The sequence below is a fragment of the Urocitellus parryii genome, chromosome 6 (genome assembly GCF_045843805.1).
Source record: "Urocitellus parryii isolate mUroPar1 chromosome 6, mUroPar1.hap1, whole genome shotgun sequence".
NCBI lineage: Eukaryota > Metazoa > Chordata > Mammalia > Rodentia > Sciuridae > Urocitellus > Urocitellus parryii.
Window position 1 is genome coordinate 100,784,229 of NC_135536.1, and position 144,179 is coordinate 100,928,407.

At 36.8% G+C, this 144,179-nt stretch overlaps 4 protein-coding genes, 1 non-coding gene and 2 pseudogenes across 9 annotated transcripts in view; 2 read left to right on the forward strand and 5 right to left on the reverse strand.

Moving 5' to 3' along the window:
• Positions 1–4,304: 4,304 nt before the first annotated feature.
• LOC144255263 (vasculin-like protein 1 pseudogene) lies at positions 4,305–5,690 on the forward strand (annotated as a pseudogene).
• A 3,347-nt stretch (positions 5,691–9,037) lies between these two features.
• Positions 9,038–24,265, reverse strand: Rsl24d1 (ribosomal L24 domain containing 1). The gene is made up of 6 exons (XM_077799474.1): positions 24,131–24,265; positions 19,897–20,010; positions 16,686–16,758; positions 14,746–14,809; positions 12,025–12,110; positions 9,038–10,959 (listed from the first exon to the last, which is right to left on the reverse strand). Exons 1-6 carry the CDS (start codon positions 24,209–24,211, stop codon positions 10,886–10,888), a joined length of 492 nt encoding a protein of 163 aa, XP_077655600.1. The 5' UTR covers positions 24,212–24,265; the 3' UTR covers positions 9,038–10,885.
• A 3,124-nt stretch (positions 24,266–27,389) lies between these two features.
• On the reverse strand, positions 27,390–104,191 carry Rab27a (RAB27A, member RAS oncogene family). 3 transcript variants are annotated; one of them, XM_026413410.2, is made up of 6 exons: positions 104,083–104,191; positions 59,378–59,552; positions 50,624–50,709; positions 49,164–49,267; positions 43,995–44,118; positions 27,390–29,177 (listed from the first exon to the last, which is right to left on the reverse strand). In XM_026413410.2, the coding sequence occupies exons 2-6, from the start codon at positions 59,528–59,530 to the stop codon at positions 28,982–28,984; spliced, it is 663 nt and encodes a 220-aa protein (XP_026269195.1). In that variant the 5' UTR covers positions 59,531–59,552; positions 104,083–104,191; the 3' UTR covers positions 27,390–28,981. The 3 variants fall into 3 exon arrangements, with proteins under 3 accessions (XP_026269195.1, XP_026269198.1, XP_026269197.1); XM_026413413.2 differs by lacking the exon at positions 104,083–104,191 and adding an exon at positions 77,462–77,525; XM_026413412.2 differs by lacking the exon at positions 104,083–104,191 and adding an exon at positions 64,258–64,334.
• Positions 31,487–32,347, forward strand: LOC113200116 (mortality factor 4-like protein 2; annotated as a pseudogene).
• Positions 68,226–68,331, reverse strand: LOC113200127 (U6 spliceosomal RNA). Its single transcript, XR_003302999.1, has one exon. It is a non-coding gene; the product is annotated as a U6 spliceosomal RNA (small nuclear RNA).
• Positions 104,192–116,710: 12,519 nt separating the features above from the next.
• Pigbos1 (PIGB opposite strand 1) lies at positions 116,711–117,014 on the reverse strand. The gene has a single exon (XM_077799986.1). It carries the CDS (start codon positions 117,004–117,006, stop codon positions 116,842–116,844), a length of 165 nt encoding a protein of 54 aa, XP_077656112.1. The 5' UTR covers positions 117,007–117,014; the 3' UTR covers positions 116,711–116,841.
• Ccpg1 (cell cycle progression 1) overlaps positions 116,925–144,179 on the reverse strand; it is a 67,467-nt gene continuing 40,212 nt past the window's right edge. For all 3 annotated transcript variants that reach the window (XM_077799984.1, XM_077799981.1, XM_077799982.1), the window contains 2 exons: positions 118,311–118,787; positions 116,925–117,083 (listed from right to left, as the gene is read on the reverse strand). In XM_077799984.1, coding sequence (XP_077656110.1) covers positions 118,621–118,787 — 167 coding nt within the window. In that variant the 3' untranslated portion in view covers positions 116,925–117,083; positions 118,311–118,620. The remainder of the gene's footprint in view (positions 117,084–118,310; positions 118,788–144,179) is intronic.

The following is a 144,179-nucleotide window of genomic DNA, read 5'->3' on the forward strand; positions in this document are numbered from 1 at the left end:
CAGAATAATGCTGGCCTGTGGCTTATCATAGATTGCTTTTACAATGTTAAGGTATGATCCAGTTACCCCTAATTTTTCTAGAGTTTTGAACATAAAGGGATGCTGTACTTTGTCGAATGCTTTTTCTGCATCTATCGAGATGATCATATGGTTCTTATTTTTAAGTCTATTGATGTGGTGAATAACATTAATTGATTTCCGTATATTGAGCCAGCCTTGCATCCCATGGAAGAATCCTACTTGATCATGGTGTATAATTTTTTTGATATGTATTTGAATCCGATTCGCCAGAATTTTATTGAGGATTTTTGCATCAAGGTTCATTAGAGATATTGGTCTGTAGTTTTCTTTCTTTGAAGTGTCTTTGTCTGGTTTCGGAATCAGGGTGATGTTGGCTTCGTAGAATGAATTTGGAAGTTCTCCCTCTTTTTCTATTTCCTGAAATAGCTTGAAAAGTATTGGTGTTAGTTCCTCTTTAAAGGTTTTGTAAAACTCTGCTGTATACCCATCCGGTCCTGGGCTTTTCTTAGTTGGTAATCTTTTGATGGTTTCTTCTATTTCCTCTATTGTTATTGGTCTGTTTAGGTTGTCTATATCCTCCTGCCTCAATCTGGGCAGATCATAAGACTTAAGGAATTTATCTATGCCTTCACTATCTTCTATTTTATTGGAGTATAAGGGTTCAAAATAATTTCTAATTATCTTCTGTATTTCTGAAGTGTCTGTTGTGATATTGCCTTTTTCATCCCGTATGCTAGTAATTTGGGTTCTCTCTCTTCTTCTCTTCGTTACCATGGCTAAGGGTCTGTCAATTTTATTTATTTTTTCAAAGAACCAACTTTTAGTTTTGTCAATTTTTTCAATTGTTTCTTTTGTTTTGATTTCATTAATTTCAGCTCTAATTTTAATTATTTCTTGCCTTCTACTTCTTTTGCTATTGTTTTGCTCTTCTTTTTCTAGGATTTTGAGATGAAGTATGAGATCATTTATTTGTTGGTTTTTTCTTTTTTTGAGGAATGAACTCCAAGCAATGAATTTTCCTCTTAGAACTGCTTTCAATGTGTCCCATAGATTCCGATATGTTGTGTCTGTGTTTTCATTTGACTCTAGGAAGTTTTTAATTTCCTCCTTGATGTCTTCTAAAACCCATTGATCATTCAGCAACCTATTGTTCATTCTCCAAGTGATGCTTGATTTTTCCTTCCTTCTTTTATCATTGATTTTCAGTTTCATTCCATTATGATCAGATAAGATGCATGGTATTATCTCTACCCCTTTATATTGTCTAAGAGTTGCCCTGTGACATAATATATGGTCTATTTTTGAGAAGGTTCCATGTGCTGCTGAGAAAAAAGTGTAACTACTTGATGTTGGGTGGTATAGTCTATATATGTCAATTAAGTCTAGGTTGTTGATTGTGTTGTTGAGTTCTATAGTTTCCTTATTTAACTTTTGTTTGGTAGATCTGTCGAGTGGTGAGAGAGGTGAGTTGAAGTCTCCCATGATTATTGTATGTTGGTCTATTAGACTCTTGAACTTGAGAAGAGTTTGCTTGATGAACACAGCTGCACCATTATTTGGGGCATATATATTTATGATTGTTATGTCTTGTTGGTGTATGGTTCCCTTGAGCAGTATGAAGTGTCCTTCTTTATCCCTTTTGATTAACTTTGGCTTGAAATCTATTTTATTAGATATGAGTATGGACACTCCTGCTTGTTTCCGCAGTCCATATGAGTGGTATGATTTTTCCCAACCTTTCACCTTCAGTCTATGAATATCTTTTCCTATCAGATGCGTCTCCTGTAGGCAGCATATTGTTGGGTCTTGTTTTGTGATCCATTCTACTAGCCTGTGTCTCTTAATTGGTGAGTTTAAGCCATTAACATTTAGGGTTATTATTGAGATATGGTTTGTTCTTCTATCCATATTTGTTTATTGATGTTACTAAACCTGATTTGTTATCCTCTTTGACTACTTTCCCCCCTTTACTGTCCTACCTCCCATTGTTGGTTTTCAATGTTATTTTCCATTTCCTCTTCCTGTAATGTTTTGCCAAGGATTTTTTGAAGAGATGGTTTTCTAGCTGTGAATTCTTTTAACTTTTGTTTATCGTGGAAGGTTTTAATTTCATCTTCTATCCTGAAGCTTAATTTTGCCGGATACACGATTCTTGGTTGGAACCCATTTTCTTTCAGTGTTTGAAATATGTTATTCCAGGGTCTTCTAGCTTTCAGAGTCTGTGTTGAGAGATCAGCTGTTATCCTGATTGGTTTACCCCTAAATGTAATCTGCTTTCTTTCTCTTGCAGCTTTTAAAATTCTCTCCTTATTCTGTATGTTGGACATCTTCATTATAATGTGTCTAGGTGTGGATCTCTTATGATTTTGCACATTCGGCGTCCTGTAGGCTTCTAGGATTTGGGATTCTGTCTCATTCTTCAAGTCTGGGAAGTTTTCTCATATTATTTCACTGAATAGACTGTTTATTCCTTTGGTATGGAGCTCTGTGCCTTCCTGTATCCCAATGACTCTTAAATTTGGTCTTTTGATATTGTCCCATAATTCTTGGATGTTCTGCTCATGGTTTCTTAGCAGACTTGCTGAACTGTCTATGTTCTTTTCCAGTTGAAATACTTTGTCTTCATTGTCTGATGTTCTCTCTTCTAGGTGATCTACTCTGCTGGTAGTATTCTCAATTGAGTTTTTAAGTTGGTTTATTGTTTCCTGCATTTCTAGGATTTCTATTTGTTTGTTTTTTATTACCTCTATCTCCCTGTGAAATTGATCTTTTACTTCCTGGATTTGTTTGTCAATGTGGTCTTTCATTATCTGATTTTGCTGTCTCATGTCTTCCTTGAGACTCCAGATCATCTGAAGCATGTATATCCTGACCTCTCTATCTGACATTCCATCTGTTGCACCTATTACCTCTTCTAAAGTTGAGTTGACCTGCATTGCCTGTGGTCCTTTCTTTCCTTGTCTTTTCATACTGCTGGGGTTTCTTTCTGCTTGGTGAAACTGTTGTGTTTTTGAAATTTTCCCTCTATTTATTTATATTGCTCTTGTATGGTTGAAAGATCACCTTGCAGGGCAGGTAGTGGCTGTGATCCTCCTCCAATTTGTGTGATCCGTCTGTTACGCTGGCAGGCCCTAGGTCTGCTCTGCTGGTCGGTCAAAGGTCCGCCTACCCAGCAGGCACGAGGGGCACCTCTGTCACTCCGCAGGTTGCTGGGCCTGACCTCCCGATGGGTCGAAGTTTCGCTTAGCTTGCAGGCACTGGGGGAGGGGCTGGTTCCACCCCTCAGTAGGCCGCTTGGCCCGTGGTCACAGCCCTGCCTACCTTGCAGACCCTGGGGGAGGGGACGGGCCTGCCCTTCAGCAAGCCGCCGGCCCTGTCCTACTTGTGGGTCCTGACCGCGTTCCCTGCAGGCTCGTGTAGCTGTTCTCTCACTCGGCAGGTTGCTGGACCTGAACCGCCCGTGGGTTGCAGGTTCGCCTAGCTTGCAGGCACTGGGGGAGGGGCCGGTTCCACCCCTCAGCAGGCCGCTGGGGCCATCCGCCGCTGGTCAGGGTCCCGCCTACCTTGCAGACACTGGGGGAGGGGACGGGCCTGCCCTTCAGCAAGCTGCCGGCCCTGTCCTACTTGTGGGTCCTGTCCGCGTTCCCTGCAGGCGCTCATAGCTGTTCTCTCACTCGGCAGGTTGCTGGACCTGAACCGCCCGTGGGTTGCAGGTTCGCCTAGCTTGCAGGCACTCGCTCTAATGTTATTATTATTATTTTTTGTCTATCACCTTGATGACATTACTTGCGCAGACCTGAGGCCACCTGTCTGTATAGCTATGACCTTGTTATGAACAGTTCCCACTCACTGTGCAAATGTCCATGTATTACCTATTTAAGCAACATCATAGTGCCATTACTCAAGAAGTTGAATGAGGTGAACATAGACATAGCTCTTTCCCCTTACCCCCTTTTTTAAATGTAACAAATACTTTTTATGTTCCCCTGCCACCCTTCCTCTTTCCCCTTCCCCCTTTGGAATCGAGTCAGGAACTAGGTAGTTTAGGATGAGCAATTAAAGAGACTCAGAAAGTGAGCCACCCAGAGCCAGGCTTCTTTGTGCTTCATCACAAGGCATGCTGCTGGCAGACTGCTTAAGCACCTTTTTAACAGGAAGACCTCATGAGAGAACCAGCTGATAGCTTCAAGGAGTTCGGAAAACAGGACCACAGAGGTTACACTCTGGGATCCTGGCCATGAGGTTGGATGCCTCACCTTGCTGAAAAGAGACACTGGACCTAAATGGTGCAGTATGACTTTGTTCCTGCTTGGCTAAATTTCTCAACACCACAGTCAGCTAAGTCACCTACATCCGCCTTTGAAAAACATGGAGAGCACCTGCCCCGAGGTGAGCCATTGTTGACACAATTCCTCTGATGGCTTTTTTTAACAATGGGCCCCCACGAACTACAGGAGATTCCTGGCATCAGCCCTCCCTCTTCCCCCATGATTCTGTGGACTTTGGTGTCTCTAAGGGAACATATGCTGGAATCACAGGGAACCTATCTGGTTGGCATAGTTCTTCCTGAGGTCATGATGGCATGAACCAGTGTAGAGGAGGTGGCACAGGGAACCATCAACACTGGAATGGCAGTTTTCATTCCAGAAAGGCTGTGCCTTTCAAGAAAAGCCACCTACAGAGATTAGGGAAGAAAAGAAAGAAGACAAGGTAGAAAAGTTGCAGTTTGAAGAGGAAGACTTTCCTTCTTTGAATCCAGAAGCTGGCAAACAGAATCAGCCATGCAGACCTATTGGGACCCCTTCTGGAGTGTGGGAAAACCCACCTATTGCCAAGCAACCCTCCAAGATTCTAGTTATCAAAAAAGTTTCCAAAGAGGATCCTGCTGCTGTCTTCTCTGCTGCATTCACCTCACCAGGATCTCACCATGAAAATGGGAACAAATCATCAACTATGGTTCCAAGTGTCTATAAGAACTTGGTTCCTAAGCCTGCACCACCTCTCCAAGCCCAATGCATGGAAATCTAGCAGAATGGAACACAAATCAGGATCTCTTTCCTCTGGCCGGGAGTCATTTACCAATCCAATTTCTGTTACCAAACCAGTGGTACTGGCTGGTGGCGCAGTTCTCAGCTCTCCCAAAGAGAGTCCCTCCAGCATTACCCCTCCAATTGAGATCAGCTCCTCTCCTCTAAGTTGACCAGCCAAACCACTGACAGGAAGAGTGAATTCCTAAAGACTCTGAAGGATGAAATGGAGACTTTGCAGAGAACAGAGACTGTGACAAGCTGGAGGATTTGGAGGACAACAGCACACCTGAACCAAAGGAAAATGGGGAGGAAGGCTGTCTTCAGAATGATCTCTCTCTCCCTGTAGTAGAAAGGGGTGGTCCTTTCACACTCTCTGGAAGCAGAGCACACATTATTGAAATCAATGGGATAGCAAGAATATCCTGAAAATGAGAATTGCTTCCTCTCACAGAGGATGAGCCAAGAGTTCCACATGAAGACAGAGCAGCTGAGAAGAAATGGCTTCAGAAAGAATGGCTTCTTGCAGAGTCCTGTTCCAACCTATTCTCCCCTTGGAGAAGCACTTATAAAGCAGAGTTTGAGGACTCAGACACAGAAACGAGTAGTAGTGAAACACCAGATGATGATGCCTGGAAGTAGGCATATAAATGCTCACAGTTAATCTGACTTTGTAAACTCAGCTTGTGTGTTTAGGAAATATACAAAAGAAATTGTTCTTTTCCTTTTCTTATGTTGTTGAATATTTCATGCACAAGGGAAATAATCATATCCCAAAGAAAGAGCAGTTGGCTTGTTTAGCTTGTGTTGTGTTCTTCCCTGTTGCCTGCTTAATAGAAGTTTGTGTGGTGGGAAAGATTTTTTAAATACAGACACACAGTACATATGGGGCAATGCACAGATGGGAGCTGGCAGTGCAGAAATGCAGAGAGGAGGAGACACTGGTCTGCAGCAACAGCTTCTACTACCAGCCCTTGGGGCACTCACCCCTATCAAATGACAAAGTGACTATTGATGTTATAATTGTATTAAATTAATGCTAATAATTTGGATATTTTATTTTATTTTTGGCTGCTCAGGTAACTTTAGCCCTTAACAAAACATATGTAGTTTTTCTGTTTTTGTTTTCTTTTTCCTTTTTGGGTATAGCTGAAAATATTTGGATATAGGAAATGTTGTATTATTCTTGCAGCCTTGATATTCAGGGTGGATTGTAAAATATAAATTTTTGTGAGATTTCAAAGATTATTTTGATAACATTATTTACAGATTTAAAAGATGTGGTTATCACAAGTCTGTTGAGGGGAAAAAACACTTCATAAAATAACTAACTTGAATAAATATTTTGCATCAATTGGAAAAAACAATACAAAAGGACCAGTCTATACGTTTTGGTAATATCTGAGATTTCCCCCAAACTAGTTTTCTTTATTTCTATTTTTAGACTCTTACTCCTGAAATAAGGGACTATTCTGATAACAAATCAAGATTCAGACAAATGTTAAGAAATGTGCCAAGGGGCTGGGGATGTGGCTCAAGCGGTAGCGCGCTCGCCTGGCATGTGTGCGGCCCGGGTTCGATACTCAGCACCACATACAAACAAAGATGTTGTGTCCATCGAAAACTAAAAAATAAATATTAAAAAATTCTCTCTCTCTTTAAAAACAAGAAAAAAAAAGTAATGTACCAAAAACACTTCATGCTGTCTTTCCTAGGATTCCTTGAATGCTCCAGACAGTAACAGAAATATAGCTTCAGACTATCCCCATTAGACATAGATTTAATAAACAAAGCAGATATGCAACCCAAGGCTCAAACTGTTCTCCCTCAGCAAGCCTTTCCAACAATGCAGGCAAGTCAGTCACACAGGTTGCTTCCCTTTTAGTGTCTACTATAACTTATTCCTTATGTCTTTCAAGTTATTATTTATAAAATAGATTGAAGTAAACTGAGTACACCCTCATTTTTCATTTAGTCAACATTTATTGAGCACTTTCCATCTTGGTACCTTAATGTGTCTGGGATAAGACAGTCCCCATGTGCTGGATGATTACCATAGAAATGGGTTGCCTAGCTTTCCTAAAGAGGGGATGTCTATCAGTCAAGATTTTGGGTTGTAAACTTTGGCAAAAAGAAATTTATTAGCAGGATTATAGGGTGCCACAGAATCACTGGAAGGCTAGAAAAAGAGAATAGGCAACCAGTACTCCAGGGAAGATCATGTGGCAGAAGCTTTAACTCCAACCCCTGATAACTTCAAAGGATAAACTAAACATTAAAACCCTACGGAGAGTGTTCACTTGTAACAGCTTAATTCAGAGGTTTACCCCATGGCACCAGAAGGCATAAGAGTCATTTCTCTCTTTAAACATTTCACCAACGGATGTAAAAAATGATTCAAATCAACAAGAAGCTGACTGATACACTCAGCATAAAGACAAGCAAGGTAAAATTTGTAGGTCACTTGCTATATGTTAATAAAGGAACACAGACTTCAGAAAACTCCTTCAGAGCATTGGAAACCAAGTTGTTTTTTTTTTAACCCAACAAGGCCCACGTTTGCAATTCTTTGAATATCTCAATGATACTGACACAGGTACATTAAAATAGATAGGAAGTTATAATCTAGAGCTTACATATATTAACACTAATAATCATTATGTAATTACATATTGTACATCATATACTGTATTGAAGTTTTTATAGGTATTCCACATCTGGGATGATACAAAATGAGTTAATATTGATTTTCCCCCTTATCTTTGAATACACTTAATTCAGCAAGCTACTATGTTAACTTTTACAAAGTAGTCCTCATTCATATTAGAATTGACACAATCTATGAAAGAGTAAACTGATGCCTTTTCCCAGATCTCCTTTTAAAACATGCTTAAGGACAGGGAGGGAGGAAGAATATCCCTTATATTACTTAAATCACCCCCTAAAATTATGGATATTCATCTTTTTAAATTACTAAGAGGAACCAGAAATGTACTCCCTCTCCCACTCTTCAAAGAATGGGAAACAAGATGCTCTTCATAGAAATTTAATTTTCTGGCTAATTTAAAGACTAAAATTGACATTGGGATTAAGTACACCATACTCAATTTAACCACAGCTATCCCAAACCCTAATACCTCCACCTCTGTCCTGAGTCAAAGTCAACTGCTACTGTGATTTCACACAATAGGTGTAGAAGCTAATATTTTAACTAATTTACTATGGTGGTGGCTTGAAGTACATTTCCTAATTTAATTCTTACAGTCCTAAGGTTGGGCCCATTATTATATTTTTCAGATAAAGAAACTAAGTCAAAATCAAGTTAAATGTTACTCAAATAACTTGCAGAGTCTTCTGTTAGCAATCATGTGAGACTGAATAAGTCCTTTCCACGTATAGCAGAGCAACTCTGTAAACAGACTTATATGAACACAAGTCCCTATCTTCTCCATCTTTTTAGCTGTGTGGTGAAGACCTCAAATTTTTTCATCAACAAAATGAAAATCACGATATCTGCTTTATGGGATATTGTGAAGTGGACCAGCCCTTCTTGAATTCCTATCTACTAGATAAACACCTTCTTAAGATTTCTATTTTTTTTAAATATTTTTTTAATTGTTGATAGACCTTTATTTATTTATATGCGGTGCTAAGAATTGAACCCAGTGCCTCATACATGCTAGGCACGTGTGCTACCAGCCAAGATTTCTATTTTCAAGAAATTGTTTTAACATGGAAGTTTTCTTTCTACATTCTTAAAAGCATCAGAAGGAATGTAGGAAGGATATCCCTTCCCATGATTCCAATCCTATATTTTCTTAAACAAATAAAGAATATAAAAGTTCTGTGTAGGGCAATTTGTATACGGGGTAAAAGCGGGAGTTCATAATCCACTTGAATCAAACCGTGTAATATGATGTATTAAGAACTATGTAATGTTATGAACGACCAATAAAAAAAAAAAAAGAAAAAAAAAAAAAAAAAAAAAATCCATGTTCAGTAAAATAAATATTTTTGGATCTGTGGATGATATATATTTCATCATGAATTTCGAATGGCATATATATTTCGAATTTTTAATGTCAAAAAAAAAAAAAAATAAAAAAAATAAAAGTTCTGTGTAGGAAGTGTCGAGAAAATTTGATACTTTTGTGTTATGCTAACTGCTCAGCAGAGGTCTCAGCCAGATAAGCTGAAATAGCAGCAGTCTAAAAGTATCATACCATGCAATCATAAGCCATGTTTTTAAAGGGTTAGCCAACTCTTCTCAGTGATCCAACCAAACTCAGAGAAAAGGAGAGACAGAACTGTGGCATGTAAATCCATATAGTTTAGAATGAGATCTGGGTTCTCAAAATACTGTGAAATCCTGATGATGCAGAGAACTGTCAGGATGCTAAACCAAAGTACATCAGTTCTTCAATTCAACCAATTTCCAAAACTGATTGTCTCAAAGCAACAGCAGCTTCCTCCCTACATAGGAAGGTAGAAAAGTTGCTTCCTAACAGTATGTAATTTTAAACATGCTCATATTAAAACAAATACAGTATATAGGAAAACATCAAGAAATACCTTTCCTCACCTATAATTTTCACATCAATAATGTTGTTTACAAATATGCCATATTTTTATTATAAATAAAAACACAAAGGCAAAACCACATTGGAATTCGGGTCTTCTAACAGTTAGTCCAGAGACTGATTAATTTTTTACTACCTGACACTAAAATTAAAAATTAGCCATCACTTTGTTACCCTAAGTATCTGTAATGTATTCTAATTTCTTCCCTGAAAAAAGATAACCTATTATTCAATATCCTTAACACACTTAATAATAATATAATAATATAAAAGTACAGAAACACAAAATACTAAGCATATATTTCTCTTTAATTAACTATATTTCCTAACACAGTAGTATGTGTAAAGAAAGTTATTTTCTTCCAAGTAAAAATACCTCATACTTTTTTTAGTATCTTTAAATAATATATAGGCACACACTAAAAATGTTTTTATTTTATGTACAAATAATGGGCAGATGTTATACCCATAAATTCTATATTCCATAACAATTAAGAACCTGTTTTTAAAAAGAAAGAAAACTCCGCAAAAAATTTTAAGACAGTAGGATTTCTTTGCTTCTACATCAGGGGGAGGAGGGAGGGAGCTTGCTCTAACAGGAATCACAAATTAGAACTGAGTATTCTCTAAAGCAGAAATAATATAGTGCCATTTCAAGTAAAGATTAGTCAGCTCTCCTCACAAACACTCACAACTACCTGCCAAGAACAGGTAAACCAGGTCAAAACAGCTTAGCATAACTAGGCTTCATGGTATTTGGCCATTATGTTCCTTTAGGCTAATAAATCAAAACAGAAAATACTAAAATAAAATTAAATGATTTTGAGATTGCCATACAAATTGTTAGTTCCTTGTTGTATCCTCCCTTCTATAACATAATAAAGGGAACATTTTACTGCAAAGAAAATTTGATTTTACCTATCACTGGCCATGAATTTTTGTGATTACTTATTACATAAATGCTGCCTAGTGCTATTATCCAAAAGGCATGACCATTCTGTCCACAATCCACTTGTGCATTTATGAACAGAATTTTCATGATTTACATAAGCATGTCTATCAATGAAGACATTACAATGAGGTGCAATCTAACATCCATAATCTGATGCTTTGCAGATAGCAATGTAGAAGAATAGTATTTGTAATCACCTTTCACTTCAGTGACCTTATATAAAAATTAATTATTTAGAATGAAATTCTAAGTCTCCAAAGGAGATTTTCAAATGTACACATAGAAATGATTATAGAGCAAGATTTTTAAGAAACATCCTCCATGTCCACATCCTGTTGTAACTGCTGTACCATTTTTTCTTCCAGCTGTTTTCCTTTGCCTTTAAATAAATAATAAAAAACATAATTAATTCAATGTGATCCTTTATACTTTATAAAGGATCCTATGTGCTTTACAATATTAACCAATTCTAAGAAATTTAAGAGTAATAGCTGAACTTTTACAGATTTTAGATCTTATAAATGCATAAAGTAATAAGCATCTACAGACATTTTGCATTTCACCCTCAGTAAAACCCCTTTTTAAAAATAAAGTTACTGTGGCTCATTTCTGTTGTTCTGGGAGTACATTGAAAACAAATTTTATCTACTTTGTTTAAATAGAATTTAGTACAAATATAATCTAAGTAGGACTTTTACACAAATCTACATGCAGTTTCAGAATTTGCCCTTTATTAATAAGACTTAGGCAAAATTTCTCTCTTTACATAACCTACATAAGTAAATTTTTAGAAAAAAAATATATACTTGGTGCCAGCTGAGTATGCACCTCAATACTATGCACACAAATAACCACCCAAAACAGTGACTACCAGTAAAATACAATAAATAACAAAGACAAGGTTTTAAAACAAAAAAGCAGCCCTCAGCTTTTAGTATCAACATCACATGGAGATCTACTAACAGCCTGGGACTTTACATTTATAAGTTCCTCCAAGTCATTCCAATATGCACCAAAGTTTGAGAACCACTAATAATCAAAACAGGTGTGAGGCAAAAATATTCTATGAAATTACTACTCAGATCACTTTAACATGGGAAAAATATTGTATGCAAGACAGGATATTATGAAGAGGAAAAAGAAACACCATATGCAACAGACTGGCCAAAACAGAAAAACTGAATTTTTTTTTTTTTTTTTTTTTTTAATATGGACTCATTATGTTGTCCAGGCTGGTCTCAAAATTAACAAGTGGACCCTCCTATCTCAGCCTCTGGCTTAATAAATTATATTTTTATAAATAAAATCATATCATAAATGTACAATAAATAATATTTAAGTGTTTAAAAATACCCTAAGAAAGTACTCAATTACATAGACCACAAAAATATACACTTCATCTCTATACAAAAAACAGAGAACTCCCATGCAATATAGTACTGACCTGCAAGAGGGGCTCGGATAAGATGGATGTTTTGCTTGACTTCTTTAATGTCCTGAACTTTCTGTAGCTCTTTATTTTTCTTCAATCTAGGATAAAACATATCAAAGCCAAACTTCAGTTACTAAAAACTTCTTTAAGAAACAATAATTAATAGTATTGCTACTAAATTTCATTAAATAAGCCATACTGATAAGAAATGCAAATTAGATGATTACTTTTCTGTTCTCTCCCTTTGCTTCTTCCCCTAGTCCCATCACCCAGAAGGAGCATATGAATAGTCTATCAGGGTCTTTCAAATTATTCTGAGGTGGTAAGCAATGAACTTTGCCATCTACCTTGCATCTATTCCCAAATTTAAAGGTAAAGTCACTTATTAAACACTTAGAGATGTACATCTTTTTTTGGTACCGGGAAGTGAACTCAGGGGAACTTGGCCACTAAGCCACATCCCCAGCTCTATTTTGTATTTTATTTAAAGACAGGGTCTCATTGATTGCTTAGCGCCACCCCCAACTGTTGCAGAGGCTAGCTTTGAACTTGCAATCCTCCTGTCTCAGCCTCCCAAGCTGCTAGGATTTCAGGCATATGCTACTGCAACTGGCTCAAGATGTACATTTTCTACCCCCAACAAATCAAACTCAAAAATATTATTGTCTAGTTTCTGCCGGCTTAAACAGGAATCCAACACTACCCACTTATTCATTCATTATATTCCTCCTGGTGCCTGGTCTGACACAAAATGGGTGCTCAATATACATTTACTGAGTGAATGAAAGATATGATTAAAAAATTATCAAGTTTTGGACACCAATTTCTATTAAGTACATATGGCAACTCTACTATATAAAACAATCTGTTAAAATCTCTAGATCTTTCTCCTCAAATAAATAACAAGCTCTGTGTGTTGTAATTTTCTTTAATCATTCAGTAATTTAAAAAGCACAAACACCAGTGATGTTCAACAGAAATGCTAACTAGTTCTCAAATATTCAGGCCCCTTTCTTATAGGTTTTAGCATTTTTTAAGCCACAAAACTTAAAAACTTCAATGCTTTGACAGACTTCCACAGTGATTAGATTAAAAGCAAATGTTCTTGCTCCAGAGAAAGAGCTAATATTGGGTTAATGCAGAGAATTAGCTCTTAGAAGCTAATTAGAAGCTTAGAACTTCTTGTTAGCCATAAAACAGCAAACCAAAAAAACCCAAATAACCCAATCAATAAATGGGCAAAAGGGCTAAACAGACATTTCTCAAAAGAAAAAACACAAATGGTCAAAAAATACATGAAAAAATGTTCACTATTACTGGCAATCAGAGGAATGGCAAAAGAAAACTACACTGAGATTTCTTCTCACTCCAATCAGTACAGCAACTACCAAGAATACAAAAAAATAAATGCTGATGAGGTATGGTCATACAGTGTTGGTAAAACTGCAAATTAGTATAATCACTTTGGAAAGCAGTTCAGAGATTCCTCAAAGACTAGGAAGAATCACCATGTGACCCAGCTATAGCATTTCTTGGTATTTCCCCAAAGAACTAAAGTAAGCATACTATACTAATATAGTCACATCAATGACAATTCACAACAGTCAAGATAGGGGACCACCCCAGATGCCCACAAAAAGATAATGGATAAAAAAAATACAGTATATACACACAATGGAGTTTTATTCAGCCATAATGAAGAATTAAAATTATGGCATTTACTGGTAAATAAATGAAACTGAATAACATCATGCTGAGTAAAATAAGCCAGACTCAGAAAGTTAAAGATCGAATGTTTCTCTTACACAAGCTAGAGCAAAGTAAGTGGGAAAAGGAGGAGGGGTTTACCCAAGAAAATAGAAGGGAGATCAGTGGAGTAGAGGAAGGGGATTGAGGCGGAAAGAAGAGGGATGAGAAAAAGGAAAAAATGTGGAATGCAACTGACAAAATTATGTTGTGTGTATGAATATACCACAATGAATTCCACCTCTATTTGTATCTATAGAGCATAAAATAAAGAAAAAACAGTGAATAAATAGAAGACCAGTAGAGTAGAAAAAAGGGGAAATAGGGACAGGGAGGGAGAAAGAAAGGAAAAGATGAAGCACTGGGGACTAAAATGGAACAAATTATATTCCATGCATATATGATTATGTCAAAATGAACCCTACTACTATGTGTAACTAAAATACACTAAAAAAACATTTTTTAAGGTGGAGGGAATGTTCCATAATATAACAATTTATACTCTTCAAAAGTATCAATGTAATATTAAAACAAACAAAAGATAAAAAACTATCCAGATTAAAGGAGATGAAAGAGATATGACAACTAAATGCAATGCATGATCCAGGATTTTTCTGTTACTATGAAGGACACTATGAGAACAACTAGTGAAATTAAAACAGGGTCTACAGATGATATAATAATAGTTTTGCATTAATGTTTACTCCCTGATTTTAATAATTACACTGTTTATGGAAGAGAATATTCTTATTAAAGAATACTCAGGAAAAAAAGGGCATTACATCTTCAACTTACCATATAGTATCAAAGATTAAGTAAATATGAGAAAATGCTATCAGAATATATGACAGTTCTTTAATACTATCCGTCAAAGTTTTTTGCAGATCTAAAGTCATGTCAAAATAAAAAGTCTCAAAAGATAATAATGCTTCTAGATATCTACTAGTGATCATTTTTTCTGGAGTTACTCTACACAAATATTCATACCTGTTCATTATAAATTTAGCTTGGCGTTTCTGTTTGATCTCTTCAACTCTCTTCATTGCATCAACTACAAAAAAATTCATAAAATCAGAAAACACGTGTACATTTAAGCAATATATTATAATCAACAAGTGCTTTAATGAACATTTATTATTGATTTACAGATTAATTTAAGTGAAAAAAAATCCACTGCAAAAACAATCCTTACTGAAAAAGCTAAAAAAGGAATATACTTTTAGTTGACATCACTGTCAACCTTCTCTAATTTTTTTGCAAAGCCTTTGCTTTTAAACTTTTCTTATATTTAAACCAGTCCAGTGCTTTTCAAATTTTATCACACAGAGAGCTTGGATTATTGATAACTTTTCCCATTCTTGGTTTGTAATCTCCATAGACAAAAGACAGCACATTTCTAGTCATGAAAATTTTTTCTTCAAGTGCCTGGGATATGGTGTGGTCATGACAAATACTGGTAAAATGAACCAATCAATATTGCTACATTCTCAACCACCATAATCCAACTGTTTTGAAAAATGTCTACGGGAGTCATGGCTATCAAGAAAATGAGTTCAATTATAATCCAAAATGTATATCAGTACTATCCAATAAAACAAAATACATATGTAATTTTAAATTGTCCAGTAGCTGTATTTAAAAAAAAAGGAAAAAGACACAGGTGGAAATAAAAGGATAAATCTTGTTTAGCTCAACATATCCAAAAAAACTGTCATTTTCAACATGTACAGCAACATAAAAAATTATTAATCAAATATTTGATCTCTGTTTTCATACTAAGTCTTCACAATCCAATATGAATTTTACATGTATAATACATCTCAATTCTGATTAGTCATATATATATGAAAAATGGGGAGTAACTAGGAATGAACAAATTCCTTAGAAGAGTATACTATATTTTTCTGGAACACTACTGATAATTTTTACTGTATAAGAAACAATTTTTAGACTTTCATACTGTCTACCCAGCAGCTCTTTTTCAAAAGTCTATCTTTAGAATCCCAGTGCAAAAGAATAACAGAATCTGTACAGAAAAAAAAAAAAAAATCAATGAAACACTGCTTCTTACAGAATTTACAGAGGTATTAATAGTGGGGCTAGGAATGAGACTCTGTTATAATACCTGAACCAATTACTATCTAATGAGTACTCAATAAAGAGGGCAAAGACTATGTGTGACCTTGATATGCATGAACAGTGGAATCTACAAGCTCTCTCAAGAGACTAAGTTTATCACACATAGGACTTTTTTCATTAAAAGTCTGCCTACTTCTTGAGGGTGGAGAGTGGGGAAGACTAGGTATTATTTTAAATTTCAGTAAAATCTATAGTTTCATTTTTACCTAAGTCAAATACTTACAAGTTATCTTAGAAAAATTTGTAATGATCACTTTAAGTGCTGTACTTTTTTTCTTTTTCCATTTTGAAAATGAAAGCCAGGCCTTAAGTATGCTAGGAAAGCAATCTACCACTAAGCTACATCCCCAGTCTGGTGGGTTTTTTTTTAAGTATTAAACTTTATAATGTCTTCAAAATACAGTTTATAGTCCTAAACTAAATGATCTAAAGTGGTAAGGTACATTGAAGTTTTATGTATATTTTATCTGTGCCACACTCAACTGAAGATTATTTTTCCTTCTCTATTTTTTTCAGAGTTTTATATGTTTTTGACACCTCTGTGTGGGCCCTTCAAATTTAATTTTATATTATTTTTATAATGGAACCTCAGCCAACTCTGTAAAGGAATTCAAATAGCTCATAATTAAATATATAAATACAACCATGAAAAAAAGAATGAAAACATTTAAAAGCAAAGCAATAAAAATTATAGACCTAATATTTAAAGAACAAACTGACATTTAAAGTTATAGTAACACCCTAAACCAGTCTCTCCTGAATATTCTTTGTATTCCCCTGTGACTTACTAGTTTTATTCCATAGTTCTCGCTGGTATTTGACAGGTTCATTTCTACGTTTTTCAAATTCAAATGAGTTATCCTGAAAAAAGAAACACAGTGCTGGTAAAAGAAGTAAAAAGGAAGCATTTCTTAAAACATTCTTCTTTTTCGAAAGTTCTGAGGGGACACATATTAAGATTTACCTTCCCCCACCAGTGTGATCCCAGAGAATATGGGTTTTCAATCTTTTTCTCCTTTTTATACCTCCATTTATAAGATGTTCACCTCTCTATATATATACAGATGAGCCTCAAAGAGAGAGGAGTGGAGAATACTACCCCCATCTAAAGAGGGGCACTGAACAATGATGGTATAAAGGTATACATAAACTTTGGTAATATATTGAATCATATGAAGCTGCCATTATTCATAGATCAAAAGAGTCAAATAGCCAGGCACAGTGGTGCATGTCTGTAATCCCAGTGGCTCAGGAGGCTGAAGCAGGATGATCATAAGTTCAAAGCCAGCCTTAGCAAAAGCAAGGCACTAAGTAACGCAGCGAGTATCACTTGCATTTGAGGTGCTTTGCTGCTTCTTATTCATACTGAACATTATTTTTGTGACAATAATTATGACTGCACTTGCATCCTATCTAATACTATTTCATGTTCACTGAAAAACACTGTTTCTGGGAAGCCAGAAAAGGGATTCATGCCAAATGTTTGTAGATACCACCCTTAAATAGCGCAGAGGGGAAAAGGTTTGGGGTTCTGAAGGAAGAAGAGGCCATGGAAGAAGGGACAGTTTAAAATTCTTTTTCCCTCAAAGCAGCCCATACTATAGCCTTCACTGTCTCCCTTTACAGGGAACAAGCATTAAGAGATCCTTTTATCAACTCAATAACATCAATATGATCAGTGTGATACATCCAATGAAATCTCATTCTAGACTTCCCACTATTCCTCTTAATACCAAAACTACTAACAATCAGAAACTGACAAATGAGTGTTATTACAAACCTCATCTTGAACTGCCATTCAAGAATCCTTTAATCTCCTAGTTTCCTCTCAAATCCTTTAATAGCATAAACCAATTGTGTTCCTATACCTCAATGATGAATCAACTGAAGAGAAATTAGGAAAACCATACCATTCACAATAGCTTCAATAAAAAATAAAATACTTGGGAATCAATCTAATAAGACGCAAAAGACCTTGACAATGAAAACTGCAGAACACTGAAGAAAGAAATTGAAGAAGACCTTTGTAAGATAAAATGATCTCCCATGTTCTTGGATAGGCAGAATTAATATTGTCAAAACGTCCATACTACCAAAAGCGCTATACAATTTAATGCAATTCCTACTAAAATTCCAATGACATTCTTCACAGAAAAAGTAATCATGAAATTCATTTGGAAAAAAAATAAGCCCAGAATAGCCAAAGCAATCCTCATCAAGAAAAGTGAACCAGGAGGCATCACAATACCAGACCTTAAATTATAATGCAGAGATATCGTAACAAAAAACAGCATAGTATTGGCACCAAAATGGACATGAAAACTAAACCCACATAAATACAGTTATCTCATACTAGACAAAGGCGCCATAAAAGAACCTTAGGGAAAAGATAGCTTCTTTAACATATGGTGCTGGGAAAATTGGAAATTCAAATATAGCAAAATGAAATTAAGGCCCTATCTCTCACCATGCACAAAATTCAACTCAAAGTGGATCAAGGACCTAGGCATTAGAGGCCATATGCCTACTAGAAGAAAAGGTACCCCCAACTCTCCATTGTGTCGGTTTAGGAACAAGCTTCCTCAACAAGACTCCTAAAGTGCAACAAGTAAAATCAAGAAACAATAAATGAGATGGTATCAAACTAAAAAGCTTCTTTACAGCAAAGGAAACAATTGACATGGAGAGCCTACAGAACAGGAGAAAATCTTTGCCACCTATACAGCCTCAATTTCCAGGATATATAAAGAACTCAAAAAATTTAACACCATAAAACAAATAACCCAATCAATAAATGGGCAAGGAACTGAACAGACACTTTACAGAAAGAGAAATATGAATGGTTAACAAATATATGAAAAAAATGTTCAACATCTCTAGCAATTAGAGAAATGCAAAACTACACTAAGACTCCACCTCACTGTAGTCAGAATGGCAATTATGAAGAATACAAGTCACAATAAATGTTGGTGAGGATGTTGGAAAAAAGGTACACTCATGCACTGCTTGTGGGACTACAAACTAGTACAACACTGTGAAAAACAGTATAGAGATTCCTCAGAAAACTTGGAATGGAACCATCATTTGACCCAGTTATCCCACTCATCAGTATATACCCAAAGGACTTAACATCAGCATACTACAGTGACACAGCCACATCAATGTTTACAGCAATTCAGTTCACAATAGCTAAGCTATGGAACCAACATAGGTGCCCTTCAACAGATGGATAGATTAAGAAAATGTGGAACATACACATAATGGAATATTACTCAATCATAAAGAAGAATGAAATTAAGGCATTTGCTGGTAAATGAATGGAAATGGAGACAATCACACTAAGTGAAATAAGTCAATCCCCCCACAAAAAAACGAAGGCCAATGTTCTGATATGCAGATGCTAAAACACAATAAGAGGGAGGGGGAGGGAAGAACATAAGTTTATTATATTGGACAAAAGGGAATGAAGGGAAGGGAGAAAGATGGGAATAGGAAAGACAGTAGAATCAATCAAGACATAAATTTCCTATGCTGATGTATGAACACATGACCAGTGTAACTCCACATCATGTTCAACCACAAGAATGGGATTGTAATCAGAATAAGTTATACTCCATGTATGTATAATATGTCAAAATACACTCTACTGTCATGTATATCTAAAAAGAACAAATAAAATAACCCCCCCAAAAAATCATTGAACAACAATTTCCAATTTTACCTCAATCCACTTACATAGTTTTCCTTTGTTTTTTGAGAGCTAAAAAATAGTCTTGTGAGGATAAGAAACAACTTCTATAAAACTGGTGATTTTTTCTTTTTCAAAAGTCTACAGAATGATGATTTTTAGGATCATGGGAGAATAAGATTATAACCAAATATAATGAAATACAATCATGTTATAAGAACCCCTGTTATGGTTAATTAGATACATAAACCCTCCCCCCAAACTAAATTTTGGAAAATGTAAAAATCATATTAACAGCTAACTATACTCACCACTGTAAGCTCTTTGCCAGCTGCTTTCCGGAATGCTTTAGTCCACCTGACCTTTCGAGGATTACGCTTCTTTTTAAAGTTCTTATGACATTTGGATTTACAGAATCTGAATACCTATAAGAAAAGTAAATTAAAAAATATTAAAAAAGGTCAACGTTAAAAATTGTCCTATCGGGCTGGGGATGTGGCTCAAGTGGTAGCGCGCTCGCCTGGCATGCGTGCGGCCCGGGTTCGATCCTCAGCACCACATACCAACAAAGATGTCGTGTGCGCCAAAAACTAAAAAAATAAATAAAAAATCCTCTCTCTCTCTCTCCTCTCTCACTCTCTCTTTAAAAAAAAAAAAAAATTGTCCTATCATAAGATGTTACCCCTGTAAAACAAAAAAAATTATAAAGTCTGAGAAATGACAACGGTTTCCACTCATAATTCTTTCTACTTAAACCATTTAGAAATGTGAGAGACATATGAGAATAAATGAAAACAGAACTCGTTTGTAACTGTTAAACATTACCCCAACTAAAGGATAGGGGCCTGAAAATATAAATAAAAGCTACTAATCACTGTTATCAAATAATAAAAAATAATACCTTACAATGATCTTGAATAAAGGAAACAGTTTTAAGAAAAACTATTTTAAGTCCCTTCTCAATTCAGGATAATTCTCAAAATTAAGGTTCTATTTATTCCAATGGGGGCAAAAGTTTCAAACAATCATTCTGAAATCTCCTTTGATTGAAATCTTTTCATCTGGATAAAACCACCAAATTTCAAACCAACAATAGATTGTCTAATTCTAAAGAATGTATTGACAGATCTAATAATAAGAGTTTTTACTTTGATTTTCCACCTTCATTCCCAAAGATCTGATCCTTTAATTAATAGTTAAGTTATAACTTAATGATGCTTCAATGTGTCCCTGTTTTTATAAGTCTAAATTGCATTATTTTGTTACTTTGCAGTATTATAGAATACAATTCAATTTGTGTATGTTAGAAGAGGAAATATTAAAAGTAATTCTTTGAGCTTATGGATCCTGATTAACTTGAAGTCTCTTACATAGAAGATGTGACACAATTAAATATGTTAAAAGAACAGTATAAGTAATTTAAGTAAGCCTGTGTGTATATCACAAATCTTAATATTGCTCACTTTATATACATTGTTCTATAGGGAACTTCAAGCAGGTCACTACACACAGTAAGAAACTTTCCCTTCAATACCAATTTAAACCAATCTATACACAAACCTAGAGAGCCCTCTTAAAAAAACCGAACGACAACATTTGGTTAATTTCAAATCAACTAAAAAACATGAGAACTACTACAAGCTCCTAGAGTAACCCACCAGGAAACTGTTATCAGTAAACTGTATTTTAGTACTTTCAGCTCAAATAATATCACCTTTTAAATAAAAGTTTCCAACATTTAATACCCAATAGATAAGCCCTAAGCGAATCCTCATTTCTCAAATCTAGATAATGATGGGTTTGAACTTGTTCTGGGTCTTCTCAACTCCAAACAGAGCCTATAAGAAGTCTACTTGACTCCACATCTAATAGGTATTATCTGAATAACAGAATGAAGTATTTGAAGAGATTGGAGTCACTGGAGATAGGATAGGATTCAATTAGCAAATAAGGACCACCTGCAAGCCTGAGGTTCTACTAGCTGGTAGAGATATCAGAATAATTAAAACATAGTGCCCTATCTTAAGAAGTTTAATCTAACAATGTGAGTCTTACTTTGCAAACAAAAAGATTTGAGATCAGACCAAGAAATAAACAATGAGATTTTAAAACTATATAAATAACGTATAAAGTAATAAAAAAATACATTAGGAAGTGGTTAAATCTATGCTGGGTAGGCCATGGATGGACTATGTATAAGCCAAAGCTTCACAGGCTCACATTTCCTTTTCATCTAGCCCCTTACCATTTTCAGTCTTCAACATACCAATAAATGATTCATAAACTACCCTGGCCTAACACTGTTCCAACCTTTCTTTGTCCACTAATCCAACCAACATTTATTAAGCCCTCATTAACAGTGTATGTAAGTATGGGAAAATACAGAGCAATAGCACTAACTTTGCCCTGTGAAGCCTCCTAAGAAGAGTGAGAGGAGAAGTGACTATCAAAGACTTCATGAAGTCTGGCGTTATAGCTCACTGGTAGATCGCTTGCCTAGCACACATGAGGCACTGGGTTCGATCCTCAGCACCACATATAAATAAAATAACCGTATTGTGTCCACCTACAAATTAAAAAATTCTTTTTTAAAAAAGAGTCTCATGAACAAAGACCATAAAAGCTGAAAGACTAGTTAGAAGGCTATACAGGTAACACATACCAAGTTCAAATTGGAAGGACAGAAAGAAGGTTAAGACATCATTATTCTTGCAGAGGCAAAATGGATAGGACTTGGAAAAAGTAAAGACAAAAGATGAAAAATTCAATGACTCTCTAACAAAACTACCTTAAGAAGAGAGGGTGGTATTAATTCAAAAAGCAAAAAGAGTTGAGGCAGTAAGAATTTCTTTTTCAGTAGATCCACTGAGATACATGCAGAACTTCCCCACCCAATGGAAAATTCAGATATAGAGCTGAGAAGATACAGATTCAGGAATCATCAACATAAAAACGATGAGAAATTTCTTCTTTGTCAGTGCTTCAGGGCCTCTACCTCCAATCATTCCCATAATCAACTCTGTTCTGGGTCTACTGGTCTTCCTCCGGACCAAACTAACTCCTGGCCATTCAACACTGTCTTTGATAGCAACATAGACTTCCTCATCACCCTGAACTTCCACTGTGTCTATCAAATCAAAACCCAGCTCAACAGTTCTCATGAAGTTGTTACAATTCCAATATCCAGCTGAGAAGCACTACTGGATAAAAATCATGAGATCCTGATGACCAGATCATCTACAAACCACATTGCCCACTGGGAATGAGACCCCAATCTTGCAATCTTTTTGTTTTTATAAATTTCTGTGTTCCTACCAGGAAGTATTCAAAATCTTCTACATGCTTTAAGTTCCCACGGAGGTTTGGTCCCTATCCTCCAGCAGGATCCCTTGCTCTTAATTTAATAAGGTTAACACCTCTGGTCTATAACAGAGGTATAAAGTCATATAGTAGGATCTACAATTTTATGTCAAAAATCGCCTTTCACATCCTCTTCCCTTCTTCGACAAAGTTTCCAACTCCATAGAGGTTATGAAAACCAGGAATCTGTATATTTAACAGGTGTCTAGTAATTCAGACACAAATGTAAGACAAGTTCAATTCTAGGAACTGGAGAAATAAGGTTCATTCTGATACAAGAGGGAAAATTAATTTATCATTCACAAAGTCATTCACAACTAGGCATGTCTATGTTTATGTTCACAGGCTTATTTCCGTATCTGTAGTCCCAAGCCTCTATCATTTACAATCCAACCACTTCCTCAGAAATATAATAGCTCTGTTCCTTATCTTTGCTCAAACTTTTAACTTTCCTTCAATCTAGAATGCCCTCTCCTTTCTCCACATGGGTAACTTGCCCAGTCCTTTTTTAAAAATTTTGAGGCAGGGCCTTGCGAAGTTGCTGAGGCTGCCCTCTACACTACCTGTGCCTCCCAGGTCGCTGGGATTACAGTCATATGCTACCATGCCCGACTCCTCTCGTTTCTTATGCAGTATTCAAAATCCGGTATACATGTCACTTCCAATTCCAACCTTCTCTATACATGACCCTCCACAACTCACCTCCAGTAACTCTACCTAACTTTCCTATTTAGCATATACAACATTTCCATCAGTCTCTACGCACTATGGAGAGTCCCATCTCTTGTTCGTCCCTAGGGACACGGTCCTTCGCATATGTTTGATGAGACATGAGTTCAACAGTTTACTGGCTTCAGGAATTGGCCCTGACCCAATAACGATCAAACAGCCCCAACAGACGCCCCGGGATCCCCGTTGATGCTGGTTAGGATCGGTCCTCAATCCCAGCGCAGCTAACCCGCCCAAGATGGCCTTGGTGGAAAGCTCCGCTCGCGACAACAGCAAGGAGCAATTCTCCAAGCTGGACTGAGGACAGAGAAGCCGAATAGGCGGCCGGCTCTCTCGCCAGAGCAGCGCGGAGAACCCAGACCACACCCCGCAGGTTCCTCAAAACCCGGAGCCGAGGGGACGCGTTCTGGGGCCGCGGGAGCGCGGCTGGGCAGACGCTTGCCTCGGCCGCCTCACCTTGCAATCATTGCGGACGAACATCATGCCGTGGCCGGGGTAGATGGGCCCTGAACAGAAATAACACTTCTCGATACGCATGTTGAGGCCGCGTGGGTCCCCACTGACCCAACGGCGAGCTGAGGAGGAAGTGACGCGCAGCGTCACAGGAAGTGATTCTCGTCCACGCCTCCGACCCGGAAAAGGCTAGTGTCTGAGCGCCCCTGGGATGCTATCCGAACACGACTGCGCCTCCTCGCGGCCACGCAAGCAAAAGCGCGTCGTTTGGCGCAGGCGCAGAACTGCACCCTCGATCAAACTGGGAAAGCCGGACGTGGCTCTGTGCCGTCCTTCAATCTCTGTCACAACGCCTAATTTTTCTTGGCGTTTACGCGTGTCTTATGTTTTTTCTTTATTGTGTTTTGCCCAAAGTTCTCTGTACACATTGGGCTGTCTCTAAGAACTCGTATTTCACTGTCCGCCCTGATTTCTGCCCCAGACTTTGCAGGTGTAACAAACGTGTATGTTTGTGTCTCTGTACTCCTTCTTTATAACACTGATGAACATGCGGTTCAGCCTTTTCAACATCTCGCCGATGTCTGTTACCCCTCATGGGCATGAGTCACACTTAATAGTAAACCAAGAGATGGAAAATTATTTTGCTTTTCTTGAATCTCCTTCTCCTATCCTCATGGACAATTAAAGAAGAGCCTCCCCAGTGTTCCTGGCCTCTTTACACCGTTTCTTTCCATCTCCGTTTTATTTTGCTACTTCAACAAGAACTGCCCTACCCTTCCTACCCCCACGAGCAGCCTCCTTTTATCTCTGGTGTCGTTGGCCATATCTTTCATATGTTCTTAGTCCCATACCCTATGGCTTCCTCTGAAACTCTTCCCTTCAGACTATGATCATACTCAGTGATTCACATTAGTTTGAATGGGCGAGTAACCAGCCACACAAGTTTTTCTTTTCTTTCAGAACTAGTATAATTAAACCCAAAAGGAAGAGGAGAAAAATGTATTCCACATCTAACTAATGGTTATGAAATCTTGGCAATATTGTTTCTTTTCGTTCAGCCTGTTTTGGCACATATGATTCCTGAGTCTGAGGGCGTGTGTCTTTTATCATTAATGGAAAACTCAGCTATCTTCAATAGTTTTCATTCTGGAATTTTTTTTTATTAGGACTTAACTCAGTCCAACATCTTTAATATTGTCTTCTTCACCCAGATTTTTCATTTCTTTAGTGTTTGTAATTATTTTAAAACATTTGTACTTTGTGGTCTCCTTTTGAATACATTATTTGAAGTTCTTAAAGGCCAATTCCTCTTGGCCTTATTTGTGATTGGAGTAAGGGTTAGGAAGGAATGGATTGTAATTTGAAATTGTAGCTCAACCATAGTTGGGTGTTTTCTTCAGGATTTTAACAAAGTCTATGTAGAAATGTTTCTTCTGAAAAAAATTTGATTGCTTTTACTAAGTATTCATTCCACAGAGAGTCGAGTTTTTCAATGTTAATTTTTAGTTTATTTTTCCTAAAAAAATTATATCATATAAACTTGAATCTCAAACCTTGTAAAGAGCAGACTTATGGTTATAAGCTATCACAGGAAACTAAGGACATAGACCAAATCCTGGCTGTGTATTTGGGAAAGAGAATTCTCAGTTTCAGCACCCTACTTCTAACAGATTCAAACAGTACATAGCTGTTAAGACCAAGCATCTCAACTACTGATACTGGCAAAAACAAACCCAAAGCAAACCACGTTCAGCATCAAGTTGGTTTAAGTTGCCTCTGTTGTCTTTTTTGAGGAGAAAAAGATAGTCTTGGGGCATCACTTACCTTATTGAGAAATTATACATTTAAGATAGGTTCTTTAAATTTTATCCAGCATTATCTAAGTAATTTATAATGGAAACATGTTCTAGTTATATAGTCACCCACTGTCAAAAAAGACCTGGAAAATACAACTATCGCATTTATAAAAATGCAAAACAAAATATTCCTTATTGAACATTTCTTAGATTGTTAGCCATCTTGATATGTCACAGGATAAGAATGTACTTCTCAAATTTCCTAATTTCTTATAATGAATCAATACAAACCTATTAGATATGAGCCTTTCTAAACATTTTTATGCCGTTTTTGTTTTCAAATTTTACTCCAGTATCTTTTAACATCAATAGTGACTCCTGTTTTAAAAACTCTTTCACTTGATCCTCCTACCTCTTAAGTTCTTTGCTCAATTGACAAACATTTGAATACCAGTTATATACCAGGTCCATTTCTAGGTGATGGCAACACAATTTTGACAAACTATCCGTCTCTGTCCTTGTGGAGCTTATATCTTAGTGAATGGGTAGAAACATAAATATATTGAGTAGCTGTGAGTGAAATTAAGAAAAGCAAGCAGGATAATGAGTCAGAGAATGACAGTTTGGTTGGGGCTATGAAAGGGAGTGACTGCTATTTTACATAAAGTTGTCTGTAAAGTCCTTCTGGACCAGGTGACATATGAACAGTCTAAAAGGGTAGAAAAGGAAGCCACACAGATAACATGGAAGACTAGCATTCGAGACAGCAGGAACAAAAATCGCAAGCGCTCTGAGGCAGGAACATACTCACTGATCCAAGGAAGCTTATGTACCAGAAAAATGTGAGTGATAAGAACAGTGATAGGAAATAAGGTCATATTGGCCGCCTCTCTACACATTTCCTCCTCATCCAGTTAGTAAATATACCCTTCCCATTGTCTCTTCCATTGTCTCTCAGTTCCGATCTTAATTCAAGCCTTAACCATCCTTGTTTTGTTTATCTGAGTTGCCTAGCACAACACTTTTTACAATATAGGTGCTCAATAAATATGAGATTATAATATTTTTTAATAATATTAACTTTTATTTTATTTTATTTTATTTAAGAGAGTGAGAGAGAGAGAGAATTTTTTAAGAGAATGAGAGAGGAGAGAGAGAGAGAGAATTTTTAATATTTATTTTTTAGTTCTCGGTGGACACAACATCTTTGTTGGTATGTGGTGCTGAGGATCGAACCCAGGCCGCACGCATGCCAGGCGAGCGCGCTACCCCTTGAGCCACATCCCCAGCCCCAGAGATTATAATATTTTGAATTATTTTTTCCAGAATGTTATTTTACTGGACCATAATGAGCATCTAATGGAATCTGTCCCTTAGCATGACAACCTTTTTGTGTTTGGAAATATTGTGATGAGAAATGAAGTTATGGTCACACACAAACTTGACAGATTAGATCACTCTTTTATTATCGCTTAGTTAGCATAAGGTTCACTGAAGATATGCTTTACTTTTACACGGGATTGTAAATAGAAAAATACATTGACACACAAAAATATGGTACTTTGATATCAAATTTAAACAAATGATTTTCAAAGAGAATACTGGTTATTTAATTAATAAAGGTGGTTCTTGAGTGTGCACTGTTATGCATACATTTGACTGTGTGCTGTGTTTAAGGCCAATAGAATTTGTAGCTACTTATACATCTGATTCTTGAAAACTGAAACCTTGTCTTACTTTTAATTATACAAATAGACCACATAAAATGTGCCCTGATATATAACTGCTTAATTAAGGCACACTCCACTGAAGTCTTATGGCACCTTTAGAAGGCACTGCTGTATGATTATGGCCCTGCCCTTGAAACATCTGGATATCTTCCTTATTAGAATACTGTTCAAATGCGGAGGCTTGAATGACTTATTTGGTATTTAAAAGAAGCCTTCATTTCAAGAATAGAAATATGTAAAATCTTAGTATCATGGTTAGGTTTGTTACAGGAGTGGTAAAAAGACAGGAGCCAAAAACAAAAAACATGGTAAGTGCTCAATAAAAGGCCAGATGAAACTTATTGGAAAGTAATTTTTTCTTCCTACTTGTATTTTTCTAGTTACAGTTCTGCCAAATATTTGCTGCCACAAAATACATTTATTTTTATTTAAATTATAATAAGTGATATTTCTTCTAAACAACAACTAAGCTCTCTAGAAATTTTAATCTACAATATTTAAACCGCTTTAATAAATAAGAATTTTCCTCAAAATGAAATACCTTTGAACTTTATAAGCTATTTCCATGAAGTATATTTTAAAACCACCTTTAATTTGGTATGAAGACACTTTGGCAATACAGCAGAATACATGATCTTGGCAAGACCGAGCTTTACTTGCTCATACTAATTAAGCCACCTCTGCCTCGAACCCCAACCCTTTTCCAACCAACAAAAAATCATGATGAGTCTACAGTCACGATCAGTTTATCATCAATCCAGTTTATCCAGGATCTATAGATTCTGCCATGATTTGCCCTCTATTCATATTAAAGGGAATGCTTACCTCGAATTAATGCTCAAAGACACTAATCTGATGTGTATTTATATTCTTATTTAACATTCAAGTGGTTAAAATGGCGATTTTAGAAGGTCACCTATGGTAGGAGTTTGTAAATTTGGATTCAAAACTGTGATTATTTCATAACTATACCTAAGATCTTAATGTGAGACTCTAGGTCTATTTGCATTAAGGCAGGTGGTATTTTCCTTGTAATACACTCTTCTGTGGTTACCAATTCTTGAATTCTTGAATGATTTACTCTCATGGGCTAAGGCTGTAAAAGGCACTTTTGGCTCTGTGAAATATTTTTCCTAACTCTTAGGCTGAATCTTAAATGTTTACAAAGCTGCAACAAATTAAAGACTGGATGCTTAGTTAGTAGGTCTAAGGGAGATGGAGAGAAGCAGTTTGTACACAAGCCTATTAATCTCACTGTGCCTTGTGTCAGCCATAGGGAAGGTCACATACACGGGCCATCTGAAATATGGTGCCACACACTTGAGTTTTCAACAACCACATGTCCCCTTCTTTTCTTCATTTAATGGATCTGTAGTGGTGTGGCCATTGGATCGCACCACTCCTTCAGGAATCCAGGACTTGTCCACACACCGTTCCATTCGCTTCATTATCAGGTCCAGGAGCATCTCAATCGCCTGACTTATGTTTGTCCCATTGGCAGCACTAGTTTCAAAGTAGGGTATGCTGGAAGACAGAGACAACCCAGATAACAGAAGGGGAGAGTCAGTGACCTTTGGCCTTGGTAATTCAAACTAGAGAAAAAAAGTTGAGTACAAATATACAAGATGACAAACATTTAACCACCCCAGTGTAAAGTGAAAAATAAAATAAAATAATCCACACTGTATTCCTAATAGAAATGTAAAACTAGAGGTTTTAGGGGCTGGGGCTGGGTCTCAGTGGTAATGCACTTTCCTGGCATGTGTGAAGCATGGGTTTGATTCTCAGCACCACATATAAATAAAAAATAATAATAAGGGTTTATCAACAACTAAAAAAATTTTTTTTAAAAACTAGAGGTTTTAGACACTTCCAAAGATTATTTATTTTTAAGAAAATATATTTATGGAATATACATTTTACAAACATTATAGAATGGGAACTTTTTTGACTTTTAAAAATTTAAAAATTAATTCTTAATATAAGAAATGAAATTCCTCTATGTGAAAGTAGAACTGGAAAACCTTTAGAAGAAAATGTAAGAGAATATCTTTATTACATAAGGAAATATTTATAGCTCAAACACAGAGGAAAAGCTTGATAATCTTGTTTGTGTTGTGTGTTTGCTTTGTTGAGATCAGGTCTTGCTATGTTGCTGAAGTTGGTCTCAAACTCCTGGGTTCTAGGAATCTTTTTCTACCTCAGCCTCCAGTAGCGGGGACTATAGACATGCACCCAGCTCAATAATCTTGATGATAATAATAAAATTAAACTTTGGTGCCATGGCATATATCATAAACAAAGTTAGAAGGTGAGTTACTGACCAAAATAAATGGTTGTGTTAATATAACTAACAAGTGAGCTAGTATCCAAAAAATATAAATAATTCAAGTTAATTAAAATGATAAATAGGTGATGCAAAAATAGACAAAGAATCTGAACAGGAAATTCTCAGAAAGAAATAACATTAGTGAAATAATGTTCAACCTCACAAAAAAACAAGGGAAATGCAAATTAAAGTAATGGCATATTAATTAATTCACATCCATCACATTGGCAAAAATAGAGTCTCCCACTACTAAGAGCTCCCAAGGCCACAGGAATGGACAATTAAAACTACTTTGGAAACAATGTGTGTATGTACTATGGACCAGCAACACCACTTCTAGATACACATTCTAAGGTTAAGTGTAGACTTAGTGGTGCACAGTAAATGAGTTACCACGGAGATATCATGGAACTCTCACACCTTGGGGCAACTGAGAATGGCCTCGGGCAGCCAGAGTCCCTGAGCCAGTATTCTCCTGCCTTGATCAAGCCTTGTTATTCATCTCGGGGAACTGTACAAATTGTATAATTTCCTGTGTGTGCTATGTTGTGAAAAAATATTGAGCAGCACTGTCCCAGAGGAGCACTATCCAAAAGAACTTTCCACAAAGACAGAAATTGTCCACACCTATGCTGTCCAATAATAATCTGTAACTATTGAGCACTTAAAATGTGACTAATGCAAGCAATGACCAATTTTTAAATTTCCACTAATTTTATTTCACATAATCACATGTGTCTATTGGCTACAATATTGGACAGTACAGAACTGAAGAAACTCACATATGTTCACATGGCATCATTGAACAAAATATTTACTGAAGTACCATCTGTAATAGTGGAAATTTTAACATTAATGCCCATCAGTAAGTGCATGGGTAAATAAACTGTGCTATCATCATACAGTGGAATATTGTGTAATGCCTACAGTATATCAACATGGCAAAAATTCCCCAAATTAAATGTCAAGCAAAAAAAAAGAAAGTTGCTTGATACGAAATCATTTGTGTAAAGAGCACAAAATAATTACACATTGTTCTGAAAACACACCTATGTATTAAATGTGTAACATCTAGAATTGGAAAGAAAGAATGCTTTTAGATGAAAGTTAACAAACTTCTGGATCAAATGTGTATAAGTCACAGTGGGAATTTGTTATCTTGTATGAGGCCAAAGTAGAGAGGTTGCAGAGATGAGTCATTCAGCTAAAGAATGGTAGTGACTGTGGCAGCTGGGGGCAGAGTAGTGATCACATGGCAGCTGCTAGAAACAACTGGATTCTCATTTCAGGTCATCCTCAGAAAAGCTAAGTCTGCCATAAGTAAGGATCAGGAAATCTGATCCTTATTGCAGAACCATCCCTGACTACAGAACCTGGGGTTGTATCTCCCACTTCATCCTTCCAGATCATCCCAGAAGATCTGTAAGAGTCCATCTGGAAAATCATTAGGAGTTCTTGGAAGGGAAAGAAGGAAGATTGTCATTTGGAATAAAAACAGGGTTGAATGCATTCTAGAAAGAGGGATTTTCAAACTCATGGACAACAACCTGCAGAAGACAACTTCAAAAAACCAACTCAAAGCAATATGCAGAGACGTATGGTGAAAGGTGCCTCCTCAAGAAAAAAGACAGCTCGTTCACAAAGAATCTTGAGCCAACTCTCCAAGGAAGATGGGGGTAGGGGCACTCTGTATAAAACCCCCCTTCAGAATCCATGAGGAAGACAAGAAAGAAGGACAGAAGACTCCTGGAAATGGAGATGGTGGCAGTACCAGCAAAGCTCTCCAGCATCCTACCCCCAGCAAAAAAAGGGGGGGGGGCAAGGAAATCCCACTGTGGAAAGTGAACAGACATTTAACAATAGAATGGAAGTTAAAGTGAAGATTCCTGAAGAATTACAACCTTGGCTTGTTGAGGAATGGGACTTAGTAACCAGGCAGAAGCAGCAGTTTCAACTCCCTGCTAAGACATAGGTGCCATTCTAAAATTTGTAAGAAATCACAGGAAAATGTCAACTATAAGGAGTAAGCAGTATATAAAGCTGTGGCAGGAATAAGAGTATTTCAATGTGATATTGGGCACTTAGCTGCTCTACAAATGAGAGAGGCCCCAGTATGCCAAAATCCTTTTGGCCCACCCTAATGTGCCAGTGTCCCGGGTTTATGGAGCCCCACACCTATTGAGATTATTTGTAAGAATTTGATCAAGTTGGCCTATGCTCTCTTTGATGAGAAGAACCTTGCATTACTATCTGTATGAGCTATCTGTATGATTTCCTAAAATATCTGGCAAAGAATTCTGCATCTCTGTTAACTGCCAGTAATTACAAAATAGCTTCTGCTCGGTAATACCACAAAGCCCTGTGAGAGGTTCTACTGATCACTCACTGTTACATCTGGTATCTGTAAACACCAAGAAAATTCTGTTCTTGGCTTTTTTTTTTTCCTATAGCTGATGTTCTTTAAAACTGTTAAGATAGGGATAGGGATGCTCATCCATGGTAGAGCACTTGCCTAGACTCTGGGCTGAATCCCCAGTATCAGAAAAAAAAAAAATGAAGTAAGATTGTTAATGTATAGCAGGGCTTATGTTTCAGTTTGTTTTCTGTTCTGTTTTAAACAGAAAATAAAAGGAGTAAAAACTCCCTCCTCATTTCAAAGTTGCTACCAGTTTATGCAGTAATTAGACAAAGAAGAAACATCTAATAGAACATTTTATTGCCTAGTTGACAAACACCATGTGAACGCTGGTGGTTCTATCCCTTGACACTACACAATTTTCTAATGTGTGTTAAATGCTATGTGTCAAAATGCCTTGATTCCTAGTGCCAAAGCTTCAACTTAATGTATATACCCCAAAACCCAAATGTTTCTGCTCTTTTTTTTTTTCAATGGAGCTTAAAGTAAAATAGCCCATCCTCTGAAATCCATGCATGTCATTGTGTAGGCATTCTATCTTTCCTCAAATTGTTGAAGGATGGTGGTTTGATTCTTGGTTTTTGTATTTGAGTCTAATGTACATTCTGACATGATAGAGGCAATGTGTTATTGGGTAGTCACAGTTTTCTGGAAAAGTTGATATTTTAGGAATTGTACCTCAGATCTTAAATAAAATTTGTTTCTAAATTTCAAAACAACAACAACAAAGGAATGAAAGCAACATAACTGGCTTACATCAATTAGTCAGGCTGGGCTTGGGGCTCACACCAGCATCTCCTGAATAGTAAGTCCTCTCAAAGCAAAACAGATAAAGAAAGAAAATGGGAATTCTGTGAAGAAGGGAAGGGGTAGGGCACGGATGTTGTCTTCCAACAATGTTGTGTAGGAAGGAGACAGGGTGATTTTGTCAGAGGAGGTAGAAAGGAGAATGGATTCAGGGAGGAGAACAGAATCTGTGTGTTCTGCAAGACAGGGTTGCTAAACTGATTCCAGCATGCCAGTATCCTACTCCCCTTTCATTTTTATCTAGAAGAAAAAGTTCTTAAACTAGACCTGTGCAAGAAAGGCCCAGAGACTCTATGAGGTCTAAAAAATGTCATTTAGTTAATAAATGACACAAATGGAAAATGGGGTTCTTCCTATCTCCCCACAAAGGTCTTCAATGTTCTCTCAGGGTTTATTAATAGATACTGATTTCCAAAACTACTAACTAAAAGGGGGAAATATTATAGTTGAGTTCAACTTTTACAACATGCTATTAAATATTTTCTGAATGAGAACTATTATCATGTTTTGGGGACCCCCTCCTTTTTGCTTTGGGGATTCCTCTTATTTTCTTTACAACATTCTAGTTTGCCTGGATTGAAACAAGTTGGTATATATTATTTATTTTAAAATGAAGGGGGAAATTGGGTAGCTCAGTAATAATTATTAAAAACATGCATGTGTTTTATGTGCATGAACTCACTACATATGGCCACAGTTTTATTCAGGTACACAATATTCCTGTTTCACAAATGATTAAACTGAGGATTTGGATCCAGAGTTGTCTAATACCAGTGTAACCGGCCTAACCATAGGTTTTACTGGTTTCAAAATTTATTTTTTGTGTGAAGATTTCCAAAATAGATAAATCTCTTTCACTTGCTGGGAAAAAAAAAAAAAGTCGAAATTGGAGAGAATCAAAGGGTTCTGGCAATGTTTGTCAAAGGTGTTGCTACCTGTCAGTTCCAGGCTGTACTCCTAGACCATACACTTAAGACATTTTGAATTCTGTAGCATCTGCATTCCTCAAGACCATCTAATCTCATATACCCATTTGTGCTATGATTCAAGCACTTGTGGTATATATGTAACTTTTTAAATAACTTACAAGGCATTTTTTCAAAACAGTAAGACTACTTTTCATATCATCTTGAGAAATCAATCTTCCTGAGGATCAATTAATCAACTAAAAGATTCTTCTTGCTTCTTAATAAATACATAAAATTGATGATAAAACTTTACAACCTCAAACCGTTGATTTCCTTTACACCATTTGGCAAAGCATCTAGCCAAATGTTCTCAACTATAAAAAATACAAAAGAAAGATGTAGCACCTCAGGGGAAGGATGGTCTGCAGCTAGATTCAGTAAAACATTCCTTAAATTTAGCAGAACTCTAAAATCCTCCATGATCACTCTTCTTGGACTATCTGTTTTCCTGTATTCTCATAGCATGTTAACTCTACCTCAGTGACTCACATTACCAGTTTCCCTCATTCTTTTACTGTTTCTTGCAAGTAACAGCTTCTACAGGAGATCTTCTAAAGTTTTAGTTTTTTTTTTTTTAATTATTTGTAACTTTTTAATGTTTTTTTCAGAACTGTTACAAAACAGAAATGAAAGACATAATCCGGCAGGAATATTACTAAGACACATGTTAAGGGGATATGTGTGGGAATAGAAGGTGATTTCTCCATTCTGATTCCTCATGACACTATCTTGTCAATACACTTTCTCCAGAAGCCGAAAGGCCTGGCAACAGAACTGTGCACTTCTCTCCTGTGTGAGCACGGCTGTGAAATGCTGGCTGACCAACCATCGCCTCATCTGGGCACTTATCTAACCCTCTGCAAGGTCTGCAAGACACAGTGCTCCACGGAATCCAGCATGTCCACATCCTATTGCCCTTTCATTTGCTGACTCCAAAATATCTCAATCAGAGTTGAGTTTGTTGGACAAAAAGACAGTCTTGGGAGGTTTCAAACTTCCTGTCTGATTATGTCTTTGGTTACCATCAATCTTTTTTCTTCTATCTTCATTGGTCTCCTTGTTACAAAATTAAGATAGTGCATCTCTGTCCCTCCCCACTGCCCCAGTTATCACATGTAATATCTGATTAAATGTGATTTATGATGGAATTCAATAAATATTTCTTTACTGAGTGCCTATGATGTTATTGAGCTAAATCTAGGTGACGGTTTGTGATTTTAATATTGCTACAGAATAGAATTTTGGGTTGAGCATTTTCAAAATGTAAATACTTCGATTTTCTTCATCCCTCTCATTTATACCCACGAAGAATCAGTTAATGTCTATGAAACATTGCTTATACTTAAGGAGAGAGCTTGACCATTCTATCAGAAATATATTATTACAGGGAAAAGCTATTAAAACTCACCTCCCCAAGAATAAATTGGAAATAACTAAAAAAAAAAAAAAGTAGAAAAAAGATTTTTTTTTAAAAAAGTAGTTGAGAATAAACTGTCTTTAAATACTAAATCATAATTATGTGCTACTCTTTTTTTTTTTTTTTGACATACTAGGTAATGAACCGAGGGCCTGGTACACGCTAGGCAAGTACTCTACCACATCCTCTACCACATCCCAGGTCCTTTTAACTTTATTTTGAGACAGGGTCTTGCTAATTTGCTGAGGCTGACCTCAAACTTGTAATCCTCCTGCCTCAACGTCTCAAGTCACTGAGATTACATGTGTGCACCTAATTTTTTAAATTCCCTCAAGGTCAATTATAAATTTCTTTCCAACTCTGGAGTTCTCTATTTCAGTTGATTTCCCAACTGAATCTCCTTTGAGCTATATTTCCTTCCCACAGTTTCTTTACTCTCACTTCCTGAAAATTACTTCACAGTCACTCTTGAGCACATATAAGAAAACATAGTTGCAAATACTTTGAAAACTCTAAAACTTATGCATGAAAGTTATGGACAGTATGATGCAATAGGTAAAAGTTATAATCTCTGGAATTGACTGGATTCAAATCCTAGTATTAAATTTTACCAACTGAGTAACTCTGGTAAGCTACTTAACCTCTATGCTTTAATAGCTTCATCTGTAATACCAAATATCAGTATTTTCTTGTAAAGGTTAAATGAGCTGGGGCTGGGGTTGTGGCTCAGTGGTAGAGCACTTGCCTAGCATGTGTGAAGCACTGGGTTCAACTCTCAGCACCACATATAAATAAATGAATAAAATAAAGGTCCATCAACATCTAAAAAATTTTTTTAAAAAAGATTAAATGAGCTAATGTTTTAAAGCACTTCCATCATAATCTGACACATAGTGAAACTTAATGTTTATTTCCAATATAGAAATGGATTAGTTAACAAAATGTATTTAAATTTTTGCTTAAAACTTGGAACACATCATCCCAAAGAAATAATGTCACTGAATCATGTTAAGTCACAGCTACCTGTCATAGCAACATTGTAAATATTAAGTTTCTTACTAGTTCACAAATGTTAGTTTAATGTGTGATGTAGCTGATTTATAAAATCTACAGTACTGGGCTGTACTAATTCTTGTAGGCAGAAGCATACTTTCCCACGTCAAGAATGGCTCTCTCATACAGGTTCTGAAAAGTGTTTCATGCTACAAAGCATTTGCCTCCCTCACATCCTTATCAAACTTCTTGTTCCTCCAAGTGGTCTTCACTAAAATGCTGATAAAAATGGATTTTTTACTGATTAATACCAACATAAAAATGGCTGATGCTTCTTTAGCTATGAGCTATTGACCAATGTTTATTAACTGAAGCAATATTTAATTGATAGAATTTCAAGGTAAAGTAGTTAAGCTATAAATTTTAAGTTACTCATTAAAAGATACACAATATTTACAAGACATAGGTTAGATTTGTAACCCAAAATTCAAGTAACAAACTCGTGTTTGTTTTCAAATAAAAGTATATTTTCCTGCCATTTATGAAACCCCAAGTCATGGGACCATGAGTCAGGTTAACAACTTCAAAGTCTTCCAACTCAACAGAGTTTTTTGGGTTTTTACTTGTTTGTTTGTTTTTACATAATTAGGGCAATATGGTTTTTGTAAGTCCTCAGGAATAAATGAATACTAGAGTTCACTCCATTCCACTCTCAGTTCCTTGACTGCTAGAGGAAAAGTGAACTAGATAAGATCCACAGAGAAAACCCTGAATTAAGACTCTCCTTCCATTTTGAAAAAAAAATGTAGAAAAATTTAGAAAAATAAAAATTTGAAAATATAGATCATGATAGAGAGCCTCCTTTTATTTTTTAAAAGGATTATGTTTAATTCATGTGCATTTAAGAGAAAGAAATTGTTATGAATTGTAGAATTTTTTATTTTTTAAATTGTTATGAATTTTTTACCCATGGTAAATTTTCTTTTTACAACATCTATTAAATGACTTCAAAAATAAAATAAGTGACATATTGAGCTTCAGGCAAACACAGGTGATAAAACCTTCAAAATGTTTCAACTTCAGTCTCCATTATTTCTCTTTTTGCTATTAAAGATAATGAAAGTCATAACCAAACTTTTCCTAACATTGTTTTTCTACACTTCTTGATGTTTTTATTTAGATTGCTATATCCAGAATAGCACAGCTACTAACACTTAGACCTCCATTTAAAGTGAATTAGTCCAGAGTCCTCTTGAGGATTTTGCCATTGCTGAATTCCTTATTTTTGTTCAAATCTAATAAACTTGACTTCGACAAAAATTTTAAAAAATTAAAAAGACTCTTCTACCATAAGAAAATGATGCCTGAGACAGAAATATGTCTTGAACTCACTTTTAAAAGTCGGACTGCATATAGGAGATGAAGTGAATGGAGTTAGAAATATTTTTATGTTCACAGCTTCTGATGTTCACATTCAGAAGGGGTTTGAGCTATTTTACCTAAGCACTTTAATTAAATATTTGGGGCTGGGGAAGAAAGAATAAACAAAAAGAAAGGAATAAGAACAGCAATAAAGTTTCTGGGTTCTAAAGCCAACTCCTTGTATTCTGGCCTCCAGCTCTGGGACCTGCTGCTCCTTATCAGTAAAGGGGAAGAAGCTCTGCTCATGAGGTCTTGGTGAGGAGTAAATAAGATAACACACACTCAGTGCTTAGCACAAGTGTAGCGCCCAGCCAGGGTTCAATAAATTTTCATACAATGGGATTTTTCTTCTCTCAAAAATATGATACTTTTCTAAAAACTTATTAGGCAAAATTTAGTAATCTTAGCAAAAGTTCAAGAGGATCACCTGCCCCCTTTATAATTATAGAAAAATTGTTATTGCTCCCTCTCTCCACATGGTGGTGCTAATGTAGCACTGTCATGGAGCAGTATTGCCAAAGGTATGAAAAAAATCTACCTAAATATCAGTTTATAAATGGTCATTTGAAATACATGCAGACAACTAATTTTAATGTGCTTTTAAAAGTAGATTAATCACAAATTTTAAAATAAAAAAATTAAATGAAATGTTTACAGCTTCATATCAATGAGAGGGATGGTATTATTTGTAGTTTTACACCAAGACATTCATATCTCACTCAGGCCATGGGTCAGAATTCACATCCAGCTGGTTTCTTTTCTATTATTTATTCCCTCAAAACTAGAAGATCCTAAATTACAGCTAGAAATTGCCAGGAATGACAGTAAGTATGTTGGATGGTTGTTAAATTGTTCTCTGTATTTGATTCACATGTGGATCCAGAAATTGTGGAGAAATTTTTCACATAAAGGAGAATTGAGTCTTGGTATTTCATAGTCTTCTGGATACTAACTGAATAACATTTACAGAAAAAGGAATGGTGTGCTGCCTGAACCTGAGAGACTGTGGCAAATGAAGTCTAGATCCTTACCTGAGTTGTATTGGGCTCCGGAAATCAGCTTGTATGTTTGATTATGGTTTATTTGTGTGCCATTAAAACATGCCCAATGATACATCAATAATTTATTTCTCTTATCAAGGAAGGATGTCACCAAGTTTGCAAAGAACCAAACTGGGAACGACCAAGTGATTCATATCACGTTTCATCTAGCTCAGACTAGGTAAGACAGCTTCTGCTAAGCTCTGCCACTTAAAATCTAAGAAATGGGCTGGGATTGTGGCTTAGTGATAGAATGCTTGCCTAGCATGTGCGAGGCGCTGGGTTCGTATCTCAGCACCGCATATAAATAAACAAATAAAGATCCATCAACAACTAATAAAATTTTTTAAAATCTGAGAAATGATTTATACTGATTTTTTAATGTTACAAATAAATGCTTTTAACTCCTCTTTTGTTCCAGAAACTTTTGAGCACCTTCCTCATCAACTGCCATCAGCCTTCAGTCAGGAAAAAGTCCTCTTAAATTTGCTACCCATTTCTTTGCACAGAACATGAAATATGTATATTCAGTTGTCGTGTTTTGATCACATCCACAATTTTCTCTACTTCCCTCAGACTCTGCATTTTAAAAAATGACTTATTGTCACCACAAACTATCCTCTTTGAATAAAGCAGTGAGGACAAGCATTTTGATCCAACCATTTTTACTCACATAATGAATTCCTTGCTTACTCACTTGTGGTTAGCCCTTCTTCAGTACAGATTGTCCCTTCCCATCTATAGCATAACTGATAAAATTACATAGGAAAAAAATCCTTCTCTCTTTAGCATGGATTTTCCAATGAAAAATCATTGGGCACATTTCCTCTACCCAAGCAGGGTGCAAGTAAATAACTATCTCATATTCTATGTATAAATGATTCTCTTCAAGGAAAATATCTGCTAGCATGCACACCTGAAAGGAACTTAGCTTCTGCACATGTTCCTAAAGTGCCATACTGAACCAGCAGCAACAGCATCTGAAAATCAGTGACAAATGTAAATTTATCTGCTCCATCCCAGACCTACTGAATCAGTGCCTCTGAGAGACTCGGTGTTCCAGTGATTCTGATACATATTTGAGACCTAACAGTATCATCTAAAAGAATATTGTTGCCAATATTTCATTCTGTTTTCTAGTCTAATGTATTCATCATTGACTTTGTAATTATTTTTAAAATGTTTTAACAACAGTGTAGACAGCAATCATTTTGTCTGACTGGTGCCCAAGTTTGAACAAGTCTGTTTTGCTATTTTCTCTGACTTCATTGACAATAGCATTCAATACAACACATTGAAAAGCACTGTTTTCCATTTGTTCTGGAAAATCTCAATTGGTTAACCAGAGAGATCATTTTGTCTTGTTTAAAGTGACCGAAGAGCTTCAAAATATAATTTAACCAAGTTTCATAGAAAAAATGAATGCAGAAAAAAATGCTTAAAGAATTAGGGGTAAATAGACTCCTAAACTACTAAAAAAAATTTTCTGATATTCATCATCATGTGCACATGTTTTGCTGCTGCATGAAGTCCTCATTTTCATATATACTTGTTCCAGCACTCACAGATTCATGCTCCATATTTACACTATAATGTTCATTACCAATTTGCAAAGTTTTTCTAAGACACAAGCTCTTATTTTATATATGTGGCACAAAACTACTTGTGAACCAATGATCTGTTTTTATGACTGTGGTAACAAAAAAAATTGTAAACTTATCAGAACATGTAAATGATATGAAAATATGCCATAAGCTGTACCCTTGTTTTCTAACTGTTAAATACAAGGATGTACTGACTGACACAGTCCTTTTAGTACATTGGCCACCAATGAAAATGTTATAATTATGAAGAATGAATCATGATTTCTGTGAAAATAATCATTAAATGTTTATGCCAAACTTGTAAAACATAGGAGCCAAATTGTTCCATCATATTTTCATCTAAAAGTGCCAGAGAGCCTACAGAACCACACTGCTTTCTAAATCCCATTGGAATTCTGTTTCCTTCCTTCTCTCATCTTCTTCAAGAGTTTCAGTTATTCCAATCTGTTAATCCCTTTTCTTCTCATTTTAACTCAACAACTAAGATTGGGCTCCTCTCTGTGAAACATCCCACAGCTGCTGTGAGCTGGACACAGGTGAGAAACAGTCTCCACACTCCTCAGATTCCCAATGTGACAGAAGGCAATGCCAGGCTCTCTGCCACCAGGCAGACTGGAATTCTGAGACCCAGACCAGAGGAAAAAAAAGCAAAGGCTGAAAAAGCCCAGAGGGAGAAGTCAATCTTGACTCTCCCCCAATACTTAAGAATATACTTGCTTGCTGAAGCTAACTCCTCTAGTTGCCCTGCTCTTGCCCTTACTGACACACTTGTCAAAAGCATGGTCTAGGTATCTGGCTTCCATTGCTTCATCGCTTACTTCCTCTTTACCCCCTTGCAACACAGTTCTCAACATTTCAGCATTCTCTGTGGTATCTAACCTCTCCCTGTTTCCCTTCTACTTCCTTGAGTGCCTCTCAAGGGGTGGGGCAGAGTGGGGTGCATATCAGAACTGCTTGTGGGCCTTTGTCAGCCTCCACCTCAGAATCTCCCCAATCACTCTCAACCACCACATATGAATATCCTGCAGAGGACACCACTGCCCAGAATCCCCTGGGGTAGTGCCTCTTTAATATATCAACCTGGCTGGGGTAAACATTTTCCAGAATTTCCTTCCTGCTTAGGGTACACCACAAAAGAGATCTGGGGGAGATATGGAGGGCAGAAGTGAAGCAGTAGCCATTTTAATGCTTTTACATGCTGTTCCTTATCTCTTGGCTCGTCTTGTTGATATAAACCAGCAATCAGACCTGCACCTGCTTCACCCACCCCAGACCTTCCTTTAGCTTCTGGGACCCCTGAGCCAGGTATATGTGGCTATCCTTGTAGCAGAGGGTCCTGGCTTTTTCAGGACACGCACATCATTACGATACGAGGCAACAAGGGCTGACATGAATTTCAGTACACGCTTATGGGTCCCAACTGGTTCTCACTTCTTACCTCCATCCTCCACTTGACATCCACCTTTCTTTCCTGACTCCCTGTCCTGTGCACTTCAAGCTTCAGCGTGAGACACAAAACCAACACCTTATAAAGACTGCTTACCCAACTCCCCCTGGTGCATAAGGTCAAATCACTGTGACAGATCCCTTCACATGTAGATATTCACTTGAAACCTACCTCATAAACTCCAGATCAACTACGTCAGAAGGACAGAGGCCTACACATATATATATTAAAAGTGCCCCAGGTATTTCTAACATGGTTAAACATCATCTACTCTGGGTGTAACTCCACATCCAATTGCAAATTGAAAATGATTTAAAATCCTGTTCTGCCCCACATGTGTATTTTTTCTGATTTACTCCTTTTTCCTTTTTCCTTTTTCACTAATCCAGCCCTTACCCTCCTCACAGCTGAATCTCCCGGTCTCTAGTCTTCCCTCCTTCTATTTCACCCCCTTCTAAGGTTCCCAGACTGATTTGGAAAAATATGTATAACATCTCTCCATGCTCAAAGGCTTTCAGCAACCCTCTGTTCTCCAGAGACCAAATCTAATCTCCTAATCTGGTATTCAAAGCCCTCCAGATTCTGGTTTCTTCTCACCTGACCAACCTATCCTTCTACCCACTTCCTAGCATAAGCCCTGCCTTGAGGGCCTTCTTAACCTCCAACAACCCAAGGAAAAACTAAGCAGGGTCACAGAATCAACCAGGAAAGGTCCTCCCCTGGCCTCCTTGAATTCTCAAGCCAACTATCTGGTAACACCTTCTACCTCTTATATCATACATACCTCCATTTCCCTCCCCTCCCCTCCCTTCCCAATCCTTCTCACTACCTCCTTTTAACAGCAAGTATCTAAATTTGGGTTCTCATAGTACCAGAGGTCAAAATAAAACCAATTCATTTGTAGAGGTGCCCTTGATACTTGGATAAGCAATAGATGGCTTCTTCTGTTGTGCCCACTTCATTCTGTTGCCACTATGATCCTTCTCCCACAGCTCAAGGAGGAAGACAGCATTTTGCTAACCCTCCACCATAAAAATAGCCTAAACCAAAGGGACTCTTCACCAGTTCTCCCAGTCAAAGTCAGCACCTGATCTGTGATACTCAATAAGATCTCAAATGCTAGAACTGTCTATAGTATTATATGAACTGGCTTTGAAATTTCCTTGCTCAACATAAAGGATTTCCTTATCCTACAAGTCTCCAGTTGGCACCTTAAAAAGGAGGCCCTACTCAGATAGTACATTTGCAGTCAAAGCTGTCTTTCTCCTGGGGGAGACCCTTATCCCATGATTTTTCTATGATTCCCACTATCATGATATTAATATAAAAAGTAGATATTTGACATCTCCCAAGGCCTACATCCAAGCTTTTTGCTTTAATTTTTCATTTTTGTCTTTTTTTTTATTACTGAAACTATATTTATTACAACACAATTTACTCATAAAAATTTAGAACTATTAGTGCCTAAAGAATTCAGTGATTTTTATCAGGTCATGAAATTACTTGACAAAAAATTTTAGTTGTTAAGCTACCAAAATCAAAATATTTAAAGCCACTGTCCATAATCAGTCAATACAATGTGAAGAGAAAATACAACTGAAGTTATAGTCTGAGTCATTAAAATATGAGTAACTTGAATTACAATTTCTAAATTAATTTCATGAAATGTATATTTATCAGTAATTTTCAGTGGTTACATAAACATATAATGTCCAAATTATTTTTATTCAGCCCAAAGGTATCTGTTGTGTTAAACTGCATTCGTCTTCCTCCAGGGTATGTGCTGTAGAACCCTGTCCTTGATCCCATTGATCATTTTTGTCTTTTTTATTACCCAGTCATCTACAAAGGTTTATAATGAAAATGTTTTCTCTAGATTTCACCACAAAAATACTCACCCATATTGGTCAGCAAGTCCTCTGGCTTCCTCTTCTTTTACTACTCTCTGGTCTTCCAAATCACTCTTATTTCCACATAACACTATGTCTGGGTTTTCACAATATGCATGCATTTGTAGTTGGCCTAACAATATAAGAAAGTTTATTATAGGCAAATAATAACATAAGCACATGATCAATAAAGAATACATACAAAAGTGTTTTGAAAACCATAAATATATTCATATATTTAAGAAACCAATATAATGCTTCAAAGCATCAATAATCTAATCTGTAAAACTGAAAGTATGGGGTAGAAATATAAAACTTCTTCCTGTCCTTAACACATATCTCAGTATTATTCATACAGACTTATAGGAGACTGTGATAACCCTCAAAAGTATGTATACCCACACATACACACACAAAACACTTGTCTTTTAACATTTTCTTTCCATTAGCAATGGCTTTTTTAAAAGAACTATCTTTTTATAGACTAACCTATTTCTACCTAAAACGTCTTTCACCTACTTTTTATTGTTATAAGGCAGAATCAACCTATTTAAAACAAACAAGATACAGGATTCAGTAAAGACAGAAGACACAGAATAAACAGTAAATGATTCTGTCACCAGAACCAAGGGATTGCAATTCTTATCCCAAGACTTTTTCTCTTTTCACCTGAAAACGTGTAAGGAGGCATAATTATTAAAAAGCAATGAATCAAACAAAAGATCTTCACTATATTAAATAGTCTAATCTCCCAAAGAAGGAAGATAAAGTCTTACTTCTAACATCACAGAAAGAAATTAAAGTAGCCCTGACTTTCACAATAAGGCCTATCTCAAAGTTCATGGCCTAATTTACTTTTTGTCACTGTTAACCAAAAGGTTGATAGTTTAGTTCCTCATTATGAAGTCGTGTCCATTATAGATATAATCAAGAGAAAGTCAGCAGGCATTTCCTAAGAATGAACACAGGCCTGATACTTTGCATGGAATTTCAAGATACTGCCCTTTGCCCTCGAGGGACAGCAGAGGCAATAAAACCTACACAGGCAAAACTAAACTGTGTTTTGCCTGTCTCCAGGAAAGTGGATCTTTTCCTCCCTCCAGACTACTGCACATATTGTCCCACTCGGGAATATCTAGTCACAACTCTCCTTCAAGACTTGCTCTATGGTCATGTCCACCATGGAGCCTCTGTGGTCTCCAGAAAGGCTCTATGCTCTGTTAACACCTCAAATGGCTATGCAAATGGACTAATTTGCCTTGGCTTGAATAATGGCTCTTCCTTTTACTAGCCATGTGACCCTGCGGAAGCTATTTGATTGCCTTAGTTCCCTATCTAGAAATGGTGATAATGACAATACTTATTTCGTAAGGTGAGGATTAAATGAGTTAATTCAGTGATTCTCCAGGTAAGGTCTGTGGATCAGCAGCCTTAGCATCACCTGAGAACTTGTTAGAATGCAAATTATCAGGTCCTACCCCTGATCTATGGAGTCAGGAACAGTGGGTAAAGATGAAGGGAATCTGATTTTTAACAAACCCTCCAGGTGATTCCAACACACACTCACATTTGAGAACCCCAGAATAAATAAATTAAAGCATTTACAACAGCTATGTAAATATTACTATAAACAATAGTTAATAGTCTTTATTTTAGAAATGTTAGGAGGTATAATTATACGTAATGTTTTCTTTTTAACTATTTTTCTACCATGTGAATCACTTAAATAAAAAGTAAATTAATAACTTATTTAGAAAATCTCACTAAAGACAAAGGCATATACCTAAATAGCTACAACCTGCGATGGTATGTGATAAGGACCCTACAAACAGTGAAGATTTGAACAAGGATTAAGAGGAAGGGTAAAATTGATTCTGATAAAATTGATCACAGAGAATTTCGCAGAGGCTAATTTTTGCCAGATATTAAAGAACAGGCATAACTCTAATTGGTTTTTTAAATGGTGTGGTTGTAGAGAAGGCTTTCCAGTCAGAGGGGATAATCAAAATAAAAAAAGAGGGCAAAATATGAAAAATATATGTTGTGGGGCTCTTATAGCATTATGTGGGAGGCTACAGAAATTTAGGCTCTTTTAAAGTCTCATTACAAAAGTAGCTGGCCCTGGGTAAGGAACAAATCTGGTCATGCTGCTCACACCTCTGAACTCCAGGAAAGCAGGGAGTGAGTACACTACCTGATTCCATTCAGATTTCAATCTGGGTAGGACTTGGCTCATTGTTCAGTCTCCTAAACTGATCCAGGCTCACCCTTAGACTCATCTCCCTCGCCAAAAGGGCATGGAGAGATTCTCACCAGATGAAGAAAGACCTCTGGGACAGCTCTGGGGGAGCAAAGGGAGAGTACAGAGCCATACTTCTCTCCCTGGCCAACCAGGGCCCAGGATAGCTACTTCTCTACCTTTGTGCTGACAAGCTATCTACCTACCTACCTATATGCATACATACATTTAAGCTATTATTTTGACCAAAATTTTTTTAAAAGCAGAAGAAATGGATGATCTCTCTAATATTCAAAATGTTAATAGAGGAAAAATAACATATAACTAACAAATTTCCATTTCTAATTAAGATTTCATATTACCACCTCTGACATCGCAACATTATTCTTTTTTGTTTATATGGGAGTGAAGCAGGAGAATGCTTCCCATTGAAAAGATAGGAAATCTTTAATATGTTTAAGTTTACCTAACTGGACAATAAGAATTTTTTTTTTTTTTTTTACTTTCCAAAGAAAATAAAACAAAATACAAACACACATACTCATACTTTTGCATAATGCTATTCTTTATCTAACTAGCTAATAAGATGGGCAAGTTTTCTTTGGCATATATACATAATAGAATATTAGTCAGCATTAAAAGAGAATAAAATCATGGCATTTGCAGGTAAATGGATGGAGTTAGAGAATATAATGCCAAGTGAAGTAAGCCAATCCCAAAAAAAACAAAATTGGAATGTTTTCTTTGATATGAGGATGCTGACTCATAATGGCAATGTGAGGGGGGGGCATGGGAGGAATGGAGGAACTTTAGATAGGACAAAGGGGAGGGAGAGGAAGAGAAGGACATGGGTAGGAAAGACAGTGGAATGAGTTAGACATCATTACCCTAAATACATGTATGAAGACACAAATGGTGTGAAAATACTTTATGAACAACCAGTGACTTGAAAAAGTGTGCTCTATATGTGTGATATGAAATTAATTGCATTCTGCTGTCATATATAACAATTCAGAATAAATAAATAATTTTTAAAAAGATGGGCAAGATTTGTCTAATGTCTCAATTTCAGTTTCTACCTGTGAAAAACATGTGGGTTCATTATCTTTCAATGCTATGATTCTATGAGCAATCTCTAGTGGCCCTTACTAAACGTTTTAGAAAACCCCAGGGCTGGGGCTGGGGCTCAGCGGTAGCGCACTTGCCTGGCATGTGTGAGGCACTGGATTCGGTTCTCAGCACCATGTATAAGTAAATAAAGGTCTATCAACAACTAAAAAAAATTTTAAAAAAGAAAACTCCAGAACTTGTTCTGATGATGTGAAGGAGAGGATAACAAATAAGGACTGAGAGATTAGGAACTGCCATCATCATTCAGCTCCGAGAGAAATAGCAAAGTGTGCGAGTCAACCAGGCATCTAGCAAAACGAAGCCCAGTAAGCCTAACAACATTTGGGAAATCCATATTTATAAAGTATTAAATTCTTAGTGATCAACTTACTTAACAGAAAGCCTCAAAGGCTCCCTGTCCTTGGATAAGTATATTACTGTCTCAGACTCAGAATTCTCACCCTGGGATAAGGACACACCTACCAGAATTTCCTTGCTGGGTGATGATGAGGATCAGATACAAAATATGTGAAAATGCTCTGAAGGGCACAGCATGCTAAGTAAATTTAGTTAAAGATTATTTATTTATTTAGTTAGTTAGTTTTTGGCAGACACAACATCTTTGTTTGTATGTGGTGCTGAGGATCGAACCTGGGCCGCACACATGCCAGGCCAGCGCTCTACCGCTTGAGCCACATCCCCAGCCCTTAAAGATTAATTTTTAAAATAAGATTTTTTACTATCAAAAAATAACCAATGTCCTTTCATAACCCAAGAAAGCAAAGTAATTTTTAAGAAGTACTTTTTAAAAAAAAATTTTTATTTTTTAGTTGTAGATGGACATAATACCTTTATTTATTTATTTTTTTATGTGGTTCCGGGGAACAAACCCAGTGTCTCACGCATGCTAGGCAAGTGTTGTACAACTGAGCCACAACCCCGGCCCTTAAGTAGTACTTTTTAAAAAATATTTTTTAGTTGTAGATGGACACAATACTTTTATTTATTTATTTTTATGTGGTGCTGAGGACTGAACCCAGTGCCTCACACATGCTAGGCAAGCGCTCTACCACTGAGCTATAACCCCAGCCCTAAGTATTACTTTTAAGTAAGTGTTTTAAAGATTTGGATGTTCAGAATGTAACATCACAGGCTTCTCTAACAGATTCTCTAGGGTTCTATTAAAATGATCAAAGAAAATGTACATTTGAAAGCTGTTATTTGGTCATACAGTGAGATTTGTCTTTACTATAAACCAATCATTTCAGAGGTTCAAATCTGTTTAAAAATCCAAAATAAAGGCCCAAAATGAAGGGATGACTTTTGCCAATGCAGTTCTAGAACTTTCCATGTCAGGTTCTCTTAGCAAAAGCTCTAAGCCCAAAAGCAGAGAAGGGGCTTCCAAGAAGAGAAAGGATATAGAGATAGGGTCCATTAAGCCTTCAACAGATAACTACATCTATGTAATATATCCTTAACATGCAGGGATAATACAAGAATTGATAGCACACAAGAGACAAGCGATGCTTAGAGATTTAACTACTTCCCCATCTGTAAAATGGGGATAAGAATTTCCTCTGTGCAACAGACTTATTAAGTGATAACATTTAAAATGCTCTTTTGTACCTGGAGCACAGAAGTATCTAACAAATCAGAATTAGTAAAAGCAGAGTATTTTAGTCTTCTTTGGTCCTAAGCTAAACACCATGTTCTTTTAAACAGCATTTACACTAAAAGCTCCTCCAAAAGAATTTGCAATATAAGTAGATATAAGCGGGTATTCTACTCCCAGGTGCAGGCAGCAGAGGCAGGGAAACAATAAAACTTACTTATCCAGTTTCGGACATTGAGGAAACTTTGCTCATTCGTCAGATCAAAAAGTAGAAGAAAACCCATAGCATCTCTGAAGAATGCTGTTGTCAAACTACGAAACCTAGGATCATAAAAAACAGACTGGTCATCTAAACCACAGCTCCATTCCTGAAATACAAGCTGCTAGCAATGCCCTCAGCCTCTTTACAAAAGCTCGTCAATAACAAATCTCATGATGCCATTCCAAAAGTGCATAGGACCAGCATTTACCACTTATATAAGTTCATGTGTTAGCAGTCCATGTGATTTGAAAACCTAGCCTGCTGGACGGAGTTAAGGAGAACTAGCTCATGATCTCTCAATCTCAGCCAAGAATTTATTGTATAATTACTAGCTAATTAAGCCAAAAGCAAAAATGCTTGCTGGGTAAGTTTTCCTTCTGTGAAAGCTTGACTTGACATTACCAAGTGTTCCGTGATCTTTTAATTCCCTTATCTCTGATAATATTTCTTTGCTTTAAGTTGGGAATGATATTCCCTACTCTTTCTTGGTACTCTGCCTTGTTCCAAGACTTTATCCCACTATCTATTCTCTCTCCTTCTAACAGTTTCTTCTCACCTTGATTATATATACGACAAGCCTGTAACTGACAGGCAGGCTCCAGGGAAGGAAACATTGGTATAAATTCATCATCTAATCAGCAATGTTAGGTTTTTCTCAAACATTTTTAACCAATTGCTTACAAGAATTCATTATTTAGAGATACATACCAAAAGAGTTGCAAATGAAATAATACAATATCTCGACTTTGATTCCAAATAACGTGGGAGGAAGGAGTAAGAAGTGCTCATGGGCGTACATGAAATAAGACTGGCCACAACTTGATAACTGCTTAAACTGAATAACAGGTACCTGGGTTCACTGTACTAGCCTCTCTACTTTTTGTGCATGCTTGAAGTTTTTCATGATAAAATGTTAAAAATAAATAAATAAAATCATTCAAGGAGGCTGTGAGATAAAACAGGCTGTACCTAACTAAAACAACCTTAGATCAAGATGTCATGTGGTTTATTTTAGTCAAGTAACCTCTGACCATACAAATTAATTCCAACCAGATTTTCCACTAGATTTCCACCATTAGGTAATAATGCATGTAACTCTGTAACTTTCTTATAGTTGAGTAACAGCAACAGTACATGAAGAAAAGTATACAAGTCTAAAAAAAAAAAATAATGAAAGAAAAAGTCCTCAAGTAAGAAGGTCCAATTTGAAAAGGATTCATTTTTCCTTTGAACTTTGTACATAAAATAATGCCACCATTATCATCTCAGACTAATAAATTTACAGCTAATTTGGTAGCATATCTTATCCAGGTGCAAATCAGCTAATTGGCTGGCTTTCCCTGCTCAGGTCACTATGTCAAGAGTGTAGCTGTCTCCTTCCTCCAGTCAGGAGCACATAACTGAAGACTGCATACCTCTCCTGCCCAGCTGTGTCCCATAACTGCAGATGAATTCTCTGGCCTCTGCCAATGGCTCCATCTGGCCCGTTGGCTCTGTACACCTAAAACAGCAAAGTAAAAGAGAAATCAAAAGAACTTCTGAGATAAGTGAACTCTTCTTGTCTTGCCTTTCTATTCAGTACAAATCCCCAAAGCATCTAAACTTCTCAAGATAATCCCATCTAGAATATAACCATGATGGCATTTTATATCAAATAATTGCATTTGGATAACACAATAAATTATACTAAAATATATGCATTACGAACTTTAGAAGTATATTATACAAATAGAAAGAGCTCCAATTACCAGGTTAAAAAATACATGTATATGTTATAAAATGTGCAAATAATATAAAAATTTATATAAAGCAATAATCAACTTACCTTTCCCCAAAATTCCTTCAGATCACTAGTTTCAAGAAATATTGCCTTTCTATGGCTTTTGTCTGTCCCATGTTTTTTTTTTATTTTAGTTGTCAATGGTCCTTTATTTTATTTATTTATATGGGGTACTGAGAATTGAACCCAGTGCCTCACACATGCTAAGCAAGCGTTCTACCTGTGAGCTACCACCCCAGCCCCCCGACCCCCACTGTCCCAATCTTTTAAAAATGTTCTTAAAACAATTTTATAGGAAGCATTTTGGAACATCAAGGAAAGGACCTCCACAAAGCTCCACCATAAAAGTGGTAAAAATTGTAGCAAAAATTGTCAAAATCAACTTTTACAAAATCTGGAAAGTAACAATAGCTTGCAACATTAGGAGAATCACTTATTCATGAAAAATAGCCAAATGTGGGTAAAAACAGTGAGCTCTAACTTGCCCTATTCCTATCCCACTCATCTGAGTTCTGTAGTTGCATTAAAAACCAACAAATGCAGGCTGGGGTTGTGGCTCAGTGGTAGAGTGCTCGTCTTGCACGTGTGAGGCCCTGGGTTCGATCCTCAGCACCACATAAAGATAAATAAAGGTATTGTGTCCATATACAACTAAAAAAAAAAAAAGAAATTAAAAAAAAAAAAAAACACCAACAAAGGCACAATTACAGTAGCTGTGGAAACCCTTAGCCCAGCAGTGAGCCCATAGATAAGGGAGGTAGAACAGGTTTGGAGCTCCCTACAAGCCCCATCTTCAGAGAATTTTCTGGAAGCTTCCAAAAAAGTTCCATCCCTAAGTCTTGTCTCCATCAGACCACACTCAGAAAATTACTCAATAATTAGAGCTATATCTCTATAGTCGTTCTTAAAAACAATCAGCAGTAATTATAACACACAGGGGTAGCATTATCAGTTGAGGCAACAAAAGTCTAATCAAAAACATGTTAAAAAGAAAAAAGAGGGCTGGGGATGTGGCTCAAGTGGTAGCGCGCTCGCCTGGCATGCATGCGGCCCGGGTTCAATCCTCAGTACCACATACAAACAAAGATGTTGTGTCCGCCAAAAACTAAAAAAAAAAAAGAAAAAGAAAAAATAAAAAAGAAAAGGAGATTTTCACAGGGAGATTTTTTTTTAAATCTCCCAAATATTGCTTGGAACTTGCAAGGCCAATTGTGTGCAAGACTGAACAGATGCCCAGGAAAGACCTAAAAAGGTCCTAATCTCTTACCTCTGACTGACCTTGAGGTTCTTCTCAAGGAGGAAGTAAAGCATAAGTCAGAGAATACATGAACAGTAAAAAAAAATCCAAGAGGGAATGGGAGGCTGATTTCTAGAATTGCCACATCATACTATTTTAAAAAATGTCCAGTTTTTGACAAAATTATAAGACAAACACAGAAACAGGAAAGTATAACTCATACACAGGGGAAAAATAGCCAGTCAAAAGTGTTCCTCAGGAAGCTCAGTTGTCAAAGACAAAGACTTTAAATCAGCCATTTGAAATAAGTTCAAAGAACTAAAGGAAACCATGCCTAAAGAATGAAAAAAAAAAAGAGTATTAGAACAATGACTTTTAAGAAAATAGCAATAAAGAGAATGATATAAAAACAGAAGTAAATAGAAATTCTGGAGTTGAAAATGTAATTACTGGGGCTGGGATGTAGCTCATTGGTAGAGCACCTGCCTAGCATGCACAAAGCCCTAGGTTTGTTCCCTAGCACTGAAAAAAGAGGTAGGGGAGAAAGAAACAAAGAGGAAAAAAACGAGGAAGGAGGAAGGAAAGATGAATGGGGAGAAAGAGAAAGAGAAAGGGAGGGAGAATGAAGGAAGGAAGGAAGGAACAATTACTGAAATGCAAAGTTCATGAGAAGGGCTCAACAGCAGATGTGAACTAACAAAACAATAATCAATAAATTTAAATATAGGTCGATTAAGATTATCCAGTCTAAGAACAGAAAAACAGAATGAAGAAAAATAAAAAGCATCTCAGAAAACTGTGGCTTTTAAAGTGCCAAAAAAAAAAAAAAAAAACCTATCCAACCAAGAATTCTATATCCTGTACAGCTAATCCTCTAAAACTAAAGGAGAAATCAAGACTTTTCAAACAAAATAGAAAATGCCCTACAAGAAAAATACTAAAGACAGTTCTTGAGACTGAGCTAGGAAGACAGTGGATAGTAATTCAAATCCATAAAAAGAAATAAAGAATACCAGTAAAGGTAATTACATAAGTAATTATGACAGAAACTGCAAATATATTTTTGTTTGTAACTCTTCCATCTGATTAAAATACAACTGTATTTGACATTAATTCTGAATCTGTGTTGATGGGCATGCAGTGTATAAAGGTAATTTGCATGACAACAGCAAAAAGCAGGAGAGAAAGTGAAACTAAATAAGATCAAAGATCTGTATAGTATTGAAGATACCTTAATAGTCATAAAAACGAAATCGTTAAAAATTACGATGACAACTGTAATACCCAGAGGAATTAAAGAGAAAATAACAATATAGAGTAAAAATATGAAAAGGAAATTAAAATGGTACACTAGTCAATATCTACTGAACACAAAATAAGGAGTCATAGAGAAATAGAGAGGCAAAAAGAAGACTCGGGCTGGGGATGTGGCTCAAGTGGTAAGCCGCTCGCCTGGCATGTGTGGGGCGCTGGGTTCGATCCTCAGCACCACATAAAAAATAAAATAAAGATGTTGTGTCCACCAAAAACTGAAAAAAAATTCTCTCTCTCTCTCTCTCTCTAAAAAAAAAAAAACAAGAAGACTTAAAACATAGAAAACAAGCAGCAAAATGGCAAACATAAATTCTACTTTATCAGTAATTACATTCAGTGCAAATGGATTAAAAGCTCAAAATAAGTGGCAGAGATTGACAGAACAGATTTTACAATTACCCAGTTATATACTACTATAAGAAACACACTTTGCATTCCATAACACAACACGGTTATAAGTAAAAGGCTGGGTAAAAAAAATATGGCAGCAAACAGTAGGCAAAAGAGAGCTGGAGTGACAATAATAATTTCAGACAGAAGAGATGTTAGAACCAAAATTGTTATTAGAGATAAAGAAGGATATTTAATAATGATATAAGGCTCAACCCATCAAGAAGATAAAGGAATGAGAAAAACAGGCAACTGAACAATAATACTTAAATACTTCAATACTGCATTTTTAATCCTAGAATAATTAGGAAAGTCAATGAGGAAATAGAATACTTGAATAACACTGTAAGTCAACTAGATATAACAGACAGCTATAAACCATTTGACCCACCCAACAACAGAAAAATAAACTTTCTTTTCAGATACACATGAAACATTCTCAAGGACAGACGGACCATATGTTAGGCCATAAAACAAGTCTCAATAAACTCAAAACGACTGAAATTATACAAAGTGTGTTCTCCAACCACAATGGAATAGAATTAGATATCAATAATATAGCAAATTTTGCAAATATGTAGAAATTAAACTGCCCTCTCTTAAATAAGCAAGTAATCAAAGAAGAACTATGAGGGATATTATAAAATACTTTGAGATGAATGAAAATAAAAACACAGCATCAAAAACTTATTGAATAAAAAATAAATTAAAGGTCAGTGAAGGAGTCAACTGGGGCTTAAAGCTGTGTGTGTGTGTGTGTGGTGTATGTGTGTCTCTGTGTGTGTTATAACAAATTTATAAGTAAAATGGATTTAGCTCTTACATTTAGGTCCCTAATCCACTCTGAGTTAACTGTGTATATGGTGAAAGCAGGGGTTCACAGTCACTCTTTTGCATGTGACTACTCAGTTATAGCAACATCATTTGTTTAAAAGATTATTCTCTTCCCACTTGAATGGTCTTGATAGCCTAGGTAAAAATTAATTGGTTATAAATGTAAAAGTTTATTTCTATACTCTCAATTCTACTGTATTCATCTATATCTCTAACCTACTGCTAATACCATTCTATTTTAATTACTGTAGCTCTATAGGAAGTCTTGAAATTGGGGAGTATGAGTACTTCAATTCAATTCTTTTTCAAGATTGTTTTGGATATCTGGCAATTCCATTCAAATTTTAGAATTAGCTTTGCAATTTCTATAAAGAAGCCAGCTGGGATTCTGATAGGGATTGAACTAAATTTATGGATCAATTTGAAGAATATTGCCGTCTGCACAACATAAAGTCTTCTGATCCATGAACATGGAATTTTTCCCATCATTTTGATCTTTTAAAATTTCTTTCAACAATATTTTGAAGCTTTCGTAGTATTCATTTTGCACTTCTGTTTTAAACTTATTCTTAAATATTTGAATTTTTAGATGCTATTGTAAATTGGTTTTTAAATTTCATTTTCAAATTGTTCATGTGAAATACATAGAAAATATAATTTATGTCAACTAATCTTTAATACTGCATGAGAACTTGTTTAGTAGTTCTAATAGTCTTTTTGTGTGTGTTTGTATACATTTGTTCCTCAGGATTTCTATATACAAGATCGTGTTATTTGCTATTTTATTTTTTCCTTTCCAATTGGATATGTTTTCTTTTTCTTGACTAACTTCCTGAGCAAGAACCTCCAATAAATGGTGAATAGAAGTGATGAGAGAGGACATCCTTGCATTCAGATATTCACCAAGTATATACTAAAAGCCATAGGAGGCCTTTATCAGGTTGAAAACATTCCTTTAATTCCTGATTTGATGCGTACTTTTATCACGAAATGGTATTGTATACTTATCCTATGTCTGCTGAAATGACCATGTGGTTTTATTTATTTATTCTCTTAATATAGTGTATTACATTAATTGATTTTTATGTGGCAAACCAACCTTACCATTCTTGTGATAAATTCCACTTAGTCATGATATTTAATCCTTTTTAAATGTTACTGGACTGTGTTTGCTAGTATTTTGCTGTGTATATTCAGAAGGGACTTCATTCTGTAGTTTTTTCCCCACCCTCAGAATGTCTTTTTGATTTTGGAGTCAGGGCAATATTGGCCTCATGAAATGAGTTGTGAAGGTTTCCACCTTTTTTTATATTTTAGAAGAGTTTGGCAAGGACTGCTTCCTCTTGAAGCATTTGATAAAATTCATCAGTGAACATGTTTGAGCCTGGACAATTTCTTTGTGGGAAACTGTAATTCAATCACATTATTGGTTACACGTCTACTTAAGATACTTAAGTTGGTTTCAGCTATTTGTGTGTAGAAATTTCTCCATTTCTTCTATATTATCTAATTTGTTGGCATACTGTTGTTTATAATATTTCTTCACAAGCTTTTTATTTATATAAAATTGGTAGAGTTGTCCTTTCATTTCTTATTTTAGGAATTTAGCTGATCTTTTCAAGAAAAAGATCATTTATTTATTTCCACTGTAATCTTTTTCTTTTGTTTCTTTTTCGGTCACAGGGACTGAACCCATGGGCGCTTAACTGCTTAACCACAGAGCCACATCCCCAGCCCTTTTTATTTTGAGACAGATCTCACAAAGTTACCTGGGGCCTCACTAAATTGCTGAGGTCAGCTTTGATCTCGTGACCCTCCTGACCCAGCCTCCCTAGTTGCTGTGATTATAGGACTGCTCCATTGCTTCATCCAGCTCCACGCTAATCTTTATTATTCATTCCACCCTGCTTGCTTTTGGCTTAGCTTACTCCTTTGTTTCTGGTTTCTTAAGGTAGAAGGTTAAATTACTGATGAGATATTTTTTATCAATATATGTATTTTAAACTATAAATTTCCTCCTTAGAAATGTTTTAGCTTTTATTCTTTTTCTACTTATAATTGATATTTATAAACATATTTATAATGCACAACATAGAAATAATCATATATGTTATGTATTCATATAATGCTGATAAGAATTATTAGAACCAAATAGAAATATAACCAGTGTTGGTGAGAATGCGGTGGAACTGGAACCCTCAGATACTGGTTGTTAAGAATACAAAATGGGGGGCTGGGGATGTGGCTCAGTAGCGCGCTCGCCTGGCATGCGTGCGGCCCGGGTTCGATCCTCAGCACCACATACAAACAAAGATGTTGTGTCTGCCAAAAACTAAAAAATAAATATTAAAATTCATTCTCTCTCTCTCTCTCTCTCTCTCTCTCTCTCTCTCTCTCTCTCTCTCCCTCCCTCCCTCCCTCTCCCCTCTCTCACTCTCTTTAAAAAAAAAAAAAAAAAGAATACAAAATGGTGTAGAACCTTTGAAAGAATATAGACATCCCTAAGATTAAACATAGAGTTATCATATAGCCCAAAACTCTACCTGTAGGCATATTTCCAAGAGAATTTAAAACATATACCCACCTGAAAAACATTGAATATTAATGTTAATAGAAGCATTATACATAACAGCTAAAGAGATACAACTAAAATGTCCATCAATAGGTCAATGGAATACTATGCAGACATAAAATGGAATGAGGTCCTGACACACACAAGAACAAACCTTGAAAATATTATGTGCTAAGTGTAGAACTCCAGATATAAAGGCCCACATATTACATGACTCTGTTATTTAATACATCCAGAATATGCAAATCCAAAGAGATACATAGTGGCCAGTGGGCAGAAGGAATGGGGAAAGAGTACTCACAGGTATGGGATTTCTAAATTTAAATAGTTATGATGGTATATAGCTCTGAATATGCTTAAAAATATTGAAATCTACACTTCAAATACATGAATTTTGCTCACTATGCTTTACATATCAACAAATCTGTTTTTTAAACAAAGTTTAAAAAATTTAATTAAAAAGTTTAATTATCAAAACTTTTCACATACATATACAGTCGTGCCTTGATATCTGCAGGCATTGGTTTCCAGGACCCTCAAAAATACCAAAAGCCACAAATGCTCAGTCTATCATATAAAATGGTGTAGTATCTACACAGAACCCACACATATTGTCCCAAATACATAAATCATCTCTAGATTATTTATAATACCCAATACAACATTAATGCTATGAAATTCAATTGCTATGCTGTATTATTGAGACAATAATGACAAGAAAAAAGTCTGTTCATGTGTAGCAGAGACATGATCACTGCAGGCTGAACTACACAGTACCAAGCTGGGCTTGGCTGAATCTGCAGATGCAGAGCCTGTAAAATGTGAAATTAATTATATATCAACACTAAAAATCAAATTAGGATCCTATTCTTAACCAGTGGGTCTTTAAGTCTTTCTAGTTACAAAGAAAAAGAGTTACAGTGGGTAAAAGGAAATGAATGCTCTGTCCTGGAGGTCAGGGACCATGTAGCTCCTTGTACAGAACATGTTCCATGGAAGGGCTCTTGTCATTAACTTCCTGATAACTTGATCTTATTCATGGTAACTGGATTTTTTTCAGCAAGAAATGTAGTCCATGGCCATCTTCCCTACTCTGGAACTATGACACAGTGACCTCCTACCTGCCCTTCCACCCCTAAAATAACTTTTAGTCCTATGATCCTCTAAATATATATATATATTTTCACACACACACACACACACACACACACACACACACACACACACACATATATATATATATATATATACACACACATATTTATTATTTATTTATTTATTTTGTTAGAATGCCAGGTATAGATACCACAAGTCTGTAGCTAAGGGCTCATTTACCTACACCTACACCCGGTATTCTAACAAAATATATATATATATATATATACACATACATACATACACACATATATATGAATTTTGCTTATTATATACATATATGTATATGTGCATATGTATACACAAATGTGTATATATATATATATATATATATATATATATATATATATTAAACCTCTCCCCTCATCATTGGGCAGAACATCCTGTTCACCACTAGCCTTTCCCACTTCTACTCTAATCTCACCCTCCTGGTCATAGAGATATGTTCCATCCCTTAAATGTGCCACATGGAATTGCTGAGGCTTTAATTAAGATAAATGCCATTTAAAATGATAAGTTACCAAAGGTGTAAGATACACCTGCAAAACAGGGGTAAGCGGGCAGAGCGGTTGGCAGGGTTTCCAAAGGTAGACAAAAAACTTTGTGGAGTTTTCCAGGGAAGATACAGGCCAAAAGAGAACCAAGGGAGAATTTGAAAAAAAGAAAAAAGAAAAAAACTGCTCATTTTTACTTTGTCTGCTTGTTTTCTATGTATCCTTCAGCAGAGCCTTTTCAATCCTGTTGCCTGGATTAAGTGTAACACACTTTCATAGGCACCCTTTAATTTTAGATCCTGACCTTTGTCCTCCTAATTCTTATGAAGGAAACTGAACAGGCAAATTTTTACTCAGAGATTATATTTTTATACAGAAGAATATAGGACTTACCACTCTCTTTTCCCTAAAATCGATGCCCACTGTCGTGATAAATTTGGAATTAAATTTACCATCTGTGTACTGGTAAAGTACACTGGTCTTCCCTACTCCAGAGTCTCCCAAAGCTAAAAACTTGATGAGGTAATCATAATCTCCATCAGACATAATGAAGCACTCAGTGATTCACCTGAAAAATATAAACAAATGAATATTTATTTATTTTTTTTAAGAGAGGGAATTTTTTAATATTTATTTTTCAGTTTTTGGCAGACACAACATCTTTGTTTGTATATGGTGCTGAGGATCGAACCCGGGCCGCACGCATGCCAGGCGAGCGCGCTACCACTTGAGCCACATCCCCAGCCCAAATGAATATTTATTAAAGTCTATTAGAAAACATTAAGTTATCCATTAACAAAGTGGCCACTTAATATTCAGTTCAACAGGGACTGGGGTTGTGGCTCAGTGGTAGAGCACTTGCCTGGCATGTGTGAGGCCCTGGGTTCAATCCTCAGCACCACATATAAATAAAAAAATAAAGCAAAAACTCCATTAGCAACTAAAAAATATTTTTTAAAAAATATTCAGTTCAACAAGTCTTCTATATAAAACCTATGTATCTAGGCATTCAGTGAAGAGAGGGTTACATAGTGTTCACTTTCCCTGAGGACCTAATAGTTCACTAAATGAGACGCTGCTGAAATAGTAAATAACAGTTTAGTTTTCATTTAACATACATATTATACTACCAATGAGAATGATAATCAGTAATAAGAAAATATAATAAAAACTGATAAGAGAAAGGAGGAAGGACAATGTTTTAAGGTATCATAGAAATACTTAGAGTGCAAGTGGTTTCAATTCTCCCTCTTTTTCAGTTTTCTAGTGCTAGATCACTAGCTTTTCTTTTTATTTTGACAACTAAGCAATTTCATTTATCCTATTCATTTTTACATGTTATTAAAGTTCCTTCAAAGACATTGCTAATTCATAAGTAAAATTTGACTTGTGGATCCTTTATGCCTTATTAACATATACTATTTACTAAATCAGAATTCTTGGAAAATTACTGCTTACTGAGTTTCATATTGTGGCTATTAGTACTCAGATACCACAGGTCTGTAGCTAAGGGCTTATTTACCTACACCTACACCTGATAGTCTAACAAAAACTGCTGAAAATTCAGTTTCTCAATACTGACTAAAATAAAAGTTCAACTTAAAGAAGAAAATTTTGTTTGCACCAGCAATACCTAACCATGGTTATTTTGGGTCCTTTACCATCATCGTTTTGCATTATTTGTTTTTTATCTTCTAAATAGATGTCAATCCAAAATATTAGTCCAACTAGATATGAAGTGTTTCCCTGGGAAAGGTCTATTTATTTTTATCCCTGTATTTCTAATGCCAATAAACTCTTCTGAAAAATCATAAAAATAACCAGCTATCCCATTACCACTGACAACTGTACCTGCCCATTTAAATGCACATATTTACCCATCCACACACATGCCAGATACCCTCTATTAGATGCTGCTGATTTTTCTCCCATTGTCCTTTCCACAAAGGCCCATATTTTGAAACTTTGCTCTAATACTCAATGCTTTCTAGAGGTTTGTTTCTATAGATATATAATATTAGTAAAATCTCAGGCAAGGACATTTTCTGATTTTCAAGATTGCCTCCCCCAACCCATCCTCAACTTAATAACTTACCTTATGCTCAAAAATCCTAATGTTGATACCTAAGATTCACTGCAAGGTACTTCCTCAGAGAGCCTTAGTGCAGATCTGGGACCTCACATCTTAGACATGACTGACCAGTGGATAAGGGCAGAGCCTCTACAAACATTCATAGTACTGTTTGCACACTATACAGGGTGGCACTTTACCAAGGAGAGCTTCCCATGTTAATAGCTTCTGTATGCAGGTGTGGGTGACCAGTATTAATGACATGCAACAGAAGTCCTCTCTAAAAGATGACTACTTGAGTATAAACATCTCAACAAGGCCTATCATAGCACCTCACTTAGTTCCAAGTTATTCATAAATAAGACCTAAGAATTAAAAGCAGGTCCAGATAACACTTAGGCAGTTGAGAACAGGGGCAAAGTTGGAGTTCCCCTCAAATTGAAGCAGAAAGCAGCTCCAATCTTACAATAAGAATGTAAAAGAAGACACACTGTGGCTACCTTATTTCCTCTTTTAATTTGGAAAAAATGGTCATTTCTATGTTTTTATATCAATTAAGACAGGAGAAAAGGTTGCTACCAATAGAATCAATATTCTAGAACTTTCTAAACCCATTTGAGTGGAATTCAAAGACGGATGATACTATTTCTGCTCTACCAATAATTAAATGTGCTTAGTTTCCATAGGTGAAAAATCATATGGGTAAGTCTGCTAATGATCTCTGAGTCTTGTTTTCTACTCATGATAAAATACTAACCAAGGCATCATTCAGGAAAAACTAACAAAGTTCCACAAATCGAAGATTTAGATACCATCAACATTAATCATAGTTTGCACTTTTCAGACTGCAAATGCCTGTTTTTTTCAATTTGAAAATAAATACTCAGACCTTTGACTCTCTGAGTTTGGCTTTCTAATCCTAAAGAAAGAAAATAGGTGTTTGATGACTATGTAAAGACCAGGGCCATGGAAGAATGCAGGAAAAAGAAAACCAAAATAATGTGATCTGAGTTTGGTTCTCTAAAGATAATAAAGAACCCAGATAGGATGACTGGTGTGCACAGCCTAGAACTTTGCTCTCCTGATTGACAGTGCAATGTCTATCCTACCCAAAGCTTCATGCCGGTTGCTCTTTTTCTTCTTAAGGCATACTGGGCTTAAAAGTGGGCAGTGGTATGATATCTTATAAGTAAGAAACACATGGAATCAAGCAAAACTGATTCTGAATCCCAAACCTTCCATCTACCAACTACTTGGATGTCTCTGAGCCGTAGATATCTAGGTTTCCATTCTACAAAAAAGGAAGCTAACACTGACTACCTGAAGGCTGACGGAGACACTGTTTGTGGTATGCTCAGAACAACACTTAGTATACACTAGTTCTCAGTAAGTGTTGGCTCACTCCCTTCCTATTCTGGACATCAGACTGGCTCTGAAGACCCAGAAGAATTTCTAAAACTGGCTCTGGTCACCTCAAAACATACTTTTCTAGCACAAAAGATGAGTTTACTTGTTCAGGGTAATTTGCTGAGCCAACAAGGATCATTTTCAAATGAATTCTGATCTTTTCGTGGCTGCTTCTAACCATTTACGATCTATTTTAAATAGATACCTCTATTTCAGAAGAGTTTGATCAACTTAAAAACAAATTCAAATTCATATAAAACACTCTCATCCATTTTTAGTAAGCTTATATTTGTTCAAAAGAATTTGATAGGTTTATATTAATTTAGATTAATTTAAAGGGCCAAATTAAAGTGGTTCTAAAAACTTTGTGGGGGGGGCGGGGAGCAGGAGGTACCAGGGATTGAGCCCAGGTGTACTTAACCACTAAACTACATCCATACCCTTTTTATTTTGAGACAGGGTTTCACTAAGTTGCTTAGTGTCTTGCCAAGTTGCTGAGGCTGGGTCTGAACTTAGAACCTCCTGCTTCAGCTTCCAAGGTCACTGAAATTACAGGCATGGGCCACTGTGCCTTGCAATTTGGCACAATTCTTGGTTTGCCTGTCCACGTCTTGGCATGGGCTCAAAGCCAATGCACAGCAGAGAGGGGAAATAATGAAAGTTAAAAGCAAAGACTCTAGGACCAAACTCCCTAGATTCAAATGCCATTGGAAAACTTTGGAAAACTTATTTAACCTCTTTTGCCTCGGATTTCTCATCTGTAAAATGGGAGTGATATCCTATTTACTAATTAGTCTTTATTAAATTCATTTTTTACATAAAGTACACAAATTTGGGGGGTAACCTGTGTTGTTTTGATACATGTATATACACTGCATAATGTTGAAACCAAGGTAAATATATCTATCTCCTCAAATATTTATCATTTCTTTCTAGTGAAAACATTTTTAAAAATTCTCTCATCTGGCTTTTTGAAATATATGGCACATTGTTGTATCTATGTTCACTCCTACTATGCAATAGCTCACCAGAACTTCCTATTCCTATCCAACTGCAACTTGATACTCATTGATCAACCTCTCCCCAGCCTTTGGTAACTGCCATTCTGCTCCCAGCTTGTAGGAGACCGACCACCTTACATTCCACAGGAGTAAGATCATTGGTACTTGTCATCAGGTGCCTGGCTTAACATAACTCCTCTAGTTCCATCCATGTTGTTGCAAATGACAGGGTTTCACTCTTTTTTATGGCTGAATAGTAATCCATTGTATGTGCATGCCACATTTTCTTTATTCTCTTAATTCAAACATACATATGGATTCTTATTTTAACTTCTTTAAAACTGGAGTGCATTTTATACTTCACAGTCTTACAATGCAAGACAGTTTGCAACTGCTCTTTTAAATCAGGTGTCCCTGGAAATACAGTTACATGGAAAACCTTCCATTAGCATCTTCTAGCAAGATCAAGAAAGTTCCACCAACACATTTTGATGAAGCACAATAGTTAAGCTATCTCAGAAAACTGTTGTAAGGATTGGGCTAGTATTAAGGTTTAGAACAGTGCCTGGCACACAGTGAGTCTGTGTAAATATTAGCTCTATCAACAGCAGCATCTAGCACTCTAGCTTCCATGGGTCAACATGCAGGCAATATTCCTTCCTTTCCTAGAACCATAAGAAAGTACACCGAGTTCCTAAATTAAAAAGTGAAAAAAATAGAAAATAATGACCTGTTAAAAGCATTTGAACCTGAGGTAACACACTGGTTACCTTGAGGAAATAATGTCTAAATACCTTAAGGAAATTTCTTCGAGGGACCCCCAGTTTGGGACACACGAAAGACTTTCTCCTTCAGCTCACTTCTGTCTCTCCTCCTTACACAAATATTTTTCCAAAGTGCTCTCCACCCTCATTCTCATCAAACTAACAATAGAAAGCAAGGAACACCCACTTCCTCAACATGTTCTGTGTGGTGATAGTTGCCTGGTGAGAGAAAGTCAGGGATCTTCTTCCTTATTTAAAAAATAAAATGTATTTTAATAGTTTTTCAGGGAATAAGAAGAAAATGACTTCAATTAAGAGGAAAGGAGATCTTGTCTCTCTCTCTCTCTCTCTCTCTCTCTCTCTCTCTCTCTCTCTCTCTCACACACACACACACACACACACACACACACACACACACAAATTCTCCATGAGGCTTCATGTTAAAGTCAATCACAGAATCCAACCTTAAGTTGGATTAATATTAACTGAAATGCTACCATTTGTCATAAATGATACTCTAGACAAATAGTACTCTAGACATACAGAATTTTATTTTATCTGATCATCATCCTTAAAGATGATTTAATGTTTGTACAAGATCTGCACCACCTAATGACGATGTGTTCTCAGTGTGATGACATGTAGGTTTGGGTTCAAATTCTAACTCCTCGATTCTGTATGATCTGGTCCACGTTCTTTAAACTAGGCTCCATTCTTTCAGCTGAAAAATGGAGTTGACAACATTAATAACCTTGCTAGATTGTTTTAAGGACTAAGTGAGATAATCCACAGAAAAAATTTAAGCACGTTGCTTGCCTTGTGTTTTCAGTCACTGAAACTTAGTATTAGCTAACTGTTAACAACTTCAGAAAAAATCATAGAAAGAAATTAAATTTAGGTGCCATCACTTTTGGGGTCTCTATCCATCAAAAAAGTTACTTTGGTATTCTGAGTTTTTTGTTGTGGTGGTGGTTGTTTAACCTTTATTCATTTATTTATTTATTTATTAAAGAGAGAATTTTTTAATATTTATTTTTTAATTTTCGGCGGACACAACATCTTTGTTTTTTTTGTATGTGGTGCTGAGGATCGAACCCAAGAGCTGGGCGTTTTCTCCAGTTGAATGCTCTATGTCCTCACAAAGGAGGAAACAGGCCCAGAGAAGGAAAATGAATGGTCTGAAACAAACCAGCTAAGTTAGCAAAGGTGCTGGGCGAGGTTCCAAGTCTCCAAAAATTCCCAATCCTTTTTTTTTTTTTTTAAAGTGTCCAATCATTTTCTAATATATTTTGCTTTGTCTGTATTCTTTCCTTCAGGACTAGAAAACTTCATTTTAGTTGCTTTGAATCAGGAATTAAAAGCTATCAGTATGAATGTAATGTACTCCTTCCTCTATTGTGATCTATGTAAGAAATAATAAAAAAAAAATAAAATAAAATTTAAAAATTTTTTTTAAAAAAGCTATCAGGAGTGCAGCAGCTATAAAGACAAACAGCTTTACTACTGAATTTTGGACTCAGAGATGTTGGCATGAGGGATCTGCACATCCACTCTTGTAGTCCTTCTATCAAAAGCCCTCCTCCTGCCAGGTTCCCCCAAAGAGAAAAATTATAAATAGGAGACTTGCTATTTAAAAAAAATAGCAATATTTTTAAAGTAACTCTTCAGAATCATCTCCCGTAATCTTTTTTTTAGTTTTTCATTATATCTTCAAAAGATTTTATTAAGAAATCAAGTCTCCTAATTTTTTCTTTATTTTTTATTCTAATTTGTTATATATGATAGCAGAATGCATTACAATTCATATTACACATATAGAGCACAATTTTCCATAAGTCCTTGTTTGTGCATTCTTTCCTATGGTTCCAAAATGGAAAGAAAGCAGAAAAATCATAAAAGCTTTCACTTCCATATAGAATTGCTCAGCCCTTTAGCATTCTCCTCTTAAAGCAAGATTATTTTCCCTGGTACTGCCTTAACTTCTCTATAAAGATACATCCTCTGGTCCTCTCACTCATGTGTTCATTCAACAAATATTTATTGAATACCCATTATGCACTTGGTGCCAGGGTACAGTGGGGAGTCAAGGCAGTTACCCTCAACATAAAAAAGCATCTTTTCCACCTCAGACCTTTCACTTTAGCAGCATCCCAATTTTAATTCTCTCAGTGACTATACCTGCCTTTCAGTTTTCAAAGAAGCCAATCCTCATGAATGTGTTGAACTTCTCTCACAAACAGTGCAACACAACAGCCATGTTCATACCCCCACATGGCTTTTTCCCTGCAGACACATGCACACATCACATGTCTGGCACAAATGTGAAGAAATGAAAGGAATAAATACACAAATCTCAACAGAGAACAAAAAGAAGTTTTTAGAAAGAGAAGCACAAAGCCAGGCAAAGTGGTGCACACTTAATCCTAGCAACTTGAAAGGCTGAGGCAGCGGAATTGTGAATCCCTTAGCAATTTAGGGAGTCTCAAAAAATAACAAGTGCTGGGGATATAACTCAGTACCACAGAGTGGGGGTGAAGAGGGAGGAAGAGAAAAAGAAACATGGGATATATTGTAAAGAATTTTGGTACCTGAAATGTTTTGAATATTTTAAGATGGTTAATCAAGTACCACAGTGTTCCTCTGTAATTTAAGGACTTCACTTTCCCCAGCCCAAAATCCCAAAATGCTTTTTTTTTTTTTAATTTTCTGTTTTTGGTTTTTTGACTGAGGATATTGAAATTAAGGGCACTTTACCACTGAGCTAGTCCTTAGTCCTTTTTTTTTTTTTTTCTTTTGCACTTTAGGGGCTTGCTAAGTTGCTGAGACTGGCCTTGAACTTGTCTGTATTCCTCCTGCCTCAGCCTCCAGAGTCACTGGGATTACAGGCATGTGTCACTAACTCATGTGCCACTGTGACCAGCTCCAAAATGATTTTTATGAAGATATAGGAATGTGTAAATATAAGTATTACTCAGGTAACAGAACATTAGCATGTTTGAGAACTATATTGCCACATGTTCTTTTATACAATTAATGTTCCTTATCTAGGGATTCATTTAGGGAAAAAAATGTTCACCTGGGCTGGGATGTGGCTCAAGCGGTAGCACACTCGCCTGGCATGCGTGCGGCCCGGGTTCGATCCTCAGCACCACATACAAACAAAGATGTTGTGTCCGCTGAAAACTAAAAAACAAATATTAAAAAATTCTCTCTCTCTCTCTCTCTCTCTAAAAAAAAAAAAAAAAATGTTCACCTACCAATGACTGTCATAGGAATATAAATTTTATCAGTGTTTTTATGTTTAATGTTAAAAAGCATTGACTTTTCTTTTTGTTTATTTTATGATGTCACTATTGACCCACCTTGGTGTTCTGAGGGGATACATAAAATAAACACAGCAGACAAGGCAAGAAAAGTCACAGGGAGTAAGGCAGGATAAGAATCATTTTATAATGTGTGAAGAGATGAGCTGGGACAATTTGTTTACCAAATGAGCCCTGTCTACAACTCTCTTAAGACCACACAAATTCTACACCCTGAGGTGAAACAGAGCTACTTTCACTACAAAAGCAATACACACACTACCCTACAGCAGGGACCTCCCACTTCCACAAGAAACAGCTGTGTCCTCTGTGCACAATTCGGTTCTAGATGTGAGTAGATATGCTTCTAACCTCCTGGATAGGTCCAGAGTAGAACATGAGAGAAGACAGACAAAGATTGACATATTGTTTGTGCAAAAATCTCAGGCAGAGAGAAGTAAGTGGAAATATACAGCTTTGAGAAATAGAAAGAAATTGGAATCTGGCTCTTTTTGGTCTCCTGATTGAAAGATGAGTTTGATTTTATCCAAATTGATAATATGAGAATAAAACTAGATATTTTTTTCATGTGAACCGTTTTATTCAATCATGCCAAGGAAGCATCTGAAATACAAATTCAAAATAATTGAGGCCCATGTTGAAAATAGTGCCCTGACAGTTTCCAGAATGTTACTCAAAAATATAGAACACTTCATGACTTTGAGTGTCCTCCTTGCACAGGGGCCATGTTAATACTCTCTGTATCGTTCCATTTTTAGTATATGTGCTGCAAAGCAGGCACTGCAACTAGATTTTAACTGCATTATGTATTCACCTATAACTTGTGATTTATAAACATATTCTCATAAATGCAGTATTTTATAGTAATATCAGAGATCCATCCTTGACATTGAAAAGAGCTATTCATGGCTGAAAACGGACAGGATCTAAATTTGCAAATCACTTGATTAAATATTTATTAAATCAAGGCACCTGCTCCATAAAAATACTCAGTTTTCTCCAGGTAAATGAGGTAAAAAGACTAAATTTGGGCAGATGTTGGTATTCCAACATCACAATTCTTTTCAGAGAAAAAATACTCTGCAAACAGTAGTGAATGAAATAGAAATTTCCACTTGCTGTGAGGACCTTCAAACATATCCTCATTTGTAAAAGTTTCCTCCAGGCAGTCACAAATTCTGTATAAGTATTAAAGAGAAAGACCAAGATGAAGAAAAAACAAGCAGTCCCAATCTAGGAGTCGGCCTACTATTTCTAAAATGTCCCTCCCTTCAGTGGGTGACCAATGAAACCCAGTAAGAAAGTAATATGAGCTGCACTATGTCAGGAAAGGACAGGACACCAGAACAATTCCTGAAAGTTGGAGATGTTCTGAAAGACCATTGCCAATGGCTCCAGGAAGATAATAGCTTTCCTTTTAATTTATGGAAACCATTGACTCATTTACTGAGAAATCATGACTTGTGGCCCAAGCTTCTTTTAGGATCAGAAGATGAATGTTTACAGGGATTTAGGAAAAGTAAATTTACCAAAACATTGAGTTCTGTAGCACTTTAACTTGTGACAAGTACCTCTTGCTTTATAGAGAAACAGGAAAAAAGCTCTCAATGTGTCATTTAAAAATATAGACCGTACAATGGGAATGGGAGGGGTTATTTGATTTGCTGAGTAATATCTCAAATAATGTGAAAGCAACTCCATCATGGACACAAACATACATCACTGCAATGGAATGAGCAACCCACGGCCAAGTGTACCTTGAAGGACACCATGAAGTGGGGTGGTCTCCAAGAATTTGATAAAAAAAAAAAAATGCAAAAGGTGTAAGGAGCTCTCCCAATCAGTAGTTGCTTTTTGTGGGCACTCAGAGGACAGTGAAACATAGATTTTGGAGTCAGATTTTTCTAAATTCAAATAGCAGGACCCCACTAACTAATTGTATAAAGGGAGCAGCAAAATGCCAGGTTGAGGATGAATAAATCATGGCTATTCATATGAGTACAATAGATAGGGCCTGAACACTGATCTTCCAGCCTTAAGCCTGATATTTTTCCTGCTATACCTTAAGAATGACACTGAAATATTATAAAGCTCTCAAAGAAAGGAGTAAAAATATTTTCTAAAAAAAAAAATGGAAAAAGAGGAATAACTTAAACTACCCAGAAGGTGGGATATCTTCAAGTTAATAGAGGGAATTCTGCTATTAACAGGCTCTGAAAAGGTACAATGTGTGCCCATTAAGTTGCAGTGCCAGCAAATCTCTGGGACGGACTCAAAGGCAGAAGGATTAGAAATGGCAGCACTGCCACTGTGGCCAGGACAGAGAGGCTTTCTACCCAGGAAACACTCAAAGGACTTAAAGTCGGAAAGAGGATTTCCAAGATTCTAAAACACACAACACCTTTCTATTTTTGACCTAAAAAATGCAGTTGGGGCTTCCAACAAGACTAATCCTCTGACAACAGGAAATGTGCTATGAAGGCCTTGTACACACCCACCTGCCTCAGGTTTTTCATATGCTGCAACACAGGACAGACCTTGATCTGTTAGGGAAATACACCAACTCAAGAAGCAACCCTTCATTTTGGGAAGAAGCAATGACACTTGTTTCATTCATTCCAAGAAAAACTTATGAATTAGAAGATGCAAGAGCTGCTGGGATGACTACCCAAACAATAAAACAATTAGTCAAATAGGCCTGAGTTAGCAGTAACTGGAGGGAGGCTCAAATTTATTATTGATTTTTTTTTAAAAATGAGAATGAATGTTCTATATTTATTCACTCCATCCAGAAATTTGTCTAGAATATATAATACCCTGCCTTTCCAGACCCAACCACTGACACACCAGGGTGATGTCTTCACTGTTGTCTTATAAGAATGATCTCTACAGTGGGCTATGATCATCAAACAAAAGGAACAAATCCTTCTTTACTTTTTGGTGAATGAGATGTGCTATAAGCTCACAGATAGGACCATAAATGCTAAGGGCTCCTGTCCCATATACCCTACTCCAAAGATTAAGTTGATACATTGGTTTGACACAGAGATACTTACAAAGGATCCAAAATGCACCAAGTATTGCTTCAAGTATTGCCAAGTATTGCCTACCCCACACCCTCACCAACCACATCAGAGCAGGTCTATTCTCTGTCCTCAGTACATAGTGGCTTACTGAAGCACACAGGACTTACATCTCTTTAAGATGGTTTTATTCCTACAAACATCTGCCCTACCACACCCTCATGCTGCATTCTAAAGCCCTACTCCCAACATTTACTCCCATGCCACGGCTCCATCTATTCCCTTTTTCCTTCTCCAGCTCTCTTGTCCCTCATAGCCAGCTGCTTTTCTCAATCTCCAGTTTGGGTGTGCAAAAACTGACCTTGTTTTAACAATGCCAGTCAGTGAATACATACACGCTGTCCTTGTAACACAGTGAGCTGCTGTGCTAATCTCGAGATGTTCAACCCTCCTCAGAAAACTCATATGCTGGGGCTGGGGATGTGGCTCAAGCGGTAGCGCGCTCGCCTGGCATGCGTGCGGCCCGGGTTCAATCCTCAGCACCACATGCCAACAAAGATGTTGTGTCTGCCGAGAACTGAAAAATAAATATTAAAAATTAAAAAAAAAAAGAAAACTCATATGCTACTGTGTCTTCTGGAAATTCTACTTTTCCAAAAAGGAAAAGAGTTCTCCCCAGCCACATCTGGAAATGGAGCCATTTCAGAAACCCAAGTGCTTTTCAAACCTCTTCCAGTTTGGTTTCACCATAATGTAAATGGAAGAGCAGCATACTGATAAATTTATCATGAGTTTAAGATATTACTCCCTGTGAATATTTTCACTATACACTAACTCAGTTTTTCTTTTTAAATTAAGCCATTTCCTGATGTTTTAAAACAACTGAAATAAAGATGCTAGGATTCTTAGCCTCTGCCATTAGCTATCAATAAGCTGTAGACAGCCAGCTAGATGCCTTTGTGGGCCTCTCTCCACTGATACATTTAAAATATGTGTTTAACTGCTCCCAGATATCATATTCCTTAATAGATGAATCAAATGAAAGGGGGAAAAATTTACCTAAGGATAAGGTCTAATGAGATATACTTCTTATTGCTTCTCAAGAAGTCTTTCTTTGCTCCACCTATTATATATGCAGGGTCTTAGAATTGACTGTTTGCATTTCTGTCACAGCTGTGTATAGAATGAGGTGTGCCTTGAGTTATGCAAGGGCACTGAGGTTAAACAACAATGGACCTGAAGCCATCCAATTTTCAAACCAACCCGGCAGATCACAGTTGGCTTTTTAAAATTATTATTGTTGTTGTTGATTTTTAATTATTACATTATAATTAGTAAACACGGTCTGCATAATATCAAATTGGGGGAATTTAAAATGAGTTATTTTATAAATGTTTTCAGTAGTTGCATGAAAGTAATTTGTGTGCCCTATGTGTTAGATGCAATATATATAATATTGTGTGTGTGTGTGTGTGTGTGTATTCAAGCTACTTACTTGTGATTTCTAATTTGTTATATCTTTTGTGGGGGAGGGGGATGCCAGGGATTGAACTCAAAGACACTCAACCACTGAGTCACATCCCCAGCCCTTTTTGTATTTTATTTGTGCCTCACCCTTGCTGAAGCTGGCTTTGAATTCATAATCTGCCTGTCTCAGCCTCCGGAGCCACTGAGATTACAGGTGTGCACCACTGCAGCCGGCTTTAATTTTTTATATCTTTATATCTTTGCTACCTCTTCTGCAAGTTTCTAAGAAAGGTAATGTTTAAAAACTGGATCATATTTATTTTCAGAAAATAAACCCAAGGTAACATATTAAAAAGGATGAATATAGCCAGGCTCTATGTGCATGGCTCGGGAGGTTGATCACTAGTTCAAAGCCAGCCTCAGGAACTTAGTGAAACCCTAAGCAACTAAAAAGGACTCTGTCTCGAAATAAATTTTAAAAGGTGGGGTAGGGGCTGGGGATGTGGCTCAGTAGTTAAGTGCCCCTGGGTTCAATCACCAGTACAAAAAAAAAAAAAAAAAGACTATAAAGCACCATTAAATAACAAGGTTATTTATAAATAATAGTCATTATTAAGTGGCATTAAATCTGTCAGCTTCAATTTTGTTCTGAGGAAATCTGGAATTCATGGGGCTACTTTAAGAGTTATAAAAACTTTTACTCGGGCTGGGGATATGGCTCAAGCGGTAGCGCGCTGGCCTGGCATGCGTTTGGCCCGGGTTTGATCCTCAGCACCACATACAAACAAAGATGTTGTGTCCGCCGATAACTAAAAAATAAATAAATTAAAAAAAAAAAAAACTTTTACTCAATTTTACTTTTTCTCCCCATTATTATTTTTTAACTGGAAAAGTATACAATCAAATGAGTTATATACCAAATTTAACTTATTTACTTATACTAATTGCTATTATTTCTGCTTTTAGTGTACACATTGGTATGTTAATTAACTGAGAAGGCTATAATTTATACTAGCTTTTTTAAAATTTTGTTTTGTTTTGTTTGGAATGGGGAGAAGGCTGGAAAATAGATTCATGTTTCCACTCATGAAATTATTTTAAAAAGCACATGTGAGCCATACTCGATGACAGGGAAGTCTTGGAAACATGTGTTCAGCATGTCTTTGCATTCATCCTGTTGTGACAGTCAGTTGAGCAATAAGGAATAAACAATATACATTTCATCAGAACATTTTACTGTAGAGTACTTCGGAGGTTGCTTTATGTTTGGAAGCCTTCTTATCTGACTTCTTTCTATACATATAATAGAACTATTCTAAGTTCAGGCTACTTCTTGTCCACAGCAGATAAACGTCTTTGTGGCCAGCTCGATATTCCTGCGTAAGCTCTGAGGAAATCTGCATAATGTCATTGCAGCTAACCTCTCATTGCCTCAGAGAGCTGCTCTAGTCCAGCCGATTGCAAATTTTCTTTAGCAATAAAACTGTTTCTTCAAAGGAAACCTTACATAGCACCTCATCAAATAAGACCAATGAAAGTAGAACCATTCTAATGAAAGGAACGCAGGATAAGATTCCAACTCCAAGGCATGTGGACCCATGAGGTACCTAACAAGGACTCCACTGCACACATCCAGAAAACCAATGCTGAAAGTGCCACCTCCATCCCAGCTCTAAATCATCCTGCCGGACTTTGGCTTTGTATGAAATACTACCTCTGTGCCTGAAATTGGCAGCTCATTTGTAAAGCCAACCAGGCTTTTTTAGTTGGTACCTCCTGAAGATGCAACCTCTCAGATTCCCCTCTAAGTCTCCTCTCATCTGGAAGGAAAATCTCAAATGGGGTTCTGGTGAGCACTCCAAAATGGGATACAGAAAGTTTGAGAGAAAGGATGAAAACTTTAGGAAAGAGTCCTGGGGACACTATGGTTGGGTCAGTCCTCAGAAGGGATGAACTTTGAACCTAGAGCTAAGTCCTAGAAAACCTAGGTCAAACCAGCCAAAAGATAATCAAGAAGCACCACCCACCCTATAATAGGACACCAGTGTCCTTTAAACAGAAAGTGGAGGGAACCCTAGGGAAGATGTTTGTCCTCAACTACACTGGTGATCCTATCCTGCTAAATGGACCATTTGAGCCCATCAGAAAATAATGCAAGTGTCAGTGAACTCAAGAATCTATTCTTGGGTGGAACGCTCCAAAGTCAAGACAAGCTTCAAAGAAGACAATAAAATGTTGACAAAACAAACCTAAGATAACTGAGAATATAATATTTCATGTTTTATCAAAAGCCACTTTTTACTATAGTACAGAACAGCATGAAGAAGTGCAAAAAAATACTGATCAGAATAAAAATTCCTATCAGAGTAAAACTTAAAAATTATCTCCACTAACTTGATTTTTTCCTATGAAATCTGAAGAAATTTCTAGTATTGAATTTTATCCACAGAACCCTTTGACCCAGCTAACTGTTAGGTCATAAGGAATGTTTATATGAAAGCCTCATTACTTAAAACCATTAGAAAGTTTCAAGGAAAAAGAAAAGGGCATGAGGAAGAAGGGGCAGAGAAACGCCTAGTATTCCCCACCTCAGCTCATGTGAGAGCAGGACACAGTGAACTCCAGATTAAGTACAAGACAGGCCCAGAAAAGTAGTCAAAGTCAAATTAAAGTCAAAATCTAGAAACTAAAGAGCAGGCTTAAAAGGGTCTTGAGAAATGGCTTATGAATTTGGGAGGGAGAGAGTTCCGAGAATTCAGGAGGATGCCTATCTAGACAGACTTTGGAGCAAACAGCTCATCAGAGCCAGCGGTAACAATAGTCAGAAGAGAAGATCCATAGTAGTTGTTGCTTTTTTAAAAGACAAAGTTTCTCTTGCCTTCTAGGTCAAACAACTTACTCGATCCTGCTCACCCCATCTGATTTCAATGGCTCCCAAACTATTCCAATCAGGTTCCTTCACTGTTTTTTCTCCTACCTTGGGCAGATGGAAAGCCAAGCATCCAGGTTAGAATTTGGTCCCCTGAGGCCAGACCTTGTCTTTATCATCAGCCAAATGTAACATTTTATAGTATAATGTTAGTCTCCACATTCCAAGAAATCTGATTGCAAAAGTTTATGAGTTAAGTATTTGATCTCAGGAAATAATCCACTATTTTAAAAAACATTATAAATGGTACTCCTTTTAAGGGCTTTTCAATATGTATTTGTACTATATAAAAAGAAAATTGATGTATAGCTATCAAATATTGAAAATAAATCAAAGCTTCTAATAATAGACAATGATAACATTACTCAATGTTCTTAGATATATCACCCTAAAATTTTACGTATAAATGTTTAAGAAATAATAGTTCTTACACTTAAAAATCTATTGCATATAATTATAGAGAAAATTAATTATTATGCATAAAAATTATAATGTTCAAATTGAAATTATTTCCATTGGTTTTTGCTGTCTTTAAGTAGTTGAAATATCCATGTTTTCAGCTCTTATAAACTGGAAATTTCTGACACAGGAAGGAAGAGATTTTAAAATTCTATTATTTCTAATCAAAAAGGTCTTGATCTTACAGAGTATGTGTTCTATATATGTTTTCTCACAAATATATATCTATTAGATATGCAAATGGATAAATATCCGTCAGTGGATTTTTGTTACTTGTGGGAAAATGCAGAGTTTTAAACATAGTTTAGTTGTCAAAGTACTGGAATTGCTAAAGTATCTCTCTGATTTATCTGAGAAATGCACAAGAATATATGAAATTAGGTAGCACCAGAAGAACTGGTCAGCATAACACACCTCCATGAACAGATGACATACAAAATTATTTGTTTTCTCTTCACTTCTGAACACCAGGACTCAAAAATAAAGTTCTATTGGCTTCCCATAGTGGAAAATGGAAAGGGAGGTTATTTCAAAGGAAACATCCTACCTACTTATGTTCCTTTATTCATGGCCCAAATAATTAGTAGGATTATCATGACCTAAGTAAAATGTATCTCTACCCACTCCACTCTCACCTTGAAAACCTGTCTCTCAAACCACATCCTCCTCTGGGTATTCCTTCAACCAGTGTTTTCTCCATATGTATGAATGCTATACCTTGTTGGTTAACTTGTACAGTTGTATGCCACTTCTAAAATACTCTATTCCTGTCTCATGAACATGTCTCAATTCTCCAGTAAAATTGCATATTTCCTGAAAACTGCTTTCTTATGTGTTGCCTCTCCACAATTCCTTACCACTAGACTGATAAGTTGCTCAAAGGCTAACTGTGTCTACCATCTGGCTTTCTCTAACAGCCTCTTTCTTCCTCTGTTTCCCTCTGTTCCCTGCTGATTTCATTCAGGAATAACCAAAAAGTGTTTTAGGGCTCTACTGATAGTTTAAATTAACAGAAAAGCACAGCTATGTTTGTAGGGCTTGGAGGTATAGCTCAGTGGCACAGCATTTGCCTGGCATGCACAAGACCCTGAGTTCAATCCCCAGCAACACATATACACAAATAAATTATATTTGTATGGAACTTAACAGGATTTAATACACAACTACTATGTCTCCAGTATTATGTTCCTAACTATGGGTGGCATGATAAAAACCTGTGATCTAGCACCACCTCGATATACGAAGTTAGTAATCTGGGTAAGGAAGTAAGATAAACTCATGTGCAACAAAGAACAAACAAGACACTGTTATCAGGGAGCAAAACATCTGTTACACCATGTGAACTACTAGCACAGGATATCAAAAGTGAAATGGACTTGAAGCCAGTAGACCTGAACTCTGTTATTTACTTACTAGCTGTGAGACCTCTGGTTAGTTGGGTATCCTCTCCTCATCTGTTTCCACAAAATGAGAATATTTATCTAGCAAATTTTGGGAAGGATTAAAGGATACATTATATACATTAAATATCACATTTGTGAACTGTAAACTACTGGATACCTGTAAGACGGTTGTTTGACAAGGCAAGTAGACCTCAGGAAGCTAGACAGGGGAAGCAATCTGACTATGATTCAAGTAGAACCAGGACCTAAGCAAAACAACTTCAAAGTCAGGCATACAGCTAGTAAGGAATAGGAAAGAAAATATGTTTGGAACCAAGGTATGTTTTTTGTTGTCTGTCTTGTTTGCAGTGGTAGAGATGAAACTCAGGGCCTCATACATGCCAGGGAAGTGCTCTACCTCTAAGCTACATCCCCAGATGAAGTTATGTCTTCGCTTTAATTTAACAAGCATTGAGGAGTCCTGCTAATCACTTCAAAGGATATGAAAGTGAAAAACGTATAACCTTTTCCCTTAAAACTTATAGGCATACAGAGATAAGACAAATACACTAATAAATATAAAACTGGCTGTAAGCTCAAAAGAATGTTTATGAGGTGATACAGCCTGTTAAAGAGAGCTGAATAACTCACCATTAGTGTGGGCTTCTAACTCACTACCATCTGTGAATGATCCACATTCACCAGTACTCTCTGGACCTTGTTTGTTCGAAGATGAAATAAAGTTTAAACCCAAGAGACTCTTCCCAACACCAACACAGTGATCTATGATTCTAGGTTCAAAGTTCAGATTTTAACCATGAGAATTTAAATGAAATTAGCATTTAGATGGGGGCAGTACTATGGGAATGGGAAGGAAAGGATCCAAGAGACATTGATTTTAAAATAATAGAAAATTCCAGGTACATTCCTATAAGCTGTGGAAGGCTGAGGGAGGAAGATTACAAGTTCAATGCCATCCTTGGTAACTTAGAGAGACCTTGTCTCAAAATAAATTAAAAGGGCTGGGAGTGTAGCTCAGTGGTAGAATACCTGTGAGTTCAATACCAGTATCACAAAAAAAATAAATAAAATAAAAACAATACAACAAAGTGCCTCACTGGGTGGAAAAGTAGGTGGCAAAGAGGACTCCAAAGAATGAAACCCAGGTAGCCAGGGGGGCAAAATGATGTTACCAACAGAACAGGATATTTGAAGTGGGCGACGGGAAAGAACTGGAATGGGCATAAAGTAAGTGTCTGTGTGTGAGCATCAGATTTTTTTGGAGGAACTGATGATGATATCAGATGGGCAAGTTGAGTGTGAGGAATTAGCAAAGCCACATCCACAGAGAAACACTTGAAATCACCCCCATGCCCTGTGTCCTCAGCCCTCAGTGAATACCATGGGGGAGCTCTGCTCCAGGTTGATGTCGAAGAGGGGATTCTCAATAATACAAGATTATGCCAAATTGTTCTCCAATACAATTGTTTAACACTCCCAATTTCTTATCCTCATCAATATTTGGCATTTGCTGTCAGACTTCTCAAAAGGGAAATACAGTGTGATCTAAATTAGGATTTCTCTGACAGGTTTTAAGGTTGAGCATCTTTTTTTTAATTTGTTGAACACTCAGTTTGTTTCCTCTTATAGAAAAGCACATTCATGTACTTCCCCTATTTGTTTGTTTACTGTTTGTTTTTGTCATTGTTGGGTTTTGGGGAGTACCGGAGATCGAACTCAGGGGCACTCGACCACTGAGCCACATCCCCAGACCTTTTTTGAATTTTGTTTAGAGACAGGGTCTCACAGAGTTGTTTAGCTCCTCACTTTTGCTGAGACTGGCTCTGAACTCATGATCCTCCTGCCTCAGCCTCCCAAGCCACTGGGACAGGCATAGGCCACCAAACCCAGCTCTTCCAAACCCAGTTTTCTATTAATTTTTCTTATAGTCACATAGGAGCTCTTTATATATACAGGCTACCAAACCTTTGTGAGATATATATATATATATATATATATATATATATATATATATATATATATCAAATACATTCTTATTTCTTGTTACTCCTTTTTTTTAATATTTATTTTTTAGGTGTAGATGGATACAACACAATGCCCTTTTATTTTTAGGTGGTGCTGAGCATCGAACCCAGGTCCCGCCTGTGCTAGGCAAGCGCTCTACCACTGAGCCACAATAATTTATCGATTTTTAAAAATTTTTTTAGTGATAGTTGAACACAATACCTTTATTTTATTCATTTATTTTGTTTTTATTTTTAAGAGAAGATATATAAGTAGAAAATAAGCATACAGAATATGCTAAATGTCATATATCATTATGGAACTGCAAATTAAAGTAACAAAGAAATGCCAGTACATGCCTATTAATGTAACCAAAATCTATAACACCAGATTCTGATGAAGATGTATAACAACAGGAACTCCCATTGATTACTAATAGGAATGAAAAATGCCACAACCACTTAGGAAAATAGTTTGGCAGTTTGTTAAAAAAACTAAACACATTTATTACCATATGATCCAGAAGCCACACGCCTTAATATTTACCCAAATGAGCTGAAAATATATACATAAAAAATATGGAATTTTATAGATTTGTTCATGTTGCCAAAACTTGGAAACAATAAGACATCTTTCAGTAGGTGAATGGATTAATAAACTATGACACCTACAAACAATGGAATATTATTCAGCACCAAAAAGAAATGGGCTATTAAGCCTTGAAAAGACAAGGAAGAAACTTAATTGTATATTACTAAGAGAAAGGAGCCAATATGAAAAGGCTACATACTATATGACACCAACTACATGATGTTCTGGAAAAGACAAAACTATGGAAATAAAAAGTTTGGCTATTGTCTTATCAGGGTTAAAGGAGAGGATTTTTAGGGCAGTTAAATTATTATGTATGATATTGTATTTGTTAGTAGATATTATTATTATACATGTATCAAGACCTATAAAACTAAGACTGAATCCTAATATAAACTATGTACTTTGGGTAACAATGATGTATAAATACAAGTTCATCAACAAATGTGCCACTCATTGAGGATGTTGATAACCAGGGAAGCTGTGGGGAGAAAGGATCGGGGATGAATGAAAATGTGTACTTTTTTGCTGCACTTTACCATGAACTTAAAACTGCTTTTATAAAAAATAAACTATTTTTTAAGGGAGACAAACCACGTGTCAAAATCACATCTTAATTTTGAAATATAAAATTTAAGAAGTTGGAAACAAACAGGCGTGGTGGTGCACACCTGAAATCCTAGCAGCTCCAGAAGCTGAGGCAGGAGGATCACAAGTTCAAAGCCAGCCTCAGCCACTCAGTGAGGTCCTAAGCAACTTGGTGAGACCCTATCTCAAAAATAATAAATAAATAAATAAATAAAAAGGGCTAGGGACGTGGCTCAATGTTTAAGTGCCCCTGGGTTCAATCCCTAGTACAAAAAAAATAAAAGAAGAAGAAGTTGAAAACAAATTTCTAAGCTCTGGCTAATTATTTGAGACCAACTTTAAAAAAAAAACTTAGCCAACTTATTTTCATCACACCTATACAAAATCCATAATCTATATTCCAGTTAACTCCATGAAATGCATCTTCATTTGAACCAAGATAGGCTAGGAATGTAGCTCAGAGGTAGAGTGCTTGCCTAGTATTCTCATTGCCCTGGACTGGATCTCAAAACACTGAAAAAAGTGTGTGTGTGTGTGTGTGTGTGTGTGTGTGTGTGTACCCGTGCATGTGCATGCATATGTGTCTGGATGAAAAGGTTAGGGCAGGAATAATCCAGAAATGAAAAGGGGTACTTAAGGCAAAAGAAATAGCAGCAAGCCACTCTATAACAAAAGTCTAGAGCCTTTAGTTCTAAGAAAGCAAATTCAACATCACAACAAAACACAAAATGGTAATCCACACCTAACTCCAAAGAGTTCCACAACTACTGACAGTACTGATTAACTTTCTTAACACCATTAAAAACCAGTAAATCCTCGTGTTGTGATTTCTACACACCTTTCATCACTTTTAGTTTTAAACACTTTCAGAACTCTAAAAACTATACTAGATGGGAATCTGTTTTTTAATAGAACTTTTAAGTTGTTTTAGAGAAAAATCATCTTGACTCAAATGACAAATGTGAAATTATAGATAAAAAGCATAGAATGACATGGGAATGGGTTGTTCTGCTTGTGATGCATGTAAGAATCCTTCTTAAGGGTCTGGGGCTATGGCTCGCGGTAGAGCACCTGCCTCGCACGTGCAAGACCCTGGGTTCAATCCTCAGCACCACAAAAATAAATAAGTGAAATAAAGGTATTGTGTCCAACTACAACTAAAAATAATTAAAAAAAAAAAGAATCCTTCCTAAGAAATATATATATTTGGGGTTGAGTCTGTAGTTCAGTGGTAAAGCGCTTGCCTCGCATGCGTGAGGCACTGAGTTCAATCCTCAGCATCACATAAAAATAAAGATCTGTGTGTTATCTACAACTAAAAAATACACATTAAAAAATTTTTAAAAAGAAATATATATTTTAAATGTACTTCAAATGTAACATAAATTGAATGCATCACAACTTATGCCTACCAATCCTGAAGCTGACAGTAATTTTAAAAGAAGTTTGATGTGTGGTTTCCATCAATGATAAAAAGCTACACCAGTGAACCTAGAAGCCACTGAATTGAGACAGCCTGAGTGATTGAAATTGAGACAGCGGCTCAGAAGCACTTCAGTTAAACAATGCAGTAAACAAGCCAGCACTGAACAAGTGCTTGCAGTTCTCACTACAGTGAGCCCCAAGGCCACCGTTGCTCTAGAAGAGCAGCAGCCCAATATGTGCACTCTGCATGGAAACGAACAATGAACCTTAACAAAAGTGTGCATAAAACCTTGGGAGGGGCTGGGATTGTAGAGTGCTCGCCTCACACGGGAGGGACCCGGGTTCGATCTTCAGCACCACATAAAAATAAAGGCATTGTGTTGTGTCCATCTACACCTAAAATCAATAAATAAATTTTTTTTAATTTAAAAAAATAATTAAAAAAAAAAACCTTGGGAAGTGAGAGGGCTGGGAAACAGAGCCAGAGGAAGGAGGAGGAGCCCACTCGGCCTAAGCAGGGAATCAGAGACTTCACAGAGGCCCCTCTGGGCCAAGGACGAAAAGAAGAACATGAGCATCTACCCAGAGAAGAACATGTGACAAAGGTGAATGAACAAATTTTATATAGTCCACAAGATAATGTGGGGAAGGGCTTTAACTCACATGTCAGTTAAATAAGCATTATCCTTTAAAGATAACAGAAATTATAAGCAAAATGATCATTGATGTTCATCTTAAAAGTGTAACTGATATTTGATGGAATTTGGCAAGAGATGTCTGATGTTCAAGTAAAAAGACAGACTGGGTTGAAAAGCCATTGAGAAGGGAGTACACGTGAGGCTGACGGATAGATAGGGTGGGTGGGTGCAAGCGGGGTTGTGTTTAGACTTACAAGAATCCAACGGTTACTTAGAGTGCATCAAGAGGTTCACAGGAAATGGATGTGACTAACATGGCGTGTGGAGGTGGAGGAGGGTATGTCCAGAACAGGGGCTAAAGAGATGGAACAGTGTTTGGGACCTTGGCCTAAAAGGACTCCTAGATGGCACTACAAGTCTGAGCTATTCTCTGGGCAACGGAAAGCCACCATAAGCTTTTATGTAGGAGAGGAACAGGAGATCTATGCCTGGCAGCCAGCCACAGACTGGGAACATAAAGAACATCTGAAGTACATGGTGTTATATGGCCTGATGTTGTGTCTCCCTCAAAGTCATGTACTGACTTTTTTGATGGTATTAGAATGTGGACCTTGGGGAGACCATTAGGTCATGAGGACAAAGCCCTCATGAATGGGATTTCCTTATAAGAAGAGGTCAGAGAATCTGTTTGCTCTTTCTGTCATATAAGGATATAAGAAGTTGGGAGTCTGCAACTGAAAGAGAGCCCTCACCAGCACCTGACCACGCTGGCACCCCAATCTCATACTTCCGGTCTCCAGAACATGAGGAACAAATTTCTATTGTGTATAAGTCACCCAGTCTGCAGTGCTTTGTTACTGTAGTTCAAAGTGACTGAGACATAAGAGAAGAGATGGTGAGGGTTTCAATTGTCAGTGGCAGTAGAGATGATGAGAAAGGGATTAATTCATGATATATTCAGGAGGCAGAAATCAATATAATTTCTTAACTGAGTAGTACAGAAGTTAAAGATAACTAAGACTTCCAGTTTAATAACTGAGTTAATGGTATTATCAACTCAGAGAAGAAAAGATGGTTTGAGAAGACCATTATTATTATAGCTAACACTTACTAAGCATTTTCTAAACCTTTTAAAGTACTAACACTGCAGTCTTTACAATGAGCCTAAAAGGCGCCTAATCTATTGATGAGAAAACTGATTGTACACAAAAGATTAAGAAACTTGTCCAAGGTCACATAGCCAGTAAATGACAGAAACAAGATGTGAACTCCGGCAACTCTCAAATACTGCATCATATTGTGTAGACATAACCCACATGGGAATTGTATTTGGCATCTGGGACTGAACTAAACTGAACTAAAGCTCAAAAGAGTAAATAAGGAAATGGGTCATTTACACAGCTCTATGTCCCAAGGCCATGGGAGAGAAGATATACACACTTAGAGTGAAGAAAGAGGCAAAATCTGAGGAGCAGCCAGAGAGATCTGAAGAGACTAGGAAAGAGATTTTTAAATAGTGAGAGTCCCTGGGCTGAGTGGCTCACCACAACACAGAGATCCCAGGTGAACACAGTTTGCACTTTCTCTTTGTGAAAACAGGGGATCCATTCACAATTTGCTGGGAGATGAATCCAGCTAAAGGATCCCTGCTCAGATTTCATCACAGGAAGAGAAGCCTGGTAAGATATGAAATGGGGAAGACAAAGAAAAACAAACAAAACAATCAATGCTCTCAGCTCTTGGAAGAATGATTTATGCCCATGTTTGAACAAAGCAACTCCTGCCTCCAAAGAAGCAGCAATGCAGGCTCATCCCTCAGGCAGCACCCCCACCTCACCAGTTACTCATTCCTCCCTGGTTCCCAGCGGCTGCCATGGGATCTCTGCTGCCCCAGAGCAGCACTCAGCCATGCTGCAGCAGTATCAAGATAGAGAGAGAAGATGGGAGGGGAGGGGAGGGGAGGGGGGATAGTAGAGGATAGGAAGGGCAGCAGAATACAACAGACACTAGTATGGCAGTATGTAAAAAAGTGGATGTGGAACCGATGTGATTCTGCAATCTGTATAAGGGGGAAAAATGGGAGTTCATAAACCACTTGAATCAAATGTATGAAATATGATATGTCAAGAGCTATGTAAAGTTTTGAACAACGAATTAAATAAATAAATAAATAAAATAAAATAAAAATAAAAAGAGTACAGAAGGAAGAGCCCACTGCAAAGAGCCAAAAAATAAAAATAAAAAAAGGAGACAGGCCATAGCTCAGAGGTACAGCTCTTGCCTAGTATGTGAGGCCCTGGGATAGATCCCCAGCACTGCAAGGTTGGAGGGAATAAATGTGCAAATAAATAATGGTTCCTGCCAGGATTAGTTTTGGTTTTTAATGGGCTTCAAATGACTCATCAGTTATCATGTTGTCTGTGCCCTGAGCTCTGGCTCTAAATCAACCAAGTTCAGAGGGAGGAAGAAAGGAGTAACAGCAAAAGATGGACAGATATCGAAGGAATCTTTAATCCTGAGAAGAGAAAACAGAAGTGGAGTGGGGGCTGGTAGGGGCACCATTTCCTGTGGAACACTCAGGTTCTGAAGGTCTGGAGAGAACAGAAGCTAAGATAGCAGAGAGAGAAAGCGAGAGAGAGAGAGAGAGAGAGAGAGAGAGAGAGAGAGAGAGAGAGAGAGAGAGAGAGAGAGACAGCGACAGCCCTGGGCTTGCAGGACCTGCTGACAGGCAGGCCCTGGTTGCCATGGTGCCACCCTGCTGGCCAGCATGGTCTCATCAGCACGTTCCTTTTTTGTCACAGTTCCTGTCTTGTGGGTAGAGGCAGCCGCAAGAAAGAAAGAAAAATAAAGTTGCTAATGGCTGCAAGATCACTGAACAACAGTCCTCCAAGGGACAAGAGAACATGATAAAAGAGAAAGCAACCAAGATGGGGGTTAACTCCCTGAGAATACATTAAATCAACCTGGACATTCTAGGTGTGAGACACCCTCATGAATAAACACTTCTCCCCAAAATTTACAGGTTTTTTTTTTTTCCTTTGTGGCAGTTAAGATCCACATTTCTGGTGGAGCTCTGGGTTCACTCCAAGGTAAAAAGCACGGGCTTGTGACAAAGAAAACCAAATGTCATATTGGTCAACACACTGAAGTGGAGGGCAAGACACCAGCAGGATGGCTAGGCACCGACAGTAACCAGCCAAATGACTTTAGTACTTTACAAGCCTCAAATGCTTCATCTGTAAAGGGAGAAGCCGGGACCAGATGAACTTAAGAATCCTCCCACTCCTGAATTTATGCTTGGACACACTCAGGGCAAGGGAGCCTTTCCACATGCTTCTTATGGGATATTAAGCTGTCCACGTGCCACGGACCTGATTGTACCTCCAGGGACACACAACTAGGAGAGCAGCCGCAACTCAGCAGAAGCAAGAAGTAAATACATACACATTCAGCTGGATCCGTACGTTGGATTAAACCCTGGGATAGTGGGCAAGACCATGTCTTATTCATCTTTACACATTCAATATCCAGCACATTCCAGGTACTTGGCTTAGTAGATATTTATTGCATCCATGAGAAGGCAAAATTTGAATACCATATTAAGAAAATTTTCAAACATATCTTTTATGGATTGAGTTATTTTTGCCCAAAAAAAATTTCAAATGGGTTGAAATTGTGTTTGCCCAAAATTGTCACCTTAAAGTCCTAACTCCCAGTACCTCACAATTTAACCTTTTTTGGAGCTGAGACCTTTATAGAGGTAATCAAATTGAAAAGAGGTCAGTAGGGTGGGTCCTAAACCAACATGACTGTTTTCCTTACAAGAAGAGGAAATTTGAACTACATCAGTAGAGGGAAGATGACAGGAGAAGACAAAGAGAAAACAGTTATCTCCAAGCCAAGAAGAGAGGCCTGGAATAGACTCTTCCCCACAGCCCCAGAAGGAATCAACCGTCCGGCCCTCTGATCTTGAACTTCCAGGTTCCTGAACTATGAGACAATAAATTTATGCATTTAAAGCCACCTAGTTTATAGTATTTTGCTACCACAGCCATAGCAAACTAATACAATACTCACAAGAAAAGAGAATTGTGTAATGAAACCACACATAATACGCACCACACCCACCTTTTACTCTTCCAATTCTTCACACTATATCTCTAAAATAAATGTGATTTTCCTTTCATGACTACATGCTCTTGCCAAACCTAGCAAAATTGACCGTAACTTGAAGGTGTGTTTAAATGGAAAAAATACATCTTATACTAAAACACATACATACATTTTTCCATGAAAGCTACTAACAATATTAAAAACAAAATTGTAATATACTTGAATTTTGTGGACACATTTTTCAGAGGATGGTCAAGATTTTTAGAGCAATTCAATTATTTAGTTAGCTCTCTTACTCATCATGTTATCTGAGAATACAAATTTGTATGACTTTATGAAAGCAAAGGAAAAGAAAAGAGAAAGAATGCACTTGGTATTTGTACCCACTTGCTGGTCATTACAAACGCCCTTTTCAAACTAATCTCAAGAAAGTGAGCAGACATCAAGAAGTCTATAGTTAAGGAACATTGACAATATATACAATGACATTTATGATAAATTGCACATTGTTTAAATACCTGAAAATTGGCATGACAGAGCTCAAAACCACTACAAGGAAAAAAAATAAGTAAATGCAAAACCATACCTTGACAGGATAGAGAACCGTTTATTGTGTTTTTCTAAAACTTTAGAGACTGGAGTTGCCAACAGGTCAACAATTAACAACTTTTAATCACATGTCCTGTTCATTATTTTTGTCTAATGTTAAGACAAAGAGAAATGTTAAAGTCAAAATGGCCTGCTTATCAATGTTTTTCAAAGGAGCCTTTTGAAAAGCAGTTCACTCTATCAGCTTTCAAAGACAGGCATCTCTGTCAGAAAACCACAATCCAGCTAATTAGTCTCAGCTGTTCCTCACATGGCCCTGCAGACCAGTCAAGTGATTCTGTCCCTTTCAAGCTTACTAAAATCCAGTTCCTCTGGGCTCTCTCTCAGACACAGGGCAGCTTTATTAACCTCTTTCAGGGTTAGAAGACTAATGTTCCAAATCTCATTTGTCCTCTGAATCAAGAAACTACATTTGTTTTCTTAAGAAAACAACTCAAAAATTATCATGTTGTCAAGGCCCTTAAAGGTTCTGTTGGCACTGTTTCTTTACAAATACAGTGACTGATCCAAACTAATAATACCAGAAATCAAAGAGCAGATTACTTACCAGATGCTACTCCTGGCCTCCAGAACTGTGAGTAAAACTGTCTGCGGGATTCCTCCCAGGTATCCCACTAGCTTTTCAAAGTCAACATGACATGCACTCAACTTACCTCCCTTGCTTTTCTCCCCATCACTGCTTAAGACCCGAGTCTCTTCCAGTATCTTCAGAAATAATCCCAGCACACACCCAGAAATCCCAGGACCCTCAGTGACTCCTCCCTCTTTCCCCTCCCACTTCTAATTGGCCTCCAAGTCCTAAGCATCTTTCCTGCTCTCACCCTCATTTTTATTATTTTTGGTCTGGATGACTATGATAAACCACTTATTTTGTTTTGGGTCCCAAACCTGGTCCCGTCTCTGACTCATCCTCTACCCCACACCTAAATTGCTCTTTTCAAAAGATCAATGGGATTCCATCACTATGTTCCATAAAACTTGTTAATGGCTCCCAGAACCTCCCATCATTCCTTGTCTCCTGTTTGTGAGCTGCTAGAGTACAACCACCAGAATTTTTTGCCATTCTCTAAGCCAGTGGTTCCCAAAATCTGGCCCCAAGACTAGTATCATCAGCCCCCACCCAGGAACTTGTTAGAAATGCACATTCTTGGGCCCACTCAATTGAATTAGAAATTCTGAGCATGGGATGCAGCAGTCTGTGGTTTAACAAGCCTCCAGGTGATTCTGATACATGGAAAAGTGTGAGATTCACAGCTCTAAACCCATCAAACAGATCATCAAGAGACTTAGCCCTGACTTCTCCTTCTGCCAGCAATATTGAGTTAGATGCCCCTTCTCTGTGCTTACTATTTCTGGAACTGGTCACCGGTCTATGATAATTATCCATAATTATCCATATTATCCATATTTCTGGGGTTTCCCTTCTTAGTTGTGGAATATCTCCAAAGCAGACATTGCATGTTATTTACCTTTTGTGTTGTTGTTAATCAAAGAAAATTTTAATACTAAAAATGTAGAAAATCTTTATCTTTGATTCATTCACCCTACTGTCACGTCTTGAGCACTTACTAATCATTAGACAAGACATTGAGCACATAACTAAATGATCCATCCCTTACCTCTAGGAGAAGTTACTCTTTCATTCTGGCAGCTCAAAAGTGACTGAAGACTCAACCAGCCCAATCTACAAAATCACACCAAAACTTCAAGAGCTGTGAGTAACTCAAAAAACTGGACATAACCAGTATGACATCTCTCAAGGTAAATGAAATAGAATTTTTGGCGAACATCTGATGCTGACTCAGATATAAAGGCATGGTTTATAAAGGGGAGAAAGGGTACATTTTCATGAAAACTTACATATTTTCTCTATTATGTCTCAGTAACCTCTAGAATTTGGAGAATAATTTAATAAGGAAATGTATCGAGATTTTTAAACCCAGAATCATTAAAGTTAGTTTATTCTAGTTATAGTAGAAATTAAGTAATGTTTTATATTAAAGCACTTCAGCCTTTATTGTGTATAAGAATCCCCTGGGGATGTTAATTCTGACTCAATATGTCTGTGAAGAAGTCCAGATTTTTTTTTTTTTTTTTTTTTTTTGTGCAGGGGCAGGATACTGGGGCACTCAACCACTGAGTCACATCCCCAGCCCTATTTTATATTTATTTAAAGACAGGGTCTTACTGAGTTGCTTCGAATGCCTTGCTTTTGCTGAGGCTGGCTTTGAACTCATGATTCTCCTGCCTCAGACTCCCAAAGTGCCAGGATTATAGGCACACACCACGGCACCTGGCTCCAGATTCTGTATTTCTAACAAGCACCCAGATGATGCCCAGGTTATACAGATGTTCTAGACCCAGAACTATACTTTGAACAGAAGCAACATATTTTTCAGAGTGCAAAAGGTTTTCTCATTAAAGCAATAAAAACTTTTTAGGATAATTCTGCATTAAAAGTTTTTTAAAATAGCTTTCAACTTCAGGATAAAGATGGCATACTGAGGGGCTAGGGATATAGCTCAGTTGGTAGAGTGCTTGCCTTACATGCACAAGGCCCTAGGTTCAATCCCCAGCACCACCACCACCCCAAAAAATAGTGGCATACTGAAACTGAACAGGTACATCTAGTTCTGTTACCTCCTCAAATCTCAGTAAGAGAGAGAGAGAGAGAGAGAGAGAGAGAGAGAGAGAAGTTGGAGAGGGGAATGTTGGGGCACAAACAAAGGAAATGGTGGAATTCTGCTTCAAAAGCTATTAAGCACACCAAGATAAAGAGAAAGGAACAAAAGAACTACAAAACACTCAGAAAACAATGAGCAAATAAATAATAAAGTAAGTCCTTTATCAATAATAAAGTGTAAATGAATTAAACTTCAATCAAAAGACATAAACTGATAGAATGAATTGAAACCTGAGATCCAACTACTTGCTGTCTGCAAAAGAGTCATTTTAGATGTAAGGGCAACATAGATTGAAAGTATAGGAATAGAAAAAGATATTTCATTCAAGTGAAAATCAAAAGAAAGCAGGGTGGCTATATTTATATCAGAATAGACTTTAAGTCAAAAACAGTCCACAAGAGAAAGAGAAAGTAATTATAAAGAAATACAGCAGTCAACTCTTCAAGAGGATATAAAAATTGTAACTGTATATACACTCAACTTTGGAGCACCTAAATACATAAAGCAAATATTAACCAAGCTGAAGAGAGAAACAGACAATGCAATAATAATAGGGAATTTCAGTGCCCCAATTTAAACAATAGATAGGTCCTCCAGACAAAAAATCAATAAGAAAATTATTAGATAACTAGAAATCAATAACAGGAGGGAAATTGGAAAATTTACAAATATCTGACACAAAATTTATAACTCTGTGTCATCAATTAGCATAATCCAGAAAAAAAGAATCAATTCCATGATGCATCAAATCTATCAAAAAATAGAAAATTTGAACAAACTAATAAGGAGTAAGGAGACAAAATTAGTAATCAAAAAAAAAAAAAAAGAAGACAACAAAAACTCAAAAAAGAAGAACCCAACACTAAATGACTTCACTGGTAAGTTCTATCAAATATTAAAGAAGCATTAATTGTAATCTTTCTCAAACTCTTCCAGAAAATTAAAGAGGAGGGAATGCTTTCAAATCATTATGAGGTCAGCATTATAGTAATGCCAAAGTCACACAAGGACACTACCAGAGAAGAACATTAGAGGTCAATATCCTTAATAAGCATAGATGCAAAAATCCCCAACAAAATAACAAACAAAATTCAACAATACATTTTTTAAAAAAATTATTCATCATGATGTAGAATTTAGCCCTGGGACACAATGATGGTTACATATATAACTAACAATAAATATGATATACCACATTGACAAAATGAAGAATAAAACCATACAATCATCTTAATACAGAAAGAAATAGCATTTTTTTTAAAAAATGCAACACTCCTTCATGATAAACACTCTTTAACAGATTAGGTATAAAGGGAATATACCTTGACACTCAAGTAAAAGCCATATCTGACAAACCCATTGCTAATATCACACTCTGTGGTGAAAACTTGTAAGCTTTTCCTCTAAGATCTGAGACAAGACAAGAAAGTCCACTCTTGCCACTTCCTTTCACTGTAGTCCTGAAAGTCCTAGTCAGAGCAAATAAGCAAGAGACTAAAATAAAAGGCATCCTAACAAAAAAAGAAAAATATTAAAATATCTCTATTTGTTGGTGACATGACATTATTTATAGAAAGCGCTAAAGATTTTATCAAAAAAACCTATCAGAACTAATAAATGAATTTAGTAAAATTGAAGGATACAAAGTAATAATACAAAAATCATTAGTATTTTTAACTAACAATGAACTATCTGAAAAGGAAATTAAGAAAGCAATTTCATTTACAATAACATCAAAAAATAAAATACTTAGCCAGGGGTAGTGGTACATGCCTATAATCCCAGCAACTTGGGAGGCTGAGGCAAGAGGATCACAAGTTCAAGGTCAGTTTCTTTGAATTAATGACCCCAAGCAACTTAGCAAGAACCTGTCTCAAAATAAAAGATAAAATAAAAAAGGGTTGAGTATATAGCTCAGTGGTAAAGTGCCCCTGGGTTCAATCCCAAGTACCAATAAAATAAAATAAAACAAAATACTTAGGTATAAATTTAACCACAAAAGTGAAAGATCTACATATAGAAAACTAAAACTGATGAAAGAAATTAAAGTAGACTTAACAAATGGAAAGATATCCCATGTCCATGGATTGGAGAAATAATGTTCAAATATCCATACTACCCAAAGTGATCTATAGATTCAATGCAGTCTGTGAAAATTCCAATGGAATTTTTCACAGAAATTTTAAAAATCCTAAAATTCATGTGGAACCACAAAAGACCCCAAATAGCCAAAGCAATTTTGAGCAAAAAAAAAAATAAAAATAAAAAAACAAAGCAGGAAGTATCACACTTCTTGATTTCAAATTATATTACAAAGCTATAGTAATCAAAACAGCATGATGCCAGAAAAAAAAAATACATAGACTAATGGAACAGAACAAAAAGCCCAGAAATAAACACATCTATATGGTCAAATAATTTTCAATATGAGGACCAAGAACATATAATGGGGAAAAGATGGATTCTTCAATTGATGGTGTTGGGGAAACTTGAGAATGCAGAGAATTAAATTAGACCTTTATCTTACACAACACACACAAAAATCAACTTACACATAAAATCTGAAACTGGTTGGGGCTAGTGGCAGACACCAGGAATCCCAGCAATTTGGATGGCTGAGGAAGGAAGATCACAAATTCCAGACCAGCCTCAGCAACTTAGTGAGACCATCTCAAATAAAAAAGAGCACCCCTAAGTTCAAACCCCAGTATCACACACCCATACACACACACACAAAAAAAAAAAAAAAAAAAAACTGTAAAACTCCTACAAGAAATCATGGGGTGGGGGGTAGCCAAAACAGACTGCCTTTAAATCTCAGTTTTACCACTCTAGCTAAGTGACTGTGAGCAAATTACTTAACCTCTGTGTCTCAGTTAGCTCATCTGTGGAATAATAATAGGATTGTTTTGTAAAGACTGAACTATGTAATAATGCCTATAAGTGCCTAAAACTATGTTTGGGCACATAAGTAGATGGATCAATAATAGCTATTTTCAAGGTACATTTGCCTCTGTAATATGTGGCTCCTAATATATTGATTTCATGTTTTTGATGAATTTACATTTCGTTCTCCCTGTCTCACCTGTGCTATCAACCAGCTCTCTCTCTCACCACAGAAATCAGTGTGCCTTTCCAGAACAAGTCCTGCCCTCTCTGGTGTGCTGTTTCTCATTAACAAGCTACCTGGAAACCAAATCACCGAGCTTATGAGAACAGTGTGTGAAATGGGGGGAAAGGGGCACGAAGAACACGAAGAATGTTCTGAAGGTCTCTCTGTGAAGCAGGATGGCAAGTTATTAGCCATCTGTCTGCTCAGAACCCATTGGGATTACTTCCTTACCGTCAACCATGGATCAGTAGGCTGGGTGACATTCAGGGTGATAACCATTCCAGTACACCAGAGATCATCAGAGTTGTAGCACTGAACGCTCTGCATCTGGAAACTCCACCCAGGACTAGGCAAATTACTCAATCCTTCTGAGTTTTGTTGAATCAACCATAAAATGGAGGATAATATCTATTATGAAAAGCTCTTCAGAGAGAATGTTTATATAATTCCTGACACCTGGTACCTGTAGCTGCTATACCCAATTGCTATTATCAATCTTGATATTATGTGGTTAAAGAAAGCATTCTTAGTAAGATAACCTGTAACTTGCTTTATATTTGATGGGTCCCAGAAGGCTAAAATATTTGCCTTTGTGAATTTCTTTCCCATCATTTTCCCACACAATTTATTTCAGGGACTAAGACATATTAAAGAAAATTGACAGTTGAATATTGTTTGACTTCTCTACTAGGCAAAGGCCTAGCAAGCTTCTGTCTTTGCATATATGTCTTTTTTACATTGTGGAAGCCCTTGGGTATTCACTGCAGTAGCTACTTCTAAACTTGTAATCAGAAATTAGCATGCCACCTCACAAAGGACATCAAATATCAAGCATCATATCTGAAATTTATTTACAATTTGTACCTCAATTTCTCCCCCTCATAATGGCACCAAATCCTTCAGTCTTCTAATGGATCACCAAATAATTCATTAAATGTTAATCCTATCCCTGAAAAATAAGCGCCCTCATCACCATACAGACAAAACACCATTTCTGACCTCAAAAGCTGAAGCATTCAGTACTCCATAGATTTTTTTTTAAAGAGAGAGAATTTTTTAATATTTTATTTTTTAGTTTTCGGTGGACACAACATTTTTATTTTATTTTTATGTGGTGCTGAGGATCGAACCCAGCACCCCACGCATGCCAGGCAAGCGCACTACCTACCACTTGAGCCACATCCCCAGCCCATAGATGTTAATTACAGCCTGGAAGAAATCACTCATTTGTGCACACCACTAACACAAAGGCAAAATTGCTATGAGAATAGTTACAAAATTTGGGGTAGATAATAGAAATGACCACCAGTTACCCAAAGCCAAATGGCCTGGGACCCCTGTAAAAGGCAGCAGAAACAGCAAAGCATATAAAGACTTCACTTCATTATAAAGGCCCCCAAGCTCCCTCCTCTCACACTCAATATGTCTTCTCCCTAGCCCCAGGAGACCCACAAAAAACGTCAGAGAAGGCTTGAGGTCATCTGGTCAACCAATTAGGACATGTGTAAATGGATCCCAGTATGACCTGATGCCCACCTGGAGCATTAATGAAAATCCAAAGTCCTGGGTCCCACCCAGGACTCTGAATAAGGATCTCTGCAAAGAAAACCTAGGGAATTTGAATTTATGACAAATTTCTCAGGGGCCACCAGGTTATGCATAAGGTTTGAGAGCCACTATTCTAGGGAGACAACAAACAGCCAAGTGCACAATTATAGCTAGGCAAATAATCCCTAGGTGAAGCCCATTTTTAATTTCTACCAACCTCAGGCTCCTAATCTGTAAAATAGGGATAATACCTACCTAGCAGGATGGGTGTGAAAAATAAATGGTGTAACAAGTAACAGCTTCAAGCCCAAAGCCTCACATATGACAGAGACTCAATAGTAATTAGTCCCTTCCCCATCTCCTACACACATTCTAATGAAGACTTTAAAAACTGCTCATGTTTTGAATAAATGTTACCAAGAAAAGCAGATGGCCAGCTTAAGTCAAGGCCTTGGTGTTAATGAGTTGTCAACTGCAAAGGCCAAGGTCAGCAGGTTGAACCAATGACTGGGTACCAGTGGATGGTGGATCTCAAGTTTCCGCATGCATTAGAATCACCTGGGTGGCTTTAAAACACTCTGGGTCCCCAGTTTCAAATACAGTAGGTCTGGGGTGGGGCTGAGAATCTGCATGTCTAACAAGTTCCCAGGTGGTGTGATATTGCTGGGCCCACACACTTTGTAGAGGGGTTTACTCTATAGCCTGAATATCCAGTGTCTAATTGATCTGACACTTTGTAACAAAAAAGAAAACTATGGCCAGGGACCAGGTGGTGCAGGCCTGTAATCCCAGGGGAGGCTAAGACAAAGCCAGCCTCAGCAACAGCAAGGCGCTAAGCAGTTCAGTGAGACCCTATCTCTAAGTGAAATACAAAATAGTGCTGGGGATGTGTCTCTGTGGTGGAGTGCCCCTGAGTTAAATCCCCAGTTCCAAAAACAAAAAAAAAAAAGTATGCTGTGTGTATTTCCTATTTGACACAAGACTAGTTAGTTACATGTAAATACACAGAAAAGTAATAAACCAACAATTTCTAAAACCAAGGCTGTGCTGCCTCTACCCCAGAGAATCTTTCTTACTATGTTTTTTGAATGACACAGAGAGGGGCTGGGGAGGTGGCTCAAGCGGTAGCGCGCTCGCCTGGCATGCGTGTGGCCTGGGTTCGATCCTCAGCACCACATACAAAGATGTTGTGTCCGCCGAGAACTAAAAAATAAATATTAAAAAATTCTCTCTCTCTCCCCCTCTCTCACTCTCTCTTAAAAAATAAAATTAATAAAATTGTGAATGGCACAGAGAATGGATGGGTACATCTGAGTTCTACCCTTCTTCTTACTGGCTACGAGACCCTGAGTGCAAAGCATAATCTCTTTGAGCCTCGGTTTATTCACCTAAAAGTAGAGGTGGCTCAGTTACTGCCCCGATATCTGGATGTGTACCCTCTATCACTAGAATAGCATTTTAAATAAAACCTGGATTCTAAGCCATAAACCCCACACCTAACACATTATAATTTCCAAAGGAGAAACTGAAAATATGTGTTTTTTGGAGATATATTTTAAATAAAAACTCCCTATGGGACGTAACATGGTGATCTTTCAGGCTTCTTTCAGCATGAAAGCCTTGGGTAGTTTTGATTTCTAAGTTCCTGGTGCCCTGAGCTGGCACCTATAAGTGGCCTTCCTCCTTTACATTTGGGTCACATGAAGTTTTTTAACATGAAACAAGTATCCTAGTCCTCAGACAAAAGATTCAGGTCTGCTTACACAGTTTCATTTCTCATGTATCAACAAATTAATATTCTTGGTTTAGTTTTAAAAAATAAATCAAAATTCAATATATAGGAGGGGCTGGGATTGTGGCTCAGCAGTAGAGCACTCGCCTAGCACTCGCGGGGCCCTGGGTTCGATCCTCAGCACCACATAAACATAAATGGAAGGAATAAAGGTATTGTGTCCAACTACAACTAAAAAAAATAAATAAATATTTTTTAAAAATTCAATGTGTAGGAGAAAATATGTCTTACATATGACTGAATCTGTAAAATGGCCTTCTCTAAACAACTGTTTTCTTATTCATTCATTCATTCATTATTAACTTAGCATCTGCCATGTTCCAGATATTATTCTAGGTACTCAGAAAATGGTAGTTTACAAAGCAAAGCCTCCTCATATAGAGACTATATTAGGAAGAGACAGACAATAAGATGATGAACATTAATATAAAATAATTTAAATAGTAATAAGTGCTATGACGACACCACACAATGATAGGACAGAGAGTGACTGGAAAGTACTTTCAACAGAGTGATCAGGAAGACATCTTTGTGGTGTGACGTGAAATTAAGTCTGAATGTTACCAAGGAACCATCAGGGCAGGCACTTAGATATTTCTGGACTCCTTGCTTTAACAAAGGTAAAAAATCACAATATAGTTGTTCATTTCTGTGATATTTCAGAAGGGTCCAAGGAAGACTGTGGAGAACAGATTGTGCATTGCTCTAAATTACTCTCAGATGTATAAAACTGAAATTTTTAAGCTGTGCCTAAACCTGAGTTACTCCATTTTAGAAAGCAGTAGTTTGCCATTTTGAGTACATGTGCCAGGGCAGAATGACTCCACCAATCACCATCTGCCCAACACCACCATAAGGCACAAATTGATAAATAACTTACACATGCCAATTTATCAAACCAAATCAAGGAGTACCTGGACACATGGGCATCCCAGATCATATTAGGAACACCAGACACAGGAGCTTATCAACCTTACCAGATGAGAGCCCCTCACTCAAGACCCATAGAAAGAGCCTCCTGAGATTGAACACGGTGGCACCCTGACCCCATCACCTGGTCACTCATCATAGGCCTTGCCCCGAAAAATTGCCACAACAACAACTCTAATTTCCTGTTCCCATCGGGACAAAGTGTGGTTTCTCCTACCTGTGGTGACCACACATGGCCCACTCCAAGGTGATACTCTGAAACTGAAACTGCTGCCTGTCTGGAACCTGTGCCTTGATAATTCTGTGGAACTGGTTTGTTAAAATCCTTATCTGACTACCTACAGTGACTCTTTGACTCTGCATTTCTCTCTCTCTCTCTCTCTCTCTCTCTGCCTGTGCTCTTGGCACAGCATCCTGTAACCCTGCAGCTGGTGACCTTAATCCTTTCTTAGTTTTTCTGTGACCTGTTTATATACCATTGTGTGAAGTATGTGTGATTTGAGTGTTATCGATATGAGACATTAAGACTGGAAATGAGGGGCTGGGGATGTGGCTCAAGTGGTAGCACACTTGCCTAGCATGCGTGAGGCACTGGGCTCGATTCTCAGCACCACATAAAAATAAAAAAATAAAAAATAAAGATATTGTGTCCACCTAAAACTAAAAAACAAATATTAAAAAAAAAAGATTGGAAATGAACTTGTGATTGCCCAGCATATGACTACCAAATGACACACAAGGACTCAGTGAACTGCCACTGATGAAAGTGTATAACTGGTGAATTTATTGTTATTCATTGTGGAACACAATGTGTTGTGTCATGGTTAATGACAATACCCTCATGACAAAGACCCATTGATCACTAGTAAAGTCCCATCTAAAAGCCACTTCCTTTAAGCAATAAAACAACACAGTTTTGGATTACCCACCTTAAATTGGTTATCATCAAGAAATATTAGCATAGGGGCATAAAAAGAACGCAGCAGGAAACCAGCAGAATGGCCTCCAGGAACCTTCCCTGCCATCAGTCAGCCATGTGGCCTGGGCTCCATGGCTAGTGCTAAACTTGGGAGATAGAGGAGGACCTGGGCCATAGGGTTTCAAAGGCCCCTTACCAGCTCTTCAATCCAGCAAGTGTAAGAAATGAGGCTTCCTTATCTGGGTGGCAAAATAGCATGATGAGTCACACGGAATTTTTTTGTTTCTGACTTTCAAACTCTGAGAGAAGCTCTAAGTAAGCAGGAAATGGGGTGTTCGTAAAGAAATTGTCCAGTTTTGTTGTTTTCAGTGCTGGGGACTAAATCCAGGGCCTGGCACATGCTAGGCAAATGCTCTACCACTGAGCCAAATCCCCAGCCCTGTCCAATCTTAACTTTTATTTTCATGACACCTCTGGCATAGGGTATGGGGGTCAGCTGGGAATTCAGTCCCTAGTCAGCCCAGAGCACCCCTGTGTAATCCTTCAGTTGCCCACTATGGTCTCTCTGACAGGCTTCTGCACTTGTGGAATCACACAAAGACAGGCATTGCAGGCCAGCCTCTCACATCCTAGTGCTAGGCTTCCCCACCAGGTCCACTCTTCTGTGGCAAATCTGGCACCACCTAGTACCACATTTCACATGATCCCTGAGGAAAGTGGTTCTCAAACCCCACTGCTCATCATCATCCCCTGCAGAGATTTTTTAAAAATACACAAGATACCTGAGCCCTATTGGGGTGAGGGACAGGTTAGAAAGACCACAATGGTAGAGCTAGGTTTAGTTAACTATGACAGAGAGAATGTGTAACTTGGGAAAATGCAAGCCAAAGAGTTTCAGTGACTTTATATATATATATATATATATATATATATATATATAGTTTTCGGCGGACACAACATCTTTATTTGTATGTGGTGCTGAGGAACGAACCCAGGCGAGCACGCTACCGCTTAAGCCACATCCCCAGCCCCTTCAATGATTTTAATGCAGGATTTCTCAGCCTCAGTACTATTGACAGGTCAGGCAGGATAATGCTTTGTTACCCTGTGCATTGTAGAATGTTTAGCAGCATTTCTGGCCTCTACCAACTAAATGCAAGTAGTAACTCCCCAGTTATGACTATCAAAAATATCCTATAGTGGAATAGGAACAAACTCACACCCAGCTGAGAGCCACTGGTGTGATTTCACACAGTTAATGATGGGCAAGAGGGAAACTAAAAACTAGCCTACTGATTTTGGGCTGTGTTGGTTCTTTCACATTTAAGCAAGAACTCTGGAACACAGGGTTAGTCAGTCTCTAAAGAAATACCACAACCCACTTCATGGCCCTTGTGCCTAGGATAGATAGCAGAGTAGAGCGCTGGCCTTGTACCTACTAAGAGGAAAAACAGCCTGGAACAACCAGCAGTTTGCTTGGCCACATTTGGTCTAGAGATCTGACTATAAGGACAATACCAAATCTTTTCAAGGGTTGCTAGATCTCTTCACTCATTTCTCAGGGTCAGTTTCTTGTAAAATCCCAACAACTATCAGTTATATTTTTAAATTCTTAAATATCTCAAATGAATATTTCAATTACAACCGTCTTCGGTATGTCTCATCCCATATTACATCTAGGATACAAGAATAAAAATACCCTATAATCCTGTTTAGCTGATTGAGACCTTGTCTTTGCTTTTAATGACACAAATACCCAGGAGATTAGTATCTAGCCATACCCAGCTAGGACTTGACCAGCCACCATGTGGTGGGATGACTGCAGCAAATAAGAACAGACAGATTTTTTAGTCTCTTGGCAATCGATTTTATTATGCTTTGACCTGGCAGCTGGTAAGGCTTTATATGAATTAACCAATAAAGCTATGAAAAAAAACAAGATTAGTGACTCTGAAATATAGTTTTTTGTTACTGGCAATTAGAGAAAGCATTTTCATTTTCAATGATGTTTTCTTAAATAGGTGTGATTAATTTTAAGATAATAATAATCGTAGTAGTAGTAGTAATAGTAAAACAATATTTTAGAAGTACACATCTGGGTTATAGGATATAGCTTAGTAAGAGTGCTTGCCTAGCATGTGCAAGGCCCTGGGTTTGATTCCCAACTGAAAAATCAATCAATCAATAGGACACATCTTTAACAGATCAGTCACATATACCTATCTACCCTGCTTCTCCCTCATCATATAGCTTTTATATTTAAAGGGATGAGGAGTTTTGTAAGACAGGCCACCCAAAGTAAGCTGGCATCAATAAGACAATAATTACTCAATCTGGCTGTTGTGGAATTACTCTTGGTTATTCCACTTTAAAAGGGGAAAGAAAATATTAATAAGTCCTTAAAAGGAATAAAAACGCATTGAATAAAAGACTTTCTGGTATCACAGCAGTGAATACAACCAAATGGTAACTTTCAGTAATCATGTAGCTCCCAGAGAAGAGTCAAGAGTGTCTCATAAGAATAGTCTAGGCCACCATATGGATCTGGGGACTGAAAGAACACTGTAACAAGGGGGTGATCATGATTGGGTGACAACAGAGTGATTAGGGGTCAACACTAAAACAGAAGCAACTTACCTGTGACGTCTTAAGGTAAGGCATCATGCAACAAACCTACTACTGGTCCTGGAGTCCCAGTTTTGGCTCTGCCACTAACTCTATGTGATACTGACAAAGTGACTTAACCTCTCTAGATACAAATTTCTTGAATTATAAAAGCTAAAATAAAACTAAATGCTCTCAAACCTTCTAATATTACTTGAGTTTACAAATCCTCTCCTTTATTAAGATGGGTATATGCACAGAATGAGCCATCAGTCAGTCATTCTTTGGACATTATCACAATAGGATGCATTTCCTATGCCTAAACACAACTTCTGACTAGGGCTGCCAGAAAAAATACATGTCCAGTTAAATTTTCCTTTGGATAACAAATAACTGTTAGTAAAAGTATGTCCTAAATATTGCATGGGATGTACTTATGGTAAAAAAAAATTGTTTATCTGAAATGCAAATTAAACTTTTTTTATATAGTAAATCTGGTATCCCATCTCCATCCTCAAAGTAGAATTTTGCCTTTAAGAATGAAAAGTCAAGGAGTGGGAGTTATAGCTTAGTGGTGGAACACATGTTTAGCAATCATGAGGGTTTAAGCCTCAGCACCAAGAAAAAAAAAAAAAAAAAGAATCAAAAGCCTGACTCCATACATGTGGGTCATTCTAAGAACTGATTGATGGCTAAGGCATTAATAGGAGACCTTCTCAAGAGAGTACCATGCACAGAGGCAAAAAACAAACAAAAAAACAGTAAAGGAGGAACAAAACTTTCACATTCCTCTTGAGTAAGTGAGGCATCTAATTTTATTTGACAGTTAAAAAATATGAATGTTACTGAACATTGTCAATCATATGAGACAAAGAATGTGGTGTGCCCTCTGTGTACCATACAACCAGACAGGGAGGTTCAGACAAGCTGGATGCTCATTACTCTACCCATCTCCTCCTGCTATGGATATGAAGTTAATTGCAAGAACTTTATCCCTGCCTCCAATTCATAGTTCATGTCTGTTCCCAAGGTAATCAGCTTAAGGGAAACTGGATCATAAACTCAATTTCCTGACCAAAAGGCAGAGAAACAAATATGGCCCAAGCAAATCTGCATAAGGCATTTTAAAAGTGAAAGCTATGGAAGGGAAAAATTACCCTTGTTGGGAGCAAATAAAAATATTTTAACAATGGCAAGACCATTTTGTTTCTCAGGGGCTCAGACTTATAACATGCAAGCCTTGTTTTTCAGGAGATATCAAGTTTATTAAAAATCTTTTAGGGCTGGGATGTGGTGGCACATGCCTATGATCCCAGCAGCTGGGGAGACTGAGGCAGGAGGATTGCAAGTTTAAAGCCATCTTCAGCAACTTAGCAAGGCCTTCAGCAACTTAGTGAGACCCTGTCTCTAAGTAAAATATTAAAAAGGACTAGGGATATGGCTCCGTGGTTAAGTGACCCCTGGGTTCAATCCCCAGTACCACAAAAAATTTAAAAATAAAATGAAAATAACTGTGGACCTGAAAGAAGTGAGTGAGAAAGACATGAAGACATATGAGGGAAGAGCATTGTCCAGGCAGAGGAAACAGCAAGCATAGCAGTCCTTAAGGTAAGGCTGGAGCAGAGGAAGCAAAGGAAAGAACAACAGATGATAAAGCCATATACCACATCTTATGGGCCACTCTGAAGACTCTGTTGTTCTTCTGAGATAATATACTATTGGAGAGTTTTGAGCACACTGGCCACTATGTCGAGGATAGACTGCAGAGGGCAAGAACGGCAACAGGAAAGCTCTTTAGGAGGCTTTGGCAGTAATCCGGGTAACAGATGAAAGGAACTGGGTAAAAGAGTGAGAATGGTTATTATCTTAGATATATTCTCAAAGTAGAATTGGTGATAATTGTTGAGGGATTTGATAATGAGAAAGAAGAGAATGGAGGGTGATTGCAGTGTGTTTCATCTGAGCAGCTGGAAGAATGAAGATGCCATTCACTAAGATGAGGAAGACCAAGGGAAAAGCAGATTTGGGGAAGGAAAAGCAGATTTGGGGAAGGAAAATCAAAGTTTGGTTCCTAGAGGAAACTTTTACATTCATTATAAAACCGAGGCAATAGAATTTGAGAAACTGATCTTAAGTTTCACATGAAAATTCAAGGAACTCCAAAACAATCAAAACAAGGAACAACCAAAACAATCTTGAAAAAGTTCAGAACACATCCAAATTTCAAAACTCACTGCCTATTTACAATAATTAAGACAGTATGATACCAGCATAAAGATAGATGCCAGATTAATGGAGTAGAATTCAGAAGCCAGAAATAAACCCCCACATGTGGTCTATTGATTTTCAACAGAGGTGCCAAGATCATTCAAAGGGGGAAAACAGTCTCTTCAACAAATGCTGCTGGAAAAACTGGATATCACATGAAAAACAATGAAGTTGGACTCCCCTAACTCACATCATATACAAAAATCAAATTTAAATGGATCAAAGAATGAAATGTAAGAAATAAAACTCTTAGGTATACAAAATCATAAGTATAAATCCTCATGACCTTGAATTTGACAATGATTTCTTAAATTTGACACTAAGCAAAAGCAACAGAAGAAGATGGATTAATTATAATTTTAATCAAAACTAAAAATTAAGGCAAACCACCAGAAAGAAGAAATGGAAGAATTAGAACCAAGGTAAAATATAAAAAAGAACAACCCTTACAAAGGTTCTTTCAGCATTATACTAGTCTCCCTCCATTTCTAACAAACTGAAGAAGCCCTATTTTCCAGGCTGTGTTTTCCCTCAGAAGCAAGTTTTTAAGACATAATTACAAAATGCTTGTATGGCATAACCATATCCCCACCTACCCAAAATCTGACTGATAGGCCAACCACACAGGGAGGATTCATCCAACAGCTGTTGGTCCTTAGGGGTAAAGAAAAGGACTCTGGGGCAGAAGATTTTGAGGCCCTATGAGCCCAGGTGATCAGAAGGAGGCCAAAAGCAAAAAAAAAAAAAAAAAAAAAAAAAAAACTAAATAAAGGGCTCACAAGATTTCCTTCACTTCAGGCCTGACTTTGCAAATGGTTACATATTGAGACAGAGACAGGCTTTTGCAATAGTTACCTAAGCCTGTCATTCATCAGCCCTAACACCAGTCATGACAAAGAACTTGCCTGCCAGGTAGGATTTTCTGTCTAACCGAGGAGAAAGGGGAGAATCTCTCCCACACCCTACACCGCTAGTTTGCAGTCCAGACTCTTACCAACCAGGATGTAAAGACCTCACATAATTACACTGAAAACAACAGGAGGGGAAAAAGAACTGGGGCGCAGTGTGCAAGGTCCCAGACCTTCTTCCCCTCTCTCCAGTGAAGTTTCCACCCCTTCGTGTAGGGATTCTAGCACCTGGTTTTGCCCCCGTGAGGTGACCTCAGACCCCAGCCTCATCTGGGGTCTAATTCTCGACCTCAGCAGACGTCATGGCTGGTCTGTGTTGAGGACCTGGGAGAAGCAAAGACACTTTTCTGGCGGACTCGGGCGAAGCGGGGCGGGGAGAGAAGGAGTCTCCAACCCCAGTCCCGGGGTGGACTCGCCGCTCACCGCCACCTTGCTCAGTCCCCCGGGAAGGACTGGGACCTGCCGGGAGCTCGGGACCCCAGCGCGCCTCCGCTGCTCCAGCAGCCTCCCGCGCTCACCTGCCTCGGCCTGGCGCTCCTGGCCCCACCGCAGATGTGTCCCTGCCCTCGGCGTCCACCGCTGCTGGCCTTTTTTGGGTCCTTGGCGGGTATTTTCCGTCTGGCCCCACATCACTTCCCGTAAAGGAGAGCGAGGTGGGGGCGGGCCCTCCTCTCTTTCCTCCACCTCCCGCTTCCTCCTGTCACCTAGTGGAGCACCCCCCGCACGACCGAGCAGGGGAAGGACGGGGATCACACAGGGCTGCCTCGTGCACCGCTCCCAGGTTGGCGGCACCTGCCCCACGGGTCTTCCCGTGAGCCACAAAAAAGGCCACCCTCTCCTCATTGTCCCAAGTCTCCGCTGCCCTATTCTGGAAAGAGAAACGATAGGAGTTGTTTTCATTTCGAGATACGCGGGTGACATTTACGAACTGCCCCAGGATCGTGAGCTGCGACGTAGGGTTTGGTGACTTTCAATAAATCTCCTCCGTGGAAAATGACTTGCTAAAGGTGTTTTCAGGGCTTCAGAGCTGTGTCTCCCCCGTAGTAGCCTGAGGTGCTGAACGGCCTCAAGTCGCCCCCATCTTCACTGGATACAATGAGTCCAGGGACCCGTTAGCACCCGGAGTCCAACTCTGCCCCTGTCCTTTCTGCCATCTCTCCTTGCTTGGGTCCGTCTGGCCATAACCTTCCCAACACAAGGGAAATTTTTTGGAAATTAGATGGGAAGAAATAAGGTAGGATTCATGCAGAAAACACACACACACACACACACACACACACACAATTCTGGGAGAAAATGACAAACAGAGTCTGCTCACGGGGTCTAATTCGGTCCATGAAATCATTGATTTTCTCAGAGACTGTGAGACCAATTGTTAGAAGAAAATAAGGAAGCCCACAAGATTGCCCATACCAGTAATCCCACCTACTCAGGAGGCTGAGACAGGAGGATCACAAATTTGAGGTCAGCCTCAGTAATTTATCAAGACCCTGTGTCAAAATTTTAAAAAAAATAAATAAAAATAAAACAAAAAAGGCTGAGAATGTAGCCCAGCTCTGGGTCCAATCCACAATACCAAGAGAAAAGGGAGAAGAAATGATGAATGAATGAAAGAAAAAGAAGAGGGGAAAAAAGAAAAGAAAATCTTAGTGCTTTGAAGGAATAGCCTGGGTAAGGAGAAATTTGAGAGGTTTTGCTGCCCTCCAGTGGCTTCCTCCTCTAAGCACCCATAGTTTTGTGAGGACCTGCAGAGATACTCAACCTGGGGCTGAGATGTGGTTCAGGCTGCTTGGTTCCCTGCTTAGACACAGCCAAATTCACCCAAGGATGTTCTGGATTTCTAAACAGTAGCCTTTGATCATACTGTCTTGGGCTCTAATAATTCCACTTCTTTTTTTAATGAATTTCTTTTTTTAATATTTATTTTTTAGGTGTAGATGGACACAACACAATGCCTTTATTTTTATGTGGTGCTGAGGATGGAACCCGGGTCCCGCCCGTGCTAGGTGAGCGCTCTACTGCTGAGCTACAATCCCAGCCCCATAATTCCACTTCTAAGTGAAACAAAATGCTGAGAAGCCTCAGTCTAGCTTCTCTTACCATCTATGGCAGTTTCACTGATATGTCTATCTCCACCACAAATTCCAGCTATCCCAGGCCTACTTGCCCAACCCCAACATCCTTCCAATCTGCATCACCTCAGTTTGCATTACTCAGTTATTTTGTCAAATATGTACTATTTACAAAATCACATACAGGATGAACTACATGAAATTACTTATACCAATTTGGACCAATGTGGCAATTCCATACATTCAAAATAATATTTGTAGGCAAACATAATAAACAATAAGCTTGGGGTTAAAGGTAACAGATTTAATCATAGTACAACGATTTCAAGAGCTGTTCCCCATGTGAGAAGGGCCATCAGACTGTTGGTGAGGTTAAAAAAGAAAAAGTAGCCTCATGTTCATGAGAGCCACTAATCAATTAAGATCTGGGAGACTTAATCCATATTTGTGTTACTATAACAAAATACCTAAGACTTGGAACTTCCTAAGAAAAAGAGGTTAAGCCAGGCTTGGTGGTACTCACCTGTAATCCCTGCAATTTTGGAGGTTTAGGCAGAGAATCATTAAGTTCAAAGCCAGCCTCAGCAATAGCAGCTTAGCAAGATCCTGTCTAAAAGTTTTTTTTTTTTAATGGGTGGGGCTAGAGATGTAGCTCAAAGATTAAGCACCCCTGGGTTCAATCCCCAGTAACAAAAAGAAAAAAGGATGTTTATTTGGCTCATGAATCTTGTGGCTGGAAAAAACAAACAGCATGGCACTGGTGAGCAACTACCCCCCTACCATTCCCCTGGCTGTGTCATAACATGATAGATACAGAAAAAGGAAAAGGCCTTGTGTACATGGGATATGTGTGTGATGGAGAAATCAAGAGACCAGTGGGCAAGTCTTGTTTTTTTTTTTTTTTTAAATAACCTGTCCTTATAGAAACTAACTCAGTCCCATAAGACCTGATCTACTCCCATGGATACATTTGTCCCTTCCTAGGTCAGTGCCCTGTGACCCAAATGTCTTCCTTTAAGCACCATCTCTTAAAGAACCACCTTTCAATACCATTATATTGGGAACTGAACTTATAGCACAAACCTTTAGTTTGTTCTAGCACATGAACAAACTAAATCCAAATCATAGTAGGGTAGTGAACAATAATTCCATAACTGAGCCAGGTGTGGTAGGGCATATCTGTAATCCCAGCAACTCAGGAGGATGAGTGAGGAAGGAGGATTACCTGAGCTCAGGAGTTCAATACCAACCTGGACAACACAGCAAGATTCTGTCTCAAAATTAAAGCCGGGGGGCGGGTATGGGGGAATTGGAACACAGAAAGCTGATACCAAATCAAGACATTTAAAAGGAAATAATGTATAAGTTAAAATGGGTGAATAAAATAGGAGGGTGAGAGAAAGAGAATTTCAGAAAAAAAGGGAACAGAAAAAAAGTTCTATAAGCACAAAAGAGAATTAGATATTGGAGCAACTGTAAGAAGTTCAGAAAAGCTTCAAGAGTGGAAGAAAACAATCAAAGAAGAAACTGAAGAAATAAACATATGCTGGATTTAAAAAAATCCTAGAATGACAGTAATGATAATAGCTAACAGTCATCTAATATGCTAGTAACTTTGCATACATCTCCTTATTTACTTCTGAGAACTGCCCTATTCTTGTCCTTGGAAACATTCTTTTCCCAATGTTACAGAAAAGGCAACTGAATCTTAAAGTGATCAAGCAATCTGACCAAGGTCAAACAGCTAATAAGTGGCATAGCCAGGACCAGAACTTAGAACTCAAGTTCTTAATGCTAGAAAGCTGAGAATGGATTTAGGAGGTCAATTATTATGCTTAACTCCAAATGAGAGATAATGCTGATATGGGTAAAGCAGTGGCCACAAGGATGGAAACAAATGGGTAAATTTGAGATATTTAGGACAGCCAATCAAAAGGACTTGGTTATAGAAGGTAAGGGAGAAAGAGGAGTCTCTAGAGATGGCCAGGTTCTGGCTTGGGCAATCAGGAACCACTGAGAAGCAGGAAGAAAGCCTAGTTGCAGCAGGGAGGGAGGGTGAAATAGGCCATAATGAGTGGGTTTAGGACTTTTCCAATTTGGCATGCTAATACCAAGAGAATATCCAATTGAAGTTGTTTAATGTATAAATGAATAAGCACAGATGATGTGTGCTGGAGCTATTACCCAAAAGGTACTGGAAGATATAAGAATCAGTGAGCCATTAAGGGGTTTATTACATAACCCATTTAAGGTATGAGTAGAAAAAGTGTGAAAAGGAATCTAATTAAAGAAAAAAAAAGAGGTAAGAGAAAAACTGGGGTATGTGTTATTACAGAAAATAAGAACACTGAACAGTCTTGTGCTTCAGTTCAAAATCATCTCTGAACCACTTCTAAGTCAGTCACAATACTGGGTACAGTATAACGCCTGCTTCCCATCCTGGGCCTTTTCTGATACTACAGTTTGAAACATACAGAATTCCAGCTCCAGTATTCCTAATAGGATTAAAATTGGAGGTATCAGTGAATACTCATGGATTTTAATATATAGAAATACAGAAACAGATATAAATATATGTATATATGGTAAGAAGTCCTAGAAGCAATTATATCACAGTAGCTAAGAGCACACTTAGCACACAGATCTTGATATCTAAATAGCCCCTTCCAGTAAAATTAACCAAGGACATGATCTTATATAAAGAAATCATGGGGCTGGGGATGTGGCTCAAGCGGTAGAGCGCTCACCTGGCATGCATGCGGCCCGGGTTCGATCCTCAGCACCACATACAAACAAAGATGTTATGTCTGCCGAAAACTAAAAAATAAATATTAAAAATTCTCTCTTAAAAAAAAAAAGAAAGAAAGAAAGAACTCATACATGGGCTGAAGATATAGCTCAGATGGTAGAGAGCTTGCCTTGCATGCACAAAGCCCTGGGTTCAATCCCCAGCACCACAAAAAGAAAAAAGAAAGAAAGAAAGAAATCATACACTATTCGAGCCAATAAATGAAATAAGCAAAGACACAAGATATAAGATCAACATACAAAAGTAGTTGTATTTCAATGAACAACCAAAAAGAAAATTAATAAGAAAATAATTCCACTTAAATTAGCATCAAAAAACACTTAGAAATAAATTTAACCATGGAAGTGCAAAACTTATATACCAAAAACTATAAAACACTGTCAAAATAAATTAAAGACCTAAATAAATGAAACAAAATTTCATGTTCATGGATTGAAAAACAAAATATTATAAAGACAGCAATACTACCCAAAGTGATCTACAAATTCACTGCAATCCCTGTCAAAATTCCAATAGTAAAAATGGAAAAGTTAAGCCTAAAATTCACATAAAATTGCAATGGACCCACAAAGTTGAAAGCTTACTTATCAGATATATGAAAACTTACTACAAAGCTACCATCATTTTAAAAATTTAGTGTTGGCATATGAATAGATATATAGATGAGTGAAACAGACTTCAGAGCCCCAAAACAAATCCATACATCTACAGTATGTAGATTTTCAACATGGGTACCAAGACCATTCGGGGGAAAGAACAGCCTATTCAACAAATGGTGGTGGTAGATGCGGATATCCACAAGCAAAAGAAAAATTGGACTTTTATTGCATACCATATATAAAACTTAATTCAAAATTAATCATATATATAAGGGCTGGAGATGTGGCTCAGCGGTAGCGCGCCCGCCTGGCATGCGTGCGGCCCGGGTTCGATCCTCAGCACCACATACCAACAAAGATGTTGTGTCCGCCGAGAACTAAAAAATAAATATTAAAAAAAAAAAAAAAATCTCTCTCTCTCTCTCTCTCTCTCTCTCTCTCTCTCTCTCTCTCCTCTCTCACTCTCTCTTTAAAAAAAAAATCATATATATAAGAACTAAAATTCTTATAAATAAGAAAACATAGGCATAAATCTTCAAGACCATAGAGTTCTCAATGTTTTCTTAGACTTAACACCAAAAGCACAACAATAAAAGAAAAAGGTAGATTAGACTTCATCAAAATTTTAGAATTCTGTACATAAAAGTATACTAGCAAAAAAGAAATCAACCCACAGGATGAGAAAAAATATTTTCAAATCATATATCTGATTTCATTTACTTAGGTCTTTAATTTATTTTGACAGTATTTTATAGTTTTTGGTATATAAGCTTTGCATTTCCATGGTTAAATTAGTTAGTGTCAGGGGCTGGGGCTGGGGCTCAGTGGCAGAGCGCTTACCTAGCATGTGTGAGGCACTGGGTTCGATTCTCAGCACCACATAAAAATAAAATAAAGGTCCATTGACAACTAAGAAAATATTAAAAAAAGAATATAGCATCAAAATAATAAAGAGCTCTAATAACAACAAAAGACAAGCCAATTAAAAAATGAGCAAAGGTCTGGAATAGACATTTCTTCAAAGGTAAGATGTTCAATATCATGGTCCATTAAGAAAATGCAAATCAAAACCAAGTGAGACACTTCTTTGTTTCCATTAGACTGACCATAATAAAAGACAGGGAAAAAAAAAGAGAGAGAAGCAAAGAGAAAAGAAGGAGGGAGTCGGGAAAGAGGGGAAGGAAGAGGAGAGAGGGAGAGAGGAAGGGGAAGAAGAAAGGGAAAGGGGAAGGAAAGAACAAGTGTCAGCAAGAAGAAAGAAGAAATTAGAATTCTCATACAACATCCGTAGGAATGTAAAGAGCACAATCACTTTGTGACTATTTGTGGCTCAGCGGTAGAGCGCTCACCTAACATGTGCGAGGCACTGGGTTCGATTCTCAGCACCACATAAAAAATAATAATAATAATTAATGAATTTTTAAAAAGAGCATAGTCACTTTGGAAAACTGTTTGGAGTCTTCAAAAACTTAAACAGAGAATCCACATATGACTCAGCAATTCCATTCCTAGAAATAAACCCAAAATAATGTAATACAAGTATTCAAATACTTGTACACAAGTGTTCACAGCAGCACTATTTACAATAGTCAAAAGTGGAAAACTAAATGTCTATACTGATGAAACAGATAACAGGAAGCAGGGAGGAGGAAGGGGAAGAGGAAAGGGGGAGGAGGAGGAAGGAGAAAGAGGAAAAGAAGAAGAAAGAAAAACTTTGCTAAATGAAAGAAGCTAGACACAAAAGGTCACATATCATATAACTCCATTTACATAAAATATCTAGAACAAGCAAATCCATAGAAACAGAAAGCGAATTGGTGGTTGCCAGAGCCTAGGGAGAAGGGGAAATGGGAACTGACAGCTTCTTATGCACAGGGATTCCTCTGGGGGTAACAAAAATGTCTTGGAACTATACAGGGGTCATAATGATACAACACTGTAAATGTACTAAATGCCGCAGAATTGAACAGTTTAAAAGGGCTAATGGTTAATTTGTTGTTGTTGTTGTTTTGTTTTGTTTTTGCTAATGGTTTTTATGTGAATTTTGCATCAAGTTTTTAAAAATAACCCAACTGATTAAAAACTTGGTCTGGAAAAGAAAAAGATGAGCCAGAAAGTAAAGTACTACTCAGAGAATGACAGGGATGTACAAAAGGACACAGGATCCATCCTATGGATCTCTAGTTAAGAAATTACTTAACTGAGAGTATAAACATATTTTTGTTTTTAAGCTACATTAGCAAAGCTTATTTTTCAAAAATGTCCCCTATTAAAGCCCAAGTATATTCTTAAATATTTTATATCTAATTGTAAAAATTGTTTTTGGAATTCTTGTTTTATATTTGTTAAACTAAACAATACTTAAATATAACTTTTTGTACTTGAAATATTTTTTAAAAGGCCTATAATTAATGACTTGAATTTTAACATCAGCTACAGTTATCTGAAAACTAATCTCCCTTTTCCTAGCTAGTCTCTGGTTATTGAGTTTTGTGTTTATATTATCTATTTTGAAAAGATTTTCAAATCTTTCTATTTTCTCCCACATAATCCTACTAATAGATCATAAAATACCTAAAACATGAATGGAAACATGCCCTTAATTACTTCCTGGTACTTAATCACAAAGATTTGCAGAAGAACACATGCTTTTAATAATTTGTTTATCTTTTTATAACTATAATATAGATTCTTCATAAGCATATGATCTATGAAAAAGAATATTCAAGTCACCAATATTTACCACCCAGATACATTTGCAGTACATTCTTCCTAATTTTTAGATTCATATACAAACTATTTAAAAACCAAAAGTGTCAAATCACAAAAACAAACAAAAGAAAAAATCATAGGAGCCAACTTGAAGGAGTTTCCACTGGCCAAATCTAGGACAATTTGAACATCAAAATTGTGTTTATCTACTGGTTGGTGGCTTTGTGGAGTCACATAGGAACTTGTACTTGGAATTTTAATATTCCATAATCACTATCTTGAAATGCTTAATCATTTTATTTATTTATTTAATAATTTATAAGTGAAGTCTCATAGCATAATGGAACATGTTAACAGTTTAGAGCCTCTGCTCACACGTGGGCCTGACTCTTGCTGCTGTCCATTCCCCACCCCTGGTTCCCTGATCCCTGCTGGGCTTTGCATTCCCTTCATCTAACTCAAGGGCAGTGACCACTCACCCAGTTAATGACCTAGTCACCTTGGCTGGGGAAGGCCCACATTCCACCATCATCTTCCACTGTGGTAGCACTCTAGGCATGGTTGTGTACAGTAGGAGTTGGGATTGGACATGGGTGGGCAAGAAGGTAGTTTTCCCTTCCTTGGTTTGGCAGTAGCACTACAGCACATTCTGCAGCCCATTCAGAAAGGGCTTCTAACCACCACCATTCAAGAAAGAAGAACATACCATCAAGGAGGCTATGGTAATCCATGGGGGTTGTTCATTTGCATAAATTGAAGTCAGCCACCCATGATAAGAAGAAATTGGCTTCCTCCTCCCCACACCCCAGCACCCCAGGGGCTTTACATTTTCCCATAAATCATGCAGCCAGACGTGATGATAGTAATGGATCATAATCCAAGGAACAAAATAAGAATCCATGAATCATGCTAACACATCATTTTGGCATTTTCCTGCCAAATTGAATCTAATCAAAAAAGAATCAATAAACCCTGGGTTCAATCCCTGATTTAAAAAAAAAAAAAAAGAGAGACAATGTGTAAAACCTTAGGCCAATACTCTTCAAATGCCTCAGTCTTGGGCTGGGGATGTGGCCTAAGCGGTAGCGCGCTCGCCTGGCATGCGTGGGGCCCGGGTTCGATCCCCAGCACCACATACAAAGATGTTGTGTCCGCCGAAAACTAAAAAATAAATATTAAAAAAAAATCTCTCTCTCTCTCTCTCAAAAAAAAAAATGCCTCAGTCATGAAAAGCAATGAATAAAGATCTGCTCTAGAATAAGTGAATCCAAGAAAGGAGATAAGACAACTAAATTCAAATATGATCCTAGATTAGTTCTGGAGTCACACAAAAAAAAATTGTTTTTCACTCTAAAGGACATTAATGGGTCTTGACAAACTTTGGATAAGATCTGAGATTTAGTAATGATATTCTATTAATCTTAAATTCTTGATTATCATATTGTGATTATGAAAGAGAATATCATTGTATTTAGGAATTAACACAAATACTTAGGGCTAAAAAGGCATCAAACATGCAGACTTTCAAAGGATTTAGAAAAATGTACATGCATACACACACAGAAACGGAGATTAATATAAAATGTTGACTATTAAAGAATCTAGGCAATGAGTGTGTAAAAAACTTTTGGTACTATTTTTGTATCTTTTCTCTACACCTGAAATTATTTCAAAATAATAGCTAAAACCTTTTAATCTCCTCAGAAAATCCGAAAGGATCAAGTCTGATTACACATATTAATGGTCCTTTAAAAACATCAGTCTTGGCTTTTCTTTCTTAAACTGACTCCCTCATCTTGCCCTGTTATCTTGAGGTTAGAATGGATAGTGAGACTAGAGAAACCAGTGCCTGCTTGTGCTACCTGGGAAAACTCTCAAGATGTTCCTTTCAGTGAGACAATAATGGACACCCTGGTGGAGGGTACTGACATCTTTGAAAAGTTTAATGGTGTTGTCCTTCATAGATTAGAATTGACAGATGTAGTAGCAATGGGGCTCCCTAGTACCAATTATAAATAAAAGAATTCCATAATGGCAAAGGACAGATATCATAGTGGGACATGTATAATAGGAAGCAAGTGTAGGATATAATCCAGGTGTCTTGACCCACAAGAATCTATACTGATGGCTAAGAGATCATGATGTTCTCAAGGGAAAGTTAGAAAGGGAGGTGGGGTGGTATATTTTGTTGCTGGCAAGTGATGCATAGCTTATACTTAAAAGTTAACATAATACTGATGTTAGTCTTTACAATGAAAATCATGGTCCCTCAACAGTTTCCTGACATAAACCACTCCACAGCTTCAGAACCCAGTGATTAAACAAAATATATCCACTTGAGAAAATTCTTTTCAATGCCACAAGAAAACACAGTGAACAACTCTCTACTTCTACCCCAGGAAATCCAAAGCTATTAACTAGAATGTGCACTGAAGAATTTTTTTTTTTTTTTGTACCAGGGATTGAACCCAGGGGTGCTTAACCCCTGAGCCACATCCATAGCCCTCTTTGTATTTTATTTAGAAACAGGGTCTGAGTTGCTTAGGTCCTCACTAAATTGCTGAGGCTGGCTTTGAACTTGCCATCTTCTTGTGCCTCCCGAGCTGCTGGGATTACAGGTGAAAATGCCACCATGCCCCACAAGAGAAGAAAACGTAAGGTTTTGATAACCTGTGGATATAGTATCTAAGTACAAGCTGACACTGTACAAGTAGAATGAATGATCCTCCAGTTAAGAGTGGGAACTCATGGAAGTCAAAGAATGACTGCAGGTTTTGCCCTTCTTTTCTATATAGTTGTGGATTTTTATGTGGTGCTGAGAATTGAACCCAGTGCCTCACACACTCTAGGCAAGCGCTTCACCACTGAGCCACAAAACCCAACCCCAATTTAATCTTACAGGACCACTCTACAGGTTGCTGCTATAATATGGATACCAGTACATTATCCTACTCAGTCCTTAAGTAGGATATAAATTCAGTAGTTCACAGAGAACTCACATTGATCTTTATGATAGAAAGGGCCAACTGTAAACCTGAGTCTGCTTTACCTTGATAAGACAGTAAATCAGAACCAATTCATGCAAAGAATTGCAGATATCAATGCCACATTCAAAGACCTGAAGAAAATAGTAGTGAGTTTCTGTAACCCAATTCAATATACCTCTCTGGGCCTTGCAACTACTAGATGGAAAAAGTTCTGGAGATGGATGATGGTAACAATTATACAATATGAATGCACATAATGACGGTGGTTGTGCCCTTAAAATAGCAAATTTTATGTATATTATACCACAATTTTAAAAAACTGATGAGATTTTATGCTACTGTACAGTAGGAACCAGTGGAGTACTTCAATTGTAACTACTATTTTGGATGCAGTATCTTTTAAAATTATAGCTTTATAATTTATACACAATAAAAAGCCTTTAAAACTATACCACTCAGTGGTTTTTAAAGTCATACACTGGTCACCACTATCTAGCTCCAGAACATTTCATCAACCTAAAAACAAACACTATACCCACTAACATCCCTCTACCCCTTTCAGTCAGTCCCTGGCAGCCAACTAATCTGCTTTATTTCTCTATACCTTTACCTGTTATGGACATATCATATGAATGAAATCATACCAAGGCACAAGGTGGCCCCTTGTGCCTGTTTTTTTCCATAATGTACTGGTATCCACACTATAACACATAGTTCATTCACTTTTATGGCTAATATTCCATTGTAGAGCTATATTATATTTACTTATCCATTCATCACTTGATGGCAATTTTAGTTGTTCCTAGTTTTTGGCTTTTATGAATGTTGCTGCTATAAACATTCATGTACAGCTTTAGTATAAACTTGTTTTCAATTCTATCTGGTATATATCTAGGAGGAGAATTGCTGGACCATGTGGTAATTAAGTTTAACCACTTGAAACACTGCCAAACTTTTGCAAAGTAGCTGTACCATTTTATATTTCCACTGTAATACATGGTGATTCCACTTGCTCCACATCATTGTCTTTTTTATTATAATCATTCTAGTGAATATAAAGGAGTATCTCATTATAGTTTGTTTTGTGTTTTTCTTTTCTTTTTTCGGTTCTGGGGACAGAACCCAGGGTTTTGTGCAAGCTAAGCAATCTACTGCTGAGGAATACTGTAGTCCTCACTGTGGTTTTGATTTGAATAGACCCATCTTTACCAAAAAAAGAAAAACCCAAAACCTCAGCCTCTAGCACTTGGTATGTGACTTCTAAACTGACCAAGGAATATGTCTCAAAAGAAGCATCAAAGGCTGGGGATACAGCTCAGTTGGTAGAGTGCTTGCCTTGCATGCACAAGGACCTGGGTTCAATCCCCAACACCATTAAAAAAGAAGGACCAAAAGCAGTTCAATTTAACCTAATGTGTTAGGATTATTATTCCTTGGATACAACAGGCTTACATATTTCTATTTATTGTCATGTGACTTGACAATGCATCCTGTAGGAATAATCCATGTCCTTGCCTTTTGACTTTGGGACTGACCATGTGACATGCTCCAAATCAACAAAATTATGAAAAGATATGACATTTGCCACAACTGGCAAAAGCCTACCATTGTATGCTTCCTCTCAGTCTTTCTCTCCTTTACTAGCATAGCTCAGACAGGGGCTATTCCATAAGCATGGGTCCCACAACGAGAAGATACAGAACAGAATCCCAGTCTGCCTGTAGCCAGGCAAAGCCATACACATAACAGATATACCCTGACACATAACAGATATAAGACATTTTAATCAAAGCTATTTTTAAGTTCATGAAAGAAAAAACCTCAAGAGTTCACACTAAACTATTAGAGGCATTGATTAGATCAATTTATATATTGCCCTGAAGACATTCATTTTTGTTTAAAAGGAAGTTACTAATTTATCCTGATAAAGATTTAAAATGGCAAATAAAACATTAAATTCATAGTGCTAGTTTTAAAAATATTATTACCCATTATTTATTTGTTTAAAAAATACCTAAGTTTTTCCTAGGTTATTTACAGTCAGTGTATAATTTCAGCAAAACTTTAATCAATTGTTATAATTCAACTCCAGGTAGTATTAACTTTTCTTCTCCTCTGATACTTGTGCCAATTTCGCCTTTTCTTTTAATTCCTTCTGTTCTCTGGAATATTGTTCAAATATTGGTTGATAAATATATATTCCTCCAGCAAATCCAAGGACTCCAGCAAAAAGCAGTTGTGGAAGAGTCAATCTCCCAAACATTGTTGCAACAAACACAGAATAAAACAAAGGTGGTTCTGAAAAGTTATATTCCACATTCAGCAAATCTCTTCATATCTCTGTACAAAGAAAAGAGGAAACAGAGCAATACTTAGTATAATCACTTTAAGATTTCATATCACTACTTTGCTTGAGAGTGAACAACATTTTTTGTACTATTGAAGCATCACTTTAACTATGGGAAATAAGGTAAGGAGATGATGTAAGACAAAGCTAAATCCTCTTTTATTACAGTATGTTCTCCATGGTTTTAAATGGATAACTTAATATGGGAAAAAGATGGCAGAGAATGACACACTCTTTATGCTTTTAATTCATACCACAAAACAAACTAAAACAAAACAAAACATTTGGAAAAAGCTGTGATTGCCTCTGAGAAATGTGAACTGGAAGCAAGAGTAAGGTAGGCAGAGAATTATTACTTTCCATTAGTCCTTTTTGGATTATTCATGTTTTTTAGTACTATGTATCGTAAGAACAATTGTTTAATGAGCTAAACGATTTAATGAGTTCCACCTATAGTGGCCGACGCCTGATATCCCAGCGACTCTGGGGCTGAGGCAGAAGGACTGCTAGTTGCAGACCAACATGGGAAACTTAGCAAGAACTTAAGTAACTTAATGAAACCCTGTCTCAAAATAAAAAAAAATTAAAAAGGGGGTGGAGATGTGACTCAGTGGCAAAAAGCATCGTTAGGTTCAATACCCAGCAAAAAAAATTATGTTTCTTTTTTTGTTTTAGTAAGCACAGAAGATATCAAACATAAATTATTTGCCATCTATAATTTATATTTTAAGAAAAATATGCTTTTAAGAAAACTATAATGAAATGTTATATTTTTAACAACTGAAGGACTCTAAGGCTTTCCAGAAAGTAATATTCCTTGCCAACATATTCCTTTCTAGAATAAGGAAAGCACAGTAAAGAATTTGTTTACTCGATTTTAACATGGCCTCCTACACCAGCACCTGAGGTCACAAATATCAGATTATAAACTAACTAGCCTGAGCTTAATATGCCTGGAATGTAATTTAAACTAACTTGGGCAAGAAAAGCCTGTTTCTCTTATCTCTTATATTTGAGTCAATAAGTGACAAATTTCATCAATCAGGCTTGGTTCAAGGGTTACGGGTTAAATCAACACCCTCCCTCCCCGATCCTTTCAGCCTGTTGCTACATAGGTGCAATATGCTACCCTGACTACCCCGTTCAACAGGGAATTTCTGTAAGACCACCGAAGCAGTGCAATGTTACACACTTAGGTTTATGATTATCATTACCAGTACCGCCAGCACTCGGCACGTCCGACCGTCCCGTGGCCGCTCCGCGACGCTTCCCCAGCGCCTTCGCCTGTCCCCGCAAGGTGAGATTGGTCTCCTTCCGGCAGCGCTTCCGGGCGTCGGAGCAGAGACAAAACCAAAGACAGGCAGCTATTCCCGTCCTCCGCGGCTAGGCAGCGCCGAAGAGAAAACAGAGGAGCCCTCTGCAGAAAGCCAGCACTCTGCTGCGGGGACTGCCAGGCGCGTTGGCTTCAAGACTGGCCCTTGCCCGGATACCTCCGCGTCTGCAAGCGACGGCTGCTCGCAAAGACCAAACTTAGTGCAGCAGCAGCAGCGCGCGTTTCTCCAGCTTCCTTCCGTCCTTGGAAGGTGGCGGCTGGGGAACCTCTGCTGGCCTCCAAGCAGGTGGAAATGGAGCCGGAAGGTGGCGGCCGCAGCTTTGCTTTCCGCGCTCTCCAAAACCGCTCCCACGAGAAAACAAAGCTGCGAAAGAGAAAGTCTACCTTGTACGTCAGCGCCCAGGACCAGAGCCGGCGCCGGGGAGGTGAGTGAGGGGACTGGATGGAGAGCTACAGTCCGATTCAAAGGAAGCGCCCTACTACTTTTCACTGTCAGCTAGTTACCAGTTTCGCTTTGTGCTGCCAGATCTTAAAATAGACTTGAATACTGGAAATGCAGGTTTTAACTTAAATCTGATTTTTAAATGTTGGTAACTAAATTAATATTAAAAAAAAAAACTGGCATACAATCTGCCCATTTGTGGTTAAGAGCAGATTTGCGCAACAGCCGGCCGACCTGAATTTGAATATTTAGCCTTCTATAACTTTTTACTCTGGACAAGGCAATGTAATTCCTGAGCCTTAGTTTCCTCGTATGTAAAATGGAGCTAATAATATCTATCCCATAGCGTTGTTTTGAGGGTTAAATGACATACATGTAAAGGAATTATCCCATTAACTGGCATACATTATCAAAAAGAGATTTTAAGATACAGAGGAGCTGGGTTGGTGGTGCATGCCTGTAATCCCAGAGACTCCCGAGGCTGTCGGAGATTGCAAATGCAATCTGAGGCCAGCCTCAGGAATTTAGTGAGACCATGGTTCAAAATAAAAAGGGCTGGGGGTGTAGCTCAATGGTAAAGCGCTTCTGGCTGCTACTACTATTACTACTCTTACTGATGATGATGAAGATATTCCACTGTTGACAGAGTTGTATTCTAATTAGTAATTTGTTTACTAGATTCTTTCATTAGGCCCATATGTAGTATAACCTAATTAGCTTGAGGACTTAGTCAACCCAGTCTTTTTTCCAGTATTTATCTCAATATTCTCTGTACAGTAAGTTGCAAGACAAGTTGGTTTAAATGAAAGGAGTGGCCATCACCCAGTTGTGAGGCTCTGGCCCTAGAGTACCTTTCAGCCCTGGTCAACTTTGAGAGTTCACCACTGTGCTTTAACAAAGGTTAAGCTAGGGGCCAAACAGAAGGGCAGATTTTAAGTTCTGCAAGTGGAATGCCTGTCTTTTTTGCCACAATTGCTTATTGTTTTGTTTTTCAGATCTTCTTGGAGAAAACATTTATCTGGTTTTGTTTACCATTGCTTTACGAATATTTAATTGCTTTTTGGTCCAGACAAGTTTTGTTCCAGATGAATATTGGCAGTCTCTTGAAGTTGCACATCACATGGTTTTCAAATATCCTTTCTAGTTTCTTTTCCAGACAATGAATGTGTATTTACCTTAGGAATGAGTCCTCTTTTGATACACATTTTCTCATAATTTCAACTCATCAAAGAATGCCATTGCTGAATACCAATATTTCTTCTGTATCTTTCTTTGATGTTAATATACTTGACACATCCTTTAGTGTGTATAGTCCCACAATGCTTGTACTTGGCAGATTCAGATAAAGTAAAAAACACATTTCTGTCTTGAATCAGTCAAAGCATTTAGTTGGCCAACTGAAGTTTTAATTCTGATAGCCAATATAAAATACTGGGGTTTAAAATTTCATTGTTGGTCTGGGGATATAGCTCAGTTGGTAGAGTGCTTGCCTTGCATGCACAAGGCCGTGGGTTCAATCCCCAGCAACACACACACACACACACACACACACACACACACACCACAAATAAATAAATAAAATTCCAGTGTTAAAGAGTAAAATATTATTTTATATATGAAAGTGTAAATAGATTATTTCAATACTATTTGACATTTAATCCTTAATATTACTAATTATGGTTATATGACCTGGGAATGGACAGAAAGATTGAGGGGTTATACTTACCCTTTAATCTTTGCAAGCATTTACAAGATTCTGCATCTTTTGGGGAAAGATAGTGTTCAGCTGCTGGTAAGTTTAAATAAAAGTAATCAAAAATGTTATTAAAAACATGTATTCTATCATTTTTCTAGAGTTAATTGGTATTAACTAAGTTATATTATTGGTACCACGATTGTTTTTAGAAGTCTACTGTTGCTAAAGTCCAACCTCATCTGGAATGCCCAAGATGCCGAAGACATACAAAACACAAAACTGGGTAGGGGCAGTGGCACATGCCTATAATCCAGTGATTCAGGAAGCTGAGGCAGAAGAATCACAAGTTCCAGGCCAACTTCAGCAGTTTAGCAGGACTCTCAGCAACTCAGGGAGACACTGTCTTAAAATAAAATATAAAAAAGGCTGGGGCCAGGTGCAGTGGTGCAAGCCTGTAACCCCAGCCATGTGGGAAGCTAAGGCAGGAGAATTATAAATTTGAGGCCAGCCTCAGCAGTTTAGTGAGGCCCTAAGCAATTTAGCCAGACCTTTTCTCCAAAATAAAAAGAGGCTGAGGATGCAACTGAGTGAAAGCACCTCTGGGTTCAATCTCCAGTAATACCATCACCCTCAAAAGAACACAAGACTAAGCATATCCTGCTATGAGGAATTCTGTTAATATATGCAGATTTTCAAAATAACTTTTATATACACATAATTTGAATTTTAGAAGTATACTTCCTTCATAAAAGAGTCACTTGAGGCCTGGGGTTGTAGCTCAGTAGTAGAGCGCTCACCTAGCATGTGTGAGACACTGGGTTCGATTCACAGCACCGCATATATATAATAAAATAAATGGTCCATTAACATCCAAAAAAAATTTTAAAAGAATCACTTGAGATTGGTGTTTTTTTTTTAACTTGTAAATGGAAAACCATGTTATGTGAGCTTATGAAGACAAAACACATAAACCCAATCAGTATTTAGTGTTGAAATTCAAATTTAGAAAAAATTAATATGACAGAAATTTAATGATATATATAATCATTGTGCAATGTAGTAACTGGCCATCAATAGTAAATAGGATTGTAATTCCTAGATGTTGAATTTTACTAGGTCAGTTTCCAAGATAGGTTACCAATAGTACAAATTTTTCTGTAGCCTCACATTCTAGATCTTTTAAGCTGTCATCAGGTTGAACTAGAAGTTTAGGCCTTCTGTATTTTTCAGTTACAGAGAGCTAGTGGCTCAGTATTCCAAATCTTGGGGTGTTTTTTTAATACTTTTATTTTATTTATTTATGTATTTATTTATATGTGGTGCTGAGGATTGAACCCAGGGCCTTAAACATGGAAGGTGAGCACTCTACCGCTGAACCATAACCCCAGCCCCTCTTGGGGTATTTTTTTTGGAGCCTAGAAAGACACTGAAGTTCTAGGGGGTATTTTTTTTTTCTTAATAATTTTTTTAGTTGTAGATAGATACAATACCTTTATTTATTTTTATGTGGTACTGAGGATCGTTCCTAGAGCCTCACATGTGCTAAGCAAGCGCTCTGTCGCTGAACTACAACCCCAGCCCTAGCGGGTATTGTTTTAAAGCAGGGTTGTACCTTCTCCTTTGAACTGATAAATATCAGTTCATTCTCCATTACTGAGAAATGAGGACCAGAACATGAAAATGATAATGTGACAATCCTGGGGAAAGAGAATTTAAGAGCAATAGCAGAGTTTCTCCCATTAACATAGGTAGACTGTAGAAGCTATGAACTGAGAAAAGTGTCAGACATGCTAATGCTAAAATGTAATTTAATTGTAATACATTTACTCTTTCTTTTTCTGCTTTTTGGGTTGTTTTTGTTTTGTTTTGTTTTGTAGTGCTGGATAGAACCCAGGGCCTCATGAATGCTAGGCAGGCACACTATCTCTAGCCACAGCCCAGTACTTTAATTTTTTTTATTTTACTCATAAATTATTCTTTAATGTCATCTGAATACTGTGATAATAGAATACTTTTGAGGTTTGTTTTGTTTGGGGGAGGGGTTGGTACCAGGGACTGAACCCAGGGGCGCTTTATCACTGAACCACATCTACAGCCCTTTTTTATTTTGAGACAGGGTCTTGCTAAGTTGCTTAGGGCTGTGCTAAATTGCTGAGGCTGGTCTCGAACTTGCAATCCTCCTGCCTTAGCTTCAACCACTGAGATTACAGACACGTGCCACAACATACAGCTTTTTTTCACCCCCAGTAATCTGTCGTCTTATTTTCTATATTGTAGGATGGGAAAACAGTGAGAGCACAGGCTTTGGTGTCAGGCACACCTTGGTTTGAATCCTGGGTTTCCTTGCTATTATATTATTTATTTATTATATGCTAATAGAAATAAATATACTTCTAAAATAAATCTCAACACAATAAAATGGTTTACTAGTTATTTAAATTAAAATTAGTAGTGTTTTAAGGTATATATATCTCACATATTTCTTATGTATATGAAACATGTATAAAATATATATATGAAACATGTGTGAAAACAGAAAATGAAAATGATAAAACTACCTTTTGTATGTCCATAAGAAATTAATGTAATTTTTGTAGAAAACATGTATTTTTACAAAAAACAGAATAATATATTATCTACTTTTGTACTAAAAATGGCTTCAAATGATAGTTGGATCAGCTTGTTGATTTTATGCTAATTCAGTATGAACTAAGAGATGTGTTTAATAACTTCTTCTTTTTAACTTAATGAAGATATGGACTCCCAGACTTGCCCAAGCACTTCTGTCTGCTCTAGCAGATGTGAGGCTTTATTCATTAATGAAGCAACTAGAAAATCAGGAAATGGCTAGATGGGTGGTAAGTCCTTAAATACTTTACAAACTGTATGCAGGTTATTTCATTAATGTGGGCATAAAGCGTATGGAAAGAACTAATAACTCCCCAAATAGCTTCAAAAGATAATTCATAGCACTTTTTAGAAGTACTTCCATAATTAATAACGGTAAAATGAAGTGACACATGAATCTCTCTCCTTGAGTCATGATTAGTGGAAACCATAGACACTAAACTGTAGGAGACCTTTGGAACCCCTTAACTCCTCAAAACTGTCAAGAAGTCTTGCTTCAACTGTATATAGAATTCAATAAAAAGGGGCTGGGAATATGGTTTGTGGTGTAGCATTTGCCTAGCATGTAGGATGGCCTGGGTTCAATCCCCAGCACTGCCAAAAAATAAAAAGATAAACTTAAAAAAAAAAAAGAATTCAGTAAGAATCACTGCCTATCTCAGAAAGAAGTGCTGCTGTATACAACCTTGGTTCATTATTCCTTCAGCTACCTGAGGCTCAACCTGAGAAATACCTTCGCACTAAAACACTATTTCACCCTCAGATGGAATGTTTGAAATAAATGGACTCCTAGAAGGGAGAAAGTATGGTATAGAAGACTACCTTCTGTCATTTGACTTATTTCAAGTTGGGGAGATAAATTCCTGACATCTCACATTCAAATTATGAATGAGTTTTCCCATTTAAACCACATCCTGAAGAGTGACTAGATTCTACAGTAATATTTTTGCTTCACTTTGCTCTTTCTAAAATTAAATAAATTGAAATGAGACAGCTTAGGAATCTTAATACCTTTTAAATATTGTTTGTATTGGAAAATACATGCCAAATTATAACTATTTACTAACACATTTCTGGAATATAATTTATTAGTAAACTGGAGAAAGGACATATTTCTGCAAGCATTGTATTCTTTTGCATTAAAAAAAAAGCAGGTTATATTAGCAAGTAAGTCCTTGTTAATAGAGTCAAGTATGAAATCAGTGTTTTTATTTTGTGCTTATATTTTTATATATATTACTAAAGACTCAATAGGCAAAGTTCATGATACCTGTGAAACCCTTCCTCCAAAGTAGCAAAACTATTATTAGATTCTTCTAGTTAGGAAGAACCTTTAACTTCATGAAAATTGGAATTTTTTTAAAAGGTATATTTGAAGAGATGGGAAGCTAGTACTTCATGTTTAACACTCTTGCCTCAACTAACAATTTACTTTTAAGATATCTGTTTTATAGACTTATTGGTGCTTGTTTGCATGTTTCTCCAAAACCTGGTTTATTAATTTAGCCAGTTTTCAAATTAAAATTTAGTAATGCATCCTGATATTTTTTGCTCCCTTATTTTGACTGAATTTTTTCATTAAGAAATTGGGCAACAGGGCCGGATGCGGTGGTGCACGCCTGTAATCCCAGCAGCTGGGAGGCTGAGACAGGAGGATCTTGAGTTCAAAGCTAGCCTGAGCGATGGCGAAGCACTAAGCAACTCAGACCCTGTCTCTAAATAAAATACAAAATAGGTGGGGATGCGGCTCAGTGGGCAAGTGCCCCTCAGTTCAATCCCCGGATGTAGCTCAGTGGTAGAGTTCTTGCCTAGCAAGTGCAAGGTGCTGGATTTAATCCCCAGTACAAGGAAAGAAGGAAGGAAGGAAGGAAGGAAAGAGGGAAGGAAAGAAAAAAAAGAAAAGAAAAAGAAATTGGGCAAAAGCCCTAAGCAATTACTGAGATCCTGTCTCAAAATAAAAAGGGCTTGGGAGTAGTTAAGCACCCCTGGGTTCAATCCCTAGTAGAAAGGAAGGAAAGGAAGGAGAGGAGGGAGGGGGGAAGGAGAGAGAGAGAAAAGAAAGAGGGAAGGAATGAATTGGGCAACATTCCAAATCAAGGTCAGTTGCAAACACTCAAAATACTGTGTTAATACTGTAAGACAATTTGAGGAATACTGACTGGGAGAATCTAGTTATGGATTTCAGTCTATCTCTATAAATTCTACTATAAAAGAATTTGTGCTTTATATCTTTCATTAGTGGAAATTGGGAATTAAATCAAATGCGATGCCATAAAAATGCATCTGAAAGTATAAATTCATTGATAAATACAGATCTGATAGGTAGACCTATGTTTGTTTTAAGTTCTTAAAAACAATGTTTGGGCAGGCCTATTTACTTTTAAAATCCTTTCTCTTTTAATTTAATGTGGTTTTTATAATATTTAGACTTGCTATTTCCCATAGAAGAAGATAATACTAAATTTTTCCATTTCGTATTTCATACATATTTTTTATGTAATTTTTCTTAGTTTTTTTGCCAGTTGTGCTCTTGGTTCACATGGTATTGCTGTACCAGAACCCTTACAAACACCATGGAAACTGATCTTACTATAATTGCTCTTTTCTACTATCCTTTGGAAGGTTCAAAGTCTATAAACAGGTGAGATATATTACTGCTAATAATTATATACAAATATCTAAGACATGCTTTTGAAAAATATTAAATATTAATATATTGTAATATCCACTAGACCCCCTAATGTTTTCCCATTAAGTCAGAGTTATGAGAACCACAGATTTTCAGTGGGTACAGCATATCAGGAAATAGATAATACATTCAATTTGGATAGTTAAAGACTTTAATAAAAGAACTATTTACAAAGATATAAATAATATTTAGAAAAGCCAATAAAAAATACCACAGTACCCCAGGGCTAGTCACAACAGGAATTCTTTTATCTCCAGGCTCTAAGGAGCTAGGAGAAGAAACAGTTACTGGGATTCACACAGAGCTGTAACTATTAAGAGAAAGCTTCAACAGGAGACAGGCACAGCGAGCCTTTAGCAGCAGCAAGGAGACCACCAAGAAAATAAACAATCCTGACTCATTCCCCTCCCATCTTTCAGTTAGCTCAAACCAATAAGAAGCCAGAAGACAAGGCAGACCATTGATGTTATACCATGCAGGTCAGCCTCACCACACACAGCAGGTAAAGTGTGGAGAACACATCTTGAAGGGCAGTTAGAAAACACTGTGACCCAATTTGGTTTCATATGAACCAGAGAAGTAAATACCAAGCAAAGAAAAAAACATGAGCTAAAGCATAGAGTTATAAAAAGGTTTCAGTGAACTGAGAGCAGGTTGTGTAGAGTAGCTAGAGTATAGTAGGATGCATGAAAGAAGAGAATAAGGATGAGGCTAGAATGGAACTCTGCCTTTCTTCAGAATTTGGATTTTATTTTATAGGTATTAGAGAACCACTGTAGGTTTTTGAGAAGAATGACATTATTAAATCTGATTTCAAAAGAATTCTCTTATAGTAGCAATATTTAGGATACACTGAAAGGGAGAAAGCCAGAATTGGGGAGTCTAGTTAAAACTGAGTATCCACTCTTCCCACATAAAAAGTGGGAAGGGGGGAATGGGAAGGAAACAAAGATGGACGTGTAGAATGAGAAGTTGCTATCTAAGATGACTCCAAAATTTTAAGGTGAAAAAACTTAAGTGATACTACCTTTAAATAGGGATGGTGGTACACGCCCATGCCCATTCCAGCTGTTCAGGAGTCTGAGGTAGGAAGACTGCAAATTCAAGGCCAACCTTGGCAACTTAGCAAGACCTTGTCTCAAAATTATTTTTTTTAAAAAAAAAGGGCTGAGGAAGTAGCTCAATAGTAGAGCTCATGCACTGGGTTCTGTCCCCAGTACACCCTCCCCTCATCCAACACATAGCGTACAATGAACAGGTTTGGGGTATTGTGGGTATTTTGCCAAACACTTTGATTTTCAGTGGCAGTATGTGATCTATGGTAGAAATGTTCAGAAAGGAGTAAAATGTTTTCTAAGTCTGAAAACCTAGAGTAAAGTCAAGACAAGAATTATACATTTGGGAATCCTCTATGTAGTTTCACTATCCAGAAAGTTACATTTAATCAATCTGCCTATCAAACCAAGCCACAAGTATGATTTATTTCACATATATAGTATTTATATATATAGTATATATAAACTACTTAGCAAAGTTTTTTTAAATTGGGAGCTCTTACATAAAAATCTAGATTTCTGGAACTGGGGGTGAAGTTCAATGGTAGAATTGTTATCTAGGATGCACAAGACCTGAGTTCCACCTCCAGCACCACAAAAAGAAAAGACAAAACCTAGATTTTTTTCTGATTTCTCTTTAAATTGGAAGGCATAACAACATTCTGGACTAGGATTCCTTAATGACAATTACATAATCTCCACTCAACTTGCATCATTCATTTTTGTTACTTACCTGATTTCTATAAGCCTTTGAATTTGTTATTCTTGCTCTTTCACCCTCACTAACATTAGGGATTTCTTTACAGTTATTTATTTTTATAGTTGACAGGTATATCCTAGCAAAGTTGTTTTGTTTTGATTGCTTTTGTATTTTAGCACCCCCTGATACAAATATATATTATATATATAGTTTTCAACACATAAGACAAGTATTAACACAAAGGATAACACCTCAATTGAAAATACTAGAATTAGGACATCAGAGCTAGAAAAGACTATAGATGTTACCTCTTTTTACAGATAAGGAAAACTAAGACACAGAAAATACAAGTAACTTGCCAAAGTTCATTTAGCAATTTATAGCAAAAGGAAAATGCTATCATTTTTAAAAAAGTGTAAACAGTAGATTTAACTTCAAAACTAATTTCCCAATTGTCTTGCTAACACATTTTCCTTGTTTATAGTGTTAAATACTCTTCCCTGGTGGCACTTGCCTTCATAATTCGTCCCACAGCTATCATTCCATGGATGCCTTTGCTCTTCAAACATTTCTGGCAAGAACAGAGAAAAACTGACCTTATTCTACATTACTTTTTACCTGTAGGGTAAGTCTATCTATGTCTAATAGATATAATCTATTAATTTTACTAACCTATAAATGATTATGAATAAGATTTTGTATCTTTCAGTTATTATTATAGTATAAAATCATTGAGAACTCTCAGTCCAAGGAAATAGAATATTAAGTTTTTGATATAAATAAATTTATGTGTGTGTGTGTATGCACGCATGTGCTTTCACACACACACACACACACACACACACACACACACACCAGTACCGGGTATTGAGTTCAGGAGTACTCTACCACTGAGCTACACCCTCAATCCTCTTTAGTTTTTGAGACAGAGTCTCACTAAGTTGCTGAGACTGGCCTCAAACTTGTGATCCTCCTGCCTCAAATTCCTGAGTCACTAGGATTACAGGCATGTACCACTGAACCTGGCATGTTTTCTATTCATATAAAATACATATATATTTTATTTATATATATATATAATGTTGTTTATATGTTCTTAATTTGCTTAAATAAGAGCCTCTCAATTATTTCTAACAGAATTTACCTATGCTTTTTTCCCTATTTCTCAAATACATTTTAGAAATACTTGCTTTTTTTACATTTGTGTAGGTTTTATAACTTATAATGGGTTTTCACATGTGACCTCAAACCATCACAATTCTTGGATCTTGGCAATGCGTGCATTTTTATTTTTTAGTAGAGGAAACAGAAGATATGAATAAATTAAAAATTATCCAAAAACTTTAGTCTTGTTGCTGTAAGGGAACTAGGATTGGAATCCAGGTCTTCTAACTATATTATGAGCTCCTAGGATCAGCCTTATCCGAAGTATCTAGTAGAATATCCAAAATAATTATAGAACAGATGAATACATTCCGACTCTGAGGACAGCAATATACTATACTATATTCACTCCACACAAATATTTTTTATAAACAGTTTTTTCAAAGGACTAAATTATTAAAGTTACTATTCTTGTCATTTCTAGATATTATTGCACCCCTGCCTTTATGAGGTTCTCATTCTAGTGGGGAAAGACACAGCTAAAAAGATAAGATTTAGATATCTGTCCAAGTGATGATAAGTGCTATAGTGAAAAATAATGTGAAATTAAAAAGATAGAATGCTGGTGTGCATGTGGGTGTTATTTTTATATAATAATTGTGAAAGACCACCATAATAAGATTATATTGGAGCCAAAATCTAGAAGAATGAGAGAGTGAAACTTATAGACACCTAAAGAAAGAACATTCCAGGCAAAGGGACCAGCAAGTACAAGGTACATTTGGCTTTATTTAAGAAACATCAAATAATAAAGCTAAAGGAGAGTGAGTCTGGGAGAATGTGATAATGTCAGAAGATAAGAGGGGCCCAGATCAAGTAGACTTTTACACTGAGGTATATGAAAAAAGTCTTTTTAGTCTCTCAGCAAAGTTGATATGGTTTATTCACTCAGAGCATTTAACCTATTTGTGTCAAGCATTTGTTAATTAAGAAATAACTAAGAGAACCCCCAAAGCTCAGGAAATAATACTGGGGCTGGGGATGTAGCTCAGTGGTAGAGTAATCACTCTATCTAGCATGTGTGAGGCTCTAGTTTCTATCCCCAGTACCAAGAAGGAAAAAGAAAATAAAATAAAGCAGAAACCTCAATCAATCTACACAAACTCTTCCACAGAATTAAAAAAAAAAAAAAAAAAGAACACTTCCTAACTCCTGTAATGAAAAGAGCATGTCCTTTATACCACAGTATAACAAGGACATGACAAGAAAAGGCGGGTTTAAACCAGTATTTCTCATAACTGTGAAAGTAAAAATCCTAAACAAATTTTAGCAAATTGAATCCAGTGACATATTATAAAGGGGATTATATTACAACCAAAATTAGCTTTATTCTAGAAATATGAAGTTGATTCAATATTTAGAAATTAACAGAAGAAAAAAAAAAAGAAAAATCACAGGATTTTCTCAGTAGACACAGAAAAGGAGATGATAAAATTCCCGTCATGATTTGGATAAAAATTAAAACACAACCCTTAGAGAACAAGCAATGAAAAAGGACTCATTAATATGGTGATTTATATTAAATATGTTACAGCAAAATCATACTTAGTATTGAAATATTTTCCTCTGAGTGGGAGAAGATAATAAGAATGCCTATCTCCACTTCTGTTCAACAATATGCATCCTAGCTAGGGCAGTAAGAAAAGCAACTAAATGGTTGGTAAGAAAGAAGTACAGCCATATGATATGATTCTATGTATAGAAAATCTAAAAGATATAAACTGTTGTAACTAATTAGTTAAACATGTTCATTGAATAAAAGATCAATAAACAAATATTAATTGCTCTTGGACACTAAAGTTGGTTTGACATTTAAGAAAAACAATATTTACATAATTTCAAAGTATCTCTCCCAGGATACTTACTAATTATGAAGAATAAAATGATAATTATACAACACAGAAACTTGGCAGACACACCTTAACCAAGTAAGTAAACATTGCCAAGTAATCTAACAAATCAATATTATGGAAACCCTGCACTGAAACACTCTTATCCCTTCTGTGGTGTCACTGACAAAATGCATAATCTGAATGTAATCATGAAAAATCATCAGACAATCCCAAATTGAGGTATATTCTCCAGAACAACTGACCTGATTCCTCAAAGATGCCATAGTTATTAAAGACAAAACTTAAGGAACCATCATGCTATATTAAAGTATTATAAAGAAACATAAAGGGGCTGGGGATGTGGCTCAAGCGGTAGCGCGCTCGCCTGGCATGCGTGCGACCCGGGTTCGATCCTCAGCACCACATACCAACAAAGATGTTGTGTCCGCCGAGAACTAAAAAATAAATATTAAAAAAAAAAATTCTCCCTCTCTCTCTCTCCTCTCTCACTCTCTCTTTAAAAAAAAATGAGGAATCATTAAAAAAAACATAAAAACTGAATATAATAAAGGAGATTTTTTTCTTACTATAAATGACATTGTTAGGACAACTGGTAAAATTTGAACAAGGTCTGAAAATTAGATAGTAAAGATGTAATTTTAATTTTATGAGTTTGATTTGTAGTTTATATAGGAAACCATTCTTTTTAGGGAATATCCACTGACATATTTTAAAAAAGGTAAATGATGTCCGCAACTTATTCCCCAACAATTCAGAAAAAATATCTATTTCAAGAGAGAAAGAAATAAAAGAAATATAGTAAAACATTACCATTTGAGGAATCTAGATGAAGGATATATAGAAATAATGTTATTTACAATGAGAAATTTATAGGAATAGGTGAAGGGAAAATAAAGTATTATTCACAAAGACATCAGAAAACATCAGATCCTTACAAATAAGTGTTGTAAAAGATATCTACACAGAAAACTGCAATACATTGTTGGGAAAAACTTATGGAGGCTTAAATAAATGGAGGGATATACCATGTTGGTGGATGGTAGATTATTTTAAAGTATCAGTTCTCAAAGTGTTCTGTGTTAGTTGGCTTTTCATCACTGTGATCAGAATACCTGTCAAGAACAACTTAGGGAAGTAAAAGTATGCTCACAGTTTGAGAGGTTCAGTCCATAGTCCGCTTCGCCTGAGGTAAGGCAAAATATCATGGCAGAAGGGCATGGTGGAGGAAAACTGGCTTATGGCAGACAGGAAGTGCAGAGAGAAGAGAGAGAGTGGAAGGGGCAGGGCACATCCTGGGTTGTGGGATAATGCTCCACCTTCCTCCCATTACTTCCTAGTAATCCATTCAGGTACAGCTTTTATCATTGCCTAAAAGCCCCACCTCTGAAACTTTCTGCATTGGGGATCATGCTTTCAAAACAAGAGCTTTTCCAGGGACATTTCTAGATCCAAACCATTACAGTCTGTATACTCATTGCAATTCCTATTAAATATCACTAGGCTCTGTGTGTGAGAGAGAAAGAAGGGGAGAAAGAATGAACTGTAAGGCTGATTCTAAACATTTTATTCTTTGGTATTGTGGGGGACTAAACCAAGGGGCACTTAATCACTAAGTTACATCCCCAGCCCTTTTTACTTTTTATTTTGAGACAGGGTCTCTCTAAGTTGCTTAGGGCCTTGCTAAATTGCAGAGGCTGGCTTTGAACTTGTGATTCTCCCCAGCCGCTGGGATTACAGGTGGGTGCCACTGTGCCTAGCTGATTCTAAACTTTAAGTGGAATGCAATAGGCCAAGAATAATTGGAGGGGAAAAAAATGTTAGAGGATTTATACTGTTAGATATTAAGACTTATTACAAAGTTACAGTAATTAAGACTACTAAGAAATAGTTTAAGGAAACTTTGTATATCAGATTCACCATTAGGAGAGTTAAAAAAAAAGCAAGCTACCTATCTGAAGATATTAATATTATATATTATCAGCTAAAACCTCATATCTAGATTAAATTGAATAAATACTTAGTTTTCCAAACTAATGGCTTAGACTATGCAGTTCCAGTTCTAGGTATATACCCAAAGGAGATACAGATTAATGGACACAAAAGGATCTGTAAATGAATGTCCATAACAACACTATTTATAATGCCTGAAAATGGGAAGCACAGTGTCCATTAACAGAATAAATAAGGTAGTGTGGAATACATAGTTACATACACTATAACTGTAAATAAACGAACTATAGCATACAAAAACCACACAGTTCAGTCTCACAAGCATGATGATTGAGAGAGACTAGAAACAAGAGTACATATGGTATGATACCATTCTTATAAAATTCAAAAAAGGTAAAACTCACTTATGCTATCAGATAACCCCCTCTTCTTGTGTGTGGTCTAGATTTGTCAACTCAATTCTAATGAGTAGCATACAGCAGAAGGGATGGAATGTCACTTCAACAAATGACTTCCATTTTGGGATACGTCGTTCTTGCCGGACACCCTGCTGGAAGCCAGTCATTATGTCATGAAATGGTCTTAAGATCCACATGTCGGGCTGGAGATGTGGCTCAGCGGTAGCGCGCTCGCCTGGCATGCGTGCGGCCCGGGTTCGATCCTCAGCACCACATACCAACAAAGATGTTGTGTCCGCCGAGAACTAAAAAATAAATATTAAAAATTCTCTCTCTCTCTCTCTCTCTCCTCTCTCACTCTCTCTTTAAAAAAAAAAAAAAAAAAAAAGATCCACATGTCAAGGGAATGAACTCTACCAGTAACCCTGTGAATTCAGAAGCTCTTGTCTCTTCCAACCCATTAAGCTTTCATATGAAACTGCACTCTCAGCTAAAGAGCTCAACTGCAATTCATGAGAGCTCTTAAACCAGAGGAACTCGGCCAAATTACACTTGGATTTTTTACCCACATGAATTATGAAGTAATAAATATTCATATTTTTAAGTTACCAAGTTTTGGGGTAACTTGTTATGTAGCAACAGAAAACATAGTGTTTATTTTCAGAAGTTTACTTAGCTGGGGACATGGTGGTACAGGCCTGCAATCTCAGCTACTCAGGAGGCTAAGGCAGGAGGATACCAAGTTTCAGGTCAACCTGGGCAACTTTTCAAAATTTAAAGTAAAAAAAATTAAGGGATGGGTACATAACTGAGGCAGAGCACTTGTTCAGCATACATAAAGCCCAGGAATTAATCCCTAGCATTGAAAAGAAAAATCTGCTTAAATGCATGTTCTCATAGCAAAAGATCTTTCAAAATGTTTACATTCATATTTAGCTGGTGAAATTGTGAAACATTTTAAAAGTGGCTTTTAGTGCAAGATACATGCAAAAACCATACAGCAATATTGGATCTTCAGCAGGTTCAGAAATTGAATCACCATTCTCTTCTTGTTTTTCAGGTTTGTAACTTTGAGTTTGTCTCTAATAATTGATCGTATTTTTTTTGGTCAAGTAAGTAAAAATATATTAAGCTAACAGCTACTTTTTATTTTGACCATTTGTTGTGCTAAAACCTCAAGTTGGATTTTTTTAATCCATTAATATTTCAGAGGCAAATATTTTTTTAAAAAATGCTGTGTGCTACATTTTATTAAAAAGACTTTTAGTGTATGCTTTTGGTGCAATTTGCTGTGCTGTTGTATTCCTAGCGAATGTTCAGAAGTCTTTTAAGGCAAAATTTTAAGTATTGAAGAGCCAGAGAAATACTATTCTAAAATATTATTCTAAAGTAATAAAATTTATATTATTTATATTATTCTAAAGTAATAAAATTTAAGAATTTTAATGATTTTAATCATGCAGAAATCACACCAACCAAATATTCTATTCTTCAGTCTTTTGGTTTGAGATTTTAATCTAATAACTGTACATAATGGCCTTTGTTTTTAAATTCCCTTTTTCCAACGTAGAAGTTGGTTATGGCTTTGGAATCCTGTCCATATTTTGAAGCCTAATATTCTTTATTAATAGCCAGGTGATCTTGGACAAATTTCCAACTCTTCTTTCTATGGTTCCTTTATCTGGGAATAATTGTGACATTTGTCACAATTGAGTAAGATTAAATGACATAACACATAAAATAATAACAGTTCCTGGCTCAAGTGAGCACTTAATTTTACTTGTTATTACTGTTGCTGTCATCATCCGCTTTGTGCTATGATTCAAATTGTCGTAATTGTAGAGTTTTACATTAGTAGATAATATGTGACATTGTAAGGTACTAGAGTAAATATAGGTTAATATGGTTACCACATATACCCTCTACTAAAAGTTAGTTTTAGGATCCTCTCTATCTCTAATTGGATGTATAACATTACCAAACTGTGTGTGAACATTTATTCGCAATTTTTCAGGTTCATCTTAAATCTCAAAAACCCTACTGTTTTTAAAAATAACAAAGACCACATCAGTACTTAAAGAAAAAACTATAGTTGAGTGATTTCATATAATCATTAATTAAAATTATTGTTAACTATTGCCTGGTTTTTAGACTTAAATTCTGATTGAATATTAAAGTTCTTTCAAATTCCCTCATGCCAGAGTAATGCTTGACACTAACACATTTTTATTTCTTTTACCTTCAACTACTCCAGTGGACTCTGGTTCAGTTTAATTTTTTGAAATTTAACGTGCTGCAGAACTTGGGAACATTCTATGGTTCTCATCCATGGCATTGGTACTTCAGTCAAGGATTTCCAGTTGTCTTGGGTACTCACTTACCCTTTTTTATTCATGGCTGCTTTCTAGCCCCGAAGAAGTACCAGATACTTTTGGTGACTGTGCTATGGACACTGATAATATATAGGTAAGATTTTATTTGTTCAAGTAGTAAATGTTACCATGAAATTAGTTTCTTTGAAAAGTAAACTAATACATTAACTTTTATGATTTGTTAAGAGATTTTTTTTTTTTGAGAGAGAGAAAGAGAGAAATTTTTTTTAATATTTTTTAGTTTTTAGCGGACACAACATCTTTGTTTGTATGTGGTGCTGAGGATCGAACCTGGGCTGCACGCATGCCAGGCAAGCACGCTACCGCTTGAGCCACATCCCCAGCCCAAGAGATTATTTTAAAAGTCAGAAATAGTAGTAATTATGCTGGTGCGCATATAAATACTTCAGATAACCAGGATTATACTCAGTTTTTAATTAGTTGAACAAATTTTATTTCCTTAAAAAATTTAAGTATTAAAGGGCCAGAGAAATATTAAAATGAAAATGTATGTATCTGTATTCCAAATTTGTGTAATACTGCTTGACTGAATTGGTAACAGAAAGCTGTGTTAGAATATAATTGTACTTTATAATTTCACTTTAACATTAAATGTCATGATTAGTTTTGACACATCATAATTACCTTATAACTTCAAAATAACAAGACTAATTCCTGAAGAAATTCAATCTCCAATACTTAGAAAACATACAGATCATGTTAATTGTGTTTCATTTTAAATACATTAATTTTTCAAATGATCATGTATCATAATAAAATGGTACATAATATTTTTTTCTTAATATCTTTTATTATTATAGCATGTTGGGCCACAAAGAATTCAGGTTCATCTATCCAGTTTTACCATTTTGTATGGTGTTCTGTGGTGAGTGTTTTTATTAAAATAAAAAAATTATATAGTAATAGTTAAAATAATGCTCATTAACTATTATTTATTTTCAACTAAGCTAAATGAGAATTGCTAATTATAAGCTAATTGTAATTATTTTTTTTCCTGTATCCTATGAAGTTAGATAAAAACATAAGGATATATTTGTAGCTGTTTAAACTAGTTTTTGTTGCCTTTACACACAAACTATTTACCCCTTTAAGAGTGACTAATGCCTATGCTTTTTTTTCCTCCCCTGGCACTGAGGATTAACTTCAAGGGTACTTTACCACTGAGCTACATCCCCAGCCCCCCCCCCTTTTTTAAAAAATAATTGTTATTTTGAGACAAGGTTTCACTGAGTTACTGAGGCTGGCCTCAAACTTGCGATCCTCCTGCCTCAATCTCCCAAATTGCTGAGATTACAAGCATGCATGACCACACCTAGCCATGAATGTAGTTTTAAAACAATTCACTCCTGTGATTTTATTTTTGGCCCTTTCTGTATTTTTCCATAAGGTATATGCATTGTAGTTTTTACCTGTGACTTTTTAAAAATATCTTATTTGACTTAGCTCAAGAAAATCTGAATTTCTGCATTGATTGATTTGGGAAAATTAAGAATTAAAATTTTATTAACTTCAAATTTAATTCAAAGTAAATTTGAATTTACTTTAGCTTCCTTCAAATAGTACAACCTTAAAAAAATAATAATTAGGAGGGAAGGAAATGAATTACCAACTTGGACTGGGACTGGAGACTGGAAAAAACTACGGAGTTACAAATCTAAGTCTTAATTTTACTTAACAAAAAAAGTCCAGATGACCCATTGAGTTAGGTGGCCTTCTTTGACCAAGTACACATCAGCTCCTACAGATTTCAGATATATGTACTCTCTACTATTTAGGTAAATATATACATCTATGTATGTGACTTATATGAAGTACTTAAACCTAACCCTCAAATTTTGTTATTGTAGTCTTCATATACAAGTACACATTTTGCAAATTTTTTTTAAATATATATCTTTATTTATTTTTATGTGGTACTGAGGATGGAACCCAGTGCCTCACATGTGTGAAGCAAGCGCTCTATCACTGAGCCACAACCCCAGCCCAGCATTTGGCAAATTTTAATAATAGTGGGTCCATTTACCAGAGGAAATCTTTTAACAAATCACTTTAGATTTTAAAGTTTTTATTTTTACAGTGACTTGAGCATTAGTTATAATTAAGCATTGTCAGAGTACTGGAAGATAAATGTGTGTGTGTGTCCCCATCTGTCAATCTGTTTATGGTTTGGTTTGGTTTATTTAGGAATCTGGGTGTTTCTGTGTCCTCTTCTATGCCCTGTTTCTTATAAAGCATTTACAGAAATGTCAAAGTGTCTGAATCCTCATTCCCAGTCCATAAGTTTGAGTCTTTTAAGTGGGGGGATGCCTGTAATTAGGCCCTATTCTGGGTCTCAAAATTTGAGATAAAATTTGAAGGCATGAGAAGACCCCATTTTAATGGATTCTTATCAGTTTCTTGGTCTGGGAGTATAGTTTAATTGTAAAGCACTTGCCCAGAAAGTGTGAGGCCCTGGGTTCAATCCCAAGCCCCACAATCACCTTTTCATTAAGTATCTATTCAAGATGGAGACTTAGAAAAACACCTTATCTCCTCACAAGGTATTCTCTTTTCTCCAGACACACAGAACTAACATTCTAGGATGGGCCCAAAGAATCTCTTGACTCCTAGATAATTTGTACTTCCACTAAGAGTCAACAGACCTTTACTGCCAGGAGGTTCCAGCAGGAGCTCACCTAGACAGAAATCTGGACATTCAGGAAACACTGTCAGAAAAGTGGCTCTCTTTGCAGTTCTTGGTGTTTTAAATGACGAAATTTGAAACTTTCCTGACACCTGAAATTGTTATATCACAAATCTGAGCCTTATTCTGTTTGTATGGCCTATTTTAACCTTATTTTATATAAAAAAGACAACTTTGTCAGCCACTGATGTCTAATAAGCCACTTCAAAACTTAGTGGCTGGACCAGCTAATTGGGAGGCTGAGGCAGGTGGATTGCAAGTTCTAGTCCAGCTTGGACAAGGTAGTGAGACATCATTTCCAAAAGAAAACCACTTAGTGGCCTAAAATTCCATTTAGTATTATTTATAAGTCTATACTTCATTTGTGCAGTTGTTCTCATCTCTGCTGTGCTCACTTATGCAGATGTGACCAGTTGTCTAGTCAGACAGCTCTGTTGACCTAGGCAGGGCTCTCATATGTCTGGGATCCAGTTGTTGGCTAAGGCTGATAGCTCTTCTGTTCTTTCATCCTCCAATTGGCTACCTGAGGTCTATTCACTTGGTATATCCAGGATCACTAGAGAGGGATCCCTGGCTCTGAATTTCCATCACATTTTCTTTGCTCAAAGCAATTCAAAAGGCCAGCCCAGACCATTTGATAGGGAAATAATGAAACTGAACATAGGAAGAATAATTAATTATAGCAGGGTTTTTTTTCAGTCTGCAGTAACTTATCTTGCTTAGTCTGAATTTTCCTCAGTCCTCTAGGATTCTATAAACATACCTTCTATGATTGGTTGTGATCTTTAGTGACATGTGTAAAGTTGTATCTCAAATTTACCTGTAAAAGGAAAACTCTACTGGCTTAACATTGCTGAAATTCTTACCTTATGCCTCTCCTCTCAAACTAGGTACTGATGTTTCTAGTACATGCTGCCAATTCTGAGTTGGGTATCAATTAGTTTTTAACACAGTGGCCAAGGTAGACTTGCTTCTCTTGGGTTAGGCCACTTTGTTTTCTGTATTCTGATCTTGTTATTAAAGTTGCACATGCACACTGTTTGAATTGTCATTCCTAAGTAGTTTGTTTAAAAAAAAAAAAAACAATGATCTTCCTCTGCACTCCCTCTTAAAACTCCCCATAAGCAATCACTTAAACATTCTTTTAAGAGGTTATTTTGGTATTTACCTTCTTATTTCTAAATAAAATGCTTACAATGCTACCTAACGATATTTGTTTTGGACATCATCTATTTACTTCTCATTATACAACATGAAAATACAACTTGTTTCCTTAAGAAAGTAGCAACCAAAATTCATCCTAATACCACTGTCTTTACCCAGTACTCTCATTGTGGTTAAGTTCAAAGTCTCACCATTTACCCATACCTGTCCTCTTAAATCCCACTCCAAAATTAAACTACTCTTTCTCTCATGTAATCACTGAAACTAAACTGACCTAACAGCTTTCTCAGGGTATTTGAAAGCAGAAAGATTAACTCATATATTTTCTAATTGGTAGAAAGTAGTAGAGAACATAGTAGAGATTTTTTTCTTAACATTAGGTTTTCTGATAATTCTTGTCCAAACCAGGATGTGTCCTTGCCACTCCTCAGTAAATGTGATGGTAATTAGTAATGTACTGGCTTTCCCATTATTGTCCACTGCCATGAACCATAACTTGGTGAGAAGAAATTCATTAATCCTTGCTGGAGAATAATTGCCATGCTAAATATCCGAAACTAAAGTATGTATATCAAGCTAAATAATATGTGATTTGGAGGCATGGCTGAATAAAAGGGCCAACTTACACAGGGCCTTCTTATATACTCTTATTTCTGAATGTTCTACATCCATGGATTCAAACTAGCCAAGGATTAAAAATATTCAGGAAAATGTACTGGCAGACTTTTCATTCTTATTATTCTATAAATCACCATCATTACTATTTCCATAAATAATATGTCACTATTTACACAGATTAGATATTTTAAGTCATCTAAAGATGATTTAAAATAATCGGGGGAATGTGCGTAGGTAATATGCATATCATTTTATATAAGGGACTTGAGCATTTGAGGATTTTTGTTCTTTGGGGAGTGGTATATTCTAACCAGACCCCTGTGGATACTGAAAGAAAGTATACTCAAGTTTTTAGATTTGTCCTTGAAAGTAATCATCTGGGATATAATGGATTTACAACACTTTTTAACAGTAGTCTGATGAGAATTTGATAAAAACTATGTTATTGTAAAATAAAATGCTCATGGTACAAATATAAATATACTAGTGGTTGGTCCGTAATCACCTAGCCTGTTCTCCAATGGTAAACTATTATCACTTATGCAATTCACCCAGAAATATTCTACATACCTACTTTAAATTAAGAATTTGAAAGCCATGTTTGGCATCTAGTTAGCAACAAGTTAGCTAATGTGTGAAGTGAAAGGCTCCATATTTTGAGAGCTAATCACCAGAGTTCATATAAAGTCCCACATCTTCAGTGATTGGCAAAATCTCCAATTTTAAGTCACATCATTGATGTGGTGGTGATTACTGCTTTCTGAAGCTAGGTCATTTGAAAGTGGATCATTTCAGTGAAAACTGTTTTGCTGTATTATTTCAATTTCAGTTAAAAAAATGCCTACTGGGTTACAAAATCTAGTATCTTGTGCATTGAAGAAACTGTTACTTCCCTGTAAGAAACAAACGTGCATCTTAGCCTTTTCATGGCTCACTCATTAATATAATTGTAATGTGTCTAACTCTCCCTTTAATAACTTCAATTTCTGAAGTTCCCTTGGTAAACTTTGATTGTCAGATGATTTGAAAACCCTTAGAGACTTAAAATCTGCATGTTAGACTCAATAGCCATAAGCTAATATACCACACCACAGGACCTTTTACTAGAACAATTCAGACCTAGATGACAATACAATGATAGTGAATGGTCACAAAAATTATGACTTAACTGCTTATTTTTTGTGTCTACAACAGCATTGCAGTTTATGCCATTTCCATGAAATTACAAATGTATCTGCAATTAACATAAGAAACCAAAAGATTGCCAGTTTTACAATTCAATGTACCTATCTTCATATAGGATACTCACTAGCCCACCTGAAAACATGGAAAAAAACAGCTCTAAGTTTCCTGTTTTTATCAAATATGTTCCTCGCACTCTATACTGGTTTAGTTCATCAACGAGGTACTCTTGATGTCATGAGTCATATTCAAAAAGCCTGTCACAACAGTCCCAATAAATCTTCAGCCTCAGTATTTATAATGATGCCTTGCCACTCTACTCCTTATTACAGGTAATAAAAGTTGTTATATATGTTATTATTGAGAAAATAAAACTACTTTAAAATTCTCAGATTTCAATTGATCATTGATCAAATGATAAGAAAATTTAAACTTCCACTCATTTATTTGCTGTACTTTAAAAATCATTTATTCTGTCAATGAAAATCATATTTTTAAATAAATACTTTTTTAAAGGTTTATACTTAAATTTTATTTACACAACATTGAATTGATCTCAGAACACTAAATTCTAGTTCAGATTTGCATTTGTACTTTTGTCTCAGTCTTAAACCAGTCTTTTAATCTTCTGGGGCATCAGGTGTCTGATCCATAAAAATCAGGGAGTACAACTAAGTGATAGTCTAATGCTTGAATTAAGTATTCCTAGGAAATATAAAATACTAATGTTGCCTTACCGTACAAGGCATTCAAAAAGATATCCATTTGGTCCTATGATTGTATTCCAAGAAGCTATCCTAGTTACCAACAGTCAATAATGGTACAGGAGCAAAGCAACTAGCTTCCCTAAATAAAATTCTACAACTGTTTAACTTAACCTGGCTTTAAACAATCTGGAGTTGATTGTCAATGTGCACATTAAATTAATATCACCATGGATATAATTTTGAGAATTTAACATTTTGGAATACTCAAGTGCCAATAATAAACACATAATTTACCAAGTTGGAATTGCCTTGCAAAAGCCACAGGCTAGATGGAAGACCTCAAGTATTCCTTCAACTTGAGGATTCTTTTTTATACAGTCCTCCCAAAATAAATTTTATATTATACATATGCTTATCTACTTACCTATCTATATACCTGTATAGAGATATATAGATATATGCATGCTTAGTGGGGGACATTCACTGTCCTCCAATGTTCATGTTGGTGGTACAGGAATTCTAGTGATAACAAGATATTCTCCATATATAATAGGGGTTGACATCTTTCACTTTTGTATGGTTAATATTATACTTTTCTGTGTGTGGTACTGGGATTGAACCTGAGGTATTTTACCACTGAGCTACGTCCCTAGCTGTTTATTTTGAGATAGGGTCTCACTAAGTTGCCCAGGCTGGCCTGGAATTGTAATCCTACTGCCTTCAGCTTTCCTGAGCTGCTGGGATTACGGGTGTAAACCACCCCACATCCAGTTTCTTATCTTGTACTTTTTCAAAGCACATACTGAAAAAAAACTAAAAACAGAAGGCCCAGTGCCCATTCCAGATTAAAATTCTCAAGAATTTCTGTTTTTCATCTCCAAAACCATGAGTTATGAAGTAGCAAGTCTTATATAAATTCAGTTGATATGCATCTCACAGATAAATCTCCATAATTTTACTTCATTTCTAATTGGGTCTCCCCCCCCCCACCTTGCCTGGGATTGAACTCAGGACTTGCAGATGCTAGGCAAGCACTCTATCAGAGCTACATCCTAGCCCTCTAATTGAACATTTTGAATCTTTTTATCAAGTTCGGTTTCTCCCTCAGACAATTAAAAACATGGCATTTTGCATGGCCTTAAAGACAAATCCATCTTTTTATACTCTATACCACAATAAAACCATTACTTAAATTGTTAATCAGTGAACATTTGTTGCTCCCTATTAGTAAACTTTCATGAGTATGTAAAACTTGTCATTTAAAGATGTAATCCACCCTCTTTCAGACCAGAAAGGCAAGAAAGCAAAAATTCCTTTTCATTATTAACCATTTTCCTACCTTGCCCAATAAGCCTATAGAGAATTACTCTAAAATGAGGTAACTTACCTGATCCCAAAGAATATTTGGATTTTTTGAACAGTACTTTAAGGTTAGAGGATGGTTAGTCCCCCAAGCTGCTAAATTATTTACTTTGCTCCTTGAAATGAGAGTTTCATGTTTAAGTTTGGACTTGTTGTTTATGCCGTGGAGAATCATGTTCTCCATGTTTGGTAATATGTATTAAGGACTTCCTTCTTCACGTTAATTGGAATTGCTGACTGTTACATGATGTATCTTAAGAGTAACAGAAAACATTCACCATGTTTTTTAACCTCTTGTAAATATTATAATATTTTTCTCATAGCCATGTGCACTGTCCACTTCCAATGAGATTTCTCCAGTGTCCCCCAGACTTGACTGGGAAAAGTCAGTATCTTGATGAAGCAGATACATTCTACCTAAATCCCTTAATCTGGTTACATAAAGAGCTTCCTGATGATGCATCACTGCCTACTTACTTGATCATCTTCAATGTTTTGGAGGAGGTAAGTAAACATGAAAAAGAAAAAAAAAAACTCAATGTTTTTATTCAACCCCAGGTTTAGCAAACACACAGGTAAAAAGATAACATAAGCTATTTTATAGTCTTTTTCACCCCCATATTCCATAATTTGTCTTTTTCCCAGTCAAAATCAGCCCCAGTTCTAAAACTGTCAAGGAATGTTTGTTATTGTAAGTTAATTCTTTTATTAAAGGAATCTTGTTTTATTCCAAGTGAATAAAGGAAATGTGTTATGTTATATATATATATATATATATATATATATATATATATATATATACAATTTTGGTCTTGATGGCTGAGTAAAAATTCTTGTGTTCTTTTCAGGAAAGTAGATGGAACTGGAGATAATCATACTAAGTGAAATAAGCCAGACTCAGAAAGTCAAGGGCTATTATGTTTGCTTTCCTTTATGTGGCTGCTAGAGAGAAAATGGAAAAAACACAAGGGTAGGGGAATCTCATGAAAATATAAGGGAGATCAGTAGAGGATTCGGGCCAGGGAAAGGGAGAAGAGGGAAAGGAGAGGTACTGGGGAATGAAATAGACCAA

Bases quoted from the DNA above. Each gene is read 5' to 3' on its own strand.
- Rsl24d1 (XM_077799474.1), bottom strand. From the start codon at position 24,211: ATGCGTATCGAGAAGTGTTATTTCTGTTCAGGGCCCATCTACCCCGGC. The intron at 14,810-16,685 runs GTAAGTCACAGG...ATTTTTTTGTAG, and splicing joins AGAACTATGGAATAAAACTA to TTGATGCAATGAAGAGAGTT. The intron at 12,111-14,745 runs GTATGAATATTT...GTTTTATCCTAG, and splicing joins GCTAAATTTATAATGAACAG to ATTGAAGAAAAATAAAGAGC.
- Pigbos1 (XM_077799986.1), bottom strand. From the start codon at position 117,006: ATGTTTGGGAGATTGACTCTTCCACAACTGCTTTTTGCTGGAGTCCTT.
- Rab27a (XM_026413410.2), bottom strand. From the start codon at position 59,530: ATGTCTGATGGAGATTATGATTACCTCATCAAGTTTTTAGCTTTGGGA. The intron at 49,268-50,623 runs GTATGCAGTCTT...TTATGATCCTAG, and splicing joins GACACAGCTGGGCAGGAGAG to GTTTCGTAGTTTGACAACAG. The intron at 29,178-43,994 runs GTGAGTATTTTT...TCTGTCTTCCAG, and splicing joins GGACTTGCTGACCAATATGG to CATACCCTACTTTGAAACTA.